This window comes from Manis pentadactyla, chromosome 19 (assembly GCF_030020395.1).
Source record: "Manis pentadactyla isolate mManPen7 chromosome 19, mManPen7.hap1, whole genome shotgun sequence".
Taxonomy (NCBI): Eukaryota; Metazoa; Chordata; class Mammalia; order Pholidota; family Manidae; genus Manis; species Manis pentadactyla.
Genome location: NC_080037.1, coordinates 13,866,300 through 14,009,380, shown reverse-complemented (window position 1 = coordinate 14,009,380; position 143,081 = coordinate 13,866,300). Strand labels below are relative to the sequence as shown.

At 45.0% G+C, this 143,081-nt stretch overlaps 3 protein-coding genes and 1 non-coding gene across 5 annotated transcripts; all 4 read left to right on the top strand.

Annotated features, from left to right (window-relative positions):
- The first annotated feature begins 23,183 nt into the window (after positions 1–23,183).
- MTARC2 (mitochondrial amidoxime reducing component 2) lies at positions 23,184–54,503 on the top strand. The gene is made up of 8 exons (XM_036932281.2): positions 23,184–23,602; positions 28,006–28,179; positions 36,236–36,398; positions 37,377–37,517; positions 47,840–47,901; positions 47,990–48,061; positions 49,781–49,920; positions 53,618–54,503. Exons 1-7 carry the CDS (start codon positions 23,316–23,318, stop codon positions 49,902–49,904), a joined length of 1,023 nt encoding a protein of 340 aa, XP_036788176.2. The 5' UTR covers positions 23,184–23,315; the 3' UTR covers positions 49,905–49,920; positions 53,618–54,503.
- A 1,940-nt stretch (positions 54,504–56,443) lies between these two features.
- MTARC1 (mitochondrial amidoxime reducing component 1) lies at positions 56,444–84,788 on the top strand. Its single transcript, XM_036932268.2, has 7 exons — positions 56,444–56,994; positions 60,247–60,420; positions 67,629–67,791; positions 68,602–68,742; positions 76,177–76,238; positions 76,330–76,401; positions 82,973–84,788. Exons 1-7 carry the CDS (start codon positions 56,708–56,710, stop codon positions 83,097–83,099), a joined length of 1,026 nt encoding a protein of 341 aa, XP_036788163.2. The 5' UTR covers positions 56,444–56,707; the 3' UTR covers positions 83,100–84,788.
- Positions 84,789–93,427: 8,639 nt separating this feature from the next.
- Positions 93,428–93,550, top strand: LOC118935754 (U6atac minor spliceosomal RNA). The gene has a single exon (XR_005033981.2). It is a non-coding gene; the product is annotated as a U6atac minor spliceosomal RNA (small nuclear RNA).
- A 37,960-nt stretch (positions 93,551–131,510) lies between these two features.
- Positions 131,511–137,530, top strand: HLX (H2.0 like homeobox). Of its 2 annotated transcripts, XM_036932294.2 has the most exons (4): positions 131,895–132,992; positions 133,722–133,901; positions 134,676–134,860; positions 136,683–137,530. In XM_036932294.2, the coding sequence occupies exons 1-4, from the start codon at positions 132,419–132,421 to the stop codon at positions 137,160–137,162; spliced, it is 1,419 nt and encodes a 472-aa protein (XP_036788189.2). In that variant the 5' UTR covers positions 131,895–132,418; the 3' UTR covers positions 137,163–137,530. The 2 variants fall into 2 exon arrangements, with proteins under 2 accessions (XP_036788196.2, XP_036788189.2); XM_036932301.2 differs by lacking the exon at positions 133,722–133,901 and having other exon boundaries at positions 131,511–132,992.
- The last annotated feature ends 5,551 nt before the right edge of the window (positions 137,531–143,081 follow it).

Below are 143,081 nucleotides of genomic sequence, written 5' to 3'. Positions count from 1 at the left end.
ACTTATTTATTTTACCATTGGAAGTCTATCCTTTTTTTTTTTTTTTTTGTGAGGGTATCTCTCATGTTTATTGATCAAATGGTTGTTAACAACAATAAAATTCTGTATAGGGGAGTCAATGCTCAATGCACAATCATTAATCCACCCCAAGCCTAATTTTCGTCAGTCTCCATTCTTCTGAGGCATAACAACCAAGTTCTTACATGGAGAACAAATTCTTACACAATGAATAAGTTACATAGTGAACAGTACAAGGGCAGTCATCACAGAAACTTTCGGTTTTGCTCATGCATTATGAACTCTAAACAGTCAGTTCAAATATGAATACTCATTTGGTTTTTATACTTGATTTATATGTGGATACCACATTTCTCTCTTTATTATTATTATTTTTAATAAAATGCTGAAGTGGTAGGTAGATACAAGATAAAGGTAGAAAACATAGTTTAGTGTTGTAAGAGAGCACATGTAGATGATCAGGTGTGTGCCTGTAGACTATGTGTTAATCCAAGCTAGACCAGGGCAATAAAACATCCATGGATGCAGAAGATTTCTCTCAGAACAGGGGGGGTGAGGTTCTAAGCCTCACCTCTGTTGATCCCCAATTTCTTACCTGATGGCCCCCCTGCGACTGTGCCTGTCTTAGGTTGTTCCTCCCTTGAGAAATCTTACCCGTCTCTGGCTAACCAGTCATCTTCCGGGGCCATACAGGGAAATGTGAAGTTGGTAAGTGAGAGGGAAGCCTTATTGTTTGAAAAGGTTAGCTTTTTACTTCTTTGCATATTTATGCCCTGTGGCTTCTATGCCCAGCATTTGTCTTGAGGTATCTTTACCACTTGGAGGAGTTATGATACTCGGTAAATTTGATATGAGGCACGAATTCTATTTAAGGGTTGTAATTAGGAAGGAAGAAGAAAAGCTATAGAAGTAGCAGACGGAAGAAAACATGGGAAGATTGATTATTTCTTTGACATATCTTCTTGTAGAGTAACTTCAGCATATATAGGTTTTAAGCTACTACTTAAATTGCGCACACACATTAACATAATAGGAGTATAGTTACATAACCAAAGCATACCTGTAATTACCAGCCATCTCCAGTGAAACCAAGAAAACCATTAAGGCACCTTAGGCATTTGTGAAAACTTATCTATGATATGGTGGATATTGTCCAACTGAACTTGAACAGTCTGAGAGAAATCAGACAAATTAAAACAACCCATTCCTGGGGACTGTTCACATGCCATATGTTCTTTTAACAGTAAATAGTCTGTAGTTGTAAGACTTTGGAGTGCTACAATTTGCACTTCTCCAAATTCTTGGTTGAGTTCCAACAGTATAGATCCAGTCAAATTAGTTGTTTTACTGTATGCACAGGCCAGCTTAGATATCTCCTTCCTCATTCCCATGGCAAGTCCAGGAACCGGTGGGATGAGTGCATCTACAGCTGTAGCAGTGCGTGGATCTTTGTTGGGGTTTTTTGATGATCATCTTCTGGCATGAGTCTTCCAGAGAGTGCAAATGTTGGAAGTTCTTTTTCATATCGTATCTTAGTTCATTTTCGGGGTAGCCCAATTAGGCTTTGATCCTCTGTATAAACACAAACAGACCCTTTGCCTACACTTTTATATGCCCTTTATACCCTTGTGTAGAACTCGTTGGAGGTTACCACACAGGAACTGCCCTTTTTTTTTTTTTTGCTTTGTTTTTGGTATCACTAATCTACACTTACATGACGAATATTATGTTTACCAGGCTCTCCCCTATACCAGGTCCCCCTATAAACCCCTTTACAGTCACTGTCCATCAGCATAGCAAAATGTTGTAGAATCACTACTTGCCTTCTCTGTGTTATACAGCCCTCCCTTTTCTCCTACCCCCCCATGTATGTTAATCTTAATACCCCCCTACTTCTCCCCCCCTTATCCCTCCCTACCCACCCATCCTCCCCAGTCCCTTTCCCTTTGGTACCTGTTAGTCCATTCTTGAGTTCTGTGATTCTGCTGATGTTTTGTTCCTTCAGACTTTCCTTTGTTCCTATATTCCACAGATAAGTGAAATCATCTGGTATTCCTCCCTCTCTGCTTGGCTTGTTTCACTGAGCATAATACCCTCCAGCTCCATCCATGTTGCTGCAAATGATTGGATTTGCCCTTTTCTCATGGCTGAGTAGTATTCCATTGTGTATATGTACCACATCTTCTTTATCCATTCATTTATTAATGGACATTTAGGTTGCTTCCAATTCTTGGCTATTGTAAATAGTGCTGCAATAAACATAAGGGTGCATCTGTCTTTCTCAAACTTGATTGCTGCGTTCTTAGGGTAAATTCCTAGGAGTGCAATTCCTGGGTCAAATGGTAAGTCTGTTTTGAGCATTTTGATATACCTCCATACTGCTTTCCACAATGGTTGAACTAGTTTACATTCCCACCAGCAGTGTAGGAGGGTTCCCCTTTCTCCACAGCCTTGCCAACATTTGTTGTTGTTTGTCTTTTGGATGGCAGCCATCCTTACTGGTGTGAGGTGATACCTCATTGTAGTTTTAATTTGCATTTCTCTGATAATTAGCGATGTGGAGCATCTTTTCATGTGTCTGTTGGCCATCTGTATTTCTTTTTTGGAGAACTGTTCAGTTCCTCTGCCCATTTTTTAATTGGGTTATTTGTATTTTGTTTGTTGAGGCGTGTGAGCTCCTTATATATTCTGGACGTCAAGCCTTTATCGGATGTGTCATTTTCAAATATATTCTCCCATACTGTAGGGATCCTTCTTGTTCTATTGATGGTGTCTTTTGCTGTACAGAAGCTTTTCAGCTTAATATAATCCCACTTACTCATTTTTGCTGTTGTTTTCCTTGCCCGGGGAGATATGTTCAAGAAGAGGTCACTCATGTTTATGTCTAAGAGGTTTTCGCCTATGTTTTCTTCCAAGAGTTTAATGGTTTCATGGCTTACATTCAGGTCTTTGATCCATTTTGAGTTTACTTTTTTATATGGGGTTAGACAATGGTCCAGTTTCATTCTCCTACATGTAGCTGTCCAGTTTTGCCAGCACCACCTGTTGAAGAGACTGTCATTTCGCCATTGTATGTCCATGGCTCCTTTATCAAATATTAATTGACCATATATGTCTGGGTTAATGTCTGGATTCTCTAGTCTGTTCCATTGGTCTGTGGCTCTGCTCTTGTGCCAGTACCAAATTGTCTTGATTACTATGGCTTTATAGTAGAGCTTGAAGTTGGGGAGTGAGATCCCCCCTACTTTATTCTTCTTTCTCAGGATTGCTTTGGCTATTCGGGGTCTTTGGTGGTTCCATATGAATTTTTCAATTATTTGTTCCAGTTCATTGAAGAATGTTGCTGGTAGTTTCATAGGGATTGCATCAAATCTGTATATTGCTTTGGGCAGGATGGCCATTTTAACGATATTAATTCTTCCTAGCCACGAGCATGGGATGAGTTTCCATCTGTTAGTGTCCCCTTTAATTTCTCTTAAGAGTGACTTGTAGTTTTCAGAGTATAAGTCTTTCACTTCTTTGGTTAGGTTTATTCCTAGGTATTTTATTTTTTTTGATGCAATTGTGAATGGAGTTGTTTTCCTGATTTCTCTTTCTGTTGGTTCATTGTTAGTATATAGGAAAGCCACAGATTTCTGTGTGTTGATTTTGTATCCTGCAACTTTGCTGTATTCCGATATCAGTTCTAGTAGTTTTGGGGTGGAGTCTTTAGGGTTTTTTATGTACAGTATCATGTCATCTGCAAATAGTGACAGTTTAACTTCTTCTTTACCAATCTGGATTCCTTGTATTTATTTGTTTTGTCTGATTGCCGTGGCTAGGATCTCCAGTACTCTGTTAAATAACAGTGGGGAGGGTGGGCATCCCTGTCTAGTTCCCGATCTCAGAGGAAGTGCTTTCAGCTTCTCGCTGTTCAATATAATGTTGGCTGTGGGTTTATCATAGATGGCCTTTATTATGTTGAGGTACTTGCCCTCTATTCCCATTTTGCTGAGAGTTTTTAACATGAATGGATGTTGAACTTTGTCAAATGCTTTTTCAGCGTCTATGGAGATGATCATGTGGTTTTTGTCTTTCTTTTTGTTGATGTGGTTGATGATGTTGATGGACTTTCGAATGTTGTACCATCCTTGCATCCCTGGGATGAATCCCACTTGGTCATGGTGTATGATCCTTTTGATGTATTTTTGAATTCGGTTTGCTAATATTTTGTTGAGTATTTTTGCATCTACGTTCATCAGGGATATTGGTCTGTAGTTTTCTTTTTTGGTGGGGTCTTTGCCTGGTTTTGGTATTAGGGTGATGTTAGCTTCATAGAATGAGTTTGGGAGTATCCCCTCCTCCTCTATTTTTTGGAAAACTTTAAGGAGAATGGGTATTATGTCTTCCCTGTATGTCTGATAAAATTCCGAGGTAAATCCATCTGGCCCGGGGGTTTTGTTCTTTGGTAGTTTTTTGATTACCGCTTCAATTTCGTTGCTGGTAATTGGTCTGTTTAGATTTTCTGTTTCTTCCTGGGTCAATCTTGGAAGGTTATATTTTTCTAGGAAGTTGTCCATTTCTCCTAGGTTTCCCAGCTTGTTAGCATATAGGTTTTCATAGTATTCTCCAATAATTCTTTGCATTTCCGTGGGGTCCGTCGTGATTTTTCCTTTCTCGTTTCTGATACTGTTGATTTGTGTTGACTCTCTTTTCTTCTTAATAAGTCTGGCTAGAGGCTTATCTATTTTGTTTATTTTCTCGAAGAACCAGCTCTTGGTTTCATTGATTTTTGCTATTGTTTTATTCTTCTCAATTTTATTTATTTCTTCTCTGATCTTTATTATGTCCCTCCTTCTGCTGACCTTAGGCCTCATATGTTCTTCTTTTTCCAATTTTGATAATTGTGACATTAGACCATTCATTTGGGATTGCTCTTCCTTTTTTAAATATGCTTGGATTGCTATATACTTTCCTCTTAAGACTGCTTTTGCTGTGTCCCACAGAAGTTGGGGCTTAGTGTTGTTGTTGTCATTTGTTTCCATATATTGCTGGATCTCCATTTTGATTTGGTCATTGATCCATTGATTATTTAGGAGCGTGTTGTTAAGCCTCCATGTGTTTGTGAGCCTCTTTGCTTTCTTTGTACAGTTTATTTCTAGTTTTATGCCTTTGTGGTCTGAAAAGTTGGTTGGTAGGATTTCAATCTTTTGGAACTTTCTGAGGCTCTTTTTGTGGCCTAGTATGTGGTCTATTCTGGAGAATGTTCCATGTGCACTTGAGAAGAATGTATATCCCGCTGCTTTTGGATGTAGAGTTCTATAGATGTCTATTAGGTCCATTTTCTCTACTGTGTTGTTCAGTTCTTCTGTATCCTTACTTATTTTCTGCCCAGTGGATCTATCCTTTGGGGTGAGTGGTGTGTTGAAGTCTCCTAGAATGAATGCATTGCAGTCTATATCCCCCTTTAGTTCTGTTAGTATTTGTTTCACATATGCTGGTGCTCCTGTGTTGGGTGCATATATATTTAGAATGGTTATATCCTCTTGTTTCACTGAGCCCTTTATCATTATGTAGTGTCCTTCTTTATCTCTTGTTACTTTCTTTGTTTTGAAGTCTATTTTGTCTGATATTAGTACTGCAACCCCTGCTTTCTTCTCACTGTTGTTTGCTTGAAATATGTTTTTCCATCCCTTGACTTTTAGTCTGTACATGTCTTTGGGTTTGAGGTGAGTTTCTTGTAAGCAGCATATAGATGGGTCTTGCTTTTTTATCCATTCTGTTACTCTGTGTCTTTTGATTGGTGCATTCAACCCATTAACATTTAGGGTGACTATTGAAAGATATGTACTTATTGCCATTGCAGGCTTTAAATTTGTGGTTACCAAAGGTTCAAGGTTAGCCTCTTTAGTATCTTACTGCCTAACTTAGCTCGCTTATTGAGCTGTTATATACACTGTCTGGAGATTCTTTTCTTCTCTCCCTTCTTGTTCCTCCTCCTCGATTCTTCATATGTTGGGTGTTTTGTGCTGTGCTCTTTCTAGGAGTGCTCCCATCTAGAGCAGTCCCTGTAAGATGTTCTGTAGAGGTGGTTTGTGGAAAGGAAATTCCCTCAGCTTTTGTTTGTCCGGGAATTGTTTAATCCCACCGTCATATTTGAATGATAGTCATGCTGGATACAGTATCCTTGGTTCAAGGCCCTTCTGTTTCATTGTATTTAATATTTCATGCCATTCTCTTCTGGCCTGTAGGGTTTCTGTTGAGAAATCTGACGTTAGCCTGATGGGTTTCCCTTTATAGGTGACCTTTTTCTCTCTAGCTGCCTTTAACACTCTTTCCTTGTCCTTGATCTTTGCCATTTTAATTATTATGTGTCTTGGTGTTGCCCTTCTTGGATCCTTTCTGTTGGGGGTTCTGTGTATTTCCGTAGTCTGTTGGATTACTTCCTCCCCCAGTGTGGGGAAGTTTTCAGCAATTATTTCTTCTAAGATACTTTCCATCTGTTTTCCTCTCTCTTCTTCTTCTGGGACACCTATAATACAGATATTGTTCCTTTTGGATTGGTCACACAGTTCTCTTAATATTGTTTCATTCCTGGAGATCCTTTTGTCTCTCTCTATGTCAGCTTCTATGCGTTCCTGTTCTCTGATTTCAATTCCATCAATGGCCTCTTGCATTCTATCCATTCTTCTTATAAACCCTTCCAGAGTTTGTTTCATTTCTGCGATCTCCTTTCTGGCATCTGTGATCTCCTTCCGGACTTCATCCCATTTCTCTTGCGTATTTCTCTGCATCTCTGTCAGCATGTTTATGATTCTTATTTTGAATTCTTTTTCAGGGAGACTGGTTAGGTCTGTCTCCTTCTCTGGTGTTGTCTCTGTGATCTTTGTCTGCCTGTAGCTTTGCCTTTTCATGGTGATAGGAATAGTCTGCAGAGCTGGGACGAGTGACAGCTGGAAGGACTTCCTTTCTTGTTGGTTTGTGGCCCTCTTCTCCTGGAGGAACAGCGACCTCTAGTGGCTTGTGCTGCGCAGCTGCGCGCATACAGGGTTTCTGCTTCCTGCCCGGCTGCTATGGAGTTAATCTCCGCTGTTGCTGTGGGCGTGGCCTGGCTCGGGCAGCTGCTCCAAAATGGTGGATTTGCTTTGGAGCAGGAGCTGCTGGGAGGCTATTTATCTCCGTAAGGGGCCTCCCTGCTCCCTGCAGCCCAGGGGTTAGGGTGCCCAGAGATCCCGGATTCCCTACCTCTGGATTAAGTGGCCCGCCCTGCCCCTTTAAGACTTCCAAAAAGCACCCGCCAAAACAAAACAACGCCCACCAAAAAAAAAAGAAGAAAAAATTTTTTTAATTAAAAAAAAAAAAAAAAGTTTTTAATTAAAAAAAGAAAAAAAAAAAAAGGTGGTCGTTCGTTTTTCTTTATTCTGCGGTGCCAGCCTCAGGCCTCTGCTCACCGGTCTTTCTGCCCTGTTTCACTAGTATTGGGGTCCCTATCCCTTTAAGACTTCCAAAAAGCGCTCGCCAAAACAAAACAGCAAAAAAGCAAAAAAAAATGGTCGCGCGCTTTTCTTATGTCCTCTGTCGCCCAGCCTCCAGTGCCTGCTCACTGTTCTTGCTGCCCTGTTTTCCCAGTATCGAGGGCCCTGCACTCTGGCCCGGATGCCTGGGGCTGGGTGCTCGGCAGTCCTGGGCTCCGTCTCCCTCCCGCTCTGCCTGCTCTTCTCCCGCCGGGAGCTGGGGGGAGGGGCGCTCGGCTCCCGCGGGGCCGGGGCTTGTATCTTACCCCCTTCGCGAGGCGCTGGGTTCTCTCAGGTGCGGATGTGGTCTGGATATTGTCCTGTGTCCTCTGGTCTTTATTCTAGGAAGGGTTGTCTTTGTTATATTTTCATAGATATATGTTGTTTTGGGAGGAGATTTCCGCTGCTCTACTCACGCCGCCATCTTCTGCCCCTCCTCTTTTTCTAGTTTCTTTAGTAGTGAGTTTAGATTGTTTATTTGGGATTGCTCTTGTTTCTTGAGATGGGCCTGTATTGCTGGGTACTTCTCTTTTAGAACCACTTTTGCAGGATCCCACATATTTTTAACTGCTGTAATTTTGTTTTCATTTGTCTCAATGTATTGCTTGACTTCTGTTTTAATTTGTTCATTGATCCATTGATTATTTAGAAGCATGTTGTTTAGCCTCCGTGTGTTTGTAAGTGTTTTTGTTTTCTTCATGCTATTTATTTCTAGTTTCATACCATTGTGGTCTGAGAAGTTGCCTGATATAAAATTTCAATCTTTTTAAATTGATTGAGGCTCTTTTTGTGGCCTAGTATTTGATCTGTTCTGGAGAATGTTCCATATACACGTCAGAAAAATGTATATCCTGCTGCTTTTGGATGGAATGTTCTGTAGATGTCTGTTAAGTCCATCTGATCTGATGTGCTTGCTGTTCAGTGCCTCTGTTTTATTATTTATTTCCTGTCTGGTTGATCTGTCCATGGATGTAAGTGTTGTGTTAAAGTCCTCTAATATGATTGAGTTGCAGTCTATTTCTCCCTTTAGTTCTGTTAGTATTTGTTTCACATATTTAGGTGCTTCTATGTTGGGTGGATAGATATTTATAATTGTTATATCCTCTTGTTAGACTGATTCCTTTATCATTATGTAATATCATTCTTTGTCTCTTATTACTTTCTTTGTTTTGAAATTTATTTTGTCTGATACAAGTATGGCTACTCCTGCTTTTTTCTCCCTATTATTTGCATGAAATATATTTTTCCATCCCTTTGTTTTCAGTCTATGTATGTCTTTAGGTCTGAAATGAGTCTCTTGTAGGCAGTATACAGATGGGTCTTGTTTTTTTTTTTATCATTCAAGCACTGTATGTCTTTTGACTGGAGCATTTAGGATATTTACATTTAAAGAAATCATTGCTATGTAGGTACTTATTGCCAAGTGGTAAATGTTTGTTGTTCTTCTCTGATCCTTTCATTCCCTCTTGCTCTCTTCTTTTGTGTTTTATGACTTTCTTTAGTGTTATGGTTGGGTTCCCTTCTCCTTCTTTTTTGTATACCAATTATTAAGTTTTGGTTTGTGGTTACCATGGGGTTCTTAAATGACACCCTATGAATATAACAATCTGTAAGCTGATGGTCACTTAAGTTCAAATGCATTCTAATAGCACTACATTTCTTACTCTCCCTCCTCTCCTTTTGATGTATAAATATCTTCTTTTACACCTCTTTATTTAGTGATTCCCTTAACTAATTTTTAGATGTAATTGCTCTTGTTATTTTTGTCTTTTTGACCTTCATACTAGTTTTCAACTAATTGGTCTACTATGTCCTCTTTGTTTGCTTTACCAGAGGAAATTTTTCCCTTCCTTAAATTTCTTCTATTAGGGTCTCTTTTCCTTTTCTCTTAAGGAAGTCCCTTTAAAGTTTCTTTTAAGGCTGGTTTTAGTGGTTAACTCTTCTAACTTATGTTTATCTGTGAAGCAGTTTATCTCTCCTTCAATTCTAAATGATAACCTTGCTGCGTAGAATATTCTTGGTTGGAGGTTTTCTTACATTCGACACTTTGAATATATCGTGTCATTCCCTTCTGGCCTGTAGACTTTCTGCAGAAAAATCAGTTGATAACTTTGGGGGTTTCCCTTTTATGTGATTCTTGCTTTTCTTTTATTGTTTTTAAGAGTCTTTCTGTGTCTTTGGTCTTCGACATTTTACTTATGATTTGTCTTGGTGTGGACTCCTTAGGTTCATCTTGTTTGGAGTTCTCTGTGCTTCCTGGACCTGGTAGTGTTTCCTTCCTCAGGTTAGGATAGTTTTCAGTTATTATCTCTTCAAATAAATTTCTTACTCCTTTCTCTCTTCTCCTTCTGAGACTCCTATAATGTGTACATTAGGATGTTGTATGTTGTCTCAGAATGCTCTTATCTTCTCATTTCTTATAGTTCTTTCTTCTGTCTGCTTTTCAGCTCAAGTGCCTTCTACTGTTCTATCTTCCAAGTCACTGATATGTTATTCTGCACCTTCTTATCATCTGTTCATTCACTCCCATGTATTTTTTATTTCATCTATTGAATTCTTCATCTCCAATTGATTCTTGTTTAAACTTTCTATCTTTTCGTTGAGGTCCACCTTGAGTTGTGCTATTGTTTTCTCAAGTCCAGGGAGTATCTTTATAACTGTTGCTTTAAACTCTTTATCAGGTAGATTGGTTAACTCTGTTTTATTTAGCTTTTTTTCTTGTTCTGTCATTTGGAGTGTATTCCTCTGTCTCCTAATCTTGTATGACTTTCTGTGCTTAGTTCTGTGAATTAGTTGAAAGGGCTTCCTCTCCTGGTCTTGAAAGACTTCCCTTTGTGGGAGAGTCCCTGTGGACTGCATGTGCCCCATGGTTTTGGCAAGCTGGAGGCTGAGTAAGTGGGAGATGGTTTTTTCCTGGTGCTGGGGCTCCCAGAGCATGGTCCAAAGGGTGCAACCTTGGGGTCCCAGTGGACCCCACCCATTTTTTATCTTACTCATATCTTTCTTTTTGCCTAAAACCTTGGAGGGGCTCCTGTGTGGAAACCTGTGGGTGCTGTGCTGGCAAGGGGAGGGTGGTGGGTTAGCTGTGGGTCTGTTATGGGTTGAGTTCATTCTCCTGGGTTCTTGTCCCACCACAACAAAGAAGTGAAAGGCAGAGACACAATAGCAAAGCAGAATGAAAGTTTTATTTGAATGCACTCCAAGGGAGGAGTGGGCCAAAGCCAATGGCACAAAGGCAGGCTGCTTACTGTGAGGCTTCTTTTATGGGGTTTTTGGCAAGACAGGGAAGTCCTTGATTGACAATATTTGGCCTTGGAGGCCAGGTCTAATTGGTGAATTAGAGACATGGGCTGTGCTCTGATGATTTCTTTGCCTGTCTTCTGATTTTTTACCCCCCTTATCTGAGGAGAGTCTATGCTTGGGGACTTCTCATCTGGGTATGTTTATTTTTTCATCTGGGGATTGTTGGACATTTCAAGTAACTCCTGGTCCTTGAAACTTCAACTCATTAACTCTGTGCATCTTTTCTGGCTCTCTGGTTTTATCTGGTTAATTCTTTGATCCTTTTACTGGGCTTTACTGATTTTATTCTCCCTCCATCTGCTTACATTTACTTTTCTGACTAACAGGTCAGGGGTGCACTCCCGGCAGCTCCTGGATTGGCACCAGCTGAATCCCCTGTGCCTCTCACCTTTATGCCTTGTGTGGTCTGGGCAACCAGGGATCACTCTGGGGAATTTCTGCATTGCGTGCCCACCAGGTCCTGTTGGTGGCATGGAGTCAGGCTCCATGCACTTTTCCCTACAGCTCCTGCACTCTAGGCTGCCCCAGGGAATTCCCACTTCAGTGCCCACTGGGTCCCATTAGCGACCTGGGGTCATGCCTGGTACACATGTTCCCCACTCTACTCTGGAGAGTTGCCTCAGTTGCACCAGTCCACAGATTCATGCACCTTCCCTGTGATCTGGGGAATTTTCTAGTCTTACTGATGGGCCTGGGCTGGTGGATAACAGCAGGCAATAAGGTGGGACTGTTGGATAGAGCCCAGCTCCTGCTCTCAGCCACACCAGGTTGTGCAGAAGGAGAACAAACAGTGGTGCTGTCCAGCTCTTCTGATCCTGGATTGCCTCCAAAGGATTCCATGCCAAGTGGTGAAAGTTTTGTTCTGAAACTTAGGTTTTTTCACTTATGGTCTGTTTGCACTTTACACCACAAGGCATTTTTCCTGCACCTCAGGGCAGGGAGTCCACACTTGCTCTCTGAGCAATATCCCACTTCCTCCACTCTGGCAGCTGTGCTGTGGGTGGGATTCCTGAAGTTAGTGTGTTTCTCTGTCTCTCCTTCTACTTAGGGCTTTTTTTTTTTTCACCTTTTGTTCCTTGCTGTGTAGTGTTCACTTCAGCCTCCATTCTTCCTCAGAGTGAAATGCTCTGTGTGTAGGTGTAGATTCAGTGTGTAGGTGGGAGAAAGTGGATTCAGGCTCTCTACTTTGCCTTCTTCCCAGAATCCTCTCCATCAAAATCCTATTTACATGATATCTCCCCAAGGCTGTAGGCATAGTACCTAGACCTACACTTTCAAAGTTCTAAGTTCATATCTCTAGTAGAACAATCATTTTGCTTATGTTGTAATTATTTGTTTATACAGTTGATCCTTGAGCAACACAGTTTTGAATGTATTGGGCCCACTTATACATGAATTTTTTTCAATAAATATATTGGAAAACTTTTTGGAGATTTGCAACAAGCTGAAAAAAAGTTTGTTTTCTCTAGCTTACTTTATTGTAAGAATGCTGTATATAATACATATAACATACAAAATATATGTTGTTTACATTATCAGTAAGGCTTTCAGTCAACAGTAGGCTATTAGTAGTTAAGTTTTTGAGGAGTCAAAAGTTATTTGTGGGTTTTCAACTCCATGGGGCACTGGTTTCCCTAATCCATAAATTGCTTGATTCAACTGTACATCTTTTGACACTGAGAATCTACTCAAAGATAGGCAACATCTGATGGGCTATAAACCTTTAAAAACACCTCTGTCTACTGACAACATGACTGCTATATTTCAGAAAGATAGAGTTTATTCATAGTCTTATTGAGAACCATGGCCTGAAAGTAGCCCATTAGTGTACTCTGATAAACTGCTGTAAAGCCCCTACATTTGGAGACATTAAATACTTTTCTATAGTAGGGAATATAAGAAGTTACATTTATCAGTGCGTCAGGCAGTGTGGCCTGGATGCATCTAGCTAGTGGCCTAAAGGATAATGCTGTACACATTCCAATGCTTTGTGTGTGAGAGGGGGCAAGGACAAGGGTCTCCTTAAGTGGGTGACCCCATCTTCCTTTGGGCATAGAGAGGGCCTATGTGACATTATCTTATCCATGCTGAGCAGAAAATTCCTGACTGACAGCATTTCTGGGAGAGGTTGGAACTCCAGTTAGGTTAGGTTTGAAGCCCCAGTTTGGTGACTTGGGCCAGCAGAGATGCCCCCAGGCTGGGCCTGTGACTTACTTTCTGACACCTCACAGAGAAGAACCTACTGTAGGGTAGGTTTGCTGTCCACTTTGCTCACCTCCAGACCCACTGTAAGTAGGATAATTTTAGAATATAGTTTTAAGTACTTTGACTTTTGAATTTTTTAAACAAGTAATAATTTTCATGGTTCAGAATGCAGAAGGTATATAAATGTGTGTACAAGTGAGAAGTTTCCATTTTTCTCATGTTTCCCAGGTTCCCATCTCACCTAGTTTCTCTTCTTATTGGTAGATAATGTTACTCATTTTTCTGTCCTCTGGATGGAGTCCACATCCCTTTATCTGCAGTGTTATTCTTTCTACCGTCTGAGCTTGTTTATCTTTCCAGCCCTCTCCCTACACGCAACCTTTGCCCTCAACTTCCCAACCAGCACGGAATTGAGCCCAGAATGCTCTGCTCACCTTCTCCCCCTACCCTCCCTTCGCTCAGCACAGTGCTTCTGAGCAGTCTGGCCTCAGCGTCTCTCTCTGTGCTGGGCCCCAGTGTCCAGTGGGCTCCAAGAAACCCCCTCCCTTCCTCTTTCTAGTTCTTCTCACCTTGTAACCTCATTGCCTGTTTGCTGATACGTATCCCGTATCCTTTGCAGGCTTCTGGCTCCTTGATATCTGAGACTTTTTAGCCAGTCGTTAGGAAAGGCCAAAGACCAGCATCCAGCACACAGCAGGGCTGGGATGAACATTGCCCTCCCCCCTGAACAACCAACCGCTGTACTTACTCTCCAGGCCTTCTGAGCTCCCAGCTTCAGGGGGTTCTGGGACTTGATTTGGCAGCTGAGACCTAACGTGCCTGGGCTGCCTGGACCACAAACCCTCAGCTCTGGCATAATCTGGACGTGCCTCCTCCTGAAAGAGGTGCCTGGCTAACACCCAAGTAACCGCGGGAGCTGCTGGTTCTTTCTCCCTCTTCAGTCCTCGTGGGGAGGAAGAGAAAATGTTGGAAAATCACACTGATGCCCGCGCTTTTGGGCAGAGATGTTTCTTTCTGTGAATGAATAAAACAGCACGCGTGTTTTTGTCATCAGTCTCTTGTGAATGTTATTAGCAGTGGTTAGAGTCGCTTGCGTCCAGCCAACTCTAGGACACTGCAAAGTGAGACTTCCTACTTCAAAAGGATCAAAGGAAGACTCTCGATGTGGTGAATATGCCTTCATCAGCCATCTCGGTGGGGGCTGTGTAGGTTTACACCCAGTTGTAATCTACTCCACAGCTCCAGACGCCATGGGGCAACTTGGAGTCCTCTTTCAGACTTCAGCCCCTCCCTCACTGAATGTCGTATAACTCTGTAAACTGTAAAGTCCTGTAAATTGCAAGGTGTCCTGATCATTACCACTATTGTTTTAATTCAGATTTCTACTGAGACCAACATCTACATATACTATAGGTGGCTCTGGAGTGTCCAAAAGCCCACCACATATATATTTTGTACAAGGGCCCAAAGATCCTTAAGAGGCTATTTTGTTTTTCTTTAATTAGTATTTTATGTACTTAAGTTTCAAATTCAAAAACCTCCTTAGACTTTCAAACTTACTTTACATAGCTGCTTCTTCTTTTATCTTTATTTTTTTTAATACAATCATTTTTTTAAGGGGGAAGGGGACTTTGATTAATGTTTGGCCTTAAAGCCTTTTGAACTGCTTTGGAAAATTAATGTTTGTCTTTTGAAGGAGTTCAATTGTTTGACTAACAAACAGACTTTCCCAAGTATTCCAATAGCTCTTACAATCTTATAAATTAAACTTATGAATTTGGGATTCCTTAGGTTCTCTTAAATTTCTCAATACTGTTTACAAACCTAGGACATTTTTTAGCTATAGCCAAAATAATCCAAATCAAGTAAGCAATTACATAATTTAAACTGGAATCTCGAGGTTAATCTTTTAGTTATTCTAATATTCCCCACTATTCTTTATGTGGTAAATTCTCTGAAGTATTACAAACGCCTAAGATACCAAGTATATAAATATCATTCCTATATTTAACATTAGTGTAATAACTTCTTCTGTATTATCTCTATAGTTAATTCTAAATCTTCCTTTTATTTTCTTATGTAATTTTGGGTTTTGGAGTTATTATTATTGCAAGTGGATGAGATTATAGGTTGAATTAATATATGGTTGGAATAGGAGGTTTTGAAACCACATACACCCCAAACGATTTTTTTAAATCCCCAGACTACCAGGTTGAGCTGAATAGCATAACATCAGCTGTTATGCTAAAAAGAAACTTCATGATCACATCCTATAAATGGGATGGCCTCTCCCCTATTTCACAGGGTTCAAAGTACCTAATAGCTGATTCTCACCATTGATGATTGTGCCATCATGGAGGGGTGCCGCAGCACTCGACTGAGTTCAAACAATCAATCTAAGGTATGGTTCCATTTTACATTCTTTTCAAATTCTTCCTCATTAGCAGGGCCATACCTCTTGCATATATTTAAATGCACCCCCCTTCTATATAATTTATGTCTGTGGCTCACTTTGTGGTGACAGTTATAATGTCATGCTAAGACAAGGGAGAGCTACACTCCGTGCCAACACCCTGCTCCAAACTCCAAGGGAGATGAAATCGGTCTCTGAGAGGGCGTTACCTGAACTTTGGAAACTCGCTTGAATCAACACTAAAACAGAGCAGGTGGGGAGCTAACATACACGCCCCTCCAACCGTCTAGAGGAAAACCATGATAAGCTTCAGATAAATGAAATACTGTCAGAATTCAATGAGATAAATTATATTCATATATTTATATATCTATGTTTGGATATACATTAGAAGAAGTTATAATTCTCTTCTGCAGCTGTGATAATAGCGCTTTTTTACCCCATTAGGATTGAAAACAGTTACTACCCTATACATTGCATCTGTAGTTTCATTTTTTGTCAAACTATGGGTTTGAGGAGAAGACAGTGCTCACATTCTTGCTGGGCTGGCTAATGAATGGTGATCCCTAAGGTAGGAGGGCACATGCAATTCTCTAAGGAGCTTTGAGGTCCAGCCTGGAAGGGTTTATTCTACAGTCTCAGCTGAGGGGGACAAGTCTGAAACAGAAGGACAGGGAAGGAGGGAAGGTTTCAACACCCCAAAAATGCTTTGGAGGTTGGGGATTGAGGCCTGACCACAGTATGAAGGTGGGTTCATAGATAACAAGAGGTGAAGTTCTAACAATGTCAATATAAGATTATCAGGCAATCATGCCTAGACTCTGGGTGGAGAGGAGACTCCTAATGTTCCATCTCCTAATGGGACAGGCTGGGAGAGGGGAGGGGATAAAGGCCCTTGTAAAAGGTACCCAGTTCTGGGGCATATGCTTAATGTAACTGTAGCTATAAACTCCATTTAATACTAGTTAAGTCTTGGAAAACAAGGGTTGTATATCTACTGTTACTGGACAAAAACATAGAATTTAAATAACGTCTAGAGAATGTCCAGCCTCTTGTACCCTAGCATTAAACTCTAAGAATATAAATTTACTGCAGATTAGGTGCTGTGAGGACCCAGGACGTGGTCATCTCAGGTACCCAGCCACAGCACCTGCTGGGGCCATTGGCAGTCTTCTTGGGAGCCCAGCCCTGTCCCACCTATGGGAGTGAGGGAGGCAGAACATACACCTTGCTAAGTATTTAGTGCCCTGATCCTGAGTATCTTGAACTGTTTAATTCAGATGTTTTCTTGAAGGGGAAAATCAGATTCATTAATTTCTCACCTCCAAAGTTTACCAGCTAAATATCTGGACCATTCATTTAAAAATGTTCAGATAAGCAAGGGGAGGAGTCTAGAATGGTCTTTATAGTAAAAGACTAGAGTTGCAGACATGAGTATGAACTCCTGTTTAGCTTAGAATAAATACAGATGGTTACATGCAGAAATATTTATAGATATGTGTATGCATGGGTTTAGTATTCACACATATATTTTCTTGTTCTGTCAGCTGGAACTCGTAAAATTGACTTAGTAGATTTGTTGCTGGTGGTGATATTGTGTAACTTAAACTACTTCGGGTGCATTGTAGTTTCAATATAAGAATGTTGTTGCAGACCAGGTTCTCACCTGGAGAAAGAAATAGGACAGAATATGGAGTGGAGACAGATAAGAAATTACCCTGCAGTTTACGGCTTCTGATTCCTATTTCTGCTCACCCTATGGACCTAGAAGAAACTCAGTAGCAGTGAACACACTGGTAGCCCAGATCTTCTTTGCAAATACCATTCACTCTAAAAGGAACCATATCTTCTTGAAGAAATGGTCACTTCAAGGTCCAGGGCAGGAGAAGTTAACAGTGAGCCTCAAATATCTTATAAAAGACAAAAAGAGTGTGTTCAATGACTCATAAGGTCAAAGGATCCTATTGAAAGACCTTCCACTGGTCAAACTTGAGACAATTTGAGATAAAAATTATTAATGATGGCCTGAAAATCATCCATGAGTCCATAATGATACCAGAAATAAAAGTGGGGGGGGGAGGAAAGCTCTTCTTTACAGAAAAAAATGCCAAGTAATAAATGTAGAAGTCATAGTTTTTTTAAAAAAATCACTGTTTTGTAACTATCAACATAGTCATTATAGGCAAGGATCATCGATGGATGCTAATGAATGCTAAAAACAGTTGAGTGAAAATCTGCTGTAATACAAAAAAATTAGATGATCTCAAGTTGTGAATTTACAAATTACTTCTTAATTTTGGTGAACACCATGTTAAGAATGTGACCATCCATCATCATAATTGGATAAACTGACATTAGATATCTCCTGATATGATGCGATGTAAAACACAAAACATTGCCTGTACATTATGCTCACTAAAAGTTTTACCTGAACCCAATCATGAAGAAACAATCAGAGCAATGCAGATTATGGGACATTTCACAAGAGAATGATTTAAAACTCTTCAAAAATATCTACATCACAAAAAGGAAAAGAAAAAGAAAAGAAAGGTGGTAGTGTGGGAGAAAATGCTCTAGATTAAAGGAGACTAGAGAGACGTGACAACCAAATGCAATGTATAATCCTTGATTGATCCTGAATCAAAAAAAAAACAGCTATCAAAGACAGTTTGGTGGCAATGAGAGAAAGTTGAATATGGACTGCACACAGATACTATTATATTAATTATGTCCAATTTCTTGGGTGTGATGATGGTTTTTGGTTATGTAGAAACATGTCCTTACTTTAGGTGATAATTAATTAAATACTAAAAGTGAGCATCATGATGTCTGCAGCCTGTTTCCAAATGTTTTAGGAAATACATATACATAAGGGGAGGGAGAGATAAAGAAGAAGAAATGTGGCAAAAATTAACCATTTATAAATTTAGATAAAGGGTGTATAGATACTTGTATTATATTTTTAACTTTTCTGTAGGTTTGAAATATTTATAAATTATAAGGTGAGATTAAAAAAAAGAGTGATCAATGGGGTCCAATGCAACTAAAGGGTCTTATAGAAACAGCAGAAGGAAAGAGCAGCGTCCTTTGGGGTGCACAGTGGCCTCAGTAAGGAGAGGTTCAGGGCACTGTGAGCATTGTGACTGGGGTTTATGGAGTCATGCAATCGAGAAAGTGGTTATAGACAGTGTCTACAGACAACCCGTTCAAGAGTGTGACTGTAAAGAGGAGGAGAAGGGGGAGGTCAGGGGGTGTTTGCAAAAGTTGGAAAACCCCTTACTGTGCTTGGATGCTGCAGGCAGGAAGAGGTCAGGGAGAGGAAGAGGTGGAAGATTTGGGAGAGACAGGTGGTGTGCGGGGCCATGAGTCACTGGATCCCAGATCTAGTTCGGGAGTGTGTGAGGCTGAGTGAGCCTGAGGCGGCCGGAGGGACTTCCGACTTCCATCCCACCAAACAGGAGAAAAGGGAGAAGGGCATGCGAAAGGGGAGCACGGAAGTGTGCACATTTAGGGGCAGGGGACTGAGGGAGTTTTTTTTCTGGTGCCTTCTATCGCTCTCTGAATTTGGAGGCCAGGTCGTCTATTCAGAGTGAAACAGGGAGGCAGGAGAAGGAGGATTTGAGCAGCGTGGAGAGTAGTCAGTCTGAGAAACCGCTGGTGAGAAAACGTGGGGCTGCTGATAATTGCTCAGTGACCCTGCTTTCTTGAATGCATCTCCCGTTTACAATTTCTCAGCTCTAATTGGATCACTTTGTAGCTATCCAATATGGATTTTTCTTATTAAATAAGGTTGAGATCTGGTCATTTCATAGATGGTTGGCTCTGTTGCTTCTGGTTTCGTGGCCAGGGTAGTGAGGATGGATTCGTTCAGTGCAGGAGGCACAGGGAAGAGCACATTTGTGCTGAATAACCCCCGGGGGGTTCTTCTCAGAAAGGGGCTGCGGAAGAAGCACCAGGAGTGGCAGAGATTGCTAGAGCATTATCAGGTCCCAATTCTCCTCTTCTTGCGGGGAACAGAGAGACTGGGTTTCCTATCCCCCTGCTTCTTCTCCTGTGCAGCCACAGGACGTAAGCGGGCACAGGCTGCCCACTCTCAAGCTGCTCTTCTCTACAGTCGTGGCCGAGTGGTTGGCTTCTGGCTAGTGGATGTAAACAGAAGGGACGGGCAACACTTCCAGGACCAGCCCGAGATAAACCCTCCCACCAAGAGCCTTGCCCTCTTTCTCCCTTCCCTGGCCAGTTGGAAGGTCCTCCAGGGTTTAGATGAGGGAGAGCAACTCCCCGGAAGGAGCTGGGTCCTTGAACGGCTGCGGGGAAAAGGGCTCCATGGCTGGCCTGCATTGAATGGGAGGCAGATGAGAAATGAACTTAATTTGTGAGATTGTTGAGATTTTGAGGTCGTTATAACATTTTAGCCTTCTTGACTCGTAAGATCTGTCATGTGAGTTGAAGACTGCTTATCATCCCTCTATGATAATCTAATGTATACATCTCCCGGGAGAGCAGTATCATTGAGTGGACCTAATACCTCTATTGGGTGCTGGGGAACCACCTTCCTGAGGAGGGCCTGGCTGGGCAAGGGCTGTATTGGCCTTTTAGACTCTTTTAATTTTTTTTCCTGCTGTCTGGGTCGCTACTCTAATCAACTGAGTTTTATTTAGGAATATCAGTGCCTCTAGGCAGACACTGATCTTATTCATCAGAGATTCTTTTTAAGCAGAAGGTGCCACAAAAATGACAGATTGGGGGCAAAATCAACACACATATGATAACATGGTAATTTTTTTAATGTTCAAAAATCTCTTATAAGGCAATAAGAAAAATATGGGCTAGACAATCTTCCAAAGCAAAAGGGAAAAATAAATAAATGGACAAAAGATTAATAGGTACTCAACCTTCCATCACCTCTCACGAATTTTTTTTAAATTTTTTATTAAGGTATGATTGACATATACTCTTATGAAGGTTTCACATGAAAAAACAATGTGGTTACTACATTCACCCATATTATCAAGTCCCCACCCAAACCCCATTGCAGGCACTGCCCATCAGTGTAGTAAGATGCCACAGATCCACTATGTGCCTTCTCTGTGCTGCCCTGTTTTCCCCTCACCTCTCACAAATTCTGTAAGAAAAAGATGCCAGGGCTGCTATTGTCCACATTACCGATAAGAAATTCCCCTGCCCTTCTGTCTTCACCCCACCCCTGAGCACTGGTGGAATGGCATTCAGGGCAGGCTAGGTGATAGGTGCTGGTGGGTGTGGAGAGCAGAGCCTTGGCATTCACCGTGGCAAAGCTCCACATTTGTTTGGGGGCTGGAGCCCAATGCCAGCCAGCATGGACTTAGGAAATACAGAATTTAGAGCTGACAGCTTCGATCAGTCCTCGTCGTTTTATGGATGGGGAGATGGAAGCACAGAAAAATCAAGTCGCCTGTCCAGATAACTACTTCTTCTCTGATGTCCTACAAACAACTCACCCTCACTGTCCGCAGTATGCTCATCATGTTCCTCCCCTGACTAGCTTCTTCCCCTGAATTCTTTATCTCAGAGGATGGAGCACTACCACCCATACCCAGACAGCTGTGCCAGAGCCGGGAGTCACCCAGGGGCCCCTTCTCTCCTTCAGTGTCCAAGTTCCCCCTGTCACCGCCTCTTGCTGATTCTCTGCTGATTCTCTCTCTCATCCCCATCCCCATTGTGACTGTCCCCTGATTTGGGGTGACTTCAGCCTGAGGCATTTGCCTCCCGTCTAACCATCTTTGTTGTTATTCCTTCCCAGGGCAGCTGGAGTGACCTTTTGACACCCAAGGTGATGGGACCTCCCTGTTACTCAGAATTCCGAGGTGTCTCTGCATTAAGTTGAGAAAAGGTGCATTTTGCCCTGGTCCTGCCCACCTGTCCTGCCCCACCTGCTGCCACCTGCTGCACACAGGGGTGCATTCTAAGAAAGCTGAGCTGCTGGTGATGGCCACATTCTCGCTCCTTCAGTTTCTCTGTGCCCTGCCTGTGCTTCTCCCTTGGACCAGAATCCCATCTTCTCCCTCCTCTCCAAAAACCTTGTTGAGTTCAAGACTCCGCTCAAAAGCTCCTTCCCCTGAAGTCACCACTGTCCTGAGATTTAGCTGCTCTTTTCTCTCTGCTTCCACTCCATCCTGACCACGCCTCCTCTCTGACGCTCTTCTCCCGGTCAGTCTCCAGGGGCTCTGTAAGTTCCTGGAGGTAGCAGGGCAGCTTCTTCTAAACTTTAAACCCCTGGTGCCAATCTGGGGCAAAGTCTGGTGAATGATCAGTAACTGTGTGTTGAAAAGAACATGATTAATCACCCAGACATCTTCCCTGTCTGGGAGCTTGTGTCCCATAAGGAGGGCAGATTACAAGCACCTCCATCTGACAGCAGGTTTTGGCGGAGGGGACGCTCTGACCCTTCTCCAGAATCTGGAGAGAGAAAGGGGATCGGGTGCAAGTTTACACGCAGCTCATTAACAACACTTCTTTGGTGCTTGATAAAGAAACCAAGTCTTGGCCACTGAGCATGATGGGAAAGTGTGGCTACTGAGGAGGCTGATTCCACTGGCCTGGAATTTCAAACAGAGGCTGTTTGGGTTGGAATTCAGGCCAGTTTTGACTTTCACTTTTCACAGGGAACGGCCGAAGGGAGCTTGGGTCCTCCAGCCCCCTTCCCTGCCCCAGCCTTTCCCACCCCCGAGGGCGGCCCTCTTCGTCAGAGGGTAACCAGTCCACATCTGGGAGGTGACCCACTGCTTGCCTCCTTAAATTCTCCTCAAACTGTGCCACAATTTAAAGGGCAACCTTTTGAAAAGTAAACAGATGACTTTAAACTTTGAGTTGTCTGAGAAAATCCACTGTTCACCTAATAATCTAATTGAATGGAGCTGGTAAAGATAAACATAGCCAGACTTCAGTTAAAGCAGTGAAAACAGATTTTATTCACTAACTGCTGACGGTAGGGGAAGGAACTGAGCTCCATTCCCAGTTGGACAGAGGTGACTGGACATTTTAAAGGGAGAATGTGGGAGTGGGATGGGGGCCTAAATGAAAAATGACAAAGGGCCCTCAGGATAAATGTGGTCAGGCCAGTTGTGCCGCCTAGCTGGCATTTATCGATGGACGATTCTCTCCTGCCCCAGAGACTGGGACACAGGCCCCGTCCCTGCTGGTTACAGCTCAACAGGATGGCTGTCAGGTCCTTAAGACATTTCTGATTTGTGGGAGATACATCCACATCTCACAGGGACAAAGGAAGGGGTCATAATTGTGTGCCCTTTATAGTAAATGCTTTACAAAAAGGTCAGGGGCCTAGCCTCCATGTCTACCGGAACAAACAGTGAAATCTGGCCGGGGTGCTTTTTCTCAGGCAGGCATTTTAATGGGCGGGGCAGGGGTCATCCTGCGGATTTGGCCTTATGCTGCAGGAATCCCAGCTGGAATTTGGTCTCAGCGCGGTGGTGTCCAGCGAATGGCCGAAAGTTCTGCAGTTCTCAGAGTCATCGGCCAGCCAAAGTCGTTCCTAAAGGTTTTAAAATCTCCCATTCTGCAACCCCCAGTCCACTTTCGCTGTTGGGGCGGCCGGATCAAGCAGCAAAGTGGGCAGGGTTAGTGGCGAGGGCGGCAGGAGCGCAGTGCCCCGGGCGCGCCCTGCCTCGCCCGCCCCCTCGCCGCGCAGCCTGGCGCCGCCTTCTGGCGCCTCTCCCCCGGCGGAGCGTCCGCCCGCCCCGCGCGGGCCGGAAGGAAGTCGGGGCCGGGGGCCGGGCCGACCGTGGCTCCCCCGGCGCGCCCGGAGCGCCAGAGCCTCCGCGCCGCGCCCCCGGCCCGGTCGTTGCCCGGTCTGCGCACGGGCCCGCGGCCGCGCTCGCTCGGCCATGGGCGCCGCCGGCTCGTGGGCGCTGGGCCGCCTGGGGCTCCCCGCGCCGCGCCTTCCCGCGCAGCCCCGGCCCGCCTGGCTCGTGGTGGCCGCGCTGGCACTGGCCGCCGTGGCGCTGGGCTCGGTCGCCTGGCGCCGCTCGCGGCGCACGCGGCGCAGGCGGCGGCAGCAGGTGGGCACCGTGGCGCAGCTCTGGATCTACCCGGTCAAGTCCTGCAAGGGGGTGCCGGTGAGCGCGGCGGAGTGCACGGCCATGGGGCTGCGCAGCGGCCACCTGCGGGACAGGTACGGCGGGCCGGGCCGGGGGCAGCGCGGGACCTGCCGGGGACGGCGTGGGGTGGGGTGGGGTGGGTGGAACCTGTCCCAGGAAGAACAACGTTTGCCACCTGGGTTTCCTGGGGCTGCTTGTTGATCCTTCAGCTGGGAAGATCAAGTTCAGGTCTGGCCCCAACTTAGAAAAGTCGTAGAGGCAAGCCCTTGGTCTTCCTCTGTAAAAGGATGGGGTCTGACCTGCTTATCTCCAAGGCTCCTGCGAGTTCTAAACTTTCTGATTCTATCTTAATATATAACAACAGTAGAAAAGTAAAAAATGGCACTAGTGGACAGACGGGGTCAGCGCTGGAACCAAGTGTTGTCCAAGGGCACTGGCTTAGGCCTTGCCCGGCCTTGTTCCCCACACACCTCCTGTCCTGGGGAGGGCCTGGGAAGCCCCGAGGTGGGGAGCCCTGACCAGCCCTAGTGAGTACGGAGCAGAGTGAAGTCTTCTGTTGGGGGGTAGACTTGGCGGCAAGTGTAGTATTTGTCGTTCCAGGAATAGTGTGTCCCCTCCGCTCAGAGGCAGAGTGGTCCTCAGTGAAGAATTTTGGTCAAGTCCGTACTCACATAGGACCTGGCACCGGGACATTTCATTCTCTTCCCTCAGAAAAACCAAGGTGCTCTGTCATTTAACCCACCCCAAACGTGAGGCTCTAGACACAGACTTATTGCCAGAATTATGCAGCTGGATGTGGGAAGGCTCCCTTGACAGTGAATGATACCAAACCCTAGAAAGAGTGATTGAGGAAGAAGGGACCCTCTCTCTTTCCTTCCTTGGGACCAGATGCCTTTCTATCTGGCTGAGAAGGTTTAGCTTTGGCCCTGTGTCTTGGGGTAGGGAGGCTTGCAAGGGGGCCAGTCAAGGAACCTTCTAGCAGAGGCTGTGTCCTGTCCCGAGTTCCCTGGAGGACATGTGTCCTCGCTTTTCTCTGAGGACTGCTGCCCTCCTAACAATTGTCGGCTCCCACGGCATCAGAAACCTTCAGCTTGCTTTAGAGAAATGGTGTGTATGCAGACCATGTCACTCATAGGAGTTTTCCATTCTCCTCCGCCTTAGATTTCTAATCCTGAGGAGTTCTTAAAAACTTTAATTTCCTGAGATTCCCATCCCAGACCTATGAAATTAGAAGCATGAAGAATAAGGCCTACTTGTGTAGTGTTTAAATCTCCCCAGGTGATTCCGATGCTATAACTAAAGGATTTTACCTGGGACCACTCAGAAAAAGAGCATCTTTAAAGCTTATTCAAGTATGAAGGATTAGAAAAGCTGTCTTATTGCTGGGAAGACTTCAGGCTGAGTGGTATACAGGACACCCTCCAAAAGCTGCGAGAAGCAAATTCTCATGATGCACATCCAGAGAAAACAGCCTGATGGGACTTTCTTGTTGCTCACTTGAAGACAGATAATTTCACGGAGAGATTTCCAGTTCTTATCTGTGTCTCCTTTGATCATCGGGATGACTGTTGTCTCTCTGAGCCTCGTTTTTTTCATCCGCAAAAGAGGTTGAACTTGATGATCTTTAAGACCCTATCTAATCTAGATTTTATTTATGAAAGGGTAATTGAAACTCGAAAGCAAGCTGGAGGGAGGTGTGCTAAATGATTGCTAGTGTTTCTCAAACCAAGACTAAAGTAACAAAACTCCAAATAGTCTAGAATGCAGGAAAAGGCCTCCTTTATTTAATTCCATGCTGATCCTGAATCTTTGGGACTGTTCTAAGAAGCTGGGATAGTCCTCTGTAAGGGCTCCATGCCTCAAATTTCTAGAGCCATTTTGTCCTTAACATATTTGTGACTGCTTGGCTTGAGCACCCCGAGCTTTGAGCTTGTTTAAAGTCCAGCCAGTGGAATGCTGGCATTGGCTGTCTGGCACAGATGCTGGGAGGGTAGAGCTGCCTTCCTCGACCTTGTAAATAAATCCCTGCTGTCTCCTTAGCCGCCGTCTATGACTTGCTCTCTGAAGCCAGCCGCACTTGTCTTCTGCACAGACTGTTATCTCTTGGAGAAATGCATTCCCTAGGTTTATTGTCCCATGTCATTCCCTCCTGGTTTTGCCTCCTACTGTCTGTAGTGGGATCCTTGTCCCCTGCACCCCCTTTCCAGGCTCAGTCACTCCTGCTTCCCAGGCCAGTTTGTGAGTTTAGGAATGAGATTTTCCAGCTGTCGTGGGCTCTGCTTCCCCACTGCTCTTGGTGACTTGGGGCACTATTGTTCTGGAGAATCTGAGCTCTGGTCTCTGCATTCATCCGCACACCACATCCTCATGTTTTTGTGTAAAATGCAGGTGTTGGCTTTTAGTTTTGCAGACTAGCTTGGGATAACTTAGTCATGAAGAAATCCACACTCCAGATTTATCCTTTCTTTCAGAGCTGGCAGAACTGAGCTAATTATTCCTTTGTGGGGCATGATCTGTGTGCAAGAGGTGAAAAATATCATTACCCCATTAGCAAGGTAATGAGGTTGGTTGGGCTTGTTATGAGGCAGCTTCTTATCCTCTCTGGCTGCCTCTGTGCCATCCTGGTGTTGGACTTCTTGCAAGTTGCCACTGACCTTCTCAGCTGCAGCAGTTCACACAAAACCTCCAGCCACTGCTGCTCACTGTTAACCTCCAGGGGTTAATTCCTGTGTGATGGTATAGCTGACTGGCTGGCACTAAGGTGACAGGGCGAAGGGTGGGAGGTGGATGGGAGATGAGAGTCTCAGCCCAGGGAGGGTCTGACATATGTACCAACTCGGGTGTGACTCCTGTTTGGATGTGTGTCCTGTTGTGTGCAGATTTCAGCAGAAGTCTTGTTAGGGGATGTTGGGGAAGTCCAGGATGTGGGCTTTGGTGGCATTAACCAGAGAGGGTCATCCAGAATGCTGCAGCCATGGATGAGGCTGGAAATAGGGAACAGGGCCCAGCTCTGAGAGAATGGGGGGGGGACACAAAGTAGGCAACACATCCCTGGGTACAGGTGAGTGGGCTAGAAAAGCCTGGGAACCAAAGTCACTTAGAGGGAAAAAGGTGGCCTCCTCAGAGGGGCGGGGACCTGCTCCTGCACAGTATCACCAGCCCTTGGGAAGAGAGTGGCCAAGATCATTCCTAAAATGTCTTTGCACCGTCTCCAGCACCATGGCCATACCTCACAGCAACACACAGGCCAGTGGGCAGGGCACAGGTGGCGGCCAGAGTCTGCTGGCATGGTGACAGGAAGGGACAGTGTACCCAGTGCCCGGACAGGGAAAGGCTGCCCGACTGGGTGGTTCCTGCCAGGGGCAGGGCAGGGCAGAGACTGAGCTGCTGCACCCGGATGTTCGGTGCCCTCATCAGCTTCCATCAGACATTCCCACTTGGCTCCACATATTTTGAAGTGTCTGACTCAGAGGAGCGGCTCCTCGTTCTGGAAGGAGCTGTCCTTTCTCCTTGCTCACATTTGGCAAGCCCCAGCTTCTGGTGGCTGCTCCCCTCGAATGCATGAGTGCTGCAGAGTTCCTCACCATTGCCCCCGTCTGCCAGTGCTGTGCTCTCTCCAAAGCAGAGATGCTGAAACTCATTTCCCTTTGGAGAGGAACACTGTTGTTCTTTAAGTAATCAAATCATTGGTGTGGTGTAACCCCAAATAGGTGCTCTGCTCTAGGTGAAAGCATAGCCCACCTAGCCAGTCAGCTGCCCTTCCCTGTGTTCAGCTCACCCCGCTTTCCCCAAGGATACGAGGTGCAGAGTGTGAAAACCAAGCCTAGACCCGCGGGTTCTCTTGGAGGTAAGCGGAGCTCTTGTCTAGCACACGATGTGCAGGAATCGTCATTCCCTGAGTCAGAATTGTTCACGAAGAGGAAAGGCTGTTAGGGGTTTCCTGATGTGGGATCTGCTCCTACATTGAGTTAAACAGAGTGGACACCAGCTTGCATCCTCTTGGAGACACGAGCACCCCAAGACCTTTGTCTAGGGTTTCAGTACACATGTGGACCAGTGGTTTTGACCAGCCCGATCTTGGTACACAGCAGAAAGATCTGGAAGACATTTCACTTTGACCAGAGGCTCAGTGTTGAACAGGCCTGGGGATGTGTCTGACCAAAGAAAAGTCCCAAAGTGAGCCACACAGTTGCCTCAGCAGGTAAAGAAGGTTCCTAAACCGGCCTCATTTTCCAGGTTTTCATACGTTGGTCAGATGCTCTCTCCCAGGGCTCTTTCTGCCAAACAGGCTCCATTTGGGGCACCAACGTTTGGACATAAGGAATTTTCCAGATCTGGATAACTGTGTAGGTAGGAATCCCTGGGTCCCGAGTGGGGACAGAGGGCGGGTTTTGATGAAACCCTAGAAAGCTAAAGGAGAACTGTTGTGAGGATGGCAGAGGGTTTGCTGAGTGTGTTTTTGTTTGTTTCTTGGCAGGTTTTGGCTGGTGATTAAGGAAGATGGACACATGGTCACTGCCCGGCAGGAGCCGCGCCTCGTGCTGGTGTCCATCACCTGTGAGGATGATCGCCTGATCCTCAGCGCTCCGGGCATGGACCGGCTGGTTTTGCCAAGCAAGCTGCCTGTCTCAAACACGGTCCAGGACTGCAGGTGCTCCGCGTGGGGTCTCTGGGGGCCTGCTTGCACCCGATGTTCCTCCAGACTCCTCCCTGCACTCGGTCTTGTTACAGTTTGTCCAGCAGGCAATAAGATCGGCAAGGAAATATTTAAGAGCAGCATAGTCTGGTTTGGGACCAACCAGTGATCAGATGTGAACGGGTGAGGCGAAGTATTGTTTTCAGGGCAACCTGGGATTTGTTTTAATCAGACACAGTAAGACACTCAGACACCAAATGACTGTCAGGAAGAAAGACATTATTTATACTCACAGATTGCTAGAAGCAGGAGGCAGGTCACATGAAGCTGGGCCGCACTGGAAAGCACCAGAAAGTGCCCACCGGAAAGCTGGGCAGGGGGTTGTGAGCAAGAGCGTTTATTTCGGTTTCTGTAGGAAGGACTGGGCGAGGCAGGGTAAGTGGGTGTAGGATTGGCTAGTTTGAATAATTTCCGTGGCCCTGGGGCAGATAGGCTGACCCTTGTTGTCTGGCACCTGGCCCTGGGTGATGAGGGCAGAAGGATAGTAGCTCAGAGTGGAGAACCCAGCAGAGGAGTTGTTTGGGGTGGGGGCTCTGGGCTGGTTGGCATGCATATGAAAAGCACTCTCCCTGGCCAGTGGTTGACTGTCTCTAGAAATTGGGGGTGGGGTTCCCTCAGCATCAACAAGAACCCAACAAGGTCAAAGCATCAAAAATACAGAAAATTAAAGTTTTGTATTAATACAAGTGTAGAGGGGGCACAAAGGGCCAATCTTTAGGGTTTGTCTCCTTTTATTCAAGTCGGATAGACTTCTATTCAAAGTCGCCAGTCCTCCAGCCAGGCAGACAGGGAGTTAGGGGAGGCTTTGCCAGTCGTATCTCAGGCTTGGGTGATAAGGAAGCTGGAGCGCTTCAAGATGACCCACAGCCTTTGAGGTCTGGGATTGAGACTAAGACCCTCTGGAAGGAGTGGATGTGAGAAATTTCCACCTCCCGCCTAGATACGCCCCAGGCCTGGGCTTCCTGAATCTGTGGGACCCCTGTGGGGCCATCACATTCCAGGGTTGGCAGGGGTCTAGTCCTGTGCTCTCAGGAAGTCCTAGAGGCTTAGACACTTGACAGGGGGGCCCTGCATCCCTGAGCACATTCAGCATGTGGAAACTGGGGTTGTCCAAGGCTCAGCGGGGACCTACAGATTGCTCCCTGTGCCCTAATCTTAATGCTTTCCCAAGCCAAGTGTCTGAGCTGAAAACCTCACTCAGGGCTCCACAATTTCAAAAGCCTGAAGCAATAATTCATTGATTACAGTATTTCAGTTAATTATCTGAGCAAGCTTATGAGTTGGATATCACTAATTCCACTTTACAAATGAGGGAACTAAAACTTAGATCACGATCATGCACATCGGAACTAGGATCTGAACCCATCTAGGATCTGAGCCCTCCCGTCTACTAGGCGTCTGCTCTTAAAGCCTACAGACAGGGAAGGGAAGAACTTTTCTGTAAATTTTTCACAAGATTTTGAGGAAGTAAATTCACTGAAGAGAAAAACTGCAGGTGTCTCAGTTTAACTGGAGGATATTCAAAGCACATGCATAGTGGCTTAGTTCAGATGTGTTGAGTGACAGATATGGATGTGGCCTGGCAGACTCACTTTGTCATGGACACTAAGCAAGTTTTCCCTTCAAGGCTGTTTACTTTGCTAAACAGGAAGACACAAACCCTCCTGGACAGAGGGGAGGACCCTGTAGGGGGTTTGATCCAGGTCTGGGAAAGCCACCCGAGTGAAAGCCATTCTTTTATAATTCTGTTCTGCACATCAGTTGTATTTCTGGATGAGGTGGGATAAGAAAACCCTAGGATTTGGAGAAACCAGCTACTGGGAGCTGTGTTTTTTAATTAAGACAGAGAAGGAGGGAGTGTGACCAGCATGCTACCTGCTCCAGCGAGGCAGACATTCTGTACCCAGTGGGGCTGTATTTACAAGCCATTTTTAATGGATTCGTTGTCATGAGAACTGCTAAAAACTGAAGAAATGATAGAAAATAGATGGTAAGTGCCAAACCACAGCCAGCTCATTGGAGCCTAAATAAAATAAAGTAAACCAACAACCTCAAGTTGGAAAAAAGTAAAGGAAATCCCTTAGCACAGCCATGTAGACAAGGATTTTATTTCATGGATTTTTTTTCTTTTTTTTAACTTTAACTGTTAGTTTCAGCTCCAGCTTTCCCCATTTACCCTGTGTGGCATTATATTTTTGAGAGTAACATAGACCAGGAGGCTTCTTAATTATCACAGATTAATGAGTGATTATTGTATAAAAAGGCCAAGCTTATGTTTTAAAGTGGGAGGAAGGAAGAAATGACTTCAAACCTGCATGGTCCAAAGTAAGTTTTATTCCTTTTAATTGAAATAATGGTCCCTTTTGGAAAAGAAGAAATTCCTCCAGCTCAGTTTCATTGGGTCACAGACTATATTGACTACTGATAACATTATGCAATTAAATACATGATTGCATATAATATTATATGTAAGTTATAAAACATAGTAAGGAAGCAAACACCTCCACCATGGTGCACAATTTAGGAAATACAGCAGGAAGAGAAATACTGCAGGTGCCTTCCTCATATCCCATCCCTCAGAGGTAACTAGTCTCCTGAATTTCCTTTTATTCCCCACTTCTTCTGCAATTAACTAGCCTTTCTCCATAGGTATGTGTTCTTAAATAATATATGGTTCGATTTTGCCTAGTTTTAAAGTTCATCAAAATGTGCCATATGCATTCTTCTGCAATTTCCTTTTCTCCTCATCTTATTTCCAAGATTCATCTGTCTGTGTCTTGTATTTGATAGCTGTAGTTCCCTTTTTTCACTGCTGTGTAGTTTCCAGTGTGTGTATCAGCTGCAGTTTACTTATTCACTCTTTTCTGCACGCTCCTATAAATTGTTAGCAGTTTTTTTACAACATAAACAATGTTCAATGAACATATTGGTACGTGTCTTTAATTCTCTAAGGCATGGGAACTTGGAGGTAGAATCACTGAATCATTGGGTATGTTAATTTTTATAAGAAAATGTCCGATTGTTTCACAAAATTGTACCGATTTATACTTCATCGGAGTAAGGGTCCATTGTCTGGGATCTTCAGTAGCTAGGTTTATTTAGTCCCCATCATCTAGATTTTCTTACACTTTAAATTCTGTCAGTATCTTTCAAGAGTCAGGTGGTAGTTCTTTGTGGTTTTAATTTGAAATTCTTTGATTTCCAATGAGGTTAAATATTCTTTTCTGTATGATTATTAGTTCCTTATGTTTCCAGTCCATGAAATTATTTTTCATATTTTATGCCCAAGTTTTCCCTTTCTGGCAGGTAGTTATTCTTTATATTGGCTTTTTACAAATCATTAGTCAGGTATATGAGATGCAGATTTCCCACTTTGCAGTTTATCTTTTATCTTTTTAATGGAATCTTCTGATAGTCATTCTTAATTTTACTATATTCAGGTTAGTCTTTCTTTTCAAATCATCACTTTCTTTGTGTCTTAAGAAGTATCTTTGGCTTTGGAGTTACACAGATATTCTCCTAATATTCTTTTTCTAAAACCATTAAAACTTTAACTTTTCCATGTATTATCTGGAGTTTATTTTTGTAAATGGTTTGAAGTGGCAATTGGATATGACTTTTTATAGAGATTATCACTTGTACCAGCACTTTATTGAATAATTCATGTGTTTCCCACCTCCTTAAAATGCCACCTCCATTGTCTATCTAGATGCTTAAGCATATCTGTCTGTTTCCGAGCTCTTACTCGGTTGCACTGGTCTATCCATTCCTGACCGTACACTACACTGCCTTAGTGACTTTAACTTTGTATGTTGATATCTAGTAGGAAAAGTTTCCCCATGAATTTATTCTTCAAAATTGTCTTGACTACTGCCTTCACTCTTCCATAAATTTAAAAATCAGCGTGCCAACACCGTGTAAAACCCTTTTGGAATTTTAATTGGAATTGCAATGGATCTGTGGCTTGATTTGGAGAAAATGGAAATGAATATATATATATTCATATGTCATATATGATATTTGGAAGGGTTTCTGCTTCATGCCAGGCACTTAAACACTAAATAAATCTTAGCTTTTAAATAGCTATTATTATCTTTACAGAACTTCTCTACCCATGAATGTGATACCTTTCCACCACTAATGTCTTATTTTACTTCTTTAATAAAGTTTCATAATTTTCTCTATAATGGAATTGTGCAACTTTTGTTAGATTTAGTCCTAGATGTCTTATCTGTCTGTTCTTATTTTAAATGACAATTTAAGAAACTTAATTGTCTAATATCCGTAGTGTTGCCAGGCAGCTGCGTCTGGGAGGTCTCTCCCTGCGCACCAGGTGTAACCTCAACCTGGACGGGGGAGGGTTCTTCACTCTGAAGGGGAAAGAATTCTTGAGCAGGTTGGAAGAGTGTAGAAAAGGAAGGAATTCATTAGAACCGAGAGAAGAAATGAATGACAGTGACCTTGCAGGCAGCTGAGAGCAGGAAACTGGAGAGGTGCAGAGGGAAAGTTTGCTAACCATTTTCTTGGCATAGGGCAGATTCCCTTGCCATCTCTTAAAGCCAGGGTCACTTGGTGCCCCGTGTCTGCTTGGATCTGCACTGCGTGGCGACTAGCACCTACCACCCCAGGTTGGGGAGCCTCAGAGCACGGGATGAAGTGAGATTGTGTTCTGAGAACTTCCCAAAGAAAGGAGATTTTCAGGCAGCCTCCTACAGCTGCAGTTCTGTCTGGGTCACCGAGGTGACAGGAACTCGCACGTCCAAATCTGAGCTCTCAGCAGCCCCTCCCTACCTATCAGGGGTAAAATGGAGACTTGGAAATAGAATGAAATAGCAAAAAGACAAAATGCAGTAAGTTGAGCAGTGAGAAAACTTTCTTTAAAGGTACACATTTAAAGAGAGAAAAAGTTCAGGTATCCTCAGAGAGGAGGCATGCTAAAAGGCTGAGGGTTCCCTCTTTAAAGAATTTTTCAAAGGGCTGGGGGTATAGACTTGTAAAATAGTCTCAAAATGCCTATTTCCAGTGAGAGACATTAAATCTCTTCTCTTCTATTATCAGTCCTCCAGTAATTCTGCAAAATTAACTTAACACAAGAAATTGGCCAGTTCTTCTCCAGGCTGGCAGCGTCCCTCTCAGAACATATCAATCAAGACCACCTGCCCTGCCCCCAAAGTGGTTGAGTTTTCTGTTTGCTAAAGAACATGTTAGGAATCTTACTTCCTAACTTCCTAACTTCCTGGTTTTTAAAATGGAATTTTAGCTTTAAGATGGAATCCTTCCTGTTCTTACTGTACTGTTTATATCTCAGAATTTTTCATCATAGGCAGGGAAAGTTAACCATGATGCTTGTCCCAGGTCCCTGCCACACATCAAGTAGTATTTATTCTAATTATTGACAGAACCCTCCAGTAAAACTGGATTTTCTTTGTAAAATTCCATTGAAGTTTTTATGTCTCCTTAAGTATTTTGTAGTAGATTATTTTGCTTTGCTAATTAGTAGATTGCTAAGTAACAAAGTTCTATTAGACTCACACAGGGAGGTTCAGTGTTTTCTCTTGGATGTTGATGATGGCACATTTTGTGTCAAAATATGGAAAAAGGGGATTTGCATAACATTTTCAAAGAATTGAGGAAGATGGAATGACCAAGGGATAGACACAGTCTGCTGCGGGGATGGGAGAGAGCAAGGGTCAGCCGAGGGGCAACTGTCGGGAGCAGGAAGGTGCTGGATAATTATCTTACCCATGGGGTGCTTTCTGATTTTCAGAGTGCCAGCATTCCGCTCACCTGGTGGGTGGGAGCTGAGGGGCAGAAGTGTGTGCACTTACCTACGAGTGCTGTCTGAAGGGGTCGTGGCAAGTGCCCGTCCCAGGAGCAGATGCCCAAGGAACTGATGAACCGTGGGTTCAGATGTCTTTGGAATAGTAACCTGGTTTGTTGAGGAGGGTTTTCGGGGATAGGCTGAAGGCCAGGGGGACCATGAGAAGGCTTGGGGACCAAGCCAAAACTTAATCAGAGGCCAAACAGTGGCTCCATGAAGGGGGTGTTAAGAGAAGGAAAAGGCCTGAGAAGTGTTAGAACAGCATCCTGGAGGGACAGGCTGTCAGAGAGCAAGGTGTGTCTACCTCAGACCAGGGTTGTGGGCCTGAGGGAGCACGGGGCTTCATCCAGTACTGAGCACCTCTTACGTCCACACTGGCTTCCCTCACCTACGTCACCTTGCCAGTCTTCATGCGGGGGTGAGTGTTCACACGGGGAGGTGCAGGCACCTCCCGTGGTATAATACAAGGGCAGAGGACGCTTTAAGGGGACCAGTGTCCAAATCTTCCAGCCCCATAGGTTCTCTTTCCTAACAGTGATCCGAGTCACATCTACACTGGGCATGTTCTCTCCCATCCCACCTTTTTTTACAGATGAAAGGCTTGCCCACCCCATGTCTTACTAGGGAGAATTGCCCTGGGAGGGAAAAATCTAAACAATGAAAAATGCAACATAAACAATGAAAAATATTGGTGACAATAGAGAGAATGACTCCAGTGGTAGGGTAAACTCATTCTACAAGTTGGTGGCTCTGGGTCTTGCTAACCCTAAAGTGAAGGAAACACCCTAATCAAATTGTTGTTGATAAATTCATTTAAAATACTTTTTGATGAATGATTGCTATGTGGCAAATACTGCAGCTGGGTTCAAAGAACAATGAAATTACTATAACTCAACTTCTTCCCTTCCCATCAATTTATTTATGTGAAAAAGTTTCTTAAGGCTTATTAAAAAAAAGGAATAAAATTGATGCTGGACTTTGTCTTATTCAGCAATAGGTAAAATTCATGCACAGATACATGCATGTGCTAAAGGATTCCTTAAAGAATTTAATTTCCAAAAAGGATTTACTTTTGATGGTAATTATCAAATTTTATAATTTTGTTGTGTCCCTTGTGCACAGTAAAAATTATAATGATAACTCAGTCCTGCAAAATTTCTTCACATATGGAGTCTTCAAAAACAAAGAAATGGTGATTGGTTAAAATGTGATCAATAACCACAAAAATATGTTAAGGTAAAATTATGTAAGAAATAGAATGTACATATGAGTTCAAGAATAAAAAGGAGAATATTAAAATGCAGACCATGAAAGAAGACCTTAATTATGTATTTTAAAATTTTTCCAGGGGTGTGTATCAACCATCATGGCATTTAGGTTCCATGCATACTTTTAAAAGCACAATTTCTTATTTTATCTTAGTATAATTTTTTATATTTGTAACAATAATATATTTAATCAAATTCACAGTAACTTTATTTTAAATGTTTATATTTAATATTCAGTGGAAATTATATCTTTCACAACAAATTAAACTCATGGTGAAAATGTTTACATGGTGACGTATAATTCCATGAGGGATACATTGCTTTTAAAAAATATTTTGGGGAACTCCAGCGAAAAACCCTGGAAGACCACTGTGTTATCTTATGGAATCAGTGCCTACAATGTGGGGCAAGCACTAAATTATTACGTCTAAGTTACTACTGGAGACAGAACGTCAGAGGAATTCAGTGATTTGCAAAGGTCGCGGAGTCAGGAGTGGCAGAGTTCCGATCTGAACCAGGTCTGCTGGGCTCCAAGCTCAGCATGCAGCTATCACATGGAAGCCCCTCTCCCTTCCTAGAAGTACCCTAAATCCTTGGTACTCAACGTGTGGTCCACGGACCAGTAGCTTGGCATCCCATGGCTTGTTAGGAATGCAGAATCTCAGGCACCAAACAGACCTACTGAACCAGACTCTGCATTTTAACAAAGTCGCAGGTGATTTGCAGGCAGTTAGGGTTTGAGAAGCTTTTCCCTGGAGCATATGCAGCTCCCCATCCTGGGGCCTCTGCCCAGCTTTGTCCCAGGGATCGCTGGCCCTCTGGATAGTCAGGTCCCAGCGGTCCAGCTGTTCCATGTCTGACACCACTGCTCAGTGTGTTGAGGCAAGAAAGTAACCCTGGTGCTGTCTTGTGATGCTTCCAGGTTATTTGGTCTTGACATAAAGGGCAGGGACTGCGGTGATGAGGCGGCTCAGTGGTTCACCGACTTCCTGAAATCAGAAGCTTTCAGGGTGGTTCAGTTTGAAAAGGACATGGAGGGAAGACCATCAAGGGAGATTCTGCCGCCCTTCGTGCAGAATTACCAGGTGAGTTACATTGGTGCCCTTCACTTCCGCCTGTGACCTTCTCGTTCTGGCTCCCTCTGGCCCACAGGGGGCCTCTCTCAGGGCCCTTGTAGCAAAGTGCAGTAATACCCCAGGTGAGTGGTCCTGGGCAGGGATTGGGGATGAGAGGGAAGTGGACAGAGAGCCTGGGATCGATTATAGGAGATGCTGTGAAGGGAGAATCAGGAAGACTCCCAGGGAGGTGGGGATTCAAGAGAAAACAGGCTGGGGAGGTGAAAAGTGAGAGGTGTGGCTGGGGCTTAACCCAGGTTTCCTCAAATGACGGAAACATATCTTCTCCATGGGCTCCCTTCCAGTCCGCGTGTTTGGGCTATTTCAGGCGCCAGGAAGGCACCTCCTCCCTCCGTGCCAGCCACGGCCCAAAGACCAAAGCCTTTGCCCTGCGGTGAGATGGGGGTCAGAATGCATGCACCCCAGGGAGCCTCTGCCCGTCTCTGTGAACTACAGGCTCCTTGAACTTGGGCCTTACCTGCTGTGTTGGCTGCTGTTTCCCCACCCAGAACATGCCTGGTGCAGAGTGGGGACTTAGTACATGCATGCTGAGTGCCGCAGAGCGGCTGACAGACATGATGGCTCGAGTAGCTGGTTGCCAGCAGCCGCTTCCCCAGTTTGAGGGGATGATGTGGGAAGGCGGTGCCTGCTGGCCGCTGGTGGGGGGGGAACAGGAAAGCTGAGGCCAGGGAGGTCACGCTGGCTCTGAGCCCTGGCTGCGGCCTTCAGCGTGTGGACGGAGCTCCACCTGAGGCCCAGTGGGCAGGACCCATGCTTCAGAGCTGATGTGAACCTTCCCAGGCCCGTGGTGTCATCTCTCCTTCCTGAACCTGACCACCGCTGCCCCTTCTGCACTCGGGTAGTTTGCTTTGGGATTTTGCTTAGCTTTGCAGTTGGTCTAAGAGTTTCACAGGGCAGCGAGGCCTGACCTTGCTGTGTTCGGCACAGGTGGCCTACCCGGACTGCAGCCCGGTCATGGTGCTCTCAGAAGCCTCCCTGGCAGATCTGAATACCAGGCTGGAGAAGAAAGTGAAGATGGACCATTTCAGGCCAAATATCGTGGTGACTGGCTGCGAGGCTTTTGAGGAGGTAAGCGGCTCGCTGCTTTGTGCATGGTGCTCAGGCGTGCAGCTCCGGGCACCAACTGAACTGCCATCTCCCTTAGCCAGTGCCAGCTCCCTCCGTCCAGAGTTGGCAGCAGGGCCGACTGTCCTTCCCTGAAAGTCACCTTCACCTTGTGGAGTTGGTCACTTATTGCTGCTCTCCTGTCAACTCGCTGGCCTCAGGGGGGCACTGCTGACCCTTCAATGCTCGGAGCCCCAAAGTAGGCAGTCAAACTGCAGCAAGTGTGCGAGTAAGCTAGAATGTATCATCATCACTCAGAGATACCTAAAGGGAAATGAGAAGAAGAGACCAGCCATCTCTCCCTTTCCTGTACCACCCAGGAGTGCTCAGAGGTCTGAGACTCCTAAGAGCCCCAGACCCCAAGGCAGAGGCCAAAGGGATGCAGGAGACCTGCCTGTGACCAGGGCCCTGGAGACACTCCATGACAAGGCCTGAGTTCTCCCAGAGGACTCATGTGCTCTCTCCTGCGGCTGACCCCAGAAATTTCCACTCTCCAGAAACCCTTGCAGCCCTTCAGGGGCAACTATATCAGAACGCAGTTGTAACCTGCGAACTGTACATGAAATACAGACAGCTGGGGGTTGCTTTGTAATAAGAGACATCAGCAATGATATTAAACATTGGGGGTGGGCTAAGCTTGATGAGCCCTGGAAGTAACTACCCCATTTATTGGGCTTTTCCTGTGCCAGGTACTGAACCAATGAACCAATGAACCCCAATGAACAAATTACTTTATTTGATCCTCATGACCACCCTGTGATGTCTGTGTAATTGTCGCCTTTTAGTAACAGAACTGAAGCTTGGAGATGTTACGCCACTTGTTAGGCGAGTGAGTCGTGTCTGGTATGACCGCTCAATACCTGCGTGTCCAGCTTCTGGGGTGTTAAGGTCATGGGCCAATTTAGAGATCCCAGGTGGCTGATTCTGAGGGCTGAGGAAGCTCCTGAGCACCTCCCCAGTTCTTCCCTCCCTTGGGTGACCACATTTCCTTGTGTGAGGGGAATGTGTGTCCCTGTATGCTGTAAGCATTGTACTTTGGGCCAAACCTTAGACTGAGCCCAGTATACATCCTTGTGCATGTGGGCACTTCATATTATTTGATAATTAATAAAATAGCAATATATTCAGAAGTCCACTTGATGTTATCCTGTCATTTATTACCTATTTTCTTAAATTACTCTTTACATTTGTTCAGAATGATTTTTAATCGATCGTCTCTGATGGGCCAGGCACTGTATCGAGGAGGATACAGAGATGAAAAGATACAGAGCCTGCCCATCCACGGGAGTCACACGGCTGCTATATTTAAGAAAGATGGTGTTTGTTCATAGTCTTACTGAGGACTGTGGCCCACAGCAGCCCATTGGGATGCTCTGATAAACTGCTGTAAAGCCCCTTGGGTTGGAGACATCCTAAATATGTCCTGCAGCAGGGGATACCTGCAGAAAAGAGGTTACATTTATCAATGCATCAAGCAGTATGGCCTGAATGCATCTAGTGAGTGGCCTGAAGGATCGTACTGTACACATTCCAATGCTATCAGTGTGTGAGAGGAGGCAGAATAAGGGTCTCCTTAAGTGGTGACCTTGTCTTCCTTTGGGCATGGAGAGGGCCTATGTGACATTATCTTATCCATGCTGAGCAGAAAATTCCTGACTGACGGCATTTCTGGGAGAGGTTGGAACTCCAGTTAGGTTAGGTATGAACCCCGGTTTGGTAACTTGGCCTAGCAGAGATGGCCCCATGCTGAGCCTGTGCCTTTCTTTCTAACATACCCTTCAGATTTCCTGATATGAGGGGAATGGCTGGGAGTCCATGGCAACCCCGCATGATTAATGCACGTACTTAGCTGGTGCCAAGGGTGCTTAGGAGTAGAAATGCCTAAATCTTCTTGGAGCCTCCAGATTTGGTGGGACCTGAAGAGGGGGGTCAGCAGCCATGTGTGCAGCTGTGTGTGTCGTGTGTGACGGCATTGGTGAGTGAGGGTCAATGTGAGCAACAGAGGCAGCTGGCTGGAAGGCCTAGACGCGCGAGCCTTGACATTAAGGTCTGCCTGGGAGCATTTCAGAATTACGGGTGCCCTAGGGGTAAAGGGGCAGGGGCAGGAGGAGGCTGGGCTTGGAACTGGCTGGAGGCCACCGTGCCAAGGAGTTTGGATTTTATATCGTGGATATTGAGGAGCTGGTAATGCCTTTGAACAAGGAAGTATGATGATTTGCATTCATCCAGCAGATAATACTGATGCCCACCGTGCTCCAGGCACAACATTCCCCTGGCAGCTCTCTGGAATGTGCACGGAAAGGTAGGGCATCGAGCAGAAATCCCAGGACCACGCTTAATCACCAGGGGGGCTCTGAAAAACTGCAGATTAGCAGACCTAACCTGAAACCTGTGCCCACTGAAATCAACCCCACTGCTGTGTTTCAAGAAAAGTGTATTCTGCATCTTACGTGACCCGGAAGTCAGCGTATCAGTGTGTTAAACTGCTCCAAAGCTCTTTGTTTGGGAACATACTTTTTTACAACGGGGTGGTTGCAGGGAAGAGGTTATGTGAATCAATACATCAGAGTAATGTCTTCAGGACAGACAGTGAATATTCTGATGCCGTCTGTGTATAGGAGGAAGCGATGACTAGGATTGCTAATTATTTTACTAGGCACACAAGAGCCGGACCTCTTTATCTTCTGAGCATGCCAGGCTGTTTTTTTCTGTAGTGGTGAGGGGCTGTGAGTCTCAGGACCCAGGCAGGAATGGCTGCAGGTGTCTGCGACGACGCACAGCAGGGGCCGACCTGGCTGACTTGCAGCCTGTGTTTGCACAGCTGTTGGCCTGTGGGACCATCGCAGGGATGGTCATTTTATTTTACACTTACATAGGAATCATTTTGCCTGTGACCCTACGTTGGCAGCACTGTTACAGAAGGGGCAGGAGAGGAAGTGGCTGACGTTCTCCAACCATCAGCTCCTTAAGGGAAGAGACTCGATTTTTCTCTCCAGATTTGGTGGGACCTCAACTTTGTACTGTCTGGGGAGTCTCTTTAAGAAAATAACAAGCAAAATTGGGTGCAGGACCTCAAAAGGGTCCAGGGTTAAGTGAGGGGTCTGAGGCTTATTAGCTTCCCAGCAAACGCACCCACTCCCCTGTTGTACTTTCCGTGGAGCGCATGTACGTGTGGAGTCATTACACTCTTGTTAAACACAGATCGAAATTACTGCTTAGTGTTAATAATGCAAGTCACCAAAGATTGAATTAGAAATTGGTCGAAGAAGCAAAAACTCTTTCATGCAAATCCTGTATTTGGCGTGTTACGGGCTGAGTTTGTTCTCTTCCGTTACTGTCCGCGCCACAACAAAGAACTGAACAGCAGAGACCCAGTAGCAAAGCAGAGGAAACTTGTACTTGAATACACTCCAACGGCGGAGTGGGCCAGACTCAACGTAGACAGAAGCCCTGAACTTTTGGTGGAGGGTCTGTTTATCACCACCTACTGGGAGACACGTCTTTTGATTGACAGGGTGAGGTCATTTGATTGACAGCTCTAGTTGCACACCCATTGCTCTTGGTGCGCATGGCTCAAACTACGTACAGAAAAGCCCATGTGGGGGAGCAAAAGCTATTTTATTTTAGTGAGATTGTGAGAAGGTGTGGTTTGGGCAGTTCCTAGTTCCGTTCAAATTATCCCTCGTTGGGACCTTGTTGGGACGGGCGGTGGGCAGGAAGTTCTCTCCTGCAAAGCCTTTGTTGTCCTCACGTGGAACCCCCAGCTGGGCCGTTGGGACAGGTTTTTCTTAAAACGGTCTGTTCTCTATCCCTTCCCTGATGCTTCAATTTTGCTACCACCTAACAGATCCATTATTATTTGAGAAACTTTCTTCTAGGGAGTACGGTTTTTCTTGATTTGTCTCCATTGAAGACGTTAATTTTGGCTTCAGATGTTGAGCAAGGGGAGTAAGAAGAAAAGATACGCTTATTCCTGGCTAAAGGGTTTTTCTTCCCTGTAAACTGAACCTAAGTAAGGCTCATGCAAGGGGAATCCTGCTCTCCCAGGCAATTTGAGTGGGTGGAGTCTTTTTTTTTTTAAATAAAACAAATATTAAGTGACCTTGTGCTCCCAAGGCCATTTGTCTTATTCCTGCATTGTGATGGGCTTCCTGAAATAGTAGTGAGATAGAATGCTCTTATTTTTCTAGAAGAGTCCCCTGCTTATGTATATGAAAAAAATTTTTACTATAAAATGATACTAATGTTGCTGATTTATTCTCCTTTAAATTAGGGAGCCCATTAGTTAACGGCCTGGTGCATTAACCTGTCTACTGGGCACTGCCATACAATCTAAAACCCTTTCAGTTAGTGGACCTTTGTTAAATATTAATGTAAAATGATAATGCACTAAATATTTAATAGACCAACTAATAATGAAAAATAGCAAATCTAAGCATGCTGCAAAATTTCAGGTCATTATTTATTGCAAAAATATAGTGCAATAGGAGAATGTACTGGGCAACATTTACTGTTTTTCCATGTAACTCAGAATATTAAGCAAATTTTAAAAGGTGCATTTCCTTGGACCTGTGTGATGTGTTCGTAGTTCTGAAAGTACATTACAGTGAAGTGTAAAAATAATAAAATGGACCAGTGCTGCTTCTCTGTCGTTGACCTTTGGGGGTCAAGTCAGTGTTTCCCAGACTTTGTTCACTGTTCTGATGAGCAAGACTTGATATTGTTTGGAATGTCTTGTTTGTATCATTCCTTACTCCACATTATGAAAGCGTTGTGGAGAAGCTGGATGAAAACGCTCCTCTCATTTGGGAAGTGCTTCTCTGTGAAGTTTCTAGAGAGGCAGTCGATTTTGAAGCTAGGCAGCTGTGGTTTGAATACCAGCCCTATCCTCTCTGGCAGTGTGAATTGGATCCATCCAGGACTATCCTCTGCGGATGTTGAAAAACAAAGTTTTCGCAAATCGTCATTCCCACACTGTTAGTCCCCCAAACTTGAGTTGGAATGAGTGAGGATTTTACTTGGGTGCTTAGATAAGAAGTCTCTGTCCTCGTATCAAAACAGTAACCTGTGCCGGGTTTCAGGAATTTCTGAAATAGTAATAATAATAATAACAGTATATAAAACAATAACAGTTATGGCTCACAATTATCAAATGCTTATTATGTAGCAGGCACTGTGTCAGACCCTTACCATTAATCAACTCACTTAACCCTCCTAGTTACTCTTTCCAAACTGCAAGTCAAACCCATTATTGGGTAATAATATCAGGTAGGTGGGTCCTGACCTGAATTACAAAAAAAAATATAAGAATAGAGTAGAATGAAAGATATCACAGTAAAGTATATATAGAAGGGTTAAGAATTGTTTTGCCAAACTTTTTTTTAAGTTACATCTGGGCATGTGTGTGAAAGAGCATTAAAGAATAGTGCAAAATGTAGTTATTAAAAAAAGAGTTTATTTTTGGGTGAGCAGTTTTAGGTTTACAGTAAAATTGAAGGGAAGGTAGAGAGATTTCCCATACACCTCCCACCCTCACACATGCAGTACCTTCCCCATTTCAGCATCACTCACCAAAGTGGTACATTTTTTTAGCCAAGGATGAGTCAACATTGATCCATGATATCACCTAATGTGCATAGTTCCCCTTAGGGTTCATTCTTAGTGCTGTACATTCTATGGGTTGGAACAAATGTATAGTGACATGTCCATCATTGTGATATCATGCCATTTCTACTGCTCTAAAAATTCTCTGTGCTCTGCTGAGCACCCCACTCACCCACCCCTGGCAGCTACTGATCTTTTACTGTCTCTGTAGTTTTGCCTTTTCCAGAATGTCATGTATTTGGACTCAAACAGTACGCAGAATCCTCAGACTGGCCCCTTTCCCTTAGTAATATGCATTCAAGTTTACTGCATGTCTTTTCATGGCTTAATAGTTCATTTTTTTTTTAGCTCCAAAGAATATTCCATTGTCTTACTGCAGTTTATCCCTTCACCTGTCAAAGGATATCTTGGTGCTTCCATATTTTAGCAATTATAAAATACAGTTGTCTTTTTTTTTTTTTTTAACCTTGGTTCATGGTGGAAAGTGTTTGATAGCCCCTGAGGTGAGTGGTGTTTTCACTTTTCTTCATATGGAAGCTGAGACTCAGATTAGCTGAGTTACTTGCCCAAGATGACACAACTAGCATGTAGCCAGGTGCGGATTTGTGCTCCAGGCATCTGTCAGAAGTGCATGGATTTCAGCCATCTTCACAGCTCTCCCTCCTGCAAGCCACTGCTGATCCATTTAGCAAGACAGCCTCGGTGGCCTCTGCTCATTGTGGGGTCAGGAGCGTCAGGTCCCTGCTCCTGAAAGAAGCGAGGCAAGTTGGTGTCACCAAAAACTGAAAGAGCAGGCATCAGATTTGGTATAATGAAGACAAACTCAAATTTCACATTAACTGACTTTGCTAGAAGCAAGCTAAATTCATCTAAAAGTCTTTTTCCTTTCTGAATGAATGCAAAGCACCAAGACAGGCATGCAGGGACTGTGCTTCCCTACATGGGCATTAACGGCTCGCCTTCCAAGTTAGGGGCCCCATGCTCTCATTGGGGGCTTTCCTGACATACCCACATTGTTAGGGGCCTCAGGCAAGGACCTGGGATAGGTTTAGAAATGCCAGAATGACAAAACCACGGGAGATGGGAGTCCTGGGTGGAGGAAGTAGTACTACATTCATGTTTCTAAAGAATTTGCTGACAGAACTAGCACCATTACTTAGGGAGATCTCCTTCTACATCTGAGGTTTTGGTTTACATCTCAGTACCTGAAATATTTCCCATAGAAACCTTTAGGGGCTGGGCAAGAGGGAGCTGAAGAATGGAAAGGCCTCAGCCCCTTTCACATGGAGAAGAAATGAGGGGAATGCTTCTGTGGGATTCCACGTGGCCTCATGCAGCTTTTCCGTCACTGCACCCCCTGAGAAAATAAAACACCCTGGAAAGACCCTGGCCAGGAAGATAGGTGGATTTAGAGTGAGGGAATGTGCTTCTCCCACACTGCCTGCACGCCCATCGGGGGAACTTTAAGTAATCCTGATCCTGGGTCCCAGGTGCAGTCTGGGTAGAGGAACTTACAAAGCCTCCCACGTGACTGCAGCAGGCAGCCGGGGTTGAGAACATCTGGCCTACAGTCTTCCTCGGGAACAAGGTGATGATCAGCAGCAACTGCATGTGTGCCCGGAGACCGGGAGGACTGTGTGGTCCGTCTGTCTTTGTGAGCTTGACCTTAACCTCTCTGAGCATTATTTTCTGATCTTAAATTTGGCAGGTTTTACTCAAGGATTTTAAAGGTTCTTTGCAACCCTAGAGTTGTATGATTCCATGTGCTTTTCCTCTTCTCTCTGTTAACGTGTGTGTGTTTATGATCAAGAAGGGCACTTTATCACAACTGTCTCTCAGATCCAGATGTGACCTTTCTGTTGGTTTTTTCTTTTTTTAAGCAAATGCATTGGACACACTATGTTCCGTTTAAAAGTGAACACATTTAATCTTCCTAACAATCCTATGAGGTCCATTTCTCACGATTTCCTTCACCCACTGGGCTTTTTCTCATTTATCCATGGTTCTGAGGGAACAAGCCTCTGAGTAGGTCAGACCTGGTTGAGCTGAAATAGGGCTGGGATTTGGCCACTGAATTGTGTTTTTCATATCTTACTTGGCTCTAAATATGTTACTTTTCGGAGCAAGGGAGAGCCTTCGATGACAATAGTACATGGGTGTTCCCTTTGAGCAGATATGGTCATACAAACATACACATTTATTCATCACATTGAAGGAGAGGCCATTTGCTTTACAAGGTTACCCTAGAGGTGAGCCCATCAAATCATCAAATAGAGACACTGAAGTCGAGATGGAATTGTAGAAGCAGGAAGGAGTCATCTGAGGGACCCCCGCACACCCACCCCTCTCTCTTGATGTCCTCTAGGGGACTGTGATTCACCGCCTGGACCAAGGGGCTGGGGAGCAGCCCAGAAGCCCCCGGGCTGCTGCCTCTGCCAGACTCTGCTGGCTGCAGGTGTGGGACCCCTCGGCATCTCAGTCAGGAGCTGAACCCCACGGGGAGACTAAGATCCCTTCTGTCCATGAGGCCCTGGGACCCCAGTGCCCTAGCCTCCCTGAGAGGAGTCTGGGGTGGGGTGGGGCACATTCAGCCGCATCAACCCCACCAAGTATTCATTTCAGTGACGACACATCAGACACACAGAAAGAGCCACATCTCCAGGTTTCATTTCCCATTTTGTAGCCTGCTCCAGGTGTCCCCACAAGGAAGTGGCCTTGAGGGAGGAAGCTGGCTCGGCAGAAAGCCTTAGGCTTCTGTCCTACCTAGGTTTTCCAGGTCCAGGTGTCCCGAACCGCAGATTCCTCCTGGCACATTAATTTTGCAGTTAGGTCCGCAGAAATGTGTTCTGGAGGAAGATATGCCAGTCACCATGTAACAGGTGGAGACTTAGATCTTACAGGTAAAGTATATCTTTCTTCTCTACCCAGTGTTGCTCAAATATGGGGGCAGGAGAAAGCCTCCAGGGAATCTGGAACCAGGGCTGTGGAGATGTGGAAAGCTTTTTAATGATTCAGTATGTGAGTCTCTTTCAGATAAAGTTAACTCTTTTCTGATTATAAAGGTATTTTTTCAAGTAATGCATACTCCGTACAGTTTGAAAAGTACAGAAAAGTTGAAAAGAAGGAATAAGATTCCTTTTCTTTCCAGCCATCACAAAGTAGCCTATGATATTTTATCATGCTTGCAGCATTGTTTATATGCCGCTATACAGATTGCACTGAATTCCACCGTTTTCACTTCATGGCATATGGCAGCGCCCTCGTGTGGTGAAATGCGCCCGGGCTTTTTAGCCGCCTCCAGGCCGGGGCCCCGCAGGCGCAGTCACCTCCCCCACAGGAGCCCTGGGACCGGTCGCACTGCGGGCGAGGTCACCTTCCCCCGGCCGGCCGCTCTGGTTGTCTTCCAGTTTTGCTGTTTGAACAGTGCTTGTAATAAGTCCTGGCGAGGGTATAGAGATCCCATTTATTTCACGGTATTAAAAAGGCCTTGCCTTTTACAAGGGTTACATGGTTCATCCCTCGACTGGTTGTTTGGAAGGTGGAGTTCATTTCCACGCAAAAACAGTTTCATGAATGATGGCCGGGAGCCCTGGGCATCCACAGAGGCCGCTGTACCTCAGTCTAGTCGCTGCGGTCCTAGTCCGTAGGTTTCTGAGCTGGGAAGACCCGGCTAGGTACTCGAGTTCCATCCCCCAATACCTGCCACCTCTGCCCCCAAGGCCTGGACGGAGGATTGTCTAGTGCAATTAAAAAGTCACAGATGGCTTCCCTATTAGCAACAGAAGCCTGTGACATGCCCTTCTCATATATATATATATGTGTGTGTGTATATATGTGTATGCATATATGTATTAATATGCATATGTGTGTATTTAATATAATCTGTTTAATCTCTGTACATATGTACTTCTGTGTTTATGCATGTATCTGTGTGTGTGGATAGGTAAGATAGATAGAAATACAGTTAAAAGCTGAGTGGTTTAAAATCCTGCCATCAGAATCAGGAAAGTTTTCAAGCTTTTCTCTGTGTCCCTGAGAAAATTCTGAACTCTTTTAGGCCACTGTTTCCTTGTGTAAAATGGGATCATAATAGTACCTACCTCAAAACTGTGAGGACTGGTTGAAGCCCTCGGGCAGATGTTGGCAGCGGCCGCTCTTCAAGGTTTGGAAAGCACAGCAAGGCCAGTGGCTGTGGGCCGCCAGGACCCCACAGCGGGGCTTCTTCTGTGTGGAAGCGGAAGTATTGAACGTGGGAGTCTTATAACTGACTCCCCTAGGGTGATGTCCCACTCAGCAAAGAACTGTCGCATCTTTACTTGCCTTCCATTGTAGCTGAGTTCTAAGTGGGCTTGACCTGCAAGCCATGTATTTCTCATCACATATCAATACATTGACCTTCCAGTTAATTTATGATTTTTCATGGCAAACTGCCCCCAGAGAATGTCCGGTCTTGCTGTGTGACAGGTTTCTGAAACTGTGTGTCAAGAGGTGAATCCTGGACTCACCAACACGCTCCTCCCTTTGAGTCTTTTTGGGAGATACTTTCTGGCACTGCTTTATAGTTATGTAAAACTGTATAACTATTATGCTTCACAGCTTCCTAGTTAGCACCAGCCAAAGAATAAATTGCTTTAAAAACTAGTGAAGACTTAACTCAAAAGGTAATTTTCCTTTTCTCCTAGGACACCTGGGATGAACTCCTAATTGGCAGTGTAGAAATGAAAAAGATTCTGTCTTGCCCCAGGTGAGGATTCTCGGGAGCCTCAGCCTCGGGGGTGTGGCACGCTGATTGGTTCTTAACAGTTATCTGATCCTTGGTTATTGCTTGACAGATGCATCATGACCACTGTGGACCCGGACACTGGAGTGATAGACAGAAAGGAGCCCCTGGAAACCCTGAAGAGGTAGAACATCGATGTGGCCAGTGTATTTTAATATTATCCCCATCCTAGAACACCCCGTCCATCCCCCTGGTGTAGGTGCTCTGCCTGAGCAACTTTCACTCTGCCTTCTGGCTGGTTTGTGTCTCTTGGTTAATGTTAGTATTTGTGGTTTCCTCTTTGTTTCCAGATGGACCTTCTTGTGCTTTTGGCAAAATTTTAATTGTATAATACTATGTCTTGAATTTTTCACATCTCTCACATCAGCTTTTAACATTTACATTTGTATTTCTAAATTAAGATAGCAAATACCTCAATTAGTTTTAATTAATGCATAGTTATTAGTTAATTTTTAAATCATTAAAATTTGATAATGTTCAATATTTTCAGTCTCAATATAATTTCAGTATAATTTAATTATATTTTAATATGATTTTGGTTCTTAATATTTAACATTATTTTAATTAATTGAACCCTTCAAATTTATTAGAATCAGTATCAAGGAATATGAGAATACTTGAAGTATAATGAAATAATATAATAAATGTGTAATGAAATATTAGAAAATTGGAATGTAGCAAGTTGTCAGAGTTTGTTTATCCAGGAGCTTCTTTTATGCTGGGATGTTTTGTTTTGTTATTTAAAGAAGTCTGGCTGACTTTACTTCTCAATATAGAATGTGTTTTTAAATCCAAGTTAACATTTTTTGGAGATATATTCACTTTTGCTTCCTTTTCCTCTGTTTTGTTGGTTATTTTAATTTTTTTACAAAAAATTTTAATTAAGGTACATGTAATAAAATGCGCAAATCTTAAAGTGTACAGTTCAGTGCGTTTTGACCTGTGTATACACTCATGTAACCATCGCCTAGACGAAGATACCAAATAGCCTCGCTAATTTTCTTGTTGTTGGTTATTTCTAATGGGCTTAAGTTAGGGAAGAGGTTATTTTTGAAGACTTCAGATAAACAATTCTATCTTGCTTTTTGATTTTTAAGATGAAGTGAAGCTAGTTTTTTTTCTTTAGATGGTCTTTGGGAAAAAAAAAATTTACAATCGTCTAGCTTCCCTACCAACTGCATCACTGTCTTCATTTTTGTTCACCAAACCACCCCAGCTTTGGGTTTGCAAACTTGGAGGAGTGAAAAGCATCAAATGCCTTAAACAGCAGGGTTCGAGAGTTCCGGGCAGTTTGAGTTTAAGATTCAGGAGCATTTGTTTCAGTGAGTTATACAGTTGGAGGTACACGTGCAAACGAAGTATTTATTTTGAATAACACACCAAAGTTTTCTTCTTTTTGACCTCAAACTGAAGCCAGGGGAACATTATTTATTTAAACTCTAGAAAAACTGGGATCCTGTGCAGTTTGATTAATTGCCCGTAGACTTCTCTGTCAGCATTTTAGAAAAGGCTTGCTGTTTATTTATAGGTAACCCCAGAATGAAAACTTAAATTCTGTTAACAGCACTTAGATTCTTTATTTTTCTGTTATATTTTTATTAAAGTATTATTGATATACAATCTTATGTTGGTTTTGAATACACAACATAGTGGTTCAACATTTACCCGTATTATCAAGTCTCCACCCCCTCCAGTGCGGTCAGTGTCCATAATGTAATAAGATGTTATAGAGTCGCTAACTGTATCTCTGTGCTGCACCATGTTCCTGTGACCAGCCTATATTGGACAGCCCTTAGATTCTTATTTCCTTTTGTGCCTGATGGTGAACTGTTGCCTCTTTCAGCTACCGCCTGTGTGATCCTTCTGAGAAGCAGATATATAAGTCGTCCCCACTTTTTGGGATCTATTATTCAGTGGAGAAAATTGGAAGCTTGAAAGTTGGAGATCCTGTGTATCAGATGGTATAGTGACGGATCCACCCAGGTGAGTTGGTAAAGGGCCAGCTTTGCTTCTGGAATGTAGTGCCTTGAAGCCACTGCCATATATTTTTGTGTTGGGAGTTTTTTATATTTTGCTGCTTTAACTCTCAGAAGAGTGAAGAGTTTGTGTTTGCATCTTTGGGGTTGGAAAATGCCCTTTCTTTTTTTTCCCTTCAACAGTCTGTATTCTTCCACTCAGCTGTCTCCATCCCTCTTTCCATTCAAAAACTGAATTCAGTTATAAAATCCTGCTCTTGCAGGATCCCCAGCACAAGACAGGTATATGCTCTCAGTTCATTAAGGATTATCACTTAGGAACGAAGAAATGAAGGTGAGCGATTCTCAGGAGTTCTGTATTTATTTTTTTCTGCCTTTGATAGAAAAGTGAAGGGGAAATGTTTAAATGATTCAAAGTCAACTTGGAGAAATATGTTCAAATAAAATGCTTTTTATCAAGTGGATTTTAAAAATATGATTTAAAGTTTGAAAAAAAACAGTTCATCAAGGTGGCTGGATTCTGAATCATAAGGTAAAAAATAATGCTCTCACTTTGATTTCCTTGGGCCAGATAAAACCCTGACCGATGCCTAGAGCATTAATGCCTAACCCCCAAACTGCAGAAATGAGAAAGTCAGAAGACATGAAGTTCTGAAACAACTCCTCTGATGAAATCTATAATCCAGTTCTGAAAGTTACCTATCTTCAGAACTCCTGACCACCCTCCACTAATTCTGGCCAGACTTTCTTACCTGGTCGCCTGACCATCCTTGAGGACAACATACAGGGCAGTGATCCAGATAGACTGGACCTAGCATTGGATAGACTTGGGTCTGTTTTCCTAGCAGCCACAGTTCCTAACCTGGTTGAGTTTTTAACCTCCCTAAGTTTCAGTCCCCTTATCTGTGAAGTGATAATAAGAACAGAGCTTAACAAAATCAAAGTTATTTTGAGAATGAATACAATAAAGTTGTAGCATTGCAACAAAAACATAGATAAATATTAACTATGATTTTTACTGTCTTCTTTGCAGTAATGCTCAGTGTTGGGTCTAGCCTTAGATGCCATGAAATGTAGAAAGATGAGACAGGCTTTGCCCTCTAGTGAGCAAAAAGAAACTTTTATTGGCTACCTATTTATGGTCAAGCATTTATTAACATATCCATATTTCATCAGTTCTAAGATGCCTATATTCCCCAGATTTTAACATCTTTGAAATCACAAAATTTATTATAACATTGCAGATGCCTTTTAAAAAATCTTAGTGATGCATAAAATAATGGGGCATCTTATGATTTATGTATCTTGGATTTGATGAAATACAGTTACGTACTAGAGAGAAAATTGGGAAGGTCCTAAGTACATACCATTTCTTAAAGCCCACCTTGGGAAGGTGGACCAAAGCCTGAACCTTCAAGCTTGAGTGAAATGGATCCTGTGTTCCTGCTGTTCAGGCCACGGTAGACTGGATCTGGAATGCTGGGGCCAAAGTCTTTCATATGTTGCATGCATTTGAGGGAGCTCAGTGGACTTTGAGGTGCCATAGCCATTAGGAGTCTTCCGTATCACTTTGTCTCAAACCCACTCAATCTGATCCTGTTTTGCAATGGTTGGAGGCAAGGCACACCTGTGGTTGGCTCAGACCCAGTGGATTTCCAGTTGTCTCAGCTCTCTGGGAGGCCTTGTGTATTCACAAGTCTAAGATAACTTTGTTATCCTAAGGGTCTCTGTGAGATAAATGTGAAAGCATTTTCAGGGACAAGAAACGACTAGGACAAAGTTGCTGATAAGAGGCTTGCTCTTTGCACAATCTTACCACACACATTTACATGTGTAAAGAAGTAACTACAACTCAGGTTGAGATAAGGTGCTTCATGGCTTTCATGGCTTCAGAAGAGAAGTTATTTCTGGGTGGGGTGATGGAGAAAAGCTTGGGGATAGAGATGGACTCTGAACTTGCTGAGAAAGGAAAGTCAGGAGAGTGCTCCAGGGGTCGAATATGATGGAAGCTTCTAGAAGGGCCAACTTACCATAGGGACCTAGGAAGACACTGGGGCAGGAAAGAGGGGAGATGAGGATGGAGAGGAGGGAAGGTGCCAGAAACTGTAGGTTCTTGAAAGTTAGTTTGCAGGTGAAGGTGGCTGTGGAATGTGTCTAAGTCCAAATCATGACCAAAACTTTTTGGATGAGTGTCCTGGCAGTACTGCGTGGGGTGGCCTAGAGGGACTGAGGGGATATAAAAGGGGTGTCAGCATGGGATTTAAGTAGGATAGAAGTCGTTGGGGTGGAGAGGGAAGTGTGGAGTGCCCAGATCCTCAGCGCGGTGTACATGCTGTTTGCCATTTGGTTCCAAACTCGCTTTCAGCTTTATTTTATTTTGTTTTATTATTTTATTTTTGTATCATTAATATACAATTACATGAGCAACATTATGGTTACTAGACTCCCCCCATTATCAAGTTCCCCCCACAAACCCCATGACAGTCACTGTCCATCAGCGTAGTAACATGCTGTGGAATCACGACTTGTCTTGTCTGTGTTACCTTTCAGCTTTATTATCTATATGCCACTTGCCCACACAAACCCTGGGGCCTTCCCCCTGCTTCTCTGCGCTGAACATGCTTTTTCTCCATAAGCAACTGCCACTCAGGGTCCCACCTGGGAACATAGCCTTCCCTGGTGGCCCCCCGGCCAGAAGCACTGAGGAGTTTCTTTTCTGGGGGGGCATTTCTGTTGGCCTTTAAAAATAACAGCAGTGTTACTCATCTGCTTTTGAGAGGGAGCCTCTGTGACGGTCTCTGAATTCTGGAAGACCAACTTTATACAACAGGTTGATTAAAGCCTAAAAAAAAAGTTAGTATTTGCACCAGGGTTACTTGACTTGTTTAGTTATTCACTTAACATTTAATTATATTAAAGTTTATTCCATTATAAATGTAATACACGGTCATCATGGCAAATTTAGAAAAGACCAGAAAAAACAAGAAATCACCCACTGTCACTGTTTATAATTTTGTTCTGGTTGGGTTTTTTGTTTGTTTATTGTAGCCATGATCTGTATGATATATATAACATATATCATGCAAATATATATTGTATATCATCTATATATCATGTACACAGATGTGTATCATACATATGTCATATATCATATATATGTACAGAAGTATGTATCATAAGCATTTTCATACCCCCCCATCTATTCAAATGCCATTTTTGATGGCTTTATGTTGCATTGTATAAATATGTGAAACATTTTAAACCCCATTTTACAGTATTTGACACTTGGACTAATCCAATTTTGTTACAAATAATAATATAATATATATCTCTGTATGCAGAACACTTTAAAATTGTGTTGTTCCATAACTTAGATTCCTGATGTGGAATCATTGACTCATGGAGTATAAAAAAATTTTTTTAGCATCTTGAACAGGTACTTTCTGAAGTGTTCTGCCTCTTTGTACCCCCACGCGTGATGTGAAACAGATTCCTGTCTCTGGGCCTTTGCCAGAACTGGGTGGGTGACTAATTTTTAACAGGCTGTTTATTTCCACTAAGGTAATTTGGTGCAGGACATAGTTTATGTTTCCTATATTTTAACCTCCATAGGTGACTATATTGCGGGAGTGAAGGGTGTTTGAATTATTTATGACCTATAAGAGAAATAACCAAATAATCAGAGGTTCTTATCCTTTATTCAGGTCTCAGCGTCCAGGAGGCATTGATCAGCATTTTAATGACAGCAGCAGTATGCACCTTGGCAAGTCATTATTACTCAGCCTTTGACCATCTTCACCCTGGAAATGAATCTCTATTTTTAATGTTTTGGAGTTAGGCATGCTCCAAGCCAATACAAAGAAAGTATAGGTGATTTGGGAATAATAAGGTATATAGATTTTAGGCAATGAAGACATTTTAAGCATATAAAATTGTCTATAAAATTATTTTGCCTGTTAACTGTAGCTGTTCTACTTCTCAATTCCTGACATTAATATTGATGGGTAAAGAAAGTTTAAAGAATCAGCTAACAAGCTGCAAAATTTGTTGAAAATGTTTAGATTTGATTACCTGTCATTCCATGGTTTAGTAGAAATGAGAAACAATAGGTCATTGTTTTCTGATGTGCCCTTACACGTTAACACACTCACAAATTCCTGTTGTAAGTCTTTACATGACTATTGAATCCCGTAACTTTTTGCTCACGTCTTTTTGAGCCCACCGTTATGGAATCGGGTTGTACTTGAGTGTGGAAATTATTTTATAGCCCTTATTTTTATATTCAGTTATGCCTCTATTAAGGCATATAAAAGTCATCTGTGTGTAACTGCCCGACACACCTCCTGGAATTCCAAGTATGACAAAAGAAGAGGATGGATGGGATTTAAAAGAGAATGGGATTTTGAAAGCTAGAGGAAGGAAAGTATGAACATATTTTTTAGGCTCAAATAATTTTCTTTTGTAACAAAGAGAAATGAACTATTTTGGTATGACTAAATGAAAATTCTCACCAAAGTGCTATGTCAAAGAATTAATCCACTTAGAATTTTGTGGTTTCTTTCATATTAATAAATGTGAATCTCAGTTTTACTTTTTCTTTGGTATTTATGAGTTGGCTTCTAGGGCTTTTCTTACTTTAGATTAGAACTTCAGTCACTGTCATTCATTTCTTTCTACCCTTTTCTGGTAGCTTAGCGGAGGGCTTCCCTCCAGTCATGTTTGGACTTCACAGACATGTCCTCCCGGCGTTGGTGGGGGGCTTCCCGAGCTGTCAGACCCTGAGCTGAGGCGTGCCGGCCAGTGACTGCGAGACTTCCTAGTGGCCAGTGAGGAGTGGAATTCCTTCCTTCTCCATTTTCTGTTGCTGAGTTCTGGGACTGAAATTCATCTCCATTCCCAGCACCCTGTGGGGAAAAAGTGGTAAGTTAGCTAGATCTCTAAATTTTAGAAATGATGAAATTGGAAAATCATGCCCACTTTGGAGTCAGCTGTTAAAATAGAGAAGCAGATTTTTTCCTTTTAAACTACTGAAGAGAAATCAGGGAGACACACAGAAATAAAAAACATGCCGGGCCCCTGAGTTGTGTTTCCAGTGGGGAATGTGGAGCCCAGGTCCCCAGTCCCACTGAGGAGTGCCGCTCCTCACTCATGCCCGAGGCCGCATCACCTCCGTCAGCATTTCTTCTGGGGAAGCTGGATGGACCCAAGCCCCTTCGTCCTCCCCCTTGTTCCTGGAGCAGGTGAGATCACAGATGTGCCCCAACAGCTGAGGACACTGCACTCTGAACACACTGGCTGCCCATCACAGAAGTCGGGAGAAGGTGAGGGTCACCTGAGGTTGGAAAGAAGAGCAGGATGGATAGAGCTGTTTAGGTCCAAGTATTTACAGCGAAGAGCAGGGGTCAATGACAGATCTTCCCTAAGCACTGAAGGGCCCCCAAGTGTGCTGCCAGCTGGGGAAGGAGGATTCGCTCTCCTCTGGGGACCCTCCCTCTCCGGTGTGACATTCTCCACTTGCTGGGATGATTCTGGTGGACTCTTGAATTTTGCCTCCATGGCCCCTGTGCTGACCCGGACCAGATAGTGACTTCCTTGACTCAACTTCAGTCAGGCTTCTCTGAGCTGCTTCTCCATTAAATCTCCACCTTGGCCCTGGCCTTGCTGCCCCACAGAGCCCAGTTTAACAAGAACCCTGCTAAGGCAGGTCAGCAAACATCTTCCTCTCCTTGATGTGTCCAACCACAAAGCTTTCTCTGCTCCTGGGCTGTAAATTCCCACTTGTGTATGTAAGTGGCAAGAGTGGACATCTTTGTCTTGGACCTGACCTTAGAGGAGCAGCAGTCATGAATGAAGTCTTCCTTTCGTTCTAACAAGTGTCTAACAAGAATAATTTTTTTCTTTAATAGCCCAACACATCAAACAGGAGCCAAATCCTCTTAAACCACCCTAACCCTGATAGCTAACCTTGTTTCAAAAATGACCTGATTTGGAAGACACAAGTGATTGAGGTCAGTGCCTGCAAGGCCAGGTGGCCTTCCCTCCCGACCCCGACCCCAAGAAGCCTCTGGCTCTCGTGTGGGTCAGTACCAACCTTCCTAGCCTTGGCTACTGCGAAAGCGCTGAGGCTTGGTGCCAGCAGGAGCGGCCTGCGGCCTGAGTCCTGTGGAGGGCGCTCCCCGCTGAGTCGCAGCTCGGAGCCGCAGCTGGGAGAACAGGAGACCGCCAGATCCTCGCAGGCCTCGGTTCGAAGGCTTTGAGGGGCTGGGGGCAGCCCTGCATCCCCAGATTCCCACTTGCAGCGCCGCAAGCAGGGAGGGCAGTGAAGGGCGGCTGGACACTGCAGGCCAGGATGTGCCGTCCCCTCCCCGCCATCCCCGAGACAGGGATCTGCCCGATGCTTGACGTCTAACTTCGAAATCAAGCTTTGTCATGCATAGTGTGTATTTTTGTCTATTTTAGGTTAAATAAACAGCCCACAAGTAAATAAACTGTTCGCTTGTATTGATCTTGGGGGCGGGCCCATCGCTTGCAGCTGCAGGCGGCAGAAGGTGGGGGAGGCAGAGGGGCGAAGAGCAGGTAGAAGCTGAACCCTCACCTCCCACGCCCAGCGCCCCAGGGGCCAGCCTCCCGCGAAGGACGCGCCCCTTTGATGGGCCCGGAAGGGGTTCCGGGAGCGGCCCTTCCTCTGGACGCCGGTCCGAGGCCCGCATCTCCCCCGGCAGCCCGGGGCGGCCCCGCTAGGCAGGCAGTGGCTTGCGTCCCCCAGGACCACCGCCGCGCCCGCTCGCTCGGCCATGGGCGCCGCCGGCTCGTGGGCGCTGGGCCGCCTGGGGCTCCCCGCGCCGCGCCTTCCCGCGCAGCTCCGGCCCGCCTGGCTCGGGGTGGCCGCGCTGGCACTGGCCGCCGTGGCGCTGGGCTCGGTCGCCTGGCGCCGCTCGCGGCGCACGCGGCGCAGGCGGCGGCAGCAGGTGGGCACCGTGGCGCAGCTCTGGATCTACCCGGTCAAGTCCTGCAAGGGGGTGCCGGTGAGCGCGGCTGAGTGCACGGCCATGGGTCTGCGCAGCGGCCACCTGCGGGACAGGTACGGGCCGGGCTCCGGTCACTGGCGGGAGAGGGGGAGGTGCAGAGCCTCTACCGGGCCCGTCTCTCCCTTGCAGAGAAACCGGGAACAGAAGGGGTGAGGATAAAGAGAAAAGCGGCCATTACCACCCAACCGAAGACCCCTGGGGTCCGGGCCGCTGGGCCGCTTCGTTCTGACCCGCATTCCCGAAATGGCTGTATTTGCACCTCCGACGGGCTCTTTAGCTCTTGACCTGATGAGGGGTGGTGTCTGTCCCCACGTGTCTGCCAAAGCACAGGGCCGCCTCTTAAACTCCGTCCAGGGCAGGGGACCAAGAGCTTCGGGAGATCGTCCTCGCCACTTTGTTTTTAGGAACTGTCTGTCTCTTGGAACTTGAGGAAACTTGGAGCACGGGGAGCCCATCCCTCAGAGTGCACCAAGGCAGAGTGCGAAATCGTGACAGCAGTTGAAGCTTTAATCTCTTGCAGTTTACAAGGCTTTATTGCATATATTACTGTCTCTAATTATCTCCAGCACTCTTTTAGGGATAAAGAAAGTGAGATTCAGAGCCAATAGCAGGGGGACCTGGACTCCTGTCAGCTTTAGAGCACTGGGGCTTTGTCAGCTGTGGTTTTCATCAGTGCCCCATCTGGCTAGTCACCATCTGTGTGAATTCCCGAGGTCCAGGAAAGTTGCAAAGGCCCAGAGTAAGCCGCTTTGTCCTCTCCGTCTGGTGCCAGGCCAGCCCTGGGCCTCACTGTGAAGCAGCATTTCCAGCTCCTTCCTCTCAGAGCAGCTCTCACAGATTCTGCAAGTAATACACAGGCCTAAGAAGGGTTGTAACCTATCCCCCCTTCCAGCTCCCCAGACAGGGCAGTCCATGGCAATTCATAATTGAAAAGTGAGCTATGCATCTTTGCCTCAGAAAGGAAACCAAGAATCCTAGATGTCCTGTGGTTTGCACAGTAGCCTTTGCAAGATGGTGGAATTTATTGAATTCATTTGCTTTTGTAGGCCCCAGAAGCAAAGGGCATTGTAATTTTACTATATTTATTGAGCTCATATTATTCATTTAATGAATAATATGAGCTGGCAGTTGTAGCAGACACTATGGTAAATTGTTTATTTTTGTCATCATACTCCCAGGTAGTATCATCAAGGGAACCAACAAAAGACTCAGTAGGACAAGTGCCAGGGAGCCCAGAGAAAAGAGTGCCAGAAACTGACTGGGAGGGTCAGAAATGACTTTGCAGCTTGAACTGAAAACTTAAAAATGATTAGGAACTTTCTAGGCAAGTAAGTTAGGAGATGAACATTCTAGAGATAGAGAGGGTGAGCTAAGTAAAGATGCTGGGCATGGGAGGACAGGAATGCTGGGGTAAAGGTTGGTGTATTCCTAGATATTGACCAAGAAGAACTGAAAGCAGGGACTTGTACAGCAAGTTCACTGCCCCATCATTCACAAGAGCCAAAAGGTGGAACCAACCCAAATGTCCAACAGGTGAATTGATAAAAAACATGTGGTAAATACGATGGAATATTATTCAGCCATAAAAAGGAACAAAGTTCTGCTACATGCCACAGTGTAGATAAATCTTGAAAACATTATGTTAAGTGAAATAAACCAGGTACAAAAGCATAAATATTGTATGATTCCGGTTATATGGCATACCTAAAAGGGGCAAATTCATAAAGGTAGAAAGTGTATTAGAGGTTGCCAGGGGCTGGGGGGAGAAATGGAGTATTACTGCTTAATGGGTTCAGAGTTTCTGTTTGGGGTGATAAGACATTGTGGAGATAGTGGTGATGGTTGCACAACAATATGAACATATTTAATGCCATTGAATTGTGCACTTAAAGTAATCCAAATCACATTTAAAAAATATTCATCTTCTGTTGATGGACAGTTGGGTTGTTTCCACCTTTTGGCTGCAATGAACATGGGCATATAAATACCTGTGTGAGTCCATTTACAGTTCTTTTGGGTATGTACCTAAGAGTATGCTTGGCATTTTATATGTTTTACCACCAAGAAAAAAAAAAGGAAAGAAGAGAGCTGGCATGTGTGAGGACACAGGGCTGTAAGAATGGCTGTGAGAACAGCTGGATTACAAAGGGCCTCACCTGCCTGATTGAAGAGTGAGGGTTTTATCCTGAAAGCAAGAAGTTTGGAAGGATTCTGCATAATCAGATTTGTATTTTACAAAGATCAGGCTGCCATTATTACTAAGAAGAATTGCGAGAGAGAATATGCATGTCCTGGTGCCACGCATTTGGGGCAGGGCAGAGCTCTGTCTGTGTCCAGGATGAAGGGCTGCTCAAAGGGCAGTTCCCCAGCAGGTTTACGCTAACTTGATTTTTCTGGTGCGCTGAAGGAGTCAAGCATGATGTGCTGTTGGAGGCAAGCGAGGGATATCTTTAATGACCTAATGTCTCTGCTGTATTTTTTCTTATTCTTTATGGATCCCAGATGCACAAGCTCACTTGTATAATTGTAAGCATTCCATCTGGGGTGTATTGAAATGACCAAAATGTCAGTATGTTTGGCTTTCTTGGTAGCTGAGAGAAATCTACACAAATGCTTTGTTCATTTCCTGGAATGGTGCATCCTATTGGTTTTATTTCTCTATTTTTGCTGTGAGTACCTCTAGACCAAGAGTACTGGGTCAAAAAAATGCTGTCTATGTTAATGATAGACCTTTTAGGAAATTGCAGAATCACAGCCCTGACTATTGAAACAGTATTTTTAAAAGGTGGGGATTTGGTGAAGTGTAAGTGGCACTGCAGGCTGCTCCACTGATTCCACGCCGGCAAGCAATACAGCAACTGTCTCCTTTTAATCAGCAAGAGCCCAGTGCCCACTGTCTGCCAAGGGCTGGGCTTCCTTGTACCCTCACAGTCTTTCTGGGAAATAGATTCTTGTCATCTCCCTGGGGCACATTTAATGAAGATGATCAAACTTCCTGGCAATTGAGGTGAAAATGTAATTAACATCTTTGATTTCTTTGCCATGAAGGAGCTCAAAATACTCTGCAGATTGTGTATGTCAGATGCTTGAGTGGTTATTAAACCCTTTGAAATTAACTGACTGACTCAGTCTTGCTCTGTTGCCAGGATTGAAGAGGATAGACAGGCAGACAGACACACACACAAACTCACACACACCAGGTTTATGGGGAGGAATCAAAGATGGCAGTGCTTAGCTGAAGCTCCTGTAGAGACTGGCTGCCTGTCCTGGCAGTCCATGCATATCTTGTGTTTTGAAAATGGCAGGTTTTGGCTTGTGATCAATGAGAAGGGAAACATGGTTACTGCTCGACAAGAACCTCGCCTGGTCCTGATTTCCATGACCTGTGAGGGCGACACCCTGACCCTCAGTGCAGCCTACACTAAGGACCTGCTGCTGCCCGTCAAGACACCTGCCACGAACGCAGTGCTCAAGTGCAGGTAACGAGTCGGTCTCAGTCCTCATGTGAGTGTTCAGTCATGTGGTTTTGACAAAGTGTGAACTATGGAGGGAATCCTGAGAAACATGATCAGTAATTAACCATTGATCACAAATGTACCCTATGTAGGGTCAATGGTGATCTAAAAGGAGGAGGGACAATGAAACAGCTCCAGAAAGTTGTGTTCATGTGGGGGTGAGACACACAAAAGCCCTATGTAGAAAACCATGGGAATGAAAGTATATTGACACATCAGCAAGAGAAGGATAACTCCCCCAAAGGATAAAGGACAAACGGGTGGGAGTGAGTGGGGAGAGCGCCCTGGAGGAGGTGAGACTGGATCTTTATTACCATAGGGCTTGCCCTATTTTGCCTGGAAAGGCTGGGAACCTTCCAGATCTGGGTTAGGAATGCCTATGTGACCAGTGGTATTCAGTCCTAATGAAAGGAAGTTCCAAAATAGAAAATAACAGCTGCAACAGAAGAGTGAGCTGCACTCAGACGCCCCAAGCTCCAAGTGTAGTGAGGCCGGAGAGCCGGCCAGGGGAGCGCTTTACGTGAGGCCCTTTGCCCAGCATCAGAAGAGCTATTCCAGGAAAACTGAGCTTTGCTTCTAAGAAATCGTGTTTAAGGTTGATTTTTTTAATCCCATTAAGGGAAAATTAAAGTCTGATCTAATTATACTGTAGTTACAGTTTCTGCTTTTTGAATTAAAATGCAGTGTGAATATTCAATGTAGTCCCTAGCCTATTATAGAAAAGAACCTCACATCAAAAATGTACATTCAAGTTAGCTGAAAAAATGTATAAAGATCCCCAAAAGTTTGTAAGATACAATACCAGTGTAATTTCTCTAATATTATAGCATTTTAAATTATCATCTGTTTTTATTTTCATTTGATGGTTTTTCTGATAGTGAAAGTAATACATGGTCATAGTTGAAAGCTGGACAATAACCAAAAGGAAATGAGGAGAACAAAAACCATCTGAGTATTTTGACATATTTTCATTCCGTCTCTGGCTAATACTTTAAAAACAAAATCTAAGTAATACAAAGCAGAGTCTTGAATACTATTATTTACTCAAGTTGAAATATTGAGTATTTTTCATATTGACAAAAACAATCTTCAAAAATACCATTTTCATGTTGGCATAATATTTCATTCTGCAAGTGTCCTTTGGTGCATTTTAACTTAACCCCATAATTAAACATTTGGATTGTTTTCAATTTTTTCCAGGTATGAAGAAGAATGTGATGAATAGTTTGGCATAAATCTTTGTTCACATCTCTCATTATTTCCTTAGGGGAAAACTTTTAGCTGTGCTTTTCCTAGAAACAAGAGTATGGTTCCTACAAACTTGATGAATGTTGCTGAATGCTTTGCAGAATGGTTATACTAGCTATAGAGACAGCAGCAGTTTACAGGCATATCTAACTGCATTTTGACTACTGTGTTCAAAAATACTTTGCCAATTTCATGGAGAAAATGGTAATTTCTCGTTGATATTCTTGCATGTTTGATTCCAAGGCACACATTTTAGTAAGGCTGTGCTAGTGTGTATTTTCTGTGTGTCCATATTCTGCTTCTTGTTTGTCTGCCATCATTCAATATTTATCTGTACTTTCTTGTGGTTAAATGTCTTTTGCTCAATGATTAATTCATTTGGAATCACATGGAAGCTTTTTTCTTGGTCCCTTATGGGCTTTTTGGTTCATGCCACAAAGACTAAACAAGGGTGTGTTTGGAAATGGCAAAGTGAGAAGGCTTAGAGGTACTGCTGTAGTCCACCGACTCTTAGGACAAAGACAGCAAAGACCTTTTAGACTCGGGTTTCCTTTAGCAGCCCAGGCCATTCTCTTGAGGAGGAGTTGTAACTTTGGCCCACAGTTTCCTAAAGATTTCTGCTGAGCTCTTGGGGCCCCAGGGTCATCTTCAAAAGGCCACGATCATTTGCCATTGGCCAGAGCACCTGCTTTCACTGTTGAGGCTGTTACTTGATTTTCTCACAAGCCATGCCCACCACTAATGGGATACAGTGAATTAGGGCCTTTATATTGGATTCTTCGGGCAGGCAGTCCCAAATCGTACCTACATTATCTTTGCCAAAGCTTTTAGGAACATTTGAAAATTTTTTTTTTTTTTGCTTGGCTTCTTAGGGACAGTGTGTTAGTGAAATGCTGGCCCCAGCAACACAGCGGAGGCTGCTCAGAGCACAGGAGAAATGTGCAAGAAGGAAAGAGAGAGCAAAATTGTGCTTATTTAAAAACCTTAAGTTCCATGTGCTTTTGAACCAGAACCCCAAGACCTGCACCTAGGGGTTGCCATGGAAATAAGTGTCAGCTCAAGAGGGCAGACATTTAAAATTTCTGTAATGACTCAAGATAGATGCAAATGCTTTAACTTAGGAAAGATAATTAATGTCAACTGAAGTCTTAGGCAGCCTTCCTCCCCACCTCCCCACCGCTTGCCTTTCCACCCCTCTGGAAAAGCAGCTAAGGAAGAAAGCCCTGGGTTCCTGGATGGCAAGACTGAGATGGGCCTTGATGGCTATAAGGATTTACTCTGGGGCAATGAGGCCAATTTTTTTCACAGGCACCAGAAAGAGACATCCAACAAGGACAGGATGTTTAGGACACAGTCCCCATACAGAGATTTTCGTAATTCTGTGCCCTTGCTCAGAAATGGACATTTTAGACATTCCACTACACACAGACAGTCACACTCACACACACATGAGCTAACCCTCTCACATACCCTCAGTTCAGGAAATCTTCACCCACTTAACAGTGGTTTTGATTTTTGGAGAAAGTAAAAAGTCACGTGGAGCTAAGTCTAGTGAATAAGGAGGTGCCAAGCCATGTAAGGGGATATTTTGGTTTAGATAGTGAGGTGAGACTTATAAGTGGTAAGGCTCACTTGTGAATCTTCCAAGTTGGCTATGACTAATGTTAGAATTATCCAATCACTACATTGTACACCTGAAACCAGGAGAATATCATATATCAACTCTACTTCAATTAAAAAACAATAATTATAGTGCTTTGAAAGATGACTACTTTCAATGTAATACCTATTTGGATGTATGAATTTTGATATGTTTCATCCATTTTATTCATTTTGTTTATTCTTCAACTTGAATCAGAAAAAAGCAAGTCAAGTGGATAGATGCTCCTGGCATTTGTTGATAAGGGTCTGATTACTCTATAGGCATATAGCATGTGTACTTCAGCTCTCTCTTAGAAGGTTTATGCAGAATGGGTGGAATAAAGTGTGTGAAAATGTACCTAGCCATATACTTAGTGCACTTTTCTATGTGAATATTATATTTCAATAAAAACATTTAAAAATTCATGAAAACATTGAGCAGAACTAATCTCACTGCTTAATGTAGTAACCCTGGCATGTTAGTAATTTCTCATTTGATAGAAAGAGCAATTAAACAATTGTACAGGAGTGATGTCAGCCTCATGGATGAATAAAACACCCCTCATGCATGTCCCTCCCCTCAGCAACAGCAATTTGGAATCTATCTTTGGGCTAGATTACCTTCGTGGGAGCTGTGGGGCCCAGCACTATACACCAGGGGACCCGGGAGAAGTCCTGCCCCCTGTGCACTGGGTGTCAGGCATCCCGACCTCCATCCCGGCCGTGGGCCCTGCGGTGGTCCATGCACTGGCCCCAGCCCTGCTGACTGCAGTCTGGAGGCCTCTGGGAAACAGTCTTAGACAATCACCTGTGGATAGGAGAGCCTTTGCAGAATCCAGATTTCTAGTGGAGGAGTTCCAGCATAGCACTGGAGCAAAAAATCATGAGTTTGGATACAATGAAGAGGGCAAGAGGCACAGTTTGACTTTATCCATGTCATCCCTCCTGCAGGGCAGCACAGCTTAGGGCCAGTCTTGGTCCATGATTTTTCCTGTAGGGGAAAATGAGTGTGTGAGTGAGCACCTGGCTTCTCCAGCTGTGCGGGCTGTTGCCAAAGAGGCTCATTTCTCTCTTGCCTCTGCAGAGCCCTGAATCATGAGCTGCATGGCTGGAGGGGTGGGAAGGGGCTGAGAGAACAGCAGATGGGACTCTGAGGGGGCATTAAAAGGATGTGGATCCTACTAACTGCACTGCAGGCTCCACCAAGAAGCCGCCCACAAACCGCTGGCGATGGTTCACCCGTGGATCCCCCAACTGGCCCACAGGTAGCTCAGGGGTGCTTCACCCACCACCTGCCATCTCTACCTCTGGCTGGCGTGTCAGCCCAGGCTTTGGCAGACAGCCAGTGAGCATGCACAGAAAGGTGGCCCCAATCTGCAGGCCTGGGCAAGACCACAGACTTGAGCTTCTGTGCCACCTTTGGGGAAAAAGGCTGTCAGCACTTTGCCTCATGAGTTGCAGGACTGAGAGAAGGCCTCCAAGTTTGAGAATTCTGCCACAAGAGGGAGCAGGAAGCACGGAGCAGGTGTGTCCATGGAAGGCCTGACAAAGCCTCAGAATCCCTAGCAGAGCTGGTGCAGGTGTTTCTCTCCCCAAGGCGGGTGGTAAAGACAGAAGGAGGTAACTGCTACCTCACATGTGAAGACAGCAGTGCAAACTCCAAGGAACATGAAAAATCAGTGAAACATGACATCACCAAGGGTCACGATAATCTTCCAGTAACCTGTCCCAAACACATGGAGTCTGTGATTTGCCCAAAAAGGAATTCAAAACAGCTGTTTTAAGGAGACCCAGTGAGATACAAGAAGACACAGAAAAACAATTCAGTGAAATCTGGAAAACAATAAACAGACAACATGAGAAGTTAGAGGTAAATCATAAAAAATAAAACCAAAGAGAAATTCTAGAGCTGAAGAATGAAGTGCATGAAATGAAAAATGCAATAGAGTACATCACAGAATGGATCAAGCAAAAGAAAGGACTCTTGGAGATTGAGATTGAAGAAAGGACCTTTGAAATTATCTAGTCAAAGGAGAACAAAGGGGAAAAATGAAATGGAGTGAATAGAGTCTATGTAATCTATGGGATACCACTAAGATAAATAATTTGTGTATTATTATTAGAGTTCTCAAAGGAAAAGAGAAGTGGATGGCAGAAAGATTATTTTAAGAAATAATGGCTGAGAACTTCTGAAAACTGGAGGGAGATTTGCACATCCAGGTTCATGCAGCTCACAGCTCACCAAACAAGCCCAACTTAAAGAGATAGAATAAAACTGTCAAAACAAACAAACAAAAAGAGACAGAGAGAAAGAGAGAATCTTAAAAATAGCAAGAGAAAAGAAGTTAATAATTTGCAAGGAATCCCCACAATGCTATCAACAAATTTCTCAGAAGAAACCCAACAGGCCAGGAGAGAGTTGGATGGTGTATTCAAAGTGCTGAAAGAAGAAAAAAGACTGTTCATGAAGAATATTCTGTCTGGCAAAGTTATTCCTTAGAAGTGAAGGAAAGAGAAAGACTTTCCCAAACAAAAATTGAGGGAGTTCATCACTACTAATCCTGCCTTTCAAGAAATGCTGAAAGTAATTCTTCAAGCTGATGTGAAAGGACATTAACTAGTAAAGTGAAGACATATGAAAATACACAGCATGCTGGTAAAGGTAACTACAAAGTTAAATTCAGAATAATACTGTAAGATGGTGGTATACTAATTCTATTTAAGTCTAGTATAAAGGTTCAGGGACAAGAGTATTAAAAATAACTAGCTTAATACTGTAAGATGGTGGTATAGTCTACTTAACTCTAGAATAAAGGTTAAAGGACAAGAGTATTAAAAATAGCTCCAATAGTTTCTTAATGAATATACAATAAACACAGGTAAATTATGACATTAAAAACATAAAAGGGGGTGGGGTAAAAGCATAGAGTTTTTGTATAAGATAGAAATTAGTGGTTATCAGCAAAGAATAGACTATTATACTGTAAGATGTTTTATGTCAGCCTATTGGTAACCACAAAGCAAAACTTACAGTAGGATCCTACAAGATGAAGAGAAGGGAATCCAAACATACCACTGTGGAAAATCATCAGTTCACAATGGAAGGCAACAGCAGAGGAAGACAGGAACAAAGAAATACAAAACAGCTATAAAACAATAAGATGGCATTAGTAAGTCCTTACCTATCAATAATTACTCTAAATGTAAATGCATCAAATTACCCGCTGAAAAGGGAATAGAGTGGCTGGAATGGATAAACAAACAAGACTTGACTATATGCTGCCTACAGGAGATTCACTCAGCTTTAAGAACACACATAGGCACCAAGTGAAGGTGTAGGAAAAGATAATCCATGCAAGTGGGAGCCCAAAGACAGCAAGCATTGGTTTATTTAACCAGATAAAATAGAATTTACAGACAAAAAATTTTCAGGTACAGAAGGTAACTGAAATAATGAATATGCTCCAAATAAAATGTTACCTAAATCTAGCTATAAATTATTGCCTATAGAGCTCCCTGGACCTGAGGGTGGTTGTCTTTTAAAAGAGGTTATTATCATGTGTTACTGTCACTGAACTGAACAGAATCACTTTCTCTCTGTGCAATTCATTATTTCGCGTTGTACCCAGGCGCCACCTAGAGTTCCCTTGAGTGGTCACAGTGGTAACCATCCTCTGCTTGGTAAACACTGGCCTATGCCAAGCTAGTTGCTTTTCTCCATACAGTCCTGCACACTGTATGTGAGGGATGGAGAACTTTAAATCGTACCAAGTTATTACTAGCGAGCAAATCATATTACTGTTGTTATCCATAACGTTTTAGTATCTATAGAACATTTGCACATACGTTGCTGTATCTTGTTTTATTATCAGCATATGGGTAAAGTGTAGCCAGGCCTATTAATAAAGATTTCTGGTTGCTGTTGAGCTGGGTGAACCAGATTTTGCAGTAATCATAAATTGACCTTGTACTGAACTCTTTTGGAGAGCTCCATATCTTTTCAAACATGATCCCATTTTTCTTCTCTGCATTTCTTCCAGGTAGAGGGGCACTGGTTGTACCACTCTGTTTTAAAACTAGGAAAGCAAGGCTCAAAACTGTGCCTTCATTTAGGCTTACACAGTGGTTCAGGGGCAGAACCACGCTAAGATTAGGTCTCCTGATAGTTAAGGAATCACAGTGACACCACAGCTTGGTGCGGCTTTTCTAGTATGTGTAGGACATGGTACTGTGCCCACACTTTCAAAGCCCTGGCCATTCTTTGCTCCTGCTCCCCCCTGCAGAGTGCATGGCCTGGAGGTGGAGGGCAGGGACTGTGGGGAGGAGGCGGCCCAGTGGATAACCAGCTTCCTGAAGACGCAGCCCTACCGCCTGGTGCACTTTGAGCCCCACATGCGACCGAGAAATTCCCACGAAGTACTGGATGTGTTCCAGCCCACTGAAAAGGTCAGAGGCGCATCCCCCGGCTTTGGCCTTTGGTGTGTCCCGGGAAGGCAGGCTTCCTGTATAGCCCCGCAGGCAGGGTGGCATGTTTGCTGAGCTCCACACTGTCATTTTGTCAGCTGGCTCCCAGGCAGCTTGGCCTGGACTGCGGCTGGGGTAACCTACAACAGTCAAAAATAAAGCCCCTCCTTTGGGAGCATCATCTGTGTTTTCCTGATTTGAGGAACTCTTGCATTTTTCCCCACGAGCACCTACCTTCCTATTTATGAAAGACTTCAAGTGCCAAACGGGTTTCAAAACCATTCTGTGCCAGTATCTTTTCCACTGCATTCTGCAATTGCCATGTGGCATCTAACCTCTCTGCAGTGTGATTGCAGTTGTGGGTCAGACCACAGTTGGGCAAACGAGGGTGGGTATGGAGATCCAGAGTCTAAAAATGACCAGACTGGCCTGTAAAAGAATGAGGCTGTAAGGACTCCTCATAAAAGTAGGAGTGGTAACACAGTGCTGTGCAGCACAATTACTATGGCCTTTACAAAAAAGGGTCAGCAAAAATACCACTGGTCGGCAGGTTGCATAAAGAATAAGTATTCATGGAATCAGTGAATAATTTTATCACACATAACAAGGTCATCAAACCCAACCAGCTTACTAAACCTTTGAGAAGTTGAAGGCTTAGAAAGATGAAGTGACTTCCCCAAGGGCACTTGCCCAGTGGTGGTTGTAGGATCCCAAGGCCATGCTGTATTTACATGTGACCCCTGAGAAATTCTTCTGTGTGCCATGTTACAATAATGTCTATTTCCTTAGCAGATTGCTTACTCAGATGCCAGCCCGTTCTTGATCATTTCTGAGGCATCGTTGGCGGATCTCAACTCCAGGCTAGAGAAGAAAGTTAAAGCCGCTAACTTCAGGCCCAATATTGTGATTTCAGGGTGTGACAGCTACGCAGAGGTAACAGTATGACTTCTCTGCCCTTGTCCTTGGATTTAACTTTTCTATTTAAAATGTGAGTCTTCAACGTGGGATTAGATTATTCCCCAGGATGCATTATTTATTGGCCTTATACTACAGAACAATTTGACTTTATCATTTCTTGAGCACCTGATCAGTGCAGACTTCTGTTTGGAGAATATAAACACAGATGAGGTAGAGACACTGACATCAGGGAGCAGTTCAGGGCCTGAGACTACTAAGGAGAATTCCCCACAGTCAGGTGAGTTTTTGAGCCAAATTTACCTAGAGTAAAATACATGATGCATGTAGGCCATGGAGCAAAGCCAGGGTGTGTTCATGTCTTAGTGAAGATGGCTTTCCTGTTCAGTCAGTGGCCCCCCTGGGGAAGACAGGCATTTACAGCATGGCTGCTGGAGGGGTGTGTGAAGGGGATTGGCCCCACGCGGGGATGGCACTGCCCTTCAGTTCTTTTGGTGCCACTTTCACTCCCCTCAGATGGCAGCATGGTGACTTAGTGTGTGGGGATTCCAATGTGCCCTAGGAGTCTAGATTTACCAGTCATTACTTTTGGTTATTTAATTTGGTTCTCTCCCTGGTTGACCGAGATGGCAGAAGTTGGTGACCTAGTGGCTTGGTGAGTGGTGACAGCGCGGCTCTGGGTCCTTGACAGAGGCGCTGGCTCTACGATGGGAATTCGGGAGTCCTGGTGGGGCCTGTGTTTATAGATGGGGCGGGAAAGGAGAGGGTGCAGGGGGGTGACCCTTCCCTCTGCCCATTTTTTGTGCAACAGAAGAATTGAGTCCCCAGTGACTGAGTCCTAATTGCATATGTCAGGGAAATGAACTGTCTGTCTGTTTTGCTGTGAGGAGGCAACAAGCACACTGACAGAAAAGCAATCTGGGAACGTGAGTCCCACATTCAAACCGGACGACCTGAGGGTGGCCTTCAGCTCCTCCCTGACCTCTGAGGGACTCTCCAGTCCCCTAAGTCTCATTTACCCACTGGGAAAATGGGCTGATCCTTCCTGCCTAGGACTGCCTTATAGGTGTGTTAAAGGACCAGTTTGGATAAGGTAACTTATGAGAAGTATAAATGCAGTGTCTATCAGTGGAGAGAAATGAAAGAATATGAAACAGCCTGCGCTCAGCTCCAATCCTCCAAACATGTCATTTATTCCAGAGACGGCAGGTCAGCTCCTAGTGTGAGGGGGTAACTGTGTGCGTCGTCCCCCAGGAGCCTGGGCCGAGTGTTCCGTGGTGATGAAGGAGCTCTGTCTGTCCTGGCTCATGCCCCCCACAGTTCAGTCTTAGACAAGGGGGAGAACCAGAGTTGGGTGCCTTTGGCCACCTCACTGATCCTCATCTTGCAGCAGCTGTGGCCAGGAAAGCGGTCCTCCCGGTGTCCTGGGCTTCTCCTCCGGAGGGTAAGAGCAGGGAAGGAGGCGGAGGATTCCTATTTGGTGCTCACAGGGTGCTTTGTGCTGTTATCTCCTTTATTCCTCACAGCAGCCGGGAGGTGAAAGCCATCACTCCCCTTTTACAGGGGAGAGGGGAGAGGGGTGGGGGTGGGCTGGCTGCCAGAGCTGCCCCATGGCAAGAGCGGAGGGGTCGGCCCTTGACTCCAGACTATACTACAGGCCAAAGGACGTCTGAGTCCTCCACCCCCATGCAGATCCTCTCGCTTCACCCTTGAACCACTGTGAGGCCTCTGCTTCTTGCGGTTGTAAAATGCAGCTAATTTCTGCAGGCCCCTCCCCTGATGGCAGCTTCCAGAATCATGGCGAATGACAACCCGTGGACAGGCTCTTAGTTGGAGAAGGTGCCACAGAGGTGCAGCACGGCCTCTGTCCTGTGGTCGGCGTGCAGGGGCGCGGTGCAGGCCACAGCTTCTCCCTGGCTGTGGTCCCACGTGAAGCTCCCTTCCTCCTTGTGGTCTTTGTGCCATGGGCCACATTGGGGACGTTCCCTCTCCAAAGATCTGAGATGGGCAGATGCAGATGAGTTGAGAGGAGATGGCCCAGGGTAGGACCTCGGGTTTAGGAGAGACCTCGGGTTTAGGAGAGCTGTTTGAATTGAATCTTGCTTGAGAAGCCTTGACCCCCAACTCCAAGTGGCCCCTGACTGGGAGTATTTTATATTTTAAGTTGGATGTTTATACAACACTGTGGCTGCGCTGGCCTCATTTTTGTGCCGTTTCCCTCCTCACACAGCGAGTTAGCGGCCCTTGTGCCCCATGTGCTGGGAATAGGCGTGGAGGATACAAGGGTTGAGGAAGGATAGTTGCTTCTCCCAAGGAGTCCAAGGTCAGATCGTGCACAGGCCCATGAGCCAGGCCAGGAAGCTGGTGAGCTCAGGGTGTTAGGGGACCCCCCGTGGGACGTTCGTAACACAGGATGGAGGACGACAGGGCAGTGAGGTGTCTGTGCAAGGTCAGAGGTCAGAGTGCCCCAGAGGTCAGGCCGTGGGTCCTTTAACACCTGGCTTAGTCCATTCGGCTGCCACAACAGAATACCATAGAGCGGTTGGCGTAGAAACAAGGGAAATTTAATCCTCACGGTCCGGGAAGCTGGAAGCCCCAGATCAAGGCATCTATGGATCTGGGGTCTGTTGTGAGCTTCCAGGTTCAGGCAGCCGCCCTCTGCCGTGTCGTCCTCGCGGGATGGAGGGGCCAAGAGCCCTGGGTCCCTTCCATGCGGGCACTGACCCCACTCACCGGGGCTCCACCCTCATGACCTCAGAGGCTTCCTAGGGCCCCGCCCCCGAACTGCGTGCGCTGTGTCGTCACCTCGGGGGCTGGGCCAACGCAGAGGAGCGTGGGGAGGGCGCATGCGTGCAGCCTGTACGGCTCCCTGACAGTTCGCGCGCTTTCGGTCTGTTTTTCACAACCTTGTCTACGCTGAGGACTCCGAGCTAATATCCTCACACCAGAGCTCTTCCGCTGCCTTCCCCCGATTTCCACTGGTGTGTTCAATCAGAACTGCAGGATGTTCAAATGGGCAAAGTTGAGGGCTGCCTTTCCACCGCAGAGCCGGCTCCCCCCAGGTTTGTCCATCGCGGGGTATGGTGGCCCTGACTTCCAGCCGCTCAGGCCCCAAGCTGGGGACCACCCCTTGTTCTCACTTCTCAAGTCGCACATGCAAACTGTGCACACATCTTGGTGGCTCTGACCTCCTCCCCTCCTGAGGCTCCATGCCTCCCTGGGCCAAGTCTCCACTGTCTCTCCTATGGCCTAACCTCTCTCCACTGGTCCCCCGGCTTCTGCCCTCCCTGGACGCCCACCACCATACATGCTCTATTCTCAACACACCCTTTAAAGGAATCCTGTAAAGGTAATGCGCATCACGCCGTTCTTCTGCTCAAAACCCTCCCATGCTCCTGCATCTCTCAAGGTAAAAATGGGATCCTTCTAATGGCTGTCCAGGCCCTACAGGATCCTGTGGCCCGCCAGATTCAGGGCTTCATATCCCATTACCTTCCATTTCTCTCACTGTGCTCCTGCCACACTGGACTCCTTCCCTCCCAAGAGCCTGTGCGCTTGCTGGTGGCTCTGCTTGGCAGCCTTCCCCCACACGTCTGCATGGCTTACTCCCTGACCTCTTTTTGCAGAGGCCTGCTCCTCCCCTTCAGTGAGGCTCTCCCTGATTGCCTTATACCCTGCTTTGCCTGCACAGCCTGGACCCTGACGGCGCTTCCTCCCCTGACACGCTGTGTATCTTGGGGCTTTGTTGTCTATTTACCCTCTGCAAGTTCCTTGATGATAGGGCTTGCTCAGTGCTATACCCCCAGCTCCTAAAAGAACGCCTGGCACATAGTAAGTGCCCACTCATTTGTTAAATGACTGAATGAGTAGGAGAGCTGGGCAATTGGGGCATTGGGGTTCAGGAGAGGAGAGGACTGAGAGCAAAGTTCTTGGTGCCAGATTTTGAGGGGATGGGGTTCTGGGGAGGATTTTAGACAAGAGAGTGACAGAAACTGATTTGCATTGTACCAGTATACCTCTGGCAAGGGTCTGGAGAAGGATTAGGGCAGGTGGTGCCTCGGGCAATGTGGTGGCAGCCAGGAGGAAGGCTGCGGACCTGCATGGAAGCTTCTGGAAAGGGAATCCACTCACCACTTCAGAACTTACTTCTTAGTAATTGTGGTCCTTGTCTGCTTCCCTTCACACCTATTATTTCAATTCCTGACCCTCCTTACTTCTTTAACCTTCACTTCTGCCCCATGCCACAGCAGGAAAACCATGCTGTCCCCCCCACCCCCCATACACACACACACACACACACGTTCAGTAGCCTTTTCCCGGGCATCATTCTGCCTTTTGGACCTACTAGTACTGCTTCTAGTAGGAACTTTTCTTTCCCTGCCTGCACTGCCCTGACGGCCTTCCCATGCTCCTTTGCTATTTTGCTTCTAGTCCTCACTTATGGTCAGGGCTTCCGAAATAACTGGCCTTGACCCTTTTCTCTCTCTCTGCCTTTCCTTAGTGATCACACCGTCCCCTCCACGTCATTTTCTATCTCCCCCTGTAGGTCCCTCCTAAGTGCCCAACCATGGACTCCCTCTGGACTGCAGGCCCACATTTCCAACTGTCTGCAGGGCGTTTTCACATGTTCTGTTGATACGGCCAACTGATGCTTGCATGTGCCTCACCCTATTGCCTCATCATCAACTCAGACTCCTCTTGACTTCACAGTTTCTGTCACAGGCACCATGTTCCTTCTTTGACCCTGGCTTGGAGCTTATAAGTCACCCTGGCTCCTTCCTCTCCACCTTCCCCAGCCCCAACCATGTCTGCTCCCTCTCTGTTCTCAGCTGCCAAGCAGCTCATAGCTTTATTATGTCAAGTCTGGACCACTGAGTGGACCTGGATGTTGCCACAGTGACAGCACCCGTGTGACCTCCTCTATTCTAAAAGCTGACAGAAAGTTACTGCACTGCCTTGCTCGAAAGCCTTCAGTGGCTCCCCATTTTTCAAAAGGCCCAAACTATCCACTCTGCTATTCCAGTCCCTCCATAATGTCACCATAATTTTCTTTCCTAGCTTTTATTTCCAATAAAAGCTCTGAGCTACAAAACGGACCAAGGACCTAATATATATTCCCCTGTCTCCTGGTCATCTTGAACCTTGCCCGTTGCTCCACTTAGAAATCCCTGACCTTCTTGAAAAGCCACCTCCCCTGAGAAGTCTGCTCTGATTGCCAGGTCCAAAAGAGCTGCCTTCCTTCTCCACACCATACTGTGTTATGTCCGTGCCTCTCCCATCCCTGACTTGTCCTGTTTAAATTTCGTTTCCCCTCAAGGTAATGTGTTTTGGTAGGAAGACTTTCATGGGCTCGTCTCCGGTGTGTAACATGGTTCTGAGCCCATAGTGTGCATTTGACATAAAACAGCTTTCTCCTTTTCCTCCCCTTTGCCACATAGATACTTTTTTATTACGGTGACTTTATTTCTTATTTATCTGTGACTCAATTACCAGTTTTTATTACCCATAAAGGAGTTCTGGAAGTATTTCTTTAATTAATAATAAGTTAATTTCCTAATCAGTTCTCTATCTCCCTTTGGATCCTTTTTTTTTTTTTTTTAAATCACCACAGTGCCCCCTGCTGGAGAAATGTACACAGAACAGGCTGGCGCTGCTCTGAGGCGCCCAGCTAGCTTCTGGGACTGTTCTGGAGTATGCAGTTGAGACACGTTTTACGATTGAAAAAAAAAATGTCATACATATATCAAGACCGATAGGCACTATCAGAGTTAAAATTCTGAGTCTGGAACTCTGTGTTTGGCTCATGATCGACAAAGGACTGGGCAGGTTCGTTTTAACTCGTAGCTTTTGTCTTCAGCCCTGGGACAGCCAGCGCTTCTCTGCGAGGGTAAGGTCAGGACCACAGGCAGATGTCCTGTCTCCTTAGCGGGCTTCCTTCTGATTAGCGCCCGGAGTCCCCTCACCCCTCTTTTGTGCCTCTCGAAGACTCTGCCCTGGGGACTCGGTTTCGATCCCACCTCTTCCATAAAACCTCCCTGGACCGGAGCAGCCTGCCGCTGTCTTCCTCTGAACTGCCAGGGGGCTCTTGCCCAGATGGTTGACCCGACATTCGGTGTGCTCTCTTCTTTCCTAAATCCCCCTTCACTGATTTCACCGCCCCCAACCACCAGTCATAGTATCTATCTTATAATTTTTCTCAAATTTTCTGAACTTTAAAAAAATCTATTGATCACGAGCTTTTCATAGGTAACTGTCCTATCCTCCCTGCTGGATATGAAGGGTGCAGTCCATCCATTTGATTTGATTTGTCCTGGAACGTCAGCACCTGGAACTCTTTGTCCTAGAGGAGCTTCCTGGGTGAGCATTTTGTAAATATTCCAGTGGAGATGCAAAGAGAAATAAGGTGCTTGGGCTTGTTCTTGATTTGTTCATAACCTGCCAGGGGAGATAACAAAGTAAACATCCCAGTGACTTAATCCACCTCAGTTGTGTGCAAGGGATCGATACAAGCTAGAGAAATAACCCACTTCTTACCCCTCCTCTCTTTCACACACTCCCTCTGTCAGCCCCAAGTGTCAACCTTAAAAATAAAATAATAAGATGAAGATATCAAACATTACATTTTTTTCTTGATCTGGGGTGGTTGATGGTTACATGAATGTATACATGTCAGAATTCAAGCTGTACACTATGATTTGTGCATTTTATGGTATGTACCCTGATATAAAACTAAAACTAAAAACCATTTGTTTCATTGGCAAAATGAGTTTTACTTGGGAATAGGAGAGGAATTGCAGTTCAAGACAGGCAAACTATGGCAAACCATAGGCAAGGTCCACGAGACAAATGGAAGGCCATCTTTTCTTAGGTTTTAGAAAATTTAAGAAGGGTTGTTTTGAATGACAGTTCACTGGAGAAGAACCAGATTTCGAGGCTGTGGTGGTTTCTCAGTGGCTGCCAGCGGGTTAGTGGGTTATTGCTGGGGCAGGGAGAGGCTGTCCTTAAAAGCAGCAGATATAGTTCCTATGGGAAAGGTGTCCTCCCTTATCCAGGTAAGAATTATCTTTTTTCTGCTGGTTATGCAGGCTGCATAGAGCTCAGGGCTTCCCGACACCATTTTCAATAAAGTTTCTTTTATCATTTCCATACATCCCTTACCTCCCCATCTTGAGTCAAGTGGGACCAGCCAGGGAGGCTTCCTGAAGGAGGTGAGTTTCAGTCAGTTTTACCAGTGAGAGGGGAGAGTATTCTTCATTTCAGGAGAATGAACTGACATGTCAGAGGCAGAGAGTGGGAACAGACAGGTGTATGGCTTCTGAGGACTGATGTAAAAGTCCATCATCTTTGAAGTGAGTGGCTTCATTAGGCCTCAGCTCATATGAAGTCCCTCCACAGGTGTGTCCAGGCTAAGGCTCAGAAATGCTCATATGAATTTTGTGCTTAATCTTCTAGGATTCATGGAATGAGCTTCTTATTGGCGATGTGGAACTGAAAAGGGTAATAGCCTGTTTCAGGTAAGGCATTTCTGACCCCTGAAGGGGGGAGAGAGGCGAAAGCCATGGTCAGTCAGCTCTGTCCCTTATGATGTTCTGTGTGTGTGTCCAGGTGTGTCTTAACCACAGTGGACCCAGACACCGGCACCATGAGCAGGAAGGAGCCTCTGGAGACCTTGAAGAGGTAGGACTAGGCAACTTAATATTTCCAAGAATGAGCGGTGCAAATACCACATACGTACTTCCTTGCAACTGAAGGGGGTCCTGCTGACTGGGTGATTTTGGAAATATTGCTGGGTGCTTTCGTCCCCAGCATGCCTGCTTGCACAGATCATTTTATTTTTCATTTGGAAATCATGATTCAAACAAACCAATTCAAAAAACGTGGTTTATATATTTTGGCAAGTTGTATTATGGACTGAGTATGCAGTGATAATAGGTATGTGATAATAACACTGTGGTGATGTAAGAAATGCCCGTGTATTTTGAAGAAGGGTGCCGAAGTATGTAGGGGATGTGACAAGATGTGCAATACATTATTTTAGGGAAAAAAAAAAGACACATGGAAAAATGTATCAAAACCTTAATAAAGAGAACCTGGGTCATAATTCTGTGGGGATTCATTGTACTGTTCCTGTTTCATTTTTGTTTACTTTGAAAAATTTTCAAAATGAAAAATTTTCAGTGAAAGACAGTACAGAGAATAAGTTTACGTTGCATAGAAAGATAGTTAATATCAATTTTTAAAAGCTGATTACAGAGTGACATCTATAGTATTTACTTCTTTGTTTTTGTGTATTTGATTTTACTTTTTAAATATATATAAATGTATGTGAATAGATAAAAGGCTGAAAGACTAAACCGAAATGTAAATGGAATCATGGGAAAAATGTGTATATTCTTATATGTAGCTTCTAAATTTGTCTGTAAACACCCTGCATTACTATTGTAAGACAGCAGTTCAGGATCCACGCACTTCAGTGGCCTTATCCACCAATCTGGGCCTAGGTATTGCTGAAATTCTGGCAGTGAGCTAACCATCTTCATCTTCCTAGGTCTTTTTCTTCCACATGGAATGCAGGGTCCCAGGTGCGATGTCAGGTCTCATCTCTGCAGCCCCTGTGACCTCAGCTTTGACCCTGACCATGTCTCTGGGTGACACTTGCAGAAGTGTGGAGGGGGGTGACAGCTGCTTCAGGCAGAGCCCGGAAAACTTGGGGAATGAATGCAGGGGAGATGTGGCCGTCGGCATCCAGGGCATCATGAAAGAGCACATTAAGGGAGGTACTGCGTGGGGTTTGTGGGAGCCTCTCCAAGCTTATGGTCTTGTTGGGGCTAACCCTTTGATCAGTACCAATCCTGCCACCATCCCAGAAGCTCCCGTCTGGTCCCCTCCCTGGGCAGACTGAAGCTCTGGGGTGCAGTTGCTATCATATCATCCCAGCCAGCAGGTTACCTCTGAGCAGGAGGCTCTGGGCCTGGCCTCCCTGGCCAGCACCTGGAGTCCATGGACACTAGTGTCCTACAGGAAGGCCAGGCTACAGTGAGGTAGACAGCTGACATCAAGGGGACAGGCTGTGTGGCAGAGAAGGAGATCAGGAATGAAGCTAAACAAGGTGGATCGAGGGGAGTTGAGGAGAATTCTGCAAGTGAAGAACAAATGGCTGCTTTTCATCTGTGTCCCCACCGTGGGGTGTGGGTTTGTAGGAACATTCCAAGGGGGGTGCTGCAGACTAGCCTGAGGTGAATTTCATCATCGTGAGGGATGTGGTGTATTTCTCAGCACTCAACCTAGCATTCATTAACTTTTCTGTAAAATTAGGATGGAACACTTAAGATTTGTACATTTCACTCCACATACATTTCCCCTCCAACCAAAACAAGTAAATAAACGTTAACTCTAGGAAATGATCTGCCAGCTGAATTGTATAGAGGTGAAGTCTGTGGTGTCTGCAAGTTATTTGGACATGCAAAAAAATGACAATGGCTTGTGGATAAAAATGTCATAAAGGAAATTTAGTAAAATGTTATGTATAGGGTCCCAAGTGGTTGGCCAATGGGTATTCACTATAAAGCTTAACTTGTTTGCCTGTCTAAGAATTGTAATAATAAGATGTTGGGGGCAGAGTGTGATGGGTGATGGGACCCGGTGAGGGCAGCAGAGGTCTTGAGAAGCAGCAACTAAAGACTAGAGCTAGTCCTCCAAACATGTCACTCACTCACTGTTCAAACAAACCAGAATTCAGTCTTCTGACTTTCCCGTGGCCCTGAGGTGCCTCCGGAGGGGAGAACAGAGTGGGCGGGGAAAGGACCCCTGGGGTGGGATGAGAGCTCTGGCCCTGCCCCAAGGAATGGGTGATCTTCCCCAGGCCCCCCTTGTGCTCAGGCTCTGGGTGTTCTTGCCTGTGATAAAAGCCAGGTAGGATAGATCTCCATGATTTCGATGGGGAAAGCAGCCACGTGACCCTTTTTATACATCTTGTTCTCTCTCCCCTCCCCATGTCACTTGGTGTCTGGCACCCTTTCCCTCTGGATTTAGAAGGTGTGCTTGTGCGAACAGCCTCCTGAAAGCCCTCATGTGTCTGGGCCGATCCCCAGGGTTTTCAGTGCCCTCCTCCGTGGGGAGCCTGTGTTTACACAAGGGGGCTAATTGACCCACACACAGAGTGAAGGCAGGCAGGCGGAGGTCACAGGAGCCGGCACAGCTCTGCTGAACTGCTGCAGGTTCCTGCAGCCCCACAGTGCCACCCTAATTGCTCCTAATACCCCAGGAGACAGAGCAGCCCGCCTAGGTGTCTCCTCCTATCTCTTCCTGAGATTTACGTTGCCATAGATGTAGTAATTTATGTTTTCCCCAGGACAGGTAGCCATAAATCGGGAAGAGAAAGGCCCGGCCGCATGACATAAATCACGGGAAGCGAAGCAGACAGTGATGTCAAGCACTGCCTCCCGGCTCTCTGGCAGGTTGCTCGGAGCCCTGCCCTCTGGCCTCCTGTGTCTTCCCGGTGCACAGGGGCTGTGTTGCTTCAGGAATGCAAGTTCCCAGCAGGGAGGCATCTGCCAGCCTTAGCTAGGCTGCCTGTCACCCACAGGCAGACCGCAGGGTGGCAAAGCAATGAGAGAGAGAACTTGTCTGGCGCTGCTGAGTATCTGCAGGCCAGAGGCCTTTGGGTTTAAAATACTCTCTCTGCAGGCAGCAGGGCAGAGGCCTGCCCCCTGGCAGGAAAATAGGTGGAATAGCTCCTCCTCCCACACTGATCCCTATGGCTGGAGGGGTGGCGGCATCTGTCATGATGGCTTCCACAACATCTTGCTCTTAATAGAAAGAGAAAAAGCACGTTTGCTCCGTAGACACGAGTGGCTGCCAGGAGCTGCTGGTAGGCTGTGCGGCGCTGAGCTGAAGGCAGAAAGATATAGAGGTGGTGATACCGTGAGAAGAGACACCCCCCTCCCCCGCAAATCTGGCTCTGTCACTGCTAATTTGTGACACTGGCGAGTCACTTAGCTTCTTGATGTGTCAGTTACTTTATTTGTAAAAACTGGACTAATAATACCTCTCCTGGTCCACCCTCCTGGTTGATCTGAGTAAGGCAATAAATATGATTTTTTAAAAGTAGATGAAAATTACACAATGACCTTGTAGACTGTGGTCAGTGATGGACTCAGCTGAGGGACTTGACGCCTTCTGAGAGAAGGAGGGGCCTGAAGACGCTTCTCTGCATTCTCTGAGGCTGCGTTAAACGAAACCCGCCCCAACCGGCTGAGCTTCCCTGGCTCTGCCTTCCCGTGGCCCTGCACTGGGCTGGCTGGTTCATAGCCTGGCCATAGAGGTAGGTAGTAGGTTGAGGGGCCTCAGAAGTGGTCTGTGCCCCTGGGTGTGGACTCAGCGGTGAGCAAAGACCCTGCCTGGAGTCATGGCCTGGGACCAGTTAAATGAGTAAACCAGGCAGAATAAATAATGGGCAGCTCTCCCTGGTGCACAGGGCTTTATAGGTAGCAATGTTTCCAGTCACCACACCCTTTACGTACGGAGACCTACCTCTAAGTTAAAACAAAATAGCTCAGGCCTCCTCCTTGTTAGAGTAGTTGTATGTTTTGTATTCACTGAAAGAAAAACTGCACTAAAGAAGGAGCTTTTAAACGAGTTTTTAATTTTTTAGAACCAACAGAAATATATATATTGGGAAAAAATTCATGGAAGGTCCACGTGTGAGACAATAGTATTTTCAGTCTGTTGAACAAAGCTTGGTGTGCACTTGAATTCATAGGCGCTTACAATACCTCCTCATGCCCACAAGGGGTCGCTGGTGGTCTCATTTATCGAGTCTTGGCGCGGCCAGGCAGGGGCCGTGTTTTCTGGGGCTGGAGGTGGCTCAGGAGCTGGGGAGGGCTGGCAGGGCAGGTCCAGCGCCGCTCCTCTCTCAGCGCTTCCATTTCTATTACTAGGCGGCCACGTGTGACCACCTGCGCCTGTGCAAACCACCCCGCTGTCCACACGCGCAGCTCAAGGGCTGGGCTGGGGGCGCGGGGGCTGGTTTGGGTCCTCCTTGCCCGTTGCCTGGTTGGGGAGTGAGGGTGTGTGGGGGGAGTTGATGGGAAGGGGCAGGCGAAACCCGCAAACAGCCACACCTGTGTGTAGAAGAATACGCGTTACCCCTCCTCAGTTCTTATCTGCCTGAGTGTCCCTAGGAGGCGTGTAGATGACCGAGCATCACATCCTGGGTAGGAAGGGTCCTGACTAGGGATGGAGGCAGCCAGGCCTCCGTTCTAGCCCCAGCCTCATGACGGAGGTCTGTAATCTTGGGCAAGTCGGTTGCTCCCCTGAGGCCCACCTGTAAAGTAGAGGTAGTACAAATTCCTACCTAGGCTTGTTGTAAGGATTAAAAGATAAAACGTGCGACGTTCTTTATAAACTGTCAGTGTTTGATGCATAGGACTCCGACCCTCAGCCCCCTCACCCCCAGATATTCAGAGCCAGGAAGCCCAGGCTACAGAGGTGGGCCTTGAGGAGAAGTCCCAAGCCATGGAAATGAAGAGGCCGCCCTCCGACAGACACAGACCGCAAGTGCCCTTGGCCTGGCATGCTGCCAGGGCGGAGGCAGGCGGGGCGAGGCACCTGGGTTCCCAGGTCCAAGTCGCTGCAGAGCCCTGGCTGTGGAGGGAGGGAACAGTCTTGAGGAGGCAGGGAGGCCCAGATTGACAGCTCGTGGTTTTCATCTATTTGTGGGCTTGCTTGTTCGTTGGTTCGAGGGGCTGCAGTGTTCCCGGCTGCAGGAATGTAGCAGGGAACCGACCAGGCGTGGCGCCTGCGGTCTGGGGAGGGTCCCCAGAAGGATGCTTCAGATTTGATCCTCTCCATTTTTTCCTTCACCACTTCTGATTTGAAGAATAAAAGTAGGACCAAGTTGTTCCTTTTTTTAAAAGCACAATAGACTAAAAGTAATCCTTTGTATAAAAGCGTTTCAAATACAAAAATGAGTTAACTTGGAGTTAGCTTAAGCGAGAGACTCAAGAAAACTGTATTGCAGTGGGGAGAAAACCTTGCCCTGTCATTCCTGCACAGTCCACCCTGCACACTCTTCCTGGGGCCTCTTGTGTCTTCTGCTCGACAAAGGTGTCCACGCTGCTTCTAATAGAGGTTTGCTCACCAACACATTTATGTATTCAACAGGCAGTTGAGGGTCACTAGGGATATACGGGGTCCAGCGTTGGCTGTGTGCACTTCAAGGGAGTTACTCACAGTTCCTGCTCTGCCGGGACTGCCTGTCTCACAGCACAGGTAGACGTATGTCCTGAGACTATAGGGCACGGCGTGTGAGTGTGCAAGGGGCCCGCAGAGAACATTGAGGAGGAGAAAATTACTCCTGGGGGAGGGAGTCCTGGGCTTCCTTCTTAGGAGATGTGGCATTTGAGTGGAGCCTCGAGGTAAAGGTAGACTTCTAACACGTGGGCAGCCGGAGGAGGGGACACTCCCCAGGAGTCTCAGAGGAATCACCAGAGCCAGCAAAGTGCAAAGCAAGGTGCAAGAAATTGAGGAATCCATGGAGGGCTGCGTAAGTGCACATAAGGGTCAGAGGGTGACAAGCCTGGAAAAGCTGGCTGGGGCCAGGCAGAGCACCTTGTACTTCAGGCTAGAGAGCTGGAATGTTATTCTTTAGGCACTGGGGAATCATTGACAGTTTCTAGATTTAGGAATGATAAGGTGAGAGCAAAATTAGAAAGTATGGTGTGGTGTCAACAATTAATAGAAAGCAGGGGAGGAGAGAATGACAAAGAGAGGCTGGTTATTATAATAGGTTGGGCATGCTTAGAAAGCAAGATTGTTGCAGAGGAAAAGTGAGCAAATTCAGATGATTAGATGCAGGAAGAACTTCAGGACTTGGCAGCAATGGACAGGTTTTGGAAAGTGAGGAAGAAGGTGTAAAGGATGATTCAGGGCTCCAAGCCCGAGTGGTGGGAGGACGGTGGTCCGAGTGATGGGTGTGGAGGAGGTGGAGGGACAGACGCCCAGGGAAAAGGAAGGAGAGAAAGTATGAGTAAGCATGTCGAGTTCCGAATCTCCTAATGCTGAAAAAGGCAACATTCATGGAGAAAAGATGTGGGCATATGGCCACTGGCTATGCTTCTGCAATTTGTGACTGGGTAGGCTGCTCATGGCACAACTCCAGGAGGCGCTGTTCTTTTAGAAACCATAGGCTGCTTGAGCCCTGGCTTCTGCTGGGCTGTGACTCATCATGATGTTTCTCTTCTTGCAGTTACCGCCTGTGTGACCCTGCTGACCAAAAGTTATATGGAAAATCGCCCCTCTTTGGACAATTTTTTGTTCTGGAAAACCCAGGGACAATCCAAGTGGGAGACCCTGTCTACCTGCTGGGCCAGTAGCAGGAATCATGTGCCTTGGAATATTAGATACCTTTGAAAAATGTCCTCAGAAGTGCCGGCATGTGAAGCACAGTGTTTTGGAACGAACTCTTCAGCGTCTTCTTTAGATCTGTGATTTCCAGCGTTTCCGTCTTTTGGACTTCCTTGTGTCCCCGTGCGCACAGCAATGATAGTCTTGATAATAGGATGTTAGTAAGTCACTTCAATGACAAGGCAGGATTCTGGAAATCCCTTGTTTGGCTGATTGTGGATAATTCTTTTTCCTCCTGTCCATTCATACCTAGAGGGCTGAGCTCCACCATCTTGTTACTACCCAACAGGGAAAGAGAAGTGGACAGAAAAAGGAAGAGTGGGCCAGTGAGAAGAGTGTTCTGGAATGTTTCATGACCCCATTCATGGGGCTTGCAATGGAAATCAGGTAGCCTGGAGCATCTTGTATCCCGCACTGCTGCCTCTCTGGGCCGCGAGGGTTTGACAGATCCTTCCCCACGTGCAGCCCCTCTGGGCCGTCAGACAGCAGAGGTGTCAGCGTGGAGGATCGATGCCTGAGAGAGACCCACAAGGCCGTCCGGTTCTGATACAGAGCCCGTGAAGAGCGAGACAGGCCGAAACTTCTGTGCCATGAAAGAAAATACCAAGTACATCCTACTGGTGATCCAGAACTTTTCCCACCATATGACTGTGAACAGTAGCCCTGGAGCGGGCACAGCCCCTCGTCTGAGGTGCTGTTCGGCATCGTCGGAGGGAGGATGGAGCAACAGGAAACAGTCTAGAAAGGAGATGCTGCTCCTCAGTAGGGATCAATGATAGCTCAGCCGTGCTGATGCAAAGTGAAAAAATACCTGTGGGTAGGTTTTGTTTTCTCTCCTAGGACTTATTTTTTTTTAAAGAAGGAAGGTCCCCTCCAGGTGCTCTATGTTTCTCTGCGGTAGCTATTTGATTTTCTAAATATTCCCTAAATATGTGTGGCTCTGCTCCCACAAAGTCCCCTGGTTCCTTGGGGGCCCCGTCAGCTCATGCTTGGCGCTTCTCCTCAAACTCAGGGCTCAAAAGTTCCGAAACCCTTGGATGAAAAGAAACATAGATTGCATGATTTGAAATAAACCACTGAGAATTTCACCTTTCAAAGGAGAAAAGGAAAACAAGTCTGTTCATTTAAAAACCAATATCTAATTTTTCTTTTGATAGAATGATATAATGCTAAGACCTGATGAAGCTTATTGTTCATTGACATATTGTCCTTAGGAAGCTGACTAAATCATGAAAAAATGTTTTCAAAACTGTAAATAAATGGAAGCTACTTTGACTGGTTTCTGATCTTACTAACTTCTTGGGGCAGAGTCAGGCTGTGAAGCTGACTGGTGTGATTGGGCAAAGCCAGTAATTCTGCTGCCTGACGAGAGCTGGGTCTCAGCCATGGACCCGCTTACACACAGCATCCCTGGACAGGCACCCATCTCTGCAGGGCTGTCCAGCAAACATGCCTTTTACCCAATGACGCTGGAAAGTCCTGCCTGCATGTTTCACTTCAGTTTTATAGAAAAGGTTAGTGTTCCTTGGAATCCAGCCCTGCTCTGAGGTACAGTTACAAGTCAATAGGTGCATGTGTATGTTTTCTGCTTGGTGAATCATTGCAAATTATTTTCTGTACACTTGGTGTGAAGTGGAGAATTAAAACCATGAATCTGATGACATGGCTCACCACTTTCCCCAAGAAATCTGCTTTATGCTGAAACTACAGATAGACTGAGGCAAAAGCAAGAGGTCAGCAAGTAGCATTACTAAAGGGGCCTCAGGAACTGTTAACGCAGGATCTAGGAAACCAGGTGGGTGTTGGCTCTCTGAGAGCTGCCAATAGCTGGGCACCAGTGAGAGGCTCAAGGCTGATTTGGTGGCTGTTCCTACATGTTGTGGTCTGTGGCAAGCTGAGTGTCTCACACCTGAATTTCTAACCCCTTAAAAGCAGTAATGTCCACTTCCCCCAGGACCCAGGCCGTGTCAGAGGCTGTACTTTCTGCAGACCCATCATTCTCAGCATCGCAAGGCGATCCGCAAATGGAAGGGGCACCAGGCACCCTCCTCATTTGTTAGGAGTCTCCCGCTCCTCCAAACGTGTGGAAGATTCCTGTTCGAAGAGAGAGGTTCCAGTGACCTCTAGAATTTCAGAGTATTTGCCAAGCTTCCTGTCAGTGAGATTTAAAAGCCATTTACTTGTGTTTATTTTATATTTAATGAGTTGGTTAATGCCAAAGGCAGGGCTGATGTTTCCTTTATTTTGGTTACTGGGCATTTTGCACACTCCACTCGAAGTCTAGGATCAGGAAATACAGACCATCCCAGATGCTCAGAAAGGTCTCCTTGCTGCGCTCCAGGGGATGGACATTCAAGGTCAGGCCAAAATACCCAACCTCCATGGGTGCTTCATTCTGGGTGGTAGCTCCATGCTGCAGTCACCGAGGAGAGTTACGCACCGTGAGCTGGAGGCCTTGGAGAGGACGCTGTGGGAAGGACTCCGGGCAGGCTGCAGAAAGGCTCACTTCTGTGGCTATTCTTAGAGAAGGCTAGAACTTCACAACCAGGAGATAAAAGCAGCAGCTCGCACCCCAAGGGCTGAATGGGAAATCGGCAGCTGTCTGGCAATAAGGGCCACTCCTCTCCCACCCTTAGTGATACGCAGGCCGGGTGACAGGACACCCTCGCCAGGGGTAAGGGCTGCCAGTCTGGCAGAACTGTGTGTGGAGGCCAGGCAAGCTTGACTTTGCGAAGCCTTCCATGAGACTGTCACCTGCAGTGACAGCAGTCTGGAGCGCCAGGTGGTTGCCCCAGAACTCGGGGAGTGATGAAGCAATCCAGGATGGCAGAGAGCAGGTGGAATGGAGCCACAACACTGGTACCGGAGCGGCTGTCCTGGGCCTGATTGGAGGTCTGACCAGGGAGTTGATGCCCCTTGCTGCCCTTCCCAAAGTGCTTTTGGCTCATGATATTCTGAAAGTTTGCCTGGAAGGATGCTTCTAGGAAAGAGTTCCATGGGCCGGTAACTTAGGGAAGTCCTGTGTGCTTCACTCCTTAGCAGCTCAGTGAAGGCTCTGGGACCTGCAGAGAGAAATTCTGCCTGTGTTTAACATCACCCTCTCCAAAGCTCTATTTCTGAATACCTTTTGAGAAATGCTCTAATCTCTAGTGGGAGTGCCAGCCAGGGACAAGGAATCCTGTGATCAGCAGGAGTGGTCCATTCACAGGGAGGCTGACGGTGTTTAAAGGGCCCCCGACACATGGAGGGGCCTCTCCTGGGATCTTGTATTCTCCCCGTCCCTCTGACTGAGGCAGAAGGTGGGACTGTAGTTGAGAAGGTGACAGGGGGTGGAGAGGGTGTCTTAGATCAGCTCTCCTGTTATGTGTTATGAGCCCTAGAGAGAAGCATTCCCTTTTTCTGGACTCATTTTCCAAACTTCACACGTGGATGGATATGGTGGATAAGGAAAGGAGGTATGGACACAGGCCCTCCTGTCCTGGCTCACACCACCACCACATAACATAAGTGCCCAGGGTGCCCCTACACCAGGGTGGGACCCCACCTTTCTGTACCTTTCCACTGAAATCCTCTCGACCAGCGTTGCCTCCCACCACACCGACCAGAATTACCCTAAGGGTCCTATTGCCCCTGACCATGCATATCCACTCACTCTAGACTCTGATTTCATATCAGTAAGAACAGACGTGGTTTGCTTCCCCCACTTTCTTAGAAATGGACAAGTAAATTATGACAGCATCTGAGGTCACCCAGTCTCAAGCAAGGGGAAGAATCTGGCTCAGGACCAAACATGTTCTTGGAATTGGGATGATAAAAATGTACTGGAGGTGTCCCTTCATCTGCTTTTGGCCGCAGTGTCTCCAGAGAAGGAGGCCCAGGCAACAGCTTTGACTATGATCCTGCTTTCCCTCAAAACGCAGCTGATAGGGGGCCAGCGGGGCCGGCTAGTCCCAAGCTCCGCAGCCTCGCTCAGAGAAGGGTAGTGGCCTTTATCACATTGTCAGTCTTCCTGGACAGGCTACAGGTTGTATTAAGTACCAAAGGGAGCCGAGCAGTGTGACTCTCTATCCAACTTCTCCTAAGGCTGATTTGATCGGTGGGGTTAAGGTCATTTACATTTCACTGCTGACGGAACTTGTTCTCCAGCCCTTAGTGGTTCTCAGGCCTGCTGCCTACCTTCCCAGAGCATTCTAGACTGCTCTTCCTGCCTCCCCCGTGAAGCCTACACCCCGGCTTCTTTCCCTTCATCCCCTCTCTACACCATCTACCAACCTCTGACTCCAGTAATGGTGGAGCTCTGGGAATCTAAGTCAAGTCTAATGTCTGTCTTTCTCCTTGGGATTTGCTGGGAGCACTGTAAATAAAGTACTGTCATAATTATTTCTGATTAATATTTTTACACCTAATCAAGTCTCAAAGAGATTGTGTTTACCGGGTCTAGGGGAGGGGTAGCTTCCAGATGACTTGACCAGTAATTAACGTGGCTCGTTAGTTTGAGGCCCAGGACGGCTGAGGACAGCTGGAGAGCTCTTCTTTGCAAGCAGCTCTGGTTAACATCAACCAGGAAAGCTCTTCGTAAACACGTGAATAATTGATCGTCCAGCGCTCACATAGCTACCGAGGATCTGAGCCCGTATGACTCATTTGCGAGCCATTCCTGTCGTCTGGATGCCATAACATTGGAGGAATGATGGTCGTTTCTTGGAGATTCTTCTGTGGTCAGAGTTGCCAAGCCCCAGGCTGTAATGGTTTGTTATGATGACCTTTGTTATTCCATTAGGCTCAATTGCTTTAAAAAATGATGTGTGCATACTTTAGGAACGTTTTTACCCTTTACGTTGACCTGACATCATAGTTTATATTACAAAATGTATTAATGACAGAGGAGTGTTTTCATGTCCCAAGGACAAATTTTAACGACCATAATCTGCCCTGAGTCATCATAAATATAAATGTATTGGTCAAACAGATCTCGTTAATGTGGCCAAGATAAATGCAAGTCTATATTTTAAGGCAGTTGAAGTCCTAGAGAATATATTTGGAGGTTTTTGTGAGGCTAAGAGATCTTGTATATGTGCTATCAAAAGGTGGGGGATATTAAAATGTTCCCCTCTCTGGTTCTGCCTTGGACAGATATAAACGTCTTGGGGATGTCAAATAAGATTGTTCACATAGTTTCTGGACACCATTAACGCCTAGTGGGGTGAATCTTAGTTCTTAAAGCTGTATTCTTCTTTATGCTCATGGGGCTTTTGAAAAGGAACATAATAAAGATTTCAAGTCATAGCAATGTGTTGCTCAACCACATTTTCCTGTATTACACTGTGCCTTGAAGTTTTAATTATATTAATCCTTCTTTCCTCAACATCTTGCCTCCCAAGGGAGGAGTCCCTTTTCTACAGATGTGTGTCTGACGTTTTGCATCTTTCCAGTTGACAATTTATATGTTGGCAGATGCTGTTCTGGGCATGGGCTGTAAGACAGGCTGAATACTTTGCCTTCCTCTTCCTTGGGCCACACTTAGAAGTGTTGGCCTTTCATGGTAGTGTCCACCTCTTCAGCTTCTCAGGCAGAAAATAAATCCTTGTTCAAGAAACACTTTTTAATTGTGTTTTTATTTTGAACCATGAAAATGTGTTTTCGGCAATGATGTCTCAATGCTACTCGCTGAGAGAGCAGACTGACTATAGGGGTGAGTTCATCGCCCCCCAGATATGGTAAACATGGTGTCGTCATTAACCTCTGCGTGGATTCTAGCCACCTGGCAATGACGAGCACTTCAAACAAAAGCATTTACCCTTCTTTCTTCAGAAGAACCTTCCTTTCTGAATCTGCTCTGCTGTCTGGCAGCACCACGTACTGGACTTTGAATCGTGATTTTGCCTGGATAACCTCTCTCAGACCAGGGTGTGAATTATTTTCTAAGTTTGATGGTGTGAGGACACTGCTATGACAACCTCCTGTGTGGTTTACCCTTTTTGATCTATTTAAAAAGTGGCACACATAGACCATGATCACAGCAGCACTATTCCCAGTAGCTAAAAGCTGGAAGCAACCTAAGTGTCCATCAGAGATGAATGAATCAACAAAATGTGGAGTGTGCGTCCGATGGAATGGTACTCAGACTCAGAAGGGAAGGGGATTCTGACACATTCTGCAGCGCAGATGACGCTTGAGGACCTTATACTGAATGAAATAAACCAGTCACAAATACTGTTTGATTCCATTCATATGAAGTTCTGCTAGTCAAACTCAGAGAAACAGAAGGTAGGATGGTGCTTGCCAGGAGCTTCAGGGGGAGAGCGTGGGGTTATTATTTAATGGTACAGAGTTTCAGCTTTACCAGGAGAAAAGAGTTAGGAGGGAGATGTATGGTTGCTCAACAATGTGAATGTATTTGATACCACACGAGTGTGCACTTAAATACAGTACAGTGGGAAAATGCTAAGGTATGTGTATTCTACCACAGTTTAATAATAATGAAAAAAAGTGGGGCACATCAGAGACTTAGAGCTGAATTAATCCAAACTCTAAGACCCCTTCCTAAAAACAGCCCGGACTACAGTTCCTGAAAGAGGTCCAACCCCGCCCAGAACATCCAGAAGTTGTGTTCATGAGATGAAAGAGGGTAAGAAATGGAAATGTAATGTCTTTGAACTTCACCTTGATTGAGGGTGAGATCTTTTCATGTCAGACTTTAATTTTTTAACTTCTTTGGACCCTAACTTTTAAGGGGATTTAATTTTGGACTCCAGACTCCCTGGCAGTTTGATATTTTGAGGAGGGTCCAGTTCAAGTGTAGAACATCTTGTAGGCATTTTATTGCTGGGGAGCATTTATGAAATCATTGGATTTCACTGCACACCCTCTAATAGGTTATGTTGGTCAGTGTGGCTGAAAATAATGAGCTGGAAAATAGAAGAGGATCTACATTTTTCATCTTGACTACAGAAAGGCCTTGATGAGCATCGTGTACTGAACTGACCCATCTCAGAACCCCATGGGGCAGCAGTCCACACTGCGTACCCAGGAAGATCTACGATGGAGCAATGGCTGGTGGTTGGGGGGTAGGAGTGAGCCAGTCTCTGAGATGCTGTCTCTTTTCTGGGAGGCCATAGGTATAATGGGTAAACACAGTGGTTTCAAACAACAGAATATTGAGAAATCTTGGGGCAAATCACACTTATCTATATGTATCCAAATGAAGGGACATATGTCTCGGCCTCTCTCTACCGCCTCACATTCTGCTGCTCGGAATAAATCTAATCAGTAAATTTAGGAGCAGAAGTGGGCTCTGCCCCTCTTCCTTCCCTTGCCTCTCGGACTTTGCCTGCCTTCAGGGTGACGGGACCCTCCCTGGCTTTTTTGGTCTGAGTGGTGAGCTTGGCGGAGAAACTCTGTCTGAGTTGGGAAATGCCTACAATTTTATCGAGCACTGCCCGAGACTGGGTGGATAAATTCAATACTGGATTCGATATTAGAAATCCCATTGCTTCTATATTCCTAAACCATGCCCTCCAGCTGAGGTTTTACCAATAATCAAACAGATATTTTTGATCGAAAAAAACCCCAGGACTTCCTGGATAGGATTGCATCCACAGCCTCACATTGCCATGCATTTACAGTGTCCTCAGGTCTGCAGGGCGCTTTCACCCGATACACGCCCTTATATCTGCCTCACGATCTGGTGGGGTCCGAAGAACGTGGAAGTCTTCTGTAAGCTGCTTCGGTATTATCATCGCATTTACCCCTCCTTGCATAACTCATGTCAGTGAGGTTTGAAAAGCTGGAGTAACGTGCCCGTGTTAGAGGTGATGGGCTAGAATAAACCATCCAGGATTTGGACTTCTGGCAACCTGCTGCTAATGAAGAAGTTGGCAGGATTTAGTTCAAAGAGTGGTAGTATTTTTGAGTGGAAATTGGTTTAATTCTACTATCTTGTTTTGAAACATTTGCTTCTGACTCAATGAAGGGGCCTTTAAGACTGGTGTACGTAAGCTGTAGTGTGCATGGGAATCTCTGGGTACCTTGTCTAACATGGATATTCCCGCATCTGACATCATTTCCCAACATGGGTCTGCAGTGGGACCTAGGAATTCTCATTCTTATAAAGACCCAAGTGTTCTAAACTCTTCCAAGCCTGATCATGTGTAGACCCAGTTCTCACTCCCACATTCTCATCTCACTTTCATGTTGACATTCTCTTTCATGGTGTGTAAAGAAATACTGTTAACAAATCCTGGTTTTCTCTGAAAAATGAAACTCACTAAAGATAGCACAGTTAAACATGGATGTGGTCATTTGGGGTGATGGACTTACACTGCTCCAAACACATATCCTCAGGGGACCCCAGTACCCCTTCTGCATGCAGTGGGGGACCATCTCGGCCCTGAAAGACAGCAGAGACCCCAGGCACTGAACCCACAGACTGATCCTCCAAGCAACTGCATTAACTGCCACATCAAGGACTGATCCTGAATTAATTAGCCATGATGCGTGGGGCTTAACAACTGTGTACAAACTGGGTAACCATTGCTTGTGTGTGCATATGTGTGTGGAACAGTAAATGGGAAAGTATGTTTTGTAAGAACATTTGATGCTTTTTAAAAATCAGTTAGTGCATTTTAATGAATTGACAAAAAAGGAGGCTCCGAATGCAGCATTAACAACATAAAGAACACAGGAGCCAGTGGTGTGAGTTTTTAAAAATTTGTACAACAAGGAAAGATTAGAAATGCTTAGGAGCAATTGCCTGTTCTCTAAGGGCACAGGGAGACTCTGTGTGCCAACTAGTTTTCCTCTCTGTCTCCCAGCGAAGCTTCGGAGGAAATTCTTTTCATGTGACCTGGAAAAGATGAATTTCAAGCTTCATTGAGAGCTTTAAAATCTTGAGACCTTCTTGAAAATAACCTGCCTCTCAGGAACCTTTGGTCCCAAAGAATTATAAAGCTTTTCGCTTGGAATGCCTGCATTATTAACTATGATTACTTAAGTCTCTGAATAGAAGGATGTAATAAATCTGAAAGTATTTGTTCTGGTTTGTGACTAAGCAAAACTGTATAATAGTAAATCAGATATTGTTATAAACATCTGAAATGGCACATTTTTTTCCCAACTTGGGGCATTGTGGCATGAAGCTTCTGGGAATCCTAAAAAAAAATGTTTCTAGATTCTTGGATACTGAGTCTGGCTTCTGCTAGGCTTCCTTCTTTCTGAGCATGAATGCAAAATTAAAGTGCTTCTGTTTAGATCTCTGTGCTTTCCCAGTGAGTTAGCGAGGCTGGGTAGAGATATTCTTATTCTTCTGCAGGCTGTTCTGGAGATCCGGGCACTGTGTGTGTGTGTGTGTGTGTGTGTGTGTGTGTGTGTGTGTGTGTGCGCGCATGTGCTTCTGAGTGCCAGTGTGTGCCTGTGGGGTGGAGGGATGAATCGCATTCGAGGACCCTGGAATGTTTAGGTTGGGAGATATCTTAGACACAAGCTAGTCCACCAACCTCCTGATTACCCAGGTCTTGTTTTTGAAGCTTAGGTTCAAACACGTGTGACAGCGAAAGCCATAGGGATCTGGAGGTTGGAAGGAATTTTCTAAGAGCAGTGAATTCAAGTCCAAGTTTGTAGGTTAGACCTCTGCAACCTTGTGCCTTGCTGGAGAACTGCAGCTGCCTGATCGCCTTCTGGGCATCCGCAGCGGCAGACAGTCCTGGCCCTGGAGAGCTGCACGTTCGTTCCTGGCAAGTAGTCACACTGGCCTTTTGTGCCCGGCCTCCAAGTGGTGGCAGTGCTGCTCGTGTGGCATACGCGGTGGTGAGGAAAGAGCTACAAAGAGGTGGACGTGTGGAGTACTGAGAAGCAATGACAGCTTGGCACTCATGGGTCACTTTCTGTAGTTTCCAAATATGTTTTATAATTAAGAAAGTAAGCTTATATTAAAAATAAAACTATAGCCTCAGTATATGTGTATGTTTAATGATCACCTTTTACAGAGAGGATGTAGGGTATTAATACCATTTCACAAATCGCTTAGTGCCGCACAGCAGCCGTTAGCCGCAGGGACCTGTCGCTGGGTGGCTGATCCGAACTGAGATACGCTGGACGTGTAAAATACACACCAGATTTCAAAGGCTTCATACAAGAGTGTAAGATATCTCAGCAATTTTTCTTATAATGGTTCCATGTTGAAATGATAGCAGACTGGATAAACTGGGTTAAATAAGTTACTAGAATTAATTTTTAAAAATGTTTCTTTTTACCTTCTTAAGGTGTATGGCTACTAGATAATTTAAGATTACATAGGTGGGTGTCGTATGGACAGAAGGTTAGCGCTCCCCTTGACAAGGGTGGAAGAGGACCTCGGGCAGGTACAACACACATACAATTAAGTCATTACCACCTACTTAGTGGCATCTAAACATGGTTCTGGAAAAGGAGAGTGACTGCTTAATGGGTAGGAGGTTTCCTTTCAGGGTGAAAATGTGTCTGGCCCTAGGCAGGGGGGGTGGTTGCACAGTATTATGAATATGCTGAATGTTACTGATGTAAATTTTATGTCATTTTATTGTGTGTTTTTTACCACAATAAAAACAAGTCACATATGTGGCCCGTGTTACACTCCTATTTCTAATACTTCTTTAAAGAAAAGAGGTAGGGGGTGTGTTGAAGGAGGCGGGGATGGGCTAAAGACTGCTGGGAGAGGGAGGCACGCTTTTCTCTCTCCCTTGGGTACAAATATGAACACGCGTTTATGTTTCCCACCACCTTTGCAGCCTCCCCTGGACGCCTCGGGCCCTGTGGCTCCTGTCTCTTCACAACACATTCGTCTTGTTTATCTCATGGAACTTTTCCTCCACACTTGACTTTCTGCCTTCTGCCCAGTTTCTTATTAAGATAACACTCTCCTTAAAATAACTCACAATTTGTGCGGGGCTAAGGAGTTAGGGATCTAGAAATTGAAAATAAAGTAGAACACCCAGAGCAGGCTCAGCAAGCCCTCTGATGCCCCGCTTCCCAGATACTATTGATTAAGAAAAATGAGTCTTTTTTGAGCATCTCTGTAATCCAGCTTCTTAAAAGTAAACCCCACGAAGCAAAACTAATCTAGGGTATTGTGAATGTGGACAGTGATTACCAGGGTCTGGAGGTGAAGGGGAGGTGGGTAGTCACCAGGTTGGGGCATAATAAGGGTTTCTGGAGAGGAGATAATCTTATTGATCTGGGTGCTGATTACCTCAGTGTATCCATTTTGTGAAGCTCTCTTGAGCTTGTGACTTGTGTATTTTTCTGAATGCGCTTTACACATCAAAAAAAGTAAAAAAGACCCAAGAAAACAGATCACCCTGTGAAGTGCATCATTTCTGGGTCGAAAGCTCACGGTCCTAGAGTGAGTGAATGCAGTGAGGTGGTGCATATTCCCTGAGCATGGCCAGGGGCTGCGGTACCCCTTTCCTGCAGGATCAGGACCAGGACCAGGACCAGGAGGCCTTTGGAGGGCCTTCCTCATCCTCAGACTAGATATTTGTGAGTTGCAACCCACTTCAGAAAATTCACCTTCTTACCCTATCTCTTGTCTTCCCATGTGAGGCACCCATGTACTCAGAAACCAGGGAGGAGGGAGGGACTGGAGAGCAAGGGCTACTTTCCCAGGCTGGCTCAACTCCTGCTGTGGGTGGGACTCCTAAGGACAGTCACATTCTCGGGCAGGATTAGAATTCTTCTCTGGCTGGAAATAGACACCAGCGAGGCAACGAAGGTCCACTGACTGTGCACAGGCCCCGCAGTCATGTGGGAAAGTCTGTCTGGTGGTAAACAAAGCCCTCAGCAAAGCCTGTAGTGATTAGGGGTGCAGAGAGGAGCTGAGAACACTCATGGGATGGCTGTTAGCCAGAGAGTTCCCAGGAAACCAGAGGCCAGGAGGACTTGGGTTGGAGAAACATAAGCAGAAATGGGGGAGGAAAAATAAATAAAGAAGATAAGCTAGTTCCTTTGCTTCCTCCCTCACTATCTTTTGCTTTTGTGCTGGGGACTGGAGTCTCCCCCTCGATCTCTTGTTCTGGGGACAGCAGCCTGGAGGCTGATTTTGAAAACCAGGCCTGGTTCTGACTTCCGTGCCTAGTGTCCACTCCACAGCAGTGAACTTCTACATGGACATGTTCCCTCAGCTGACCCCTGCCCCGGGTAGGGTGTCCACTAGCTCAGACCCCTATTCCACCTCTAAAGTACAAAGGACACAAGGCTACTTGCCCAGCCCATCACCCCAATACACTGGAGAGACCAAATCCTGGAGTCACCATTGGGTAGCTGGGTCAAGAGAGCTTGATGTTGGCCTGTAGAGAGGTTTTCCTTTTCTTGGACCACAACCAGGAAGGGTCAGACCGGCCCCACATTAAGTGCTTGATGTCCAGGTCCACCTGCCTGCAGCCTCTGTTCAATATCCATAACACAGGTGTGATGATGATAATACCACATATACTGTGATGATGAGACTACCATACATACCTGTGAAGATCTGATAGCATGCACGCACTTTGCAAGCTGCAGAGAGTCTAAATACTAGCTGTCTGGCAGGAGTTGTTTATCAATGTGCTGTGAGGTGTGCAGAAAGTAAGGTGTTACCGTGAACTCAAAGAAGTCCAGTTTGCAAATGGTTAACTTTTATGTTAGAGAATCTGTAAGGGAGAATCATTACAACGACTGAATCAGTTAACTCCCAATAGCTTATCAAGAGCTCATGCTGTCCGGTTAGTTCCCCAAGAAAGAAACAGCTCAACAGAGAATCAAGTCATAGACTTCTGAGTCCCTGCTTGAGGGATGGCACTTTGGGGCACACATCTGAAGTCACTTTGCTCTCAATCCCCCCCAGGGGCATTTCTCCCTTGCTCAGGGACACATCCACACCAGTGGGGGGATTGTTACACTGAACTCACTTCTTCCACAGCAGTCAATACCTTTAGAAGTTACTTCTATGTTGCTTATTTAAACCCAGGCCAGTGAATCCCTCTCTGCTAGACCTGCCTCTTCAAGGACACTGAGTGTGCAGGTGTGATGTGCTCCGGATGGTATCAAGAGGGAGAGGAGGCCAGGAACAGTCATGTTGACAGGCTGTTTACTGCTTCATTGCCCTCTGAATATTCTCCATAAAGATTGTGAGGTCGTAGATGCTGGGGAGAGATCTTAAAGCCATTTATTAAATAGTTTGTGAGCACCCACTATAGGCCAGACACTGCCAGTCATCAGCAGACCAGACACAGGCCCCATGATCATTGATGGGAACTACTGTGCAGTGGACAAGCCTGGCATTAAGCAACGGATGACACAACAAATCAATTGCAAGTGTGATGAACACTACAAAGGGGATGTTTAGGGTGCCAGGTTAGGATTTCAGCTGAACTTGAAGGGTCTCTTGCTAGCCCAGTGAAGGGTGTGGTGGTGGCTAGGGTCAGAAGTGGGGAAAAGCGGTCCCAGCACAGGGGGTGTATTCATGTAGATACCCCTCCGTGAGAAGGAACATAAGGCCATCTACTGACTACCCACCCCAACCTCCTAATACTCCCTCATCCCCACACCCTCTTCCTCTGGAATTTTGCAAATATAGGTTATTGACTAGACCAGAGAGACTATTTTTAATTATGAAACCATTCCAATCTGTACTTTTCTTATTTTCTTACTATACTCCCAAAACTGGCTTGGCCCTTTTTGAGGTCCCCCCTTACACCTTACATAACCAGCCAAAGAGAAACCCTGAGAAACCACACCCTCCCAGAGCTTGTTACAAATATTATCAGGACTGTTTCCCCACCAGCCATTGAAGTGGGATGATAAAAACACATCTCTTTCTTGAAAGAAAGGGAGAAGCCCTCTGAATCCAAAGTTCTGATGACCCCAGAGCAGAACACGTGCTCCATAGGTTCACGTGGGTCACCACATCGGCCTGTCCCCCTCCTTCCCTTCTTCTCTGGTGCAGTAACGGTCAAAATGGAGGAGCTGTTTTTAGTCTTGGCCATTTGTCAAGGCACTTCACCTCTTTCAGCCTCAGTTTCTCCAAATGTGAAGGGCCGGGACTCAGGTTACCTTGGGACCCTAACATTCCTTCTTCCTCATGGGAGAACCTCCCCAGATAGGTGCTTTATTCAGCAGCTCCAAGTCCTGTGAAAAGCCAGGGTTGATGGAGCACATTTCTCAGGAGGGGAACTAGAGGTAAGGCCTCCCTCACCCCCGGGGCTCCCCTTGGTGGGGCTGCTGGGGCATCAGTGATGGCTCCCCCCTCCTCCAGGCAGCCTCCCTCTCCCTGGCTTACCTTGGTGTACAGGCCTCTGGAACTCCAGAAATCCTTCCTTAGTTTTCCCAGCTCCATCTGCTGTGCCCCACCTGGATCTCCACTCCTGTCACTGTCCAGACCAAGAATTAAATGCCTCCAGGACCTGTGTGTGTGACACGAATGAGAGACATCTGGGTGAGGTGCACAGGATGACAGGAAGGGACACGGCCACCTCAGAGTTTGCACTTCATCGAAGGGGTTCGAAGCTCTACTTAGCTCTGACCAGTCGGTGTCGTTCTGAGTAAATGTGCAGTGTTGCCAGATATTCCACTGATGTTTCGAGTAATTGGAATTTTTAAGCCAAGTGTGGCTTTATTTCTAAAAATAACAACATGAGCCCAAGACAAAAGTGTGTGGATCAGACTTACCTGTGGCTGCTGGTTTCCTGCCTATGTGTATGGACAAAGTATCAGGCCCTTTATACATTCTGCATGGTATTTACTTCCCTATGCATTAATTCATTTAACAATTATTTCCCACCTGCCACAGGCCGGTCCTACACAGAGCCAGGGAGGACGGGTGACTGAGATGCAGCGCATTCACACGAAGGAGAGCCAGTGAGCCCTGATCACGTCTGCCCACCTTGGTCACCGCAGTTAACACCTTAACACAACGGAAAGTCACAATTTGCAGAGCTGTGTCTTCCCAGCTCCCTGAAGACCAGAACCACAGACTCCCACACACCTAGCATCCAACAGAGCCTGACGTGCAGTTGTTGCTGAAAATAACACTGACTGACAACCGAGTAGTCAGCCTGCTGAATGGGTCAAGGCTGTGAACACAAAGGAGAGTCTCCCGTGCCCGCAACTGGCCATAGAAACCCTTTTGTAAAAAAAGAGGCAATGCTAATTGTTTCAAATGAGGCTATTTCATTTTTTTACTTGACTTCCACCCCAACCCTGGAAAAAAAAAACTGTAAAGAAGCAAGCCATAGAAATAAATAAAAATAAAACTATTATCTCTGAAAGCCAAGGTCATTAAAAAAATGTCCAGATGAATAACATAACCCCATTTAACAGAAGAGAGCCTCAAGGGACAGGTTTTAATGACCAGCACTAACAGGAAGCCTCAGTGTGGGAGAAAAACCATTGCTTTAGGAGTCAAATCACCTGGGTTCTGTGAGAATTTGATTTAGGAGTCAGACCACCACGTCGGCAACTGTGAGAACTTGAGTACGACTGACTGCATCTGGGCCTTAGTGCCACCCCCCGACCCCGACCCTGTAAAATGAGAGGCGATTAGAGGTTTCCAGAGTTACTTCTGGCCTTCATGGTCTGTGGCAGTCCTGGCAACTAGGGCCTCTTGTGAGATCACCTAACATGGCCGGAAGGAAAACATAAAGAAATGTCTGAACAAACCTAAATATGCCCTCCTTTACCAGAGTGGTCTGGGTTCTGCTCTTTGCAGGACAAAGGGATGAGGAAGGTGCACTGGAAATCTCACCTGCTTCTCTCTTCCTCAAGAACTAAGGGACTGGGCAAAACATACTGAAATGCAACATAAAACACAGACTGCACCAGAGCCCAGCCCGAGGTTTTAACAGCACTTTGATGCTTGACATATTTGGATTTCAGTTCTTTTAGGCTGAAACTCTGCGCCTCTCTATCCACCCCACAGCATTTTCTAACTAGGGCTTTTAGAGATAGCCTGCCATTAGGAAAAGCAGCACAGGGGGAGAAAGGGGAGGTTTGGATGAAGGGCTGGGAAATGCCTCCTTGGAAGGAGGGGAAATTTGGCACCATCAATAATGTTGAGTCTATAAAATAATTTTCTTCTGGGAGTCAAAGCTGGCTCAATGTACTGAATAGTACAATCACTCAGTGAATCTCATTAGTTGTTTTATTCAACATTTCCATTTTCTATAGTTGACTTGGCCCATGACTTGTCATATTTCTCATATGGTTATTGAATTTCAACTATCAGAATTTGTTTCTCAAAGACAAAGTACAAAAGAAACCCACACAAAAACCAAAACAAATCCCAAACAAATGAAACTCGGTAAATAGCAAGCCCATGTTTTCCTCTTAAATTTCTTTAAGATCAGGGAAGTGTTAAGAAAGTTGTGAGTGAGTTTTCAATGCCTTTTAAAGGAATGTCTTAGAGTAACCCCACAATTAAGGGTTTCCTAAATAAGATAGAAATTAAATGCTCTGAAAGCTTCCTGTTCCATAAAAGATGGTAAAGTAGAGCAGGGTGCTGGCTTCTCCCCAGAGCCCAGTCTTGGAGAAGTGAGAAGGAGTTGATGGGTCCTGGAAACCAAGAAGAAAACTGTAGGGGTTGTGGTGAGGGTGGGACAGAGCAATACAGAGTAGAAGAGGTGTCATAGATACATAACTTCGTGTGTCGACTTGACTAGGCCATGGGGTGCCCAGACCTTTGGTGAAACATTGTGTGAGTAGGTGTCTGTGAGGTTGTTTCCTGGTGAAATTAACATTGAGATAGACTTAGTAAAGCAGACTTAGTAAAGAAGATTGCCCTCCCTTGAATGGGCTTCATCCAATCAAAAACCTAAAAAGAATTTAAAAAGCAGAGTAAGAGGAAACTCCTTCTGCTGCACTATTAAGGGGATATTGGTTGTTTCTGGCCTTCAGACCAGTGGGATGATAAAAACACATCTCTTTCTTGAAAGAAAGGGAGAAGCCCTCTGAATGGGTTCCTGTTCCATAAAAGATGGTAAAGTAGAGCAGGGTGCTGGCTTCTCCCCAGAGCCCAGTCTTGGAGAAGTGAGAAGGAGTTGATGGGTCCTGGAAACCAAGAAGAAAACTGTAGGGGTTGTGGTGAGGGTGGGACAGAGCAATACAGAGTAGAAGAGGTGTCATAGATACATAACTTCGTGTGTCGACTTGACTAGGCCATGGGGTGCCCAGACCTTTGGTGAAACATTGTGTGAGTAGGTGTCTGTGAGGTTGTTTCCTGGTGAAATTAACATTGAGATAGACTTAGTAAAGCAGACTTAGTAAAGAAGATTGCCCTCCCTTGAATGGGCTTCATCCAATCAAAAACCTAAAAAGAATTTAAAAAGCAGAGTAAGAGGAAACTCCTTCTGCTGCACTATTAAGGGGATATTGGTTGTTTCTGGCCTTCAGACTTGAACTGAAATAACAGCTCTTCTTTGGTCTGAAGCGTGCCATCTTTTGGACAGAAGCATATACCACTGGCTCTCCTGGTTCTCAGGCCTTCAAACATGGGCTAGATCCACACATTGGTTCTTCTGCATCCCTACCTTGCTGACTGTAGATCTTGGGAGGTATTAGCCACCATAATTGCATGAACCAATTCCTTGTAATTATCTACCTATCATTTATCTACCTCCTATTGGTTCTGTTTCTCTGGAGAACTCTGACTAAGACACAGGGGTCATGCCTGGAAAGTATTTTCCAGCTGGGTTCTTTTCTCCCCTTCATACGTATTTGGGTGAATTGTGTCTACCACATGGACCTTACAGGACAGGAAAGTAAGAATGCATCTCCAAGGCAATAGAGTAAGAACCTAGATTTTGCCTGGGATGGTAATGGTTGCTGGATAGATGCCCCCTCTGAATAGTCCCTCACTAAAACATTCCTGCCTTGCTTTGGCTTGGCAGTTACCACAGAGAATGACAGGCTCTGAAACAAGCAGTGCTGGGGTGGAGGTTCTAGGCACTTCCTTGAGGGATAGAGTGTAGGTAATGATTATAGTAGAATTATAACATCATCCTAAGGTGCTTTGAGGCATATCCCCTTTCCCAACTCACTTGGAAGTCATGAAATCTAGGGCTTTTGGAGTTTCCAGTGGATATGAGTCCAGCAGAAAAAAAAATTAGGCCTCCATAAAACACAAGCATCATGAAAGAAAGGCCAAAAGTTGAACAACATATACCAAAGGAAGCAGAATTAATGAACTGGGAAGGACAAGAATGTAAAATGAGCTGAATAAATATCTTCGAAGTCCTAATAAAGGATACTGGAAACATTAAGCAGCAATAATAACTGATGAATATGAGCCAAATGGAAATACTGAATTTGAAAAATATCATAGTTGAAATAAAGAGCTTACTGGTTGGATTGAAAGTACTTTTTTTCCTCTTAATTTCTTTAAAACATGACTGTTTTAAAGCAAAACTTATAATGCCTGCTTAGGGGTTTACAATGTATAGAGATGTAATATGTATGTAACAATAGCACAAAGGCTTGAAGGGGTTAAAGGAACTATATTGTTGCAGTGTTCTTGTGTTTCATGTAATATTAACTTTAAGAGATTAGTTCAGGATTCTTAGAACAACTACTAAAGATACTAACAAAAAGCAAGGAGGTAATGCTAAATAACCAGTAGAGAAATGGAATGCTAAAAACATTCACTAAACCAAAAATAAAGCAGAAAAGGATGAATAAAAAAATAAAAAACAAATGGGAGAAGTAGAAAACAAAGAGCAAATTGTAGACCTGAGTCTAACTCCACAATAATTAAACTAACTGTAAATGGATCAGTTTAACAGGGAGGGCTAGTTAGAGGGAATCAAAAAGCAAGACCAAGCTATCTGCTGTCTACTAGAGAGAAAGTTTAAATATAAGAACAAAGGTAGATTAAAAGTGAAAGAATGGACAGAGATACACAATACAAGCAATAAGCAAAGAAAGCAGGAATGTACTAATGCCAGGAAAAATAGGCTTCAAGGTAAGACATACTGTCAGAGATAAGGAAGGCATCACAAATAATAAAATGGTGAATTCATCAAGAAAACATACCAACCCTAACATGTATGTATGAAATAACAGAGCTACAAAACACATGGAGCAAAAATTAATAAAACTAAAGAGAAATAAACAATCCCACAATCATAAATGGAGATATTTTTACCTCTCTCAGAAATTGAGAAACAACTAGATAAAAAAATTATTAAGGTTATGGAAGATCTGAAAATATTATAATATTATCAACACATTTTGATCTAAATGACATTTATAGACATTACAACCAACATCTATAGATTACACACTCTTTCCAAGTGCATGTGGAACATTGACTAAGATAGACTATATGTTGGACTAGATAGTAAGTTTGAAAAAATTTCAAAAGATTGAAGTCTTAAGGGGAAGAAGGAAAAATTAGAATGTCTGATATCTTGATCTGCAGGAGATTACATGAGTATATACAATGTTAAAATTCACTGCTCTTTATATTAAGCTTTGTGCATTTTTATCATATGTACCTCAATTAAAAAATAAGAAAAGAAAAACATTCTTCTTAAAAAAATGATTGAGATGTTACAGAGTATATGTTTTCTATCACAACACAGTTGGATTAGAAATCATTATCCATTACATAAAATTATATATCATAATCACATATAATACATATTAAGACATGTATAGTTTTAATACTTATATTGGGAAAAGACCTAACATGAAACTGGTTTCCACTTCATGAAACTAGAAAAAGAGCAAATTAAACCCATATAAATAGAAGGAAAAAAGTACTAGAGGTAAGAGAAGAAATCAATGGAATAGACAAGAGAAAAACATACAGATAATTAATAAAAACAAAAATTGGTTATTTAAAAAATGTCATGAAATGAATCATACATATGTCCACCAAAAGACTTTTATAAGAATGTTCATAGATGCTTTTTTCATAATAGACAACAACTGGAAACTCAAGTGTCTATGAATAGAAGAATAAATAAATCGGTTGTATATACTCATACAGTAGAATGCTACTGAACAATAAAAAGGAAAGAATAGTAGCCCACACAATGACATGACTGAATCTCTCGGATATGCTGAGCAAGAGGTGCCAGTCCTAAAGAAGTAGATGACATGTGGTTCCATGTATATGAGATCAAGAACAGACAAATAAAATCTGTGGTGAAGGAAAACCCCCTAAAAAATGGTTGCCAATGATTGGAAGGTTGATGATGAGAGAATTTTCTGGGGAGAGAGAAGTGTTTTATATCTTGGTAAGTTGCATGTGTTAAATGGGTATTTTCATTTGCCATTACTCATAGAATTGTACATTTAAGATTTGTGCATTTCGGTCATGAAAATTTTGTATTAAAAATAACTAAGTAAATATTAAGCCTGTTAGATATCTTATGGAAGTGTATGGGTAAGCAGGTAAGGAAATGCATTGAGGATAATGGGAGCTTGGTTTCTCACTGCTGGAGTTACAGTCCTACAAGAATGATGTGTAGAGTATTCCATTTGTGGCTGCACTGAAATTAGAGGTATCAGTATGAATATCAATATGATAAAATGTATATTACATATTACACATATTTCCTAGCCTCTGTTCTCTGAATTTTCCATTAAAGCAAATCAGGGCTCCGTGAGTAAAGGCTGATTCCAGCACTGGGGTCGCAGATGCCTAAGATGAGTTCAGAGCATCTTGTGATGGGAAGTCAGGAAGTGTTCAGCCAACAGTGGCGACAGGTCAAAATGCTACTGGAGCTAATTTGAAAGGGATGTCACAGACCGAATCTGTGACACTCTTATAATCAAAATAAAGAATAATAGTAAGGGATTAAGCTCATTAAAAAAAAAGAGAACCCACCAATCCATGCGGATGTTAATAAAGAAATGAATAAATAAACAAACGTGGACAAAAAGCAAGCCTTCCTTCCAAATTGAAGAACATTCTGCAAAACAGTTGGTCTATACTTTTCAAAAATGTCAAGGTTGAGAAAAAGGGCTGGAGAAATATTCCAAATAAAAGGACATTTAAAGAGATATGCTAATATAACAAAACGCATTATCCTCCATTAGACACTAGTTAGGGAGAGTACAATAGCTCTGGATTAGATAATAGTGTGGAATCAAGGTTAAATACCCTAGCTTTGATAATAGAACTGTGGTACCTAAAAGAATGTTTTTGCTCTTAAGGAAACAAACACTGAAGTATTTAGGGACAAAGGGGTCTGATAATATCTCCAATCCATTCTTTTTTCTTTATTAAGGTATTATTGATATACACTCTTATGGTGTTCACATGAAAAAACAATGTGGTTACTATACTCACCCCTATTATCATGTCCCCCTCCAATTCATTCTTAAATGATTTAAAAAATGCACAATGTAAGTATAGATAAATAATGATAAAGCAAATGGGGCAAAATGAAAATAACTGGTGAATTTGGGTAAACTATGTGGAAGTTCCTTGTACTATTCTTCCAACTTTTCTGTAAGTTTGAAATTATATCAAAATTAAAAGTAATCAACAAAATCAAAACAGGATTGATTGTGTAATAGGAGTAATTTAAGCAGTGAGGAGTTAAATGCAATCATATATCCATTCCTAAGGGAATAGATAGGTATAACATGGTACACAAAAATAAGAGAATACAATGCAGCAGTCAGAATGAAAAATATGTATATACATACAATAATGACTAGATCTTTAAAATATTCTATTGTATGACAAAAGTAAGAAATAGAATGAGATCTGCAGTTAAATATAATTTGTGTAAAATAAACATACTCACACAATAATACCATGATATTTACAAGTAGGCACAGAACTAAGAATATAAACTAGAAATTCTGGGGTGGATGCTTAAGGGGAAGAGAGAAATGGGAGTTGGGCTGGAGGAATAGTGGGAGTAAATCATAAAGTGCAATTAAAGTAAGAAAAGAGACTTGCAAGGCCTGATGATAGTGTGGCATGGACAAAGAAATATAATTAATTTAAGTATTTGCTGCTGGTGTCCAAGAAAAAAAAAAGATCAGGGAGTTGATGGAAGAAAGGAAAAGAAATTTCAGTTCCTTTCAGACTCAGGTTTTTATTCATCAGTGCATTCATGCAGCACCTGCTTAACTGAGTACCAAGCACCCTGCAAGATGCTGGGTAAGCAGTCTGCATAAACAGGAACATTCCTCACTCTCACTTTAGAGGCCAGCAAAGTAACTCAGATAAGCGAGTATTAATCACCTGCCACTGGAGAAGCCAGGGATGGTGTTGGAGATCAAGAAACCCAAATCAGTTTTTGCTGAGTTGCACAATTTGTTCCAGTTCTGTGAATGGATCACAAGAACCAACTTTATCATTTCCCCTCAATTTATGCTTCCTTGCCATTTGCAGTATTCCTTTTGATTTCCTGGTGTCTATAATGTTTTATCAGTTCTTTGTTTTATTAACTTGATCTGTTAAACCAGCCCTATGTACTGTTAAGAGGGATCTGTAGAATTGTGCAGCCTAAGGCGGGAGGGTCTAAAATCCACTGGAGCTTGACTCTCCTTGCCCGTGGCACCCATCGGGCCCAGGCCACGGTGCTCTGTTTCAGTCTGACGGACATGTCAGGATCTTCCTATGAGAATCTGGGCTCGCTCCACTCTCTTCCCTCCTATCATAATGCTCAGTGATATTGAATTAATAGTTAAGCAAAGATGTGATAACATTAAGTCTGGAATAGTTCAGTTGTGACGCCCTGACCCTTGGTTTCCACTCCTGCCTGCAGTGTAGTCTGGAATCAGTGGTATTATATGCTCTGGAGAAGAAAAAAGAATCCAGAGCATTTTTACAAATCTTCGCATAAATGACTCTATCTATTTGTCAGCTGCCAGCAGCTCAAGTAATGAGAACTATGTTTTCCCACAGAGAGTCTAGAGTATAAAACATATTGCTTATACTTTTGGGGGCAAAAAAAACAAGAAATTATGAAAATAAGATATCGTGAGAGCTTTGAAGTGGCTGGGCCACAATGGTAGATTCCTCTGCTGAACAGCGGATTTTCCTAGTGCCACTCGGTTAGATTCTTATCCAACATTTCTGAGCAGGAGACAATGAAATGACCCGGCATGAATATAAGAACAGATGAGCAATGTGCTGTGATAAAGGCTGAGAAGGAGGCCGGCCAGCGCCTGGGTCCTCACTGAAAACAAACTGCCCGTGGTGGGGAGAGCGGCGCGCTTTATCTTTAGCATTCTTTTTACAGCTCTGATCCAGAATTGTTTTCTCTTGGAAATGAATGGAGTGCCGGGGAAAGCTTCTTGGCCTTGTTCTCTGGCCTTTTCGTTGCACCGTGCCACCATTTTCATGAGTTATTCCTCACAGTCGCCCTACCAGGCGAGCCATCATCAATATCCCTGCTTTAGAGGCAGAGCTTAAGTGAGGCAAGGGCTAAGGGTGACTCGGTAATGGGCTCTAAATATGTGAGGGTCATGTGGCTGAGGACACGGAGCAGCTGTCCTCTGGAGTCTCCCCTGAGACCAGGCACAGGTAGGAGCAGAGCTTGAGCAGCAGGGAGGGATTTTAGAGTGAAAGTCAGTCTGTGGTCCAGGGAGTAGTGTTCCGGCCATAGCGTGAAGCTCTCTGAAGGCAGAAATCTGCTTTAGAGGGAGAGCTTAAGTGAGGCCACCTCTTGCTTAGTTACCACCCCAGCATCTGCTAGATATACAGGTTCCCAGAAAATAAATGCTCGATAGTGGACTAGTGAGTGGTATGGACAACTCCTCATATAGGGATCTTTCAGCCAAGGCTAGGGACGCATTAATCTAGGCTGACGTCCTACCAAGAAGGAAGGACCAGATGAACTTATAAGGTCACTCCTGTTTCTTGGGTTCCCTAATTAGCTCCTTTCTGATACTGACTGGACATTCAGTCAAGTCAATACTTCTTGATCATGTACTATAAGGAAGGCAATGGGCAAAACTTTGTGTGGATTTCAGAAATAAATTTGTCATGACTCCTGCCCTAAAAAAGCAAAATATGGAATGGGAGGGAAAGAAAAGCAGATAACTTCTTACAATACAATTATTTGAGAATATGAGAAGTGCTGTCTTAGAAATCCAATCAGCGTTCCTGAGGCTGCAGAGGAGGAAGTGATGCATTCCAGTTTGGGACTTGGGAGAGAAGTGATAACAGCACCACCAACTAGCATTACTGTGAGCCACGCAAGTGATAAGTGCTTCACTTGGATTATTTTATTTAATCGTTCCGATAACCATATACAATATACTAGTACTGAGGCTATTTTCATTTTACTTATGAGACTTGGACGCAGAAAGAAGGTAAGTAAACTTTACCAGCCAGCAGCAGAGGCAGAATTGAAGCTGGCAGTCTGACAGAACTTGAGCTAAGTCTTGAAGAAAACGAACATCTTTAGCATATGCAATATGTAAGTCTCTGGGCCAGATGTTTCAAATAGATCATTCATTTACTTCTGTGCTGGAAATTATATTATCATCTCCATTTTATAAATCTGAGACTCAAAGAGATCAACTGGACCAAGTTACATGGCTAACAATTATCAAAAGGGACATTCAAAAGCCCAGGTAAGTCTGGTCTCAAATTCTGTCATCGTTTTCCCTACTATCTACAATGCTTCCTCAAGGGAAAGAAAGGGAAATGGTCCCTCAGACCCTCAGGAACTCCAGAAAGGCAATCAGGTCCTAATGAAGGCAGCTGGGAGACCTTAGGCATGGACCCTGGGAAGTCCCCAGCACTACAGATATGTCCCCATAGTTGAACTGCCACCTGCAGGGCTGCTGCAAGAGCAGATCTCAAAGAAAGCTTCTGGCATTTAAACCTGGTTAAGTCGTCCATAAGGTCACTGTTTTGGTTATCCACCACTACATGATAAGTCACCACAAATGCAGTGGCTTGGAACAATACCCGTTACTATCTCGCAGTTTCTGTGTGTCAGGAGTTTGGACCCGGCTTAGCTGGGTCTCACTTAGGGTCTCACAAGGTCATGACCACAGTGTGGGCCTGCTCGCATCTCCCCTGGAGCTCAAGCCTCACTCCCAAGCTCCTTCCGACTGCTGGTAGAATGCAGTTCCTTACAGCTGTAGGACTCCTCAGCTCCTGGCCGTGGCTGCTCTTCACAACATGGCTTCACAGTTAGTTTCTTCAGGGCCCCTTGGAGAACATCTCCTCTGAGGACGGACCCAGGCCCCCTTTCAAGGACTTCTACTCGATTAAGTCAGATCCCCTCAAGATAATCTCCCTTTGGATCATCGCACAGATTACTCATTGGAGGTCTCGACTGCATCTACATAATGTCTTTATCTTTGCCATACGATGTACCCTGATCATAAGAGTGACATCCCACCCTACTTACAGGTCCCGGGCACGTTCAAGGGAAGGAGATCATATAGAGCACGTACACCTGGGGAGTGGGATTTGGGGGCCATTTTGGAATTCTATCTGCCATGTGGAAACCCTTCCTGGTACCTGCGGCTGCGCCGGTCTTCAGGTTAAGCCAGGACCCCATGATCTAAGCAGGGCCAGAGCTGAGTGTGTCTAATGAGCAGCATTCACTTAGGAACTTTGTGCCTGCGTTTCCTCTTGTTTAGGGTTCATCTACTGCCCATCAGTTCATTACGGCCAAGGGTCAGCATTTCTGATGGAAGATTTCATAGGAAGAAGGTGACATTTTTGTTTAAAGTTGATTTAGTAATTAGCTTTGGTGATTATCTTTTCATTATCTCTGCTTCCCCTCTCCCCCATTGTTATTGACAGTCAAGACTTAGTTGTACGCATTATTTATTGAAAGAGCTAAAGAGGAAGAGGCCAAGGCTAACGCCAAATAATTGAAAGGAAGCAACATGTCTGAGGACATCTAAAATGTCAATTGGTGGAATCACCTTCTAGACTTGAAGATTTTTATCTTTAAACAATCTTGGGAAATGGCATTTTAATTCAAAGAACTCTTATAAATGGAATTTGATTTCTTTTTCAGGGGTTGTCTATTGAGACTCCACCTTAGGGTTTTTCGTTTTATTTTGTTCTGTTCTGTTTACCGCTGTCATGCATGCATACACACTTAGCCCCAAAAGGGCTGGACAATAAAAGAAAGCCAAGCCTGTGACACTAAGCAAATTGTAAGAAAGCGATTTAGGGATTTCAGTCTCACTCTAAGATGTTCAACGTTTCAGTATCCTTCGACAGTTTGTGCACTAGGACTGACTGTCAAAAGGGAGAGAACTTTTGCTCCAACGTCAACTCTGATGGCAAACCAGCTTTCACTGAACCGAAACCAGAATCAAACAATAAACCCCACCATTCTGATCAAAGGTTGATCTTTACAACGTCCTCAAGACTGAAGAGAAGCTTATCCCCACTGTCCTCCGTTGCTTCAGTGATCAGCTCTACTCAGAGCTCAACTTAGCTCCTAAGCTTGCAAAGCTCAAGTCCTACAGCTGGAGCTTAGACAGTTTTTGACTAGACAGTGGGACAAAGGGCTTTTTGTGGACTTGACATCTGGGCCAGACTGGGACCAGTGTGAGCCTGGAATATTCTTTCAGTCCCCTCCTCATCACCTACCCATGCCAAGCAGCCTTAGCCTCGAAGGCCTTGACGACTATAAATACGTTCCTGGGTCTGTAATGAAGATGCTTATAAATATTACAAGAGATTTATCACTTCAGCATAAAATTCTCTGATACCAGCAGGGAGTTTTTAAACACAACTGGCAACAAGAAGCATATGGTCAGAGATTCAAGTTACAGCTTTTTTTAATTGTTGTCTGCCAAGGACAATATATATTTTTTCCCTTCTTCAAAATAAACATTGTGCAAGAATGTGCCTCAGCAAATGGCTGGGGTTCTATTATATTTCAAGCAGCTTTCTAAACAATTTCCAACCCTGACCTGGCCTGGTGTCAAACAGAAGGCAACCAACAATAGCAGAATCCCATTAAAGCCGAGAAGGTTCCTTCCTGAGGTGAGCCTGGCCAGAAATAGTCATCCTGGCTCATTCTCCAGTTTGGCACCGGGGACTAATAATGCACGGTCTCCTAATGGAAATTATCTAATTTCATCCAAGAGCTCCTCCAGAGAGAGCCGGGCTGACGCACTAACAGTCAATATAACAACATTCTTCTTGAAGTGCTGAACAATGGGCCTTTGGAGTGCCTGTGATAAACCACGTCAGACTCTGGACAAACATGAGTGTAAAAATAGGCATCAGAGGCATGGACACAGCCACCTAATTTCTCAGGAGGGAGGCCCAAAGAGGGAGGTCTGTTTAGATGGCCTGTTGGGGGTGCTTCATCCGACCTGGGGGGAGAATGATAGCAGAGAAAGAGAGGGAAGGGAGGGGACAGAGGGAAAGGAAAGACTGAACTAGATCAAGAATGCGAGGGGGTCGTGGATTAAGACAGCGATAAATGAGTGAGAGAAGAGTTAACTCTCCATCTGTGGTACAAAATATTCAGCAGCTGTACATGGTCGGTTAATATAAATCATGCTTGGGTGTGACTCCCATTAACACCAGGGGGCTGTTTTTCAAACACTATGAGCAAGCAATGGCCAGAAGTAAATAAAGAAGATATATATTGGAATTCTGTGAAATTATATATATTATCTGTGTGTGTGTGTGTATACACAATCATATATATGAGTTATATAACACTATATATTTATACAGAGTATATGTATAACTAATTATATCCATATTTGTCTGTCTGTCCATCCATTTGTTCATTTGTTCATTTGTCTATCATCTATATCTATCTATATCATCTATCATCTATCTGTCTATATCATCTATCATCTATCATCTATCTATCTTTCTATCTATCTATATCATGTATCATCTATCTATCACCTATCTATCTATCTATATCATCTATCATCTATCTGTCTATCTTTCTTTCTATCCATCACCTTTCTATCTGCCTGGTATGTAAACTATCCCAATAGCACTTTTCTCAGACCAACAGGATCATCCTGAGACATACACCTGGTTTTATGTTTTTTATGTTATTACTTGTTTCATGAGTATTTTTAGCCCTGTCTAAATTTTAAGCTTCCAAAGGTAGGAACTGGCTTATATTTTTATTGTTTATTCACATTAAGACATTAGTCAAATAAACATCAGTCAAACCTGGCAGTTGATCCATCAATTAAGTGATTGAATCCCATAGTCTTGAAATGTCAGACAGTCTTTCATGTGTGGGCATTTCAAGAAATAAAAACTGGAACACATCTTCAAGATGAGTTAAAGCTCAAATCTGTGTCAACACTTCCATACACCCTACCCTTTCCCATCTCCCCTCCCTACAGACTAGATGGAAAACAGCCCACGTCTTGGAGTATGGAAAGGCTTCTGTTGGCCACAAAGCTCTGGGGTAGACAGACTGCAAGAAACTCTCTTTCTGTCTAAAGTGAGAATTTGCAACTCTAGACTGATGCAAGAGAACATATTTTAACCACATTCACACCATGGGAATAATATTCAGAGACTGAATCAAAATTGCAACTCCAGTATGTGAGCCTGACCTGTTCTACCCAAATGTGCTGATAATACTTGTGTGTGGGAGGGAAATTCCGTGGCTGGGGAAAACCAGAGTGAAAAGGCAACTTCTCTGAATATACTTTGTTTCTTTTTGAGGTTGGAATATGTAACTATAACACTATTCAAAAATTTAAATTAAATTTAAATAAGCTAGTATTAGAGTATTAATATGGGATAAAATGGAATTTAGGACCAAAAGCATTAAGAGACAAAGGAGAGAGATTCATACTGGTTACCAGTACAGTCCACCAAGAAATTCTTAACCATAGCATCTTACAACTTCAAAAAATACAAAAGGAAGCCAACAGAATGCAAGGAAAACTGATAAAGACAGCACAAAAAGTAAGATAAAGTATAGAAAAATAAGTAATAATATAATAATAATATCATTTGAATAGCATATATATAGTTAATAGATACATGTAAAGCTTGGTATTTAACAGAGACAACACATATTATTTTTTAAAACTTAATAAAATTCCAAACATATGTTGAATCATGGAGAAAATATCAACAAGCTCCAAGATGAATAGAATCATACAAATTGCTCTCTTTGAGCAATGCAATAAAAATAAAAATTAACAAAAATGATTGTCACACATGTAAAACTTGGAAATTTTAAAATGACCTTTTAAATTCTTGGACTTAAAAGTGAATGAAAACTATTTAGAAACAAATTATAAAAGATCAGTTATCACAAATACTGAGAGGAAATTTTGTGGTTTTAAAATGCATTTTGTTTTTTGAAAATGAGAGATTAAAAGATAGTCAAAATATTCAACTCAGGAATAATAATAAAAACAAAGCTAATAAGTACAAAATAAGAAAACAAAAAAGAAAACTATTAATGTACATACATGTTCAACCATTTGAAAGGAAACTATTGTGTTTTGGGGGTATTTCTTCCTGGGAATACATTAAAATGGACATTGTCAAACATCTATTTAAACAAAGTATCAGAACAATTTCTGGTGTGTTTTGCACAAAATATTGCTAGATTAAATGGTATAATGCACGTAAAAGATTCTATGCAGTGCCTGGCACCAGAGAAGTACTGTTTACTTGTTATTATTATGATTAATTTTTTGTGTGTGGACAGGGAAGTCACAAAGGAGATCACTTTGATTTTTCAATAAAACTTTTAATTTCCTGGACTGAAATCTGCTTTCAGAATACCCTTCTCATTAATTCCATTAATGGTGACTTTGCTTCCTGTCCCCTCTTCCCCAATACCAAAACCTAGAATCGGTCTCCTGTCTTTTATACAGGAAAGTTTTTCAAATATATAGTCAAATAAGATGGCCATCATGCCATAGTTTTCACTTCTCTTTTCAGGCTAAACATGCCCATGTTTATGTTTTCCTTTTGTGACATGGAATCCAGGTATTCTGCGTTCTGTTATGCCCTGAGCCCTTCATTATTTGCCATTGTTTTTTCCCCTTTTGTAGAAATCTTTTCTATGGTTTGGCCAATGAACAGTTCAGGAAATTATTTCTTAATATTTTTAATGCGATCAGCTTGTTTTCTTAACTGCACCATTTATCACTTCAATAGAATTGTTGGCTCAATAAGTCATTGAAAACCATTTATTGAGCATCCACTATCTGTCTGTCCATGTGCTAGGAATGGAGGATACAAAATGAAAAGGACAATCTCTGCACAGAAAGGACTTCTAGCCACGAGGGTATGTATATGTGTTTAGGGGCAATTGCAACATAGGTTCAAGGGGCTGTGGCCAAGGTAAACACAAGTTGCTCTGGGACTACAGAGGAAAGTTGCCAGTACAGATTAAATGAAGAATGAGAATGAGGTCAAGGCAGGCTTTCAGGAAGTGATGTCATGTGGGATGAGCTCTGAAGGACAAGCAGAAGCTAGCCAGGAACCAGGAGTGTGCCGTGTGGGTGAAGAACACACCAGAGAGCAAATACAGTATGTGCAAATGCAGCAAAAGTAAGGCAGACATCTTGCTTCCTGGCATTTCAAGCAGTTGCCCTACAGAATTTCTTCACATGAACTTCTACTAAAACAAGTAGCCTTAATCTGTACTTGTGCAATTGGTTTTTAAATGGAAACGCAAGCCTTGCCATTTTATTTTCAGTGGCAGCTCTATTGATACTGAATTTATGCACCATCAAATTCAGTCCTTTAATATGTACCATTCAGTGGGTTTTAGTGTATTTCACAAAGTTGTGCAATCATTCCCACAACCATGTCCCTTCCCCTCAGCCCCTGGAAACCACTGATATTCTTTCTGTCTCTATGAATATTTGCCTATTCTAGACATTCTATATAAATGGAATCATATAATACATGACCTTTTATGTCTGCCTTCTTTCACTTAATATAATGTTTTAAACGTTCACCTATGTTGTAGCATATATCAGTAATTCATTTCTTTTTATGGTTAAATAATATTCCATTATATGGATATACCACCTTTGTTTATCCATTCATCAATTGATGGACATTTGGACTGTTTCATTTTTTAACTATTAGGAATTATGCTGTTATAAACATTTATGTAAACTTTTTTGTGTGTACATATGTTTTCAATTTTCATGGGTAATTTCAAATGTCTTGGTAATGCAGGAGTAGGATTGCTAGGTCATATGGTGACTCTATATTTAACATTTTGATGAATGCCAAATTGTTTTCCATAGTGGCCTCACTATTGTACAGTTTCTTCAGCAATGTATGAAGGTTCCAATTTCTCCATATCTTCAACAACCCTTGTTACTGTCTGTCTTTTTTATTTTGGCCATTCTCATAGATATGAAGTGACATCTCACTATGGTTTTGATTTGTACTTTTCTTATGATTAATAAGGTTGAACATCTTTTCATGTGTTTGTTGGCTAGAAGCTTATCTTCTTAGGAAAAATGTCTATGCAAATCCTTTGCCTGCAAGACACTCATGAAAGAAATTATGAAGACACCAATAAATGGAAATACATCCTGTGCTCATGGATAGAAAGAATTAATATTGTCAAAATGGCCATCCTGCCTAAAGTAAATCTATAGATTCAATGCAATCCCTATCAAAATACCAACAGCATTCTTCAACTAACTAGAACAAGTAGCTCTAAAATTTATATGGAACCACAAAAGACCTGAATAGCCGATGCAATCCTGAGAAGGAAGACTAGAGCTGGGGGTATTACAGTCCCCAACTTCAAGCTTTACTACAAAGCCACAGTAATCAAAACAATTTGATACTGGCACAAGTACAGATCCATAGATCAATGGAACAGAACAGAAAGCCCAGTTATAAACCAACACATATATGGCTAACTAATATACAACAAAGGAGCCATGTCTATACAATGGGGAAATGACAGCCTCTTCAACAACCGGTGTTGGCAAAACTGGACAGCTACATGCAAGAGAATGAAATTGAATTAGTGTCTAATCCCATACACAAAAATAAATTCAAACTGGATCAAAGCCCTGAATGTAAGTCATGAAACCATAAAACTCATAGAAGAAAACATAGGCAAAAATCTCTTGAATATAAACATGAGCAACTTTTTCCTGAACACATCTCCTCAGGCAAGGGAAGTAAGCAAAAATAAACAAATGGGACTCATCTAACTAAAAAGATTCTGTACAGCAAAAGACACCATCAATAGAACAAAAAAACATCCTACAGTATGGGAGAATATATTCATAAACAACATATCTGATAAGGGGTTAACATTCAAAATTTATAAAGAACTCACATGCCTCAACATCCAAAAAGCAAATACCCTGATTAAAAAATGGTCTGAGGATCTGAATAGACACTTCTCTAAAGAAGAAATTCAGATGGCCAACAGGCACATGAAAAGATGCTCCACATTGCTAATTATCAGGGAAATGCAAATTAAAACCACAATGAGGTATCACCTCACACCAGTTAGGAAGGCCAATATCCAAAAGACAAGGAACAACAAATGCTGGTGAGGATGCAGAGAAAGGGGAACCCTCCTACACTGCTGGTAGGAATGTAAACTATTTCAACCATTGAGGAAAGCAATATGGAGGTTCCTCAAAAAACTAAAAATAGAAATACCATTTGACCCAGGAATTCGAATTTACCCAAAGAAAACAAGCTCTCAGATTCAAAAAGACATACACACCCCTATGTTTATTGCCATACTATTTACAATAGCCAAGATATGGAAGCAACCTAAGTGTCCATCAGTAGATGAATGGATAAAGAAGATGTGGTACATATACACAATGGAATGTTATTCAGCTATAAGATGAAAAGAAATCCAACCATTTGCAACAACATGGATGGAGCTAGAGGGTATTGTGCTCAGTGAAATAATCCAGGTAGAGAAAGATAAGTACCGAATGATTTCTCATTTGTGGAGTATAACAAGGAAGCAAAACTGAAGGAACAAAATAGTAGCAGACTCAGAGACTCCAAGAAGGGACTAGCGGTTACCAAAGGGGAGGGGTTGGGGAGGGAGGGAGAAGGGGATTAAGGGGCATTATAATTAACAGACATAATAAAGGTAGGTCACAAGGAAGGCAGTATAGCACAGAGAAGACAAGTAAAGACTCTATAGCATCTTACTATGCTGATGGACAGTGACTGCAATGGGGTGAAGGGGGTACTTTATAATATAGGTGAATGCTGTAACCACAGTGTTGCTCATGTGAAACCTTCATAAGATTGTATATCAATGATGCCTTAGTAAAAAAAACTGTTTGCCCATTTTTAAATTAGGTTGTGTGTTTTCTTATTTTTCATTGTGAGAGTTCTTTATATATTTTTATACAAGTCCCTTATCTAACATGATTTGCAAATATTTTCTCTCATTCCACAGGTTGTCTTTCACATTATTGATGGTGTCTTTTAATTTTGATGAAGTCCACCTTTTGTCAATTTTTTCTTTTGTTGAATGTGTTTTGGTGTCCATCTAAGAAACCACTGCCTAACAAGAGATCACAAAGATTGAGCCCTGTTTTCTTCTGGGAATTTTATTATCTAATCTGTTACGTTTTGGTCAATGATCTATTTTGAGTTAATTTTCTATGTGGTATGAGGTAAAGCAACAACTTCATTCTTTCCATGCGAATATCCAGTTGTCCCACACCTTTGTTGAAAAGACTATGCTTTCTCTATTGAATTGACTATTGTCAAAAGCCTATTGACCAGTTTAAGGATTTGTTTCTGTGTTTTTAATTCTATTCCACTGGTGTCTGTCTGTCTTTGTGTATCACAACATCTTGATGACTGTAACTTTGTAGTATGACTTAAAATCAATCACAAAATATGACCCTTCAACTTTACTATTCTTTCTTAAGGCTGTTTTGTCTATTGAGATGATCCTATGTTTTGTTTTTCTTTGCTTTTTTTCTCTACTAATGGAATGTAGCACCATGTTTGATTTTCATGTTATACCAACTTTGCATTCCTGGGATAAATCCCACTTTGTGTGTAATTCTTATTATATGTTGCTGAATTATGTCTGCTCATATTTTGTTGAGGAATTTTGCATCTTTATTCATAAGGGATGTTGTTTACTTTTCTTGTGATGTCTTTGTCTGATTTTGATATCAAGGTAATACTGGCCTCAGAATAATTTGGGACATGTTACCTCTTCTTTTGCTCTTTTGAAAGAGCTTATAAAGGACTGGTGCTATTTCTTCTTTACAGTTTTAATAAAATTCACCAATCTGATCCCTTGTGACAAGTTTTGTGTGTATGGTTAAGGGAAGTTTTCTATTACTAATTCAATGTGTTTACTCCTTATATAGCTATTCAAATTTTCTATTTCTTTTTTCGTCAGTTTTGGTAGTTGTATCTTTCTATGACACTGTCCCTTTCATCTGTTTTAACTAATTGCTTATAATGTTCTCTTATAGTTCTTTTTATTTCTGTAAGATCAATAGCAATATCACCTCTCATTCCTGTGTTAGCAATGTGAGACTTTTCTTCTTTTTTCTTGGTTAGTCTAGCTAAAAGTTTGTCCATTTGTATTGATTTTTCAGAGACAGCGTCTGGTTTCATTGATTTTCTCTATTGTTTTTCTTTTCACTATTTCACTTAGTTCTGCTCTAATCCTTATCACTTCCTTCCTTCTGCTAGCTTTGGATTTAGCTTGCCTTTTTTTCTTCAGTGAAAGTGTAGGTTATTGATTTGAGAACTTTTTTTTTTTTAATATAGATGTTTTCAGCTATACATTTCCCTCTAGGCACCACTTTGTGCTATATCTCACAACTTTTGGTATATTGCATTTTCACTTTCATTCACCTTAAAATATTCTCTATTTTCCCTTGTGATTTCTTTTTTAAAAACCCCATTGGTCATTTAGAAGTGTATTGTTTAATTTTCATGTATTAGTGAATTTTCTAAATTTCTTTCTGTTATTAATTTTTAGCTTCTTGTGATTAGAGAATGTATTGTTAATGACTTGAATCCTTTTAAATTTATGGCACTTGTTTTATGGCCTAATATGGTCTATCCTGTAGAATGTTCCATGTATACTTGAGAAGAATGTGTATTATCTGTTGTTGGGTTAAGTGTTTTTAGAGATTTCTGTTGAGTCCGGCTGATTTATAGTGTTCTTCAAGTCTTCAGTTTTCTCATTGACCTTCAGTGTAGTTCTTTCTGTTGTTGAAAGTGGGGTACTGAAGCCTCCAACTCTTACTGTTGAATTATTTACTTCTTCCTTTAATTCTGCCAGTTTTTGGTACATGTATTTTGAGGCACTGTTTTTAAGTGCATATGTGATTATAATTATGTCTTCTTGATGGACTGACCCTTTTATCATTATAAAGTGTCTTTCTTTGGCTCTAGTATTAATTCTTGTCTTAATGTCTATTTTGCCTGACATTATTAGTATAGCGACTCCATCTCTCTTTTGTTTGCATGTTATATCTTTTTTACTTCCAATTTGTTTGTGGCTTTGAATCTCATGTATGTCTTTTGTATACAGCATAGTTAGGTCATTTAAAAAAAATCCATTCTGCCAATTTCTGCCTTTTGATTGTAGTGTTTAATCCATTTCCATTTAATATAATCCATGATACAGTAGGACTTACATTTCCCATTTTTTTTGTTTTTCTACACGTCTCATGCTGGTTTGTTCCTCCATTACTTCCTCAATTTGTGTTAAGAATTTTTTAATATGCCATTTTAGTGCTCTAGTCATTTATCTATATGTAGATAAATAACATATATTTAGCATACAACAATACACTATTTTCTTAGGGTTGCCTTGGAGATTACAATTAACATCATAATTTATAACAACCTAGTTTGGATTAACATCAACTTAATTTTCAAAAATCCCTTAAAATTTTGCCTAGTTTTTGCCTCAAGGTTTTGGCACCTCTCCATTCCTCACAAATTCCCCAAAATATGGTTAACAATCTAAGATCATATTTGAATTTTTTCAGCCCTGTGGGACACGGTGAATCTGAGCTCAGAGACTGAACTAATTTAAAATAACTACTCAAAAAAAAGTGTCAAGGAACAAGACAGTAGAAGAGTATATTGTATTGGAACTTGAAATACACATTAATTGTGTAAAAATTAATTGCAGTTCTCCTTATGGAAGACTTGAATAAAATAGGAGTTAAATAATTCTGACTTCTTTCTGTGACCAGCTGATATCACACAATTTTTACTGAAGCCTGGTATTTTTTCCTCCTTTACAGACATCATTCTAGAAGCTCTATTTGTTACCAATCACGTAGTTTAGAAGTGAAACTTCACCATGGGCTCTAGCCATTCTGCAACTGCACTTAGAGGTTTCTGCCACTCTTTCGGGCTTTATCTCTGTGACTTCAGGCTTTAGTACATGACTTTTAAAAAATTAAAGCCTCTATTGAAGAGCACCCAGTCCACCTCCATGTTGGGATCTTCAGGTGCCTTCCTTTCTCCCACTGGATTATATGCAGTTGTTAAGTCTGGAGTTTGCTTTGAGAATTCTCCATGCGCTCTGAGACATATGCCCCATTAGTATCTCTGTCCATAGGACTGAAGTTACTGTTCATATGATGGACCTGTAAACACCTAATATTTTTTGGTCTCTAGTTATTAGATAATGTCCAAAGTAACAAAGTACTGAGACACTCCTGCTTCAAACAAAGAAACAAACAGCTTCACAATGGAACTTATACTGAGGGCATTAAAAAGTGAAATTTTCTTGAAAATTATTGTGTAAACACTATAAGAATAATATTACAACCACATTTCCTAACCAATTCTATTAAGCATATATTTAAAAGCAAACTATGATGAGTCGTGATCACCAATCACTGCTCATCAGAGAACTGACCCCAGATTTTTGGTTGGGTGTGGCTTGTCACTGGCCTCGCCTCCTCTTATACATTTTTGACCTGTTCAGCCCTGAGAGGGTTAACTGAGAGGGCCTGAGATGGAAACTAAGCAGAGCAGTCTCAGCTGCCAGGAAAGCCAGGTAGGCAAGGAGACACAGCAGGCTGTTGCCACGTGCAGAAGCTGTGACCTCGGACTACAGGTGGAAGCCCAGGAAATCAGAGTCACTGGAGAGACCTAACAAGGAGTGAGGGTGATGTTTCCCAAGGGTGGAGAGTACAGCAGTGGGTATAAGGAGGCCATGAACACTGTGACATCCAGGCCTGTAGAGCAAGTCCCTCAAGTCCTTGTGGAAGGGTAGGGACAGAGCCAAAGCCGGCAAGGGACGCCAGAAACTGAGGAAAAGGAGACAGGCCAGGAAGTCATCAGACAGCTTCAATATAAAAAAGTTCACAGCTATTAAAAAGAAAAACATTAAAATCTCTTCAGAAAAAAATGAGCGGAGACCAAGAAAAGATAATTTAAGGAAATTAAAACCAAAACCAGCCATGCAAAAATGTCAATTGCATGAAAGGTCATATATAGAATTAAAATAGTGGCCTTGAGAAACATCTTAGCCTGGTAAGACACGTTTTGTTTTAAACCACTGAATTTCTGGTGAACTGTTCTTCAGTATAGAAAATTAATACAAATCGAGGTAATATCCCAAGTAGGTTCTGGGCAAAGATAGGGAGAAAACCAGATCTGACTTCATTAATTAATGTTTGTGATTGAATAGGTAACCTTACCAAGTTGAGAAATGCACTGATAAGTCCTATGAACTGATTCTTCGGATGACACTGGGCTTATCCTAAGCTCAGTAGAACCATTTACCCATTTACAGCCTCCTTCTCAGCTCTGTACTTAAAGTTTTTCTTCAGGAAATACTGAGAGTTAATTTAACTACTAAATATTTATTTATAAAATGAAACAAAGCCGCTTGGGGAGCAAAGCTTTCTTCTCAATGCGTGCTAACTCAGTGCAATGCCTTATGGGTTACAACGTAGGATTCGCCACCCCAGGCCTTTTGCACTTCCTGAACATCCTCTACCAAGAAAACTTAAAAGAATATGGAGTCATGATAGGGCCTCTAAGATTGACTAATATCTTGTCACTCATTTTTTTCAAATGAAGGACTGAGGCCTACAGTGTTCCTTGGAGTTTGGATTCAAATCTGTGGACAAACTGTTTGGATGGTTACATCTATAATTTCCTTCTAAACTACCTGGTATGTCTCATACACTTGGGATATTGGAGAAAGAGTATCCACAAGAAATGGAATGCGTACGACAAACCATGGCATATATGGAATGGCATTGGAAATGTGACACATGAGAAAAGTGGTAAGTATGGAATGGGAGAGTTTCTGTAGGTTTTCAGAAAAGGGACATTGAACAGGAATCATTCAGAAGGACTAATCAAGGTGATCTTCACGGCATACATGAGCTCAGTTTGAATTGTGAAAGAAATGGTAGGTATAGACTTGGAACGATGGAACTGTTTCAGCAAGGATGATGCATGAGCCAGACAGTTAGATGCATTCTGGTTTTCGGTCAACTAACAAAGAGTTACTGAACATTTACTATGTGCCTGGTGCAGTTTACAGGAGAAACAGTGGTGACCCTCCAGACAAGGACTTGTTCTCAGGGAGTTTACAGTCTAGTGGGGATAGACAGACAATAAACATGTATGAAAAAATAAATTGCATAGTTCCAGGTATTTATGTGTGTTCTTATGTAAATAAAATTGGTAGTATTATAGAGAGTCACAAGTGGGTTGTGAGAATGACCTCATATCATTTGAGTTGAACTCTGAGTGACACAAAGTAGACAGTCATGCAAAAACTCAGGGAAGGGTGTTCTAAGCAGAAGGAATGGCAAGTGCAAAGTCACTGAGCTCAGCATGTTGTAGGCACAGGAAGGCCAGTGAGGCTGAAGCACAACGAATGAGGGAGAATGAAGGGAAAGGAAGTCAGAGACCTGGACTAGCTGCTCCCAGGTATACCCTGGCAGGGGAGAGTAGAGCAAAAGAGAACAGATTTGATTGGGTGGTGAGAATCAGGCTGAGTTAGTGGAGATGGAGGATTTCAGATCCAAAGGCTAGAAAAGATTCTTGAACAAGTTCCTTCTGTTCAAGGGCCAGTGCAGTCAGTGAGTGGAAATTCTGGCTCATTACCTACAGAAAGAACAAGAGCAAAGAATAGCTGGAGAAGAGAAGAGCAAGTGTCCTAGTGGCCAAAATGCGGGTTCAAATCTAGGATGTACCACTCACCTTAAGCCAATTATGTAACTGTTTAAAACTCTGTTTCTCTGAGTAAAATGGAAATACTAATGATAGCTCATCTTCATCCCAAGAGCTGCAGTGTTAAACTATAGGACCCTGCGCTCATGTGTTTATTTCTCTATGCATATGTATGTATAAATATAGTTCAGCTGATATTAATGAAATTATTTTAACATGCGAAGTATTTTCCTATTCATACTATTCATAAAACTTTCCATGACCTTCAATTTTTCACAATACCGATATAGAGTATTATATATGTACATATATACGTGTGTATATATATGTGTGTGTAGATATATTTATATAGCGTGTGTGTGTGTGTGTGTGTGTGTGTGTGTGTGTGTGTGTGTGTATACCCACTTTGGCCAAGAAACCCCACTTTGGCTAATATGTTTTACATAAATAGAGTAACCAGTATGTATGGACCAAGACACAAGAGTGTTTATTGCAGAAGTAATTATTGATTATGACGGGACAAAACTGGAAACCTAGTAAATGCCCATCAATACAGGCATGACGTGTTATCATACATTCACATTGTGGAATATTATGCAAATCAGAAGCAATGAGCAATTAAAGGAAAAGTAGATGGAAGCCTGTATTTTCAACAAAGCCCTGGAAATAAGAAGAATATTAGTGAAGTTTGCAAAGAGGCCATGAGCTCAGCAACACAGAACGTCAGATGTTGACATCAAGTCTTTCTCTCATCTCTTCTTAGCTTCTCTCTTAAGTAAGCTTTCTCCTGATGGTGAGAAGGGGTGTCCAGATATACATCTTCCTCAGAACCAGCAATTCCAAGGAAAGGTGGGGACCCCCTCTCTATCACCATCCCCACCGTCTGGGAAGAGGAGTCAGCTTGGCCCCCCTGGTCTCATCAGCTTGTTGCCTGTCTATTTGTGGCCTGTGCAGGGTCCCATGATTTACCTCCTGGGATGAAGCTGGACAGTTCCCAGAAGGAAAAGGTGCTTGGCAGATCAAAAAGATAAAAGATGCCCATCATTTCCACCTAATCTTTTTTCAATGCATATATAAGTACAGTTGAGCTGACATTGTTAATGAAAATATTTTGTAAAGCATCTTCCTATAGCACGTGAAATATTTTCCTATATTACTCATGAAACTTTCCATAACCTTCAATTTGTCATCATGCTGACTGTAAAAAGAAGGGAAAAGGAAATTGTAAAGTTACAAGTAAAAGGAGTGGAGGGAGCATTTCTGTCTAACGATTTAGTTCCCTCCATGGCAAGGGAAGAAGGCAAGAGGTTATGTGGATGTCAATAGATGGGGAGTCTAAAATGAGCCAATCTAAACATTAACACAATGGGCCAGTTCATTCTCTCAATCATGAATTAGTCTACAAATGTATCTTGAGCCCCTGAAATGTATCTGACACTTCACTAGTTACACAAACATAGGCCATGTCCCCATAGACTTTAGAGTTTATTGCAGACAGACAGAGGACAGACAGGAAGCATGATTATAAATGTCACAAAGCCTGCTTCAGAGAGGTGCTCAGATCTACAGGAGGGAGCAAAGAAGGGACAAACCTCCCTTGTCTGGAATCAAGGGAGGCTTCTTGAGGAAGTGTCATTTAAAATGACGGCTGGAAGAGAAATGAGAGTTGGTGACACAGAAAGGGAATGGGAAGGAAGGCTGTGCCAGCATCAGGGAACAGTGCCTGCAGAGCCCCACCACAGAGTGGGCACGGTGAGCTCATGGAATCTAGAGAAGGCCAGCTCAGTCATTGCAGGGAGAGTGAAGGCAGTGGAGTCACATGTGGCTGGACAAGAGGACAGGGCCTTACCCACGCAGAGCACCTTAGGTGATGTGTAAGGTTAGGGACGTCATGCCAAGGGGGTGGAAAGCCACTGTAGGATTTGGATAGAGGCGTGGTAAGATTGTCAACGAGTTGTGAATAGAGCTCTTGGTTTGTAGACTATGAAACAGATGGGTGGGAGGCACATGCTGTCTACAGGGAGGCTTGTCAGGGAGCTGGCATAAATGTCCAGAGGAGGAGGACGGTGGCCTGGACCAAGGTGGGGACCAGGGCACGGAGGGAAGTGGAAGGGTCCTGATGTCCGTGAGAGCTGGGGGACTAATTTGATATAAGGAATGAAAGAAAGACCATCCAGGGTGACAGTCAGGTTTTCGTTTTGAAAAAGAAAAAGTGAGGCAGGAAGGAGTGCCTTTACCTGAGAGGTCAGCGGAGGGCTCGGTTTGGGACATGTTGAGGGTGAGGTACAAAGAGACAAGCAAGCAGAGGTTTAAGTAGGTGGCCAGATACACACGGAAAATTCAGGGAATGGCTTACAAGAACTCATATCGTCAAACCAACTTTTTTCGAGTTTGGGCCTGACTTAAGTGGGTAATTGTCAGCCGTGCACCCGACTCCATGCATGAAGGAAGGGTGAGCTTAGTTTTTGTGTTCTATTCCTGCTCCTAATCCCAGCATTAAAATCTTACAAAACCGGTTTCCCAGCAAAGATGAGAAGCTGTCATTTAGGGAAACAAGGGTTAAAATGCTGTTAAAACTAACCACTAAATGAAAAGTGAGGTAAACCTCCTGGGAATTAAATATGCACTAATTATGTTTTATTTTCTACAAAGTGAGCATATTATAGTACTATTATGGTTCCAACCTGCCTTCCTCAACAGACTAATGGCCATCCCAAACCACTAGATCGTGCTTTTAGTGAAGAAATAGTTCTCTTTTGAACCTAACAGCTAATTTATGTGTGCCTAATTACAAACATAACAACTAGCCCCAAATTCAAAAGTACAAACTCAAACACAACTGATCGCTTTGAAGATTCATGCATATTTTGTTTGCATCTCCCAAGAAAGGAAGCAGCCCCACAAGAGAGAAATAAGCCATTCAGCTGGGTGTTAAATTATCAAGTGCTCCGTCTACAAATGTGCGATTGAATATGGTTATATCCATTTTCTCATACAATTTGTTCTCTAACAGGACTGTTTAAGATGAAGTCACTGGCTATCCTGTCAGTCCTACCTCCTAAGCATCTTAAATTCTCCTGTTCGTCTCCACCTGCTCTGCATGGAACACCCCTGCTTCAGCTGAGGCCATCCTCATCTCTGTCTTGGGACCCAAGTTTCAATAATCAGTCTAAGCTAGGTAGACTCGTTAGCGGGATGAAGTCTTCTGTGACCCTGGGCTTGCCTTTCCACATCTTTGCAACTCTGATTCCTTTTCAAGACCTATGAAGACTAGTATTATGGGCATTATTAATACCTATGACTTAGACAAAAGAGCCTTTGGCCATGAGATACCTGTAACTAAATGAAATAACTGTATAATACAGTTATACTGTTGTACAACAGTAGCTTCAAAAGTGAAAGTTTATTCTTATTGTGTAGTTTAACAGGGCATTAAAATCTTACAAAACTATTTGGTGCCGGTGGGGAGAAATGAATGGCAGAGTTCTAGCACATAGAACACATCTTGGTTCCCCTCTCACCATTTAGAGTGCTTGAGAGTGAGAACAGATCCTAGAAAAATTCCAAGATGCCACCTTCCAATCCCCCTCTTTAGTACCCTGCAAGGGCATTCAACCCTTCGTTGAATCTCATGCTCAGAACCGCCTCCTGTCTTCTCCTGCCAAAATGGCTCCTTGCCCTTAGGTATGTGCATAATAGAAAGGGTCAGATATGTGAAATCCTAGTATATGATGCCTCATCTCCCAAGAAGGAATCCTTCAGGAGTAGAATTTTGGCTATCTTGAGAGGAAGGGAAGAGATACCCTGAACCAAGAGGATTCCTAATACCTCTAATCACAAATTAATGGTGTGGTCACCCACCTGCCCTTGTCTGACAGTTCCCTACGACAACCTCTGGGATGGATGCAGTTCTCTTCTCCAGCCTCTTGCCTGAAGCCAATGCACATTTGGATTCAGGGCAGAGTTTTTCCCTCTGCATAAAGTCTTTCCCCATAAAGGAATTGGTTGAGTGGTATAGCTCTGGTAGCCGAGTCACAAAGTGCAGCCCTTGCTCCCTGCAACACGATTTCCTAACTATGTAACCTCGGGCAAGCCACTTAACCTCTCTGAGGATCAACTTCCTAAACTCCAGTAGGGATCATAATGCCTCCTCTGCGTCCTTACAGTTGGTTATTTTAAAGAATAAGTAAGCTAATAAATGTGAGCTGGCCTTCAGATCTGTAAAATGTAAAGTATGAGTACTGAAGGATGACAGTTTCCCTCACCCAGTCTGGTGATTTGGGACACATAATACAAGATCTTCTCATATTGCCGGCAGTATGGGAGGAGATGGCTGCCATTCAGAGCCAATTTAAGAAAACCGGATTTTCACAAAAGGAAGAGTCTGCTTTAGTCGCAACATTGCTGGCACGAGATGGGCACTGCCAGACAACGATGTGGAGATGGCCCAGCAGGTGTCAGCAGAGAACCAACTTTTGGTAACTAGGCAGGCTCATCAAGGGGTGGACGGGATGCTGGGGCCTAGTTGGCTAAGGAAGGGCTGGCAGGATTCTGCCACTAGATCCAGTGCCGCCCCAGTTCTTCTGGGGTGCAGGTAGGCAGACTGGAACTACTGACATGGGGACAACCCTGCAGCTCCATCTACAAAGCCCCTTTCACTGGCTCCAGGATCTTCTCCATTCAGAGGAACCCTTCCCATTCCTGCCTCTTAAAAGGTCTGGGTTTGAGCCCCTTTTCCATCCTCAGAACCTGTGCTCTAACCTGGGAAACTGGTTTCAAAGGAAAGGAAGGTTTTGTCTGTTTAGATAAATGTTACTCGGGTAGTGATTTCCTCTCTCCCTCTCAACACCAGAGTTGTTTTGAATATATGATTTTCACCCACGTTCTTCTCCAACGTTAACATTCGACTCACTCTCTAGAGACAAAACCCCAGCTATTCAGATTCAGTAATTCAGGCAACAAATCCAGCTTCTACAAGGCACATGGCTAATACACTGAGAGCGGCCACTGCTGTTTCCAGCTACCACACAGAAGCCTGTCGAACAAAGTACTAAATCTTATGTGTTAAAGATGGTCTCTCATATTTTACTCTTATAGGGACCTGATTTCACTGCAAATATATGTGAGTCTGTGTTACAGTATGCCATGCTGGAATGGGTTCTACCATTAGGTTTTATGAGGCCTGAGGTCTGTCCTGCCTGGCTGTGGTGAGGGTGACTTGGAGAAACAGAACAGGAGCAAACCCCAAACTGCCTACCCAGCCTTTTCCCCCAGTCTCAGATCCCCAGTCTGCGTCTGTGTGTGTGTGTGTGTGTGTGTGTGTGTGTGTGTGTGTGTGTGTGTGTGAGAGAGAGAGAGACAGAGACAGAGACAGAGACAGAGACAGAGACAGACAAGGAGGGAGGGAGGGAGGCAGAGAGAGAGAGAGAGGAGAGAAGTAGTACATGTATGTGAAGTGGTACATCCTGGTAACTGCACAAAAGAAATATTTAAGAACATCTGGTAAAAAGAAAAAGCAAATGGGATCAGACCTGAAAGGCTGCCAGAGGCTCAGAAGCCAGATCTGTGGGCAAGAGGTCAAGGGCAGGGCCGTTTTCCACATAAAAAGATGGCCACCTGCAAGTCTGTCACACCTGGGAAATAAGAAAAAGGGAAAGGAGTAAGTCAAGTGGCTATGACCTCATTGTCCTATCACACTGTCATTTGCCTTTCCTACCCAAAATCAAAGTCCAGCTATCTTCAAAAAACTCAGGACTTCTGTTTAGCACTGGAATAGCTATCTCCAGGAAAAGGGAGTAATGGCCTATAGAATAACCCATGTGTCTGTAGTTTCTAGAATCCTAAGCTCTAGTATCTAGCATCTTCAAGGAACAGAAGCCCAGGACCTACCACTGAATTCCAGTGCTGGGCCCAGCAGTCTAAAAATCTTTAGCTGGCAGAATGAAGGCAGAACACATGCAGATTCCTACACTGCTGCAAATCTCTCATATCTTCAGACAGCTAGGTAAACTATGTTGCCTTCTCTTTCTTACTATGAGCATTTAACTATTTCCATCTCTTTTCTTGAAACCAGGACGTCCACGTTTAAAAGAATATTTAAAATTAAGGGAGGGTGGAGAGTCCCAAGTCCATAGAGCAACTACCTTGCAAATTATTTTACCTAAAGGAAAAACAAAATCAGATAGCAGATTTTAACAGCTTAAACCCTTGTTGAGTTATGTCACTGTAGTAAGCAAAGCTCAGCATTCAACTCTCTCTGAGCTTTAATGCCCAATGGGTATGTATCTGTGTTTCCAGGTTTAGGACAAGAATTTGTACTGGTGATTTAAGAAGTATGGACGCTCTGAATATAGGGACAACCAGAGGGTAGTGGGGCCCATGTCTTCCTTCAACCAATGCAGAAACCTCTGATTTAGGCCCTCTCTTTCAATCCAAAATTCCCCTAAAAAAGGTAGACAGCGTTACATTGTAAAACCAGCCCTCTCTGGTGTTGTCCATTCCCAGTATCTCTTCCCAAAGATAGTGTTGGCTGTGTCCACCCAGGAAAAGAGATGGGGAGATTTGTATGAGTTAAAGACAGCCTTCTGAACTGCCCAGAAACCCCGGGCATTGTGGTATCTCACCCCCCACCCCGCAGTAAGCTGTTTAACCTTTTAGTGTAAACGACTGCCTCTGTTGTTCTATTAACAATTTTAATTTGCTGGTGCAACTGTCCAACCTCAGGAGAAATCTTTACACTTGAGCTTCCTCTAAGGCCCACACAGCCACGCTTAAGCTCAAGTTAATTCGTTTTAGTCAGGCTCTCTTCGCGCCTTCTGGAGCCTGGAGCCTAGGGCCTCGTGGCTACGGGCCCCCGGGGCCCTCGCCTCTGCCCCCAGGGCCTCCCTGCCCGGCTCAATTGCTCTGGGCCAGTTCATTTCGCCACAGCTCAGAGCCGCTCGGAAAGCAAAGATTAAAGGGGAAAGTCGCAGCTGTATATTTATATTTTCATTGCTAGAAGGGAATTGATTTCCGCGCATTTATTTTGGTAGTTGTAATACACAAGGGCGGATTTGCGTCACCCGAGCAACTTGTCGGTGGAGATAAAGTTGCACAAATATTGAAAGGGGAAGTGCTACGAGTCATTATAGAGTTTTTCTCCGGAAGAAATAAGGATTTCTGCAGTATCCTAAAATACTAAGGCCGATTCTATTTTGAGACCAATCTCGCAGGCACATCCGCCCATTTAGTCCGAGTTTGAGCCCATCAAAAAACAGGAGATGACCTGAACTCCGGCAAACCCGGGGTTTCCTGCTGCTCTCTGGGCTCTGAAGGGTGGGGAGTCAGGAGGAGGGGAGGCCGAGGGCTCCGAAGAGGCGAGGGGCCCACAGAGACGAGGCCTGGGGACCCAGTGTGGCGGGAGGCAGGGTGCACCCTAGAGGTTTCCTTTCCCGCGTCCGCCCCTCCCGTCGTCCCCGGAGCCCATGGCAGGCCTGGGTGGTGCTGACGCGGTTGCAATGAGGCTGAGGGCCTGGGAGAGCCGAGGGGCGCGCAGGCCGAGTTGCGATTAAGAATCGGGAAGGAAGAAAGCTTAGCAGGGCTGGGAGTTGGGGAACCTATACTCCGGGTCTCAATTTAGCCCCTCCCGCCCCGGATTCTGGGCCTTTAAGGTTGCACAGGCTTTTCGTGGGCAACGCTGGAGCCTCGGAGGGCCCCTCTTCCACCCAGTCTGTACTCCTCGCCCAGCCCCAAGGGTCTCATGTATTATTTACAGGCTGACACTTGGGCGGGGGGTGGGGAGGCCTAAATGCACCTCTTATAGAACCGTGAGGGTGGGCTTGGGCTGAGGTTTGCACGTTTGCAGTCGGATTGGAATTGCAACCTAATTGGAAGTGACACTAGAAAAGAGAGGACGAGAGGGTTTCTGGCCACCCCTACAACACAGTTGCGCTAGTGACTCCCTGAGCGCTGTGGAATTGAGAGGCCACGCCCTCCCACCAGTCTCTCCCAAATCCTCAGCCTTTGCATGCAACGCCTCCACTGGAGAGCGTTTCAGGGAGGGTCCAATGCCTCAAGTGGCTTGATTCCTGTCACTACTTTGCCTGGTCTTCCTGTCTCTCACCCCAGGTGCAGGGGCCTCCGGCGATCATACCACTCCATTCTATCTCTGGAAATAACACGGCTGTCCTGGCTGCAAGAAGCAGGGGAAGAAAATCCTTTAATAAAAGAGAGAGGGAGAGACAGAGACTGGGGTGAGGAGGTAGTCTCAGTACTGGCTGGTCGGAAGTGATTGGTTCCTTCCCAGGAGAAAGTCGAAAGCTTCAAATGACAGCATCTGCACTAAGAAGCTAGAAACCATTGGAAATTAATTTATTTGAACCTGAACTCAAGACAGGCATGGCAAGTTCAGTTGCCTTCCTGGGTTTATTTGGTAAGACCTCTTGGCGCTGAAGTGAAATTTTAAAACGCCACAGAAGCTTTATTGCAACTATATTGAAAGTTTCTGGGGGGAAAGAATGCCACCGAAGTTCAGTTAGGAGATGCTTATTTAGGACAATCGAAAACAAAATATTTCGTGGTTTCATTATGGTTATTATTTTATTTTCTTCCTGAAAATGTGCAAGAGGAGCTCATCTGGGTGGCCTGTGGTTTGTTTGGGAGAGGGGTGGGGAAATCCATTCTGACTATAATTTAAAAGAGAACGAATTCTTAAAATAGAGATGTTGATGCTGCAGAAACGCTCCCACTACACCCTGTGCTCTAAAGAGCCAAAGTGCTAATGGAAGACATTGGCCACCACTGCAGCTTCTCCTGCGACCAGGCCCAAGGGGTTTCCCGGGGAGTCACTGAATTGAAGGTAGCTTTTAACCCCAAGGAAATCTGCTCTTACAGGCACTTGCAAAGCAAAGGACCCTACTTGATCGGGGATGTGGCTGAGTAGGGAAGGTGACATTTCCTACAAGGTGCCGCAGAGGCGGGGAAGCGCGTGTAGCTCAGCGGTGTTTCAGACGGCGGCGGCCTGTTTTGCTGCCTCTCTAAAGCTCAGGGGAGGGTTTGCCTGCGTCCAAGGGAGACGTTCCAAGACATCCATCTTATTTTGTTTGAAAAGTTACTTGTTCAAGTTGTCACTGTGTGACAGCTCAGAATAAAGCTAATTTGCGACCGCCCCAACCCCTTTCCCGATCTCGGAGGCTGCAAGGCGGACGCAGTGAAAATTGGGCGGGGACTCAGGCCCCAGCCTTGGGGCTCGAGACCTCAGGGCTGAGCAGACTGGGGGCGGGGGCCCACGAAAGGGAGCTTTGTAGAGGACACCGGCTCTCAGGATAAATGCTGCGTGAAGAAAAGTCGGGCCTGAGTAAAGAGGAAGGAAGCTAGGGGGCTGCCAGCACGTTCCGGGAGGCGGGCTTTGCATCCCGCAGTAACACGAGGGAATACCAGCTTCCCCAGGCGAGCGCTCCTGGAGCGCTGTGACCAACTCTTCGCTTCCGCTGCCCGTCTGGAGCTGCAGAATTTAGCAGAGGGTCGGAACTCTCTGGAACCGCAGTCCTGGCGGCTCAGCGACAGACCCTGCTGAGACCACGCGGCAGCCGCAAACACTTTGGCGTGGCCGGGGCGTGGCCGACGGGCTGACCACGCCCCTCGGTCCCAATTCCCCTCCACTTCCCGCTCCCATTGGCTCCGAGGTTGGCCAATGAGCGCTCGGATCGAGGGCCTACCCTGGGTCTGACTCGAAAGCTCCTGCCAAAACTTTGGGAGTTTTTAGAGAGGACTTTTTTTCCCCCCCTCTTTTTACTTTTTTTTTTTTTTTTTTTTACTAACGGATTATTATTGTTGTTGTTTTAAATTTAGCTCTTAGGGCTGAACTGTTTGGGTTTTTCTTTCGGTGCCCAGCCCCTGTCTCCCTCCCCGGCTTCCCTGGCGAGCGCGGAGCCGCGGCCCTCGCGCGTCTCTCCGCTCCAGCGCCCCTCGGCGCCTCCTGCCCGCGGGAGCGCGGGCGCATCGCCGCCCTTAAAGACAGGCCAGGGCCCGGGGCTGTGACCGGCTGGGATCCGGCCCTCGCCTCCGTCTTCGGCGGCGCTGGGGCTCCCTGGCCTCTCTTCAGTGCGGACCGAGAAGCGAAAGCGGATCGTCCTCGGCTGGGCTGCCGCCGCCTCCTGGACTCAGCGCGCCCCCTCCCCGCGCACCCACCCACTATCCACCCGGCCCTGCCAGGCCGCGGCGGCCGCCAGGATGTTCGCCGCCGGGCTGGCCCCCTTCTATGCCTCCAACTTCAGCCTCTGGTCGGCCGCCTACTGCTCGTCGGCCGGCCCGGGCGGCTGCTCCTTCCCCTTGGACCCCGCTGCGGTCAAGAAACCCTCCTTCTGCATCGCAGACATCCTGCACGCCGGCGTTGGGGAGCCGGGGGCGGCCCCGGAGGGTCTGACGGGGGCCTCAGCCGCCGCCCTCACCGCGCACTTGGGCTCGGCTCACCCGCACTCCTCTTTCCAAGCCGCCGCCAGATCCCCGCTTCGACCCACCCCGGTGGTGGCGCCCTCCGAAGTCCCGGCTGGCTTCCCGCAGCGGCTGTCTCCGCTCTCGGCCGCCTACCACCACCACCACCCGCAGCAGCCACCGCATCAGCAACAGCCTCCGCCTGCCCCCCGCGCGGGCGCCCTGCAGCCCCCTGCCTCCGCGGCGCGGTTGCTTCCCGGCCACCAGAGCGGCTCGGCCCCGGCGCCCTCCAGCAAGGACCTCAAATTTGGAATTGATCGCATTTTGTCTGCAGAATTTGACCCAAAAGTCAAGGAAGGCAACACGCTAAGAGGTAGGTCTTGGGCGAGAGGCTTCAGGCCTCTGACCAGGGCCCTGACGCACTCCCTGGTCCCCGGGTCATTTGGGATGCCTTTGAATGTTTTTACAATTAAGGACAAATCGTTAAAATGAGGAAGAGGAAATGAATTGGAAGAAGACTGTAGAACATTAGTTTTAAAACTCACCTGCTCTGCATTAAAAAAGGACTCTAGGGATGCTTTAAAAAACACACGTCACAGAATCAGTATTTCCTAACAACGCTTGGCATACATACTTGCTAAAAGGACTATCGGCTGTCTCTAATCACAGATCAATTGACAGAAAAAGCCCTTTGGGGAACACTTTCCCTCCCATTTATCTGATTTCTAGTGAAATTACACCCAAGGAATGTAGATAAACAAAGTCATTTCTAAATTCCCGAGGGAGCAGAGTGGGGTTCCTTTGGGAAGAGGGTTTAGGTCTATGGAATTTTTGGAAGGCACCTGAAAGTGACTTCCTTTCCACAGTTACACATAAAGCCCTTACCTTGCTGTCTGCGTGGACAAGGACATGTGGGACAGAAACATTTTTTGCACCTCCCCTTGGCCACTGTCGGGAAAGGAGTTTGGGTGCAGACAGGGGTCTTTCAGGACCTCGCTCCAGGAAAACGGAATTGGGGGCGAGGGGGAGGAGAGGAACAAATCAGCGCGGAGAGTGTGGGTTTGCCCGAGGTGTAACCAGCTCTTCTTTTCCCGGTCCTCAGATCTCACGTCCCTGCTAACCAGCGGGCGGCCCGCGGGGGTGCCCCTCCCCGGCCTGCAGCCCTCCGCTGGCCAGTTCTTCGCGTCTCTAGATCCCATTAACGAGGCTTCTGCCATCCTGAGTCCCTTAGGTTCGAACCCGAGAAATTCAGTTCAGCATCAATTTCAAGACACGTTTCCAGGTACGGAAACCCTGCCCGGCAATGGCCTAACCAGCAGCTCGACTGACAGAAAACTCAGGGTTTATGCTTCTTCACGTGGCAACCGCGGTGTAGCAATCCTGGAGTTGAGAAGGGAGGTTACCGAGAGCAGGGGAAGAAACCGAAAGATTTCTCAGTGAGCTAGTTCACTCCTCGGTCTGCTCCCAGGGGAAAGGGGTGTGGGTTCTCCGAGCCTAGACAGTGTATTCGTGGGCTGGTTGCGGGGTTCTCCCTAGGCTTTTCGCCAGAGATGGTAGTTTGAAAATTCAGCAAGAGGTGTTGCTTATTAACATACACACTTTTCGAAATGACCTCAAACACTTCTGCTCCAGGACATTCTGTGAGCCTGCGTGGGCACTTACGTGAACAAACACACACACACTCACACACACACACACTGAGAAAAGAAGCTGTCATGTCTAAATCTTTTGGGCCTAAGTGACATTTTCACCTTCTCTTCAAATGCCTGATGGCCAAGCATTAGGTTTATAATTTTCCTTTGTCATCAGTGCACCTCTGGGCTTCTCCACTCCACACTTGCTTTAGGCCTTATGCCTCTTAAGAGCTGTGAAATTCCTTCTTTAGAGAAGCCATTCCGGGTCTGCCGTGAAGGGCTTTCTGAGTGAGGTAGAGCAAACTGTTAACACAGAAACAGGTTTAAGCAGCATGGCAAGTCCCAGGACCACAGGCCATCATGAACTGGCCACTGATGGGCCCTCATGTCTCTCTTTTGCTCCTGTTCCATTCTGGTGGCAGGTCCCTATGCTGTGCTCACGAAGGATACCATGCCACAAACGTACAAAAGGAAGCGCTCATGGTCTCGAGCAGTCTTCTCCAACCTGCAGAGGAAAGGCCTGGAGAAAAGATTTGAGATTCAGAAGTATGTGACCAAGCCAGACCGAAAGCAGCTGGCCGCGATGCTGGGCCTCACGGATGCCCAGGTAAGCCAGCTGAGACTGCAGCGCACAGCCCCCTGGGGCGGGCAGCAGCCTGTGGCCTAGCCCCAAGACCCCCTCCATCCCACCCACTCTCCTTTTGTGATGGAGTCACAGGTTCTTGAATTTCATGAGACTTTATGGATTTGCAACTTTAGGGAAGAGAGAGGAGGAGTTTGGGGGAGGTGGACAGAAAGACTAGTCATCACAAAGATGTGTCAATAAGCCCCGAATGTTTATTTTGGTCAAAAAAGCAAAAGGACCGCCAGGAAAGCAAATAGGTTGCGGGAGATAATTATGTACTCGACTGTAGTGCAGTTCTCTGTAGGAGGCAGTTTGTTTCAGAAGAAATCAAAATCCTAAGAGATTGTTGTTGGGTTTTTTTTTTTCCTCCCGTCCTCTCTCCCTCCTCCTCCTTCTGCTGCTTGCTGGATTGTGAAATCCCCAGTTGTGAGGAAGTGAAAACATCATTTCAAACGGAATTACTTAGCCCCAATAGGGCAAGGAGTCCGTTTGCAGTGTCCAGTCGGTCTGATTTTCTAACAGAACAAGCTCTAAAGCTTCCAGGTGGGGGAGGGGAAAACTGAGGGACAGAGAAAGAAAAAAAAGATTTTCTTAGAACACCCAAGAGCATTCCAGCAGGTTCTGCCTACTTGACTTTTTTTTTTTTTCAAGACAATAGCAGATCTATCAGGCCTGAATTCAATTTTTTATTTCAATTTTTTTCTTTTCTCTAATTCAAGAACTGGACTTTATTTTTTCTTTTTGGGTTTTGAAAACAGAAGTCACCCCTCTTCCACACCCCTTAGCAGCAGCCCTTGTTCGTGGGGTGCTGCATGTTCTCAGCAGGGCAGAAGCCAAAGGGAGGCACTTTTTTTCTTAGCTCCCTTACGTCCTCCACCCCGTCCTGTCCCTGTGTCTTTCTGTCCTCCATTACACAACTCCCCTGCTCGACACACACACTGGAAGAGCCCAGCCGTTTTCCACCAGCTGTGGATGTTATTTTTAAAAGGGAAGCTGGAATTTGTGTGAACCATTGGGTCCCCCAGGGGACTGTATATATTTATATAGATTCTCTGTCTTATGCCTACCCCCTTCTTCAACTTTGCACAGGTTTAATTCCAACATTTTCTGAGTCCCCAGAAGGATTAGTTTATCCTGAGCAGGGGTGGAGTCCTTATCAGCTTCTGAGTACACACATGCCAAGGAAATGCTCTTCTATTGAAGGTCCAGCAAGTGCTCCCACCTCACTGGGATTAACTCTTTGAATCCTCTTTTCCCTCTGTGCTTCCTGCGGTTCCTCCTTAACAAGAAGTGCTTTTGCTTGCCTTGGCTAGGAGAAGCAGAGGAGGGGAGCAGCACAGCAGGGATTCTCAACATTAGTTTACCAAGCCCTTGAAATGATGTCCAAAATCTTGGGTGTCTGTCCATTTTTCTGGGCCAGGAGTCCATAATTTTAATCTTGGGGAGTCCTGGCTCAAGTGGGGTTAAAAAGCATTGACTGAGAGTAATTTGAGGGCGAGGTACAGGAATCTGCCTTTCCAGCAAGCGCCCAGGCCACTTCAGGCTCGAGGTCTGGAGGGCCACATTTTCAGAAACAGCCCTTGTGGGTTTTGTAAGTAAAGATCTTGGGCGATCTTGTTTCCCTGGGCTGCCTCTTGGCCCCTGCGCCTGTCACAGTGCCTGGCCCCTGGTAGAGGTGCAGGGGACAGTTAGCGGTGCTCCCCGGACTTTAGGGGTGGCTCCTGGGTGCACCCGAGGAGGACTGGATCGTGCCCGGTTCTCATCTCTTGTGTCCCTCCTTGTCTCCCCGGGCTGTGCGGCGCAGGTGAAGGTATGGTTCCAGAACCGGCGGATGAAGTGGCGGCACTCCAAGGAGGCCCAGGCCCAGAAGGACAAAGACAAGGAGGCGGGCGAAAAGCCCTCCGGGGGAGCCCTGGCTGCCGACGGCGAGCAGGAGGAGCGGAGCCCCAGTCGCTCCGAGGGCGAGGCCGAGAGCGAGAGCAGCGACTCGGAGTCTCTGGACATGGCCCCCAGCGACACGGAGCGGACCGAGGGGGCCGAGCGGCCTCTGCACCAAACAACGGTTATCAAGGCCTCGGCTGCCGGCCCCCTGCTCAGCGCCAGCAGCGCTGCGAGTGGTGGAAGCGCCGGCGGCGGCGGCTTGAGCTTCGGCGGCCTCAGTAGCGCCAGCAGCCTCGGCAGCGGCGGCGGCGGGGGCCCGGAGCTGCTCCCTGCGCCCCAGCCCGCCCAGGGCAGCGCCCCGCAAAGCCCCGAGCCCTCCCAGGCGTCGCTCGGCGGCCTATAGACTGGACCGGGGCGGAGGGCCTGGGGTCCTGAGCGCGGACTGCCGGCCTCCCACTGCGGCCGGATTTGAAGCCTACTTTATGGGGGCGGTGGGGCCGGCGGGAGACGCAGCGGCGGAGCCTCCGGCCTTCGGTTGTAGCTCGCCTCCCGCTGCCCCGCTGGTGCAGCCCACCACGCACGGAGCCGAGGGGAGTCCCAGCGTCCCCCGCCGAAGGCTCCCAGCGCCGGCCGAACACTTCTCCTCGGATGCAAACAGCTCACAACGGGGAAACGTTGGACTAAACAGTCTTCCCCGAACAAGGGGTCGTGGCGCAAAGACTACTGCACTTAGGACGCCACAAACTTGTAAATAAAATGTTTACTACGGTTTGTAAAGGCCGCCTGGGCTTGCTGGGGCAATGAGATCGTTAAGATCAGGAATCCGCATCGTGGACCTTAGCCCCGGGGCACTGCAGGTCGTAGCTGAGGAAAGCGGGGGACTGAAGCTTTTGGGGAAAACGTTGCAACGGCATAACCACTTTGCTGCAGAGATCCACTTTGGGGCGTAGCGGTTTCACCAGTTCAGAGGTCTAGTAGTTAGTAGCCTGCACCAACTGCCTCTGAACGCGCGCTCCGCGACCCTAAATAATACGGCCGAGAACTGAATTGGGCCACAAAATCTGTTAGGCCGGCCGGGTAGACGGCCTTGTCCACCCGGAATCGGGACGCAAAGTGTGCCTCGCGGGCTTTGCGCGGCTCTGGGTGGAGAGTAACAGAGTTGGAGTGGAGAAGACTGAGGGGCGGGTGGGGTCAATCTAGCCCCAGCCGGTGCTCACCAGGTGTCCGCTCAGGGCTGGGCGTGGATTCTTGAGGCAATTACAATGCCTACCACCCCTTGCTCCAGAACGGGTAGGGACACCGGGCAGGTCTGTAATGTGGAAGAAAGGACAGACAGACCACAGTGGTTAGGGCTTTAAAGATATCCAAACTACTGCACGGTAGGGAGATGACTTATTCAAGGTCAAATTAAGGAGCCCAAGCCAGAACTTGGACCTCCTGTCCCTCAGGTGGCGAATGATGGGTCTAGGAAACCACATCAATCCCACCCCACCCTCCCAGTCCACACAGAATCAACCTTCCTACCTGGACTTATACTGCAGGTCCCATTTGAGCTCTTTTCCTCCTGATGCCCCAGTGAGTTGAGAGGCTGTGTCCCCATCATACAGCAGCTAGAATATAGCAAACCTATGTTGCTTGGTTCAGAGATGGGCCATTCGAAGTTTCGTTTTCAGAGGTTTAAGAGTCAAACCTCTCTCCAAGACCTGTCCCCCCTCGGCTCTCCTTCCCTTGAAACTATGACATGTCTGGAGTTGATAAAAAAAAAACTATTGGGAAATTTAAAAACAAATAGATATACATTGCCAACAAACCTAGTCACCCTGATGTATTTGGCACTGAGCTCAGAGGAGAGCACAAGTCTTACAAGCCAACCACCTGAGCTGAGGAACAGGTTCCCCTTTAGAAGGTGCTCCAGGATGCTAAGGTCAGTGGGTCTAGGATGCATCCCTGGCCGGGTGAGAAGGCTCGTAGAGGTCCCCCATCAGCTTAGCTTCTTCCCCACTTTGACCCATTCACTAGACCACATTCAAAGGCCTCCCTTCTAAACTTCCCAGCTCAAGGGCAGAGTAAAGGCCCCACATTCAGCCTCCTCGGGTCTGGCTAAGTCCCAGAGCCCAGTGGAGGGATGCAAGACTGACCATTCCCTGCCCCTCAAATCAGGATGAATTCCGTGAGGGCTGTGCAGAGTGGGGAGGAGAGAGGGAGCCGCCAGGGTGGTCCAGCATAGGAAAGAGAATTCTGAGAAAGGTAGGGTGCCCCAGGGGGTCCTCAGGTTAAATGGGACTGTGAGCCAGGTGTTATCCCTAAATGTGCCAGGAGTTCCCAGGTGAGAGCAGCTTCCCCACCTGCCACGGGTTCCCGCCTGGGGTTGGGGTCATTCGCCCATTACTTCCACAGGCTGTTACTCAGACTGCAGGATTCTCTCTGCACTCCAGTTTGGCTTTCATTACCAATATTCGTTTCCTCCCACCCCCGAAATACTGACATTCTGGAACCACAATATCCCAAGAACATCGAGTTTTGAGGCACTTAAATCCAGTTCTGGAGTTCAGGGGCATAAGGCGGCAAGCATGTGTGTCAGGTGGAGGCTCCCGGCTGGGATGGGGAGAGGGGAAGGAGTTGGCACCTTATGCATACCGCAGCCACCGCGCTCCCGAGGAGCACATTGAAGTACCTGCTGTCCCCAAGTTTCTGCTGCATTTTCCCACCAGGAGCTCAGGGTTTTCGAACGACTGTAATGATGTAATTTCAGGTAGAATCCGGCCGTTTCATGGTCAGGTTCTGCCAGACCATAGGGCGCGGCAAAGCCGGGGCAGCTGGAGGAAAGTGGGCAAGCTGGCAGGCACCTGGGGGTGGGAGCCGGGATGCCGCGGAAGGGTTCGCAGCAGGCCCTCTTTCCTCGGCCACCCTCCACCTCTCGCTCCTGAACATTTTCCCACTTTAAAGTCCAGCGGGGCTTTACTCTGGGCAGTAGAATTCCTCCGCCTTTTCAACGGAATATCACAAGTGCTAGAGAAGCTTATGGTTCATTTGGAAGAAGAGCAGCCGAAGGACTCCTCTCCAGGCCGGCCGGGTGGCCGCGAGAAAAGGTCGCATTTGGGGCCAGGTCGACTCTTAATGGAACTGCCGCTCGCACCGGGTACCGAAATTTCCCCGGTGACGCTCACTGCTAGGAAGAGCGGCTAGGGAAGCTAGAAATTCTTCAGCTAAACCGAGATTTCTCAGGCACGTAAGAGAGGGCCAAGCATGCACGTTCAGGGGACGCCAGGTCCACCGAGGCCCGCAGGGCTGGGGCTGGGAGGTGGCGGGTGCGCGCGTCCCGGAGCGGAGCAGAGCCTGCGCCCCCACCGCTGCCTGCGCGCCACCCAGGACTGTCCTTTTCCTAAAAGCGGCAGTAACTTTTGTCCCAAGCAGAGCTCTGCCCCGCCAGCCACAGTAATCCTCGAGGCGCCGAGCCGTCAGAGCAAGGTTACCGGGGCGCAGGTTGGTGCTGCCAGGGAACGGAGCCCACCAGGGAAGTGGTGGAACCGTTGAGAGGGTTGGTGGGATAACCCCCTCTGGTGCGCGCGCACGCGCACGCACGCACCACAGCTACACACATTGGTTATACACAAATACATATGAGGCACACAGAAGCGCGGACTCAGAGGACAGACCATCTACTGGCTATTTCAGCACTTTGTGGGCAAAACCACGCAAGTAAAGTTCCCCATTATCCTTCATATGGCAAAGCAAAGTGAGCAACCTCACACCACCTTCTTCTAGTGTGAGTGGGTGGGGAGCTTGTCTCTAAAAATGTGTCTTTGCTCCAGGTGTCATCGACCAATCCAGGGCAGGCTGGAGCCCCGTTCTCCTCCATTTGTCTGCCTCATTCGAGGGTGGACAGGGACCTACCTGGTGATGGTGGTGGTAGCAGGAGGGTGTTGCTGGGAGCTTGCTGAGATGTCGATCTGTCCCTATCCAAGCCAAAGCTGCCCAGCTCTGTGGCACTTGAAGGCGAAGTCTTGCCCCTAAGGGAAGCTCTGGACCGCATACCAGCCAAGGAGATCACCCCCAGTCCTCCCCTGCAGCCTCCACCCAGCAAGGATTCCTGTGGGGGGGTATTGGGGGATGAAAACACTTGATCAGACTCAGGTTGTCACAAATCCTTCTGATTCCTCCCACATCTCAGAGGGTACAGTAGCTCTGGGGTCTTTCCTGTGGCTTCTCTCTCTAGTTTGGGTCTGGAGTGGGGTGTTGGCAGGGGTTCTAGTTTGCAGCCATCACCAGAGCCAGGTGAGCTGTGAGAGCCTGACCTGCTGGTCTCTCCTGTTCTAGCACTGGAAGCCAGTGTAACTGGAAGGTGACCCCAGGTTCTCCCTTAGCTGTAAGTGGCCTCTAAGAGCTTAGGGGTGTCCTGGGCATGGCAGGAACCAGGACCCACAACAGGGGTTTTCTGGGAGCTTTTTAGACTTGAGCTTTAATCTGTGTGGCTTTCCCCAGTTAAGCTTTAACCTATTCCCAGATCTGACCCCACTTCCCCACAAGAAGTTGACTAACTTAAGACTCTTGGTGTGCGGGATGGGTCTGGGGCAGTTCTGCAAGAAGAAATGGGGAAGAGGAGCCAGAGAGGCTGAGGTTGACACACCCTCCTCCCTTGGGTGCTTCTTGCTCTCTCTTCTACCTTGGTTATCCTTTAAGAAGGAAAAGCTTGTGGAGGAACTAAAGGCTTGGGTCAGTCTTCCCTTTAATCGTGGTGGACACTAGAGATGGAGCAAAGTATTCCAAATGCGCAGGGCCCTTGCATCCCTGCTCTTCGCCTCTGGAGAGGGGCTTGCACACTCCAAACTCTTTGCGAAGATATAACTAGTGGGTTTTAGGAGGACTTGAACTGCAGGTGTTCCTGCTGGGGGAGATACAGCAGATTGAACTGTGCTCACGCATACGTCTGGCTCACAGCCTCACCTTCGAGGTTGTGATGGAATTGACTGGCCTCCCAAGGACAAATGAACTGCCCTTCTCCACCTGGCTTCTCCTCTCACACGCGATATTAACACCTGCAGTGTGCGCCCCATGCGGAGGCCACTCTTTGGAAACAGCGACTGTTTACCCCCCACCCCCCAGTTCCAACAGAGCACAAGCTCTTCTGGGACTGGTCTGTGGCCTCGGAGCCCCTGGCACAGGAGAACTCAGAGAATCGCTGTCCTTTCGGCGGCTTGGCTGCCCTACTTTTAGGAAGGAAGGATATGTGACCCGGCAGGTGCGATTACTTCCTATTTCTTCATTTAAGGATGAGGCAACCGAGGCCAGGATTCTTGACACTTACCGAGGTCCCAAGGAGAGTGAATGCCAGGACTGAGCTAAGCACGTGGAGTTAGTGCCTCCCGTAGTGCCAAATAAGGAGAGGGGTCCTCCGAGACACATTTCACCTACCGGATTCCGATCCAGAATATCAAAGCTCAATGGCTTTTAAAAGAAGGGAATAAAAGGTTCAACCGCTGAGGGAACTGTGGGCTCCTGTTGGCCTACCTCCTCCTCCCCTATAGTTCCCAAGCGGAGTCCCTCCTGGAATGGCAGGCTTGGGCCTCCCCCTGGATGACACACTGCCCTTCAGACCGCAATGCCTCCTCCTTAGCTGGTTTAGCTTTGCTAATAGTGTCCCAGTCCGGGCCACACCCTGCTCACGGGATGTGGCGCCATCCTTCGTGCTTTTCCGGTTATGCCTATCGTTGGTGACACTTGGAACTTGGGGCAGAACACTGGGTTTGAGGCCTGATCGGCTCTTCTTTCCCCTTGCCTTTGGACAAATCCTAGCGGCGGCAGATACTGAGACTTCCTCTTTTGCGCAATCGATGGTGCGCGACAGACAAGAAAATGGAGCCGGTGAAGGTGTGAGTGGCTCCGCCTTCTGACGCCTGCTAGGAGCTGGAGGCTTAGGTGAACCCAACGACTCTTTCTGGGGGCTGGATATGGAAAGGGGCCCCAGGTGGAGCACGGAGATCGAGTGTTCCAGAAACATGCCTGATACCAAGCTGGCATAGGGGAACTCAAACTAGCCAGGAAGAGTTCATTCATTCACCAGTTACTAAGTGGGACCTTGGGAAATTTAACCCTTCGGTTTTAGTTTTCTCTTCTGTGCAATCAAAGTTACCTAGTTTATAACTTGCTGTGAGGATTAATAGCATTAATCAAATGTGAAATGAGGACAGTGGGTAGCACACGCTCAGCAATATAGGTTTAGATGTTATTGTATTCCTTCCTCCATTCGTTTATTGATTGCAGTATTAAGGTCCTTATTAATTGCACAGTGGGGAACAAAAGAGCGCAAGAAAATCCTTACTCT

Excerpts from the sequence above, each read along its gene's own strand:
- MTARC1 (XM_036932268.2), top strand. The coding sequence starts at position 56,708 with ATGGGCGCCGCCGGCTCGTGGGCGCTGGGCCGCCTGGGGCTCCCCGCG. Across the intron at positions 60,421-67,628 it reads AACGCAGTGCTCAAGTGCAG|AGTGCATGGCCTGGAGGTGG; the intron begins GTAACGAGTCGG and ends TCCCCCCTGCAG. Across the intron at positions 76,402-82,972 it reads CCTCTGGAGACCTTGAAGAG|TTACCGCCTGTGTGACCCTG; the intron begins GTAGGACTAGGC and ends CTCTTCTTGCAG.
- MTARC2 (XM_036932281.2), top strand. The coding sequence starts at position 23,316 with ATGGGCGCCGCCGGCTCGTGGGCGCTGGGCCGCCTGGGGCTCCCCGCG. Across the intron at positions 23,603-28,005 it reads AGCGGCCACCTGCGGGACAG|GTTTTGGCTGGTGATTAAGG; the intron begins GTACGGCGGGCC and ends GTTTCTTGGCAG. Across the intron at positions 28,180-36,235 it reads AACACGGTCCAGGACTGCAG|GTTATTTGGTCTTGACATAA; the intron begins GTGCTCCGCGTG and ends TGATGCTTCCAG.
- HLX (XM_036932294.2), top strand. The coding sequence starts at position 132,419 with ATGTTCGCCGCCGGGCTGGCCCCCTTCTATGCCTCCAACTTCAGCCTC. Across the intron at positions 133,902-134,675 it reads ATTTCAAGACACGTTTCCAG|GTCCCTATGCTGTGCTCACG; the intron begins GTACGGAAACCC and ends TTCTGGTGGCAG. Across the intron at positions 134,861-136,682 it reads TGGGCCTCACGGATGCCCAG|GTGAAGGTATGGTTCCAGAA; the intron begins GTAAGCCAGCTG and ends TGTGCGGCGCAG.